Source organism: Thamnophis elegans, chromosome 2 (assembly GCF_009769535.1).
Source record: "Thamnophis elegans isolate rThaEle1 chromosome 2, rThaEle1.pri, whole genome shotgun sequence".
Classification (NCBI taxonomy): Eukaryota; Metazoa; Chordata; class Lepidosauria; order Squamata; family Colubridae; genus Thamnophis; species Thamnophis elegans.
In genome coordinates, this window is record NC_045542.1 from 121,150,687 (window position 1) to 121,294,865 (window position 144,179).

At 40.4% G+C, this 144,179-nt stretch overlaps 2 protein-coding genes across 2 annotated transcripts; both read left to right on the forward strand.

Moving 5' to 3' along the window:
* The first annotated feature begins 14,082 nt into the window (after positions 1-14,082).
* On the forward strand, positions 14,083-28,852 carry CCDC174 (coiled-coil domain containing 174). Its single transcript, XM_032210967.1, has 11 exons — positions 14,083-14,259; positions 14,653-14,757; positions 15,153-15,253; positions 16,069-16,127; positions 20,405-20,585; positions 20,840-20,935; positions 21,989-22,125; positions 23,649-23,743; positions 25,511-25,634; positions 26,383-26,535; positions 28,388-28,852. Exons 1-11 carry the CDS (start codon positions 14,218-14,220, stop codon positions 28,711-28,713), a joined length of 1,419 nt encoding a protein of 472 aa, XP_032066858.1. The 5' UTR covers positions 14,083-14,217; the 3' UTR covers positions 28,714-28,852.
* Positions 28,853-42,824: 13,972 nt separating this feature from the next.
* On the forward strand, positions 42,825-107,653 carry C2H3orf20 (chromosome 2 C3orf20 homolog). The gene is made up of 15 exons (XM_032208743.1): positions 42,825-43,423; positions 46,311-46,418; positions 51,692-51,820; positions 53,613-53,715; positions 56,639-56,830; positions 58,839-58,988; positions 61,533-61,653; positions 62,940-63,071; positions 68,412-68,532; positions 70,382-70,577; positions 74,451-74,763; positions 76,204-76,311; positions 86,440-86,582; positions 103,511-103,558; positions 106,835-107,653. The coding sequence occupies exons 1-15, from the start codon at positions 42,826-42,828 to the stop codon at positions 106,953-106,955; spliced, it is 2,583 nt and encodes an 860-aa protein (XP_032064634.1). The 5' UTR covers position 42,825; the 3' UTR covers positions 106,956-107,653.
* The last annotated feature ends 36,526 nt before the right edge of the window (positions 107,654-144,179 follow it).

Sequence of the window (144,179 nt, forward strand, 5' to 3'; positions counted from 1 at the left end):
GGGGACGGAGAGAGAGAGATTGGCTGTTTGGGGTGCTTGAAACCACCTGGCCCTCCCCAAAGGAAACCCTCATTTGCAGGATGAGCCTCGACTGGCTCTGCCCAGCGGGGTTACCCCAAGCGCCATTGGGCAGCGACGGATGCTTATCCTTTTTCCTTCGGCTGCTTCAGCTGGGACTTCAGACACCCCAAGGGAGGGACTTTATCGGGCCTCCCCCTCCCCACCCTTTGAATGAAGGTGTGATATGGCTCCTCCATCCCTGCTCTTTAACCCAGCCAGAATTACAGGAGGGCTGCCCCCGTTCTGCTTTCCGGGGTGGATCTTAGCCGAGGGACACCAAGACCCCAGAATGGGTGGGGGGTGGGGGAAGAGCTTCTTGACGGAGGCCACGATCGACTTTTGGAAGTTGTGTTTTCGTAAAATAAGATTAACCTTTGGATGTATTTGTTCCGCTCGGCCAGCGGCGTTTTCTCCCACTTAATCCCGGCGGATCCTGATATCTGAGCTGGAAAACTGCAACCCCCCGGAAATGATGATGCCCCGCTGAGTAGCTGGGACTTGCAGAAAAAGGCTGCAGAGAGAGAAGCGTTCGATCCGTAATCCGTCTGTGGGGGGCGCTGGGGACAGGCCGGGCCCCTTCTTCCCACCTCTATCCCCCCCCACTCTTGAGGGACAAGCCCTTTCCCCTGTCCCAATGGTGGAATTTGAGGCTACCTCTGCTTTCCCTCTCCCTCCCTCAGTTGTGCAGCAGCGGCAGCGGCAGCTCTCAGCCTGGGCGGCAGCGTCACGCAGGCTGTGGAAGGAGGAGGAGGAGGAGGAGGAGGAGGGAACCAACCAAAGAGAGGCTTTTACCGAGTCTGCGCCCCACAGCCAGGACCGTCCTGGCGCCTCAAGCCGCGTTTCTTCCTGCAAAGCCCTTCTGGCGTCAAGCGGAACTCTCGGGTTGCCCGAAGGGCTTTGCAGGAAGAAACGCGGCTTGAGGCGCAAGGACGATCCTGGCTGTGGGGCGCAGACCCGGTAAAAGCCTCTCTTTGGTTGGTTCCCTCCTCCTCCTCCTCCTCCTCCTTCCACAGCCTGCGTGACGCTGCCGCCCAGGCTGAGAGCTGCCGCTGAAACAAGTTTGGGGAGCATGTGCGTGTCACCCGAAATGGCTACGTGTGTCAGCACTGACACGCGTGTCATAGGTTCGCCATCACTGCTCAAGGTTGACTCGGCCTTCCTTCTTTCCAAGGTGGATAAAATGAGAACCCAGATTATTGGGGCCAATATGCTGACTCTGTAAACCACCTAGAGAGAGCTGCAGAGCACTGTAAAGCAGCATATGTCTAAGTGCTATTGCTATTGCTATTCATAGCACACACAACAACATGTACATGGTTTGCAAACTACGCCAAATGCTCCCAGATGAAATTCTGGGGAATTTCAGTAGAGAATGAAAAATACAGTGTGCATATTTTCTAAATGTCTCATGATACTTGTTTTAAGTAAGTACACTATAATGTTCTACAGAATTGGTACTCTCTATAGAATGAAATCACTGGGGTTTAAATAATTTTACTGTTTATTTCTGGATTACATGGTAGCAAAAAGTGATTTCCGCTTTTTCAGATCAGGTACAAGAAGTCTACAAAAAAGAATACAAGACTTCAAATCAGACAAAGGTTGGTCAGCAGTGTCTGTTGTGGAGACGATGATATTTATTTATTTATTTATTTATTATTTAGTTTTTTTACAATTACAATAGTAGAGTTGGAAGGGACCTTGGAGATCTTCTAGTCCAACCCCCTGCCTAGGCAGGAAGCCCTACCCCACTTCAGACAAATGGCTATCCAACATCTTCTTAAAGACTTCCAGTGTTGGGGCATTCACAACTTCTGAAGGCAAGCTGTTCCACTGATTAATTGTTGTAACTGTCAGGAAATTTCTCCTTGGTTCTAAGTTGCTTCTCTCCTTGATTAGTTTCCACCCATTGCTTCTTGTTCTACTCTCAGGTGCCTTAGAGAATAGTTTGACTCCCTCTTCTTTGTGGCGACCCCTGAGATATTGGAACACTGCTATCATGTCTCCCCTAGTCCTTCTTTTCATTAAACTAGACATACCCAGTTCCTGCAAACGTTCTTCATATGTTTTAGTCTCCAGTCCCCTAATCATCTTTGTTGCTCTTCTCTGCACTCTTTCTAGAGTCTCCACATCTTTTCTACATCGTGGCGATCAAAACTGAATGCAGTATTCCAAGTGTGGCCTTACCAAGGCATTATAAAGTGATATTAACACTTCACGTGTTCTTGATTCTATCCCTCTCTTTATGTAGCCTAGAACTGTGTTGGATTTTTTGGCAGTTGCTGCACAATGCTGGCTCATATTTAAATGGTTGTCCACTAGGACTCCAAGATCCCTTTCACAGTTACTACTATTGAGCAAGGTACCATCTATACTGTACCTGTACATTTTGTTTTTCTTGTCTAAATGTAGAACCTTTAGGAAAGTGGTGCTAAGACCAATTGTCTTATCTCTCCAAAGGTTATGGTTACAAGAAAGCTCTTCCTTTTCAATCTTCCTTTATTTTAGGTGGGGAAATGAGGAAAATGTAGGAGCAGGAGAAAGAAGGGATGTTGCTTCTCGAGAAAATGAGATTTGTCTCAATTACTTCCCCAACCCAAGATATAAGAATGAGTAACCCTCACCCATGTACAATTTACCAAAAAAAGTGGGGTGGCTTTCTTGCAGAATCGGAGAGTAAATCAGGAGGATTAAAACAGACTCAAAACCTTCTTTTCTCCCCATTCGTGTACTTGATGGCTTTGTTAAGCTATCGGGGGGGGGGGGGTTCAACCAGTACAGACTGGTACAGCTGTACCAGATGGTGAAATTTAGTGTGCCTTCCCGTACCCGTTGTTCCAGGGGCACTGTACCCGAATGCTCCCTCCCCTGGCCTGCCCCCCCCGATCGCTCCCCCCCACTTCCTTCTCTCACTCTGCCTGTCAGCATCAGGCTTGCCCCGCCCACCCACCCACTTCGTTTGCCGGAGCAGAGGATTGGGAGAAGCCCACGTGGCACGTGCTCCCTTCTCTTTGACAGCCACCTGGTTTCCAATGGGTGTGGAAGAAATCCATGGGTTTTTCCTCCCTCTGCATGAATCCCCCCCCAATTGGAAATGAGGCAGCTGTCAAAGAGAAGAGAGCAGTGCGCGCCACGTGGGCTTGTCCAACAGCTGAATCCTCACCTCCTGTTCCTTCTTCAGCTGTTGGACAAGCCCACGTGATGTGCACTGCTGTCTTCTGTTTGACAGCCACCTCGTTTCCAATTGGGAGGATCCATGCATTTTTCCTCCTTCTGCATGGAATCCGCCCCCCCCAATTGGAAATGAGGCTGCTGTCACACACACACACACACACACACACACACACACACACACACACACATCACATGTGTAAGGGGAACTGGATCAGCTGGGAGACTGGCAAAAATGAAGCCTCTCTTTCTCCGCTGCCGCGGCTTGCAATAGAAGCAGGGATGATGGCCAGCGCTCTCCCCTCACCTTCCGTGGTATGCCCAACACCTTCAGACACCCACCAGGTCACACACACCCCTGGAATGGCTGAAAAATTGGGTTTCTGCAAAAGGAAAAAAAGGAAGGTACACACAAGAAAGGAAGGAATGGAGGGAGGGAGAGGGAGAGAAAAAAGAGAGACAAAGATAGAAAGAGAAAGAGAGAGAAAGAAAGAGAAAGAGAAAGGAAGGAAGGAAGGAAGAAAAAGAAAGAAAGAAAGAGGGAGGGAGGGAGGGAAGGAAGGAAGGAAGGAAGGAAGGAAGGAAGGAAGGAAGGAAGGAAGGAAGGAAGGAAGGGAACTTATGACCACAATTGAGCCCAAAATTTTGGTTGCTAAGCAAGAGTGTTGTTAAGTGAGTTTTACCACATTTTCCAAGTTGGCCACACCCACCTGGTCACATGACTGCCAAGCCACTCCCACCTAGTCACATGACTGCCAAGCCACTCCCACAAATCAGGCCACACCTACAGAGTAGGTTGTAAAAAATTTGAAACCCACCACTGTAAGCTAGGAATTCTTTCTCCCTTCCTTGCATCCTGTCCCCTCCCCCGACACCAATAATCTTATTTGTTATGAAGTACCGTATATACTCGAGTATAGGCCGACCCGAATATAAGCCGAGGCACCTAATTTTACCACAAAAAACTGGAAAAGTTATTGACTCGAGTATAAGCCTAGGGTGGGAAATGCAGCAGCTACCGGTAAATTTCAAAAATAAAAATAGATACCAATAATGTTTTTGAATATTTATTTCAAAGAAAAACAGTAAACTAGCGGTGTATTCAATGAAATACTTCACTCACCTCATGATGCTGATGTCCCGCTGTGATGATGATGTCCCGTGCAGCCGCGGGAGCGATGTCCCGCCTCCTATGACACACGGCACAGTGATTCCTATCATTGGATCACTGTACCAGAGGAGGTGGGACATCGCTATGTGGCTGCTTGCCATAACAAGGAGGAGGTGGGACATCGTTGCAGAGCGGCAGGAGGGGGAGGAAGGGGAATCGTAAGACAGCCCTGCATTACATTAGAACGTGAGGAGGGGGGATGGTGCGGTGCGCGCTGCGCGGCAAACTGACACAGAGGGAGGGGAAACTCACAGGGACACTGGGCCATTCACGAGTGTCACCCAGCGGCATGGCCCCGCCCCTTTTTCTCCTCCATTTCGGGCAAATTTTTCACTGACTCGAGTATAAGCCGAGGCGGCTTTTTTCAGCCCAAAAAGTGGGCTGAAAAACTAGGCTTATACTCGAGTATATACAGTAAGTCAACTATTTATTTATCTATAAGCTTCATCTGAAAGAGAATATTTTATGATTTAGTCAAAATGGGGTTTTGCCAAACTTTCCTCATCAAGCTAAATGGAAAGTAATAAATTTGGTTTCTCTATAATCAAGGAAAGATAATAAAAATATATTTATGGGCCATCAGCTGTATGAACTGCTTACTAATTCAATTTTTCTTTCTTGCTGTTTTTCTTTCTTTCTACTACTTTATAATTGCGTCTTCATGTCACGAACAAAATGTTTCTTGATTGTAGTGTAGAAGTGCTGGTTTTGGTTTTTAAAGCTCAAAACATGGGTTTCTACTAGTGTTCACAGGCATCTATGTGCCAATGTGACTTTCCCTTGTGATCTACAAAATTCTATGCAACACCAGATGTTTAATTTAGTGGGAGAGGGGGTCTTTTTAGTTAAAAGTATTAAAAAACAAAGTTCCAGCCTCCGGAATAATTTTTTTCTCTACCAAAACGCCTCTGAAATTCATATGGATTCTAAAATGAAACCAAATGATTGCAGGGGAAGGATATTCAAAACTCCAAAGTGAGGTTCTTCATCCAAAAAGCATGACCACTCCAGAGTCACATGCCTTTATGGGAAACTAATCAAGGTCTAAAATTGTTTTTGGAGATTCTGCCCACAAACTAGCCAGAGGCTATAATTGGCAGAGAAATAAGACAGGCCATTTTTTTTCCACAATTGCTTTTTATTTATGGTGCACCTTCTCTATTTAATCAGTTTATTTCTTATTTTCAGATTGGGGAATGGATGTAATCTTCTTTTATTCTATGTAGTTTGAAATGAATTTTGGACATGAAGAATAGCATGTACAGATATTTAAAATAAAATAATAGCATAATATAAAAATAAGTTTTGAATGTAAAGGAATCTGTACGATGCGGTAAAATATACGTTATCTTTGTTTTTACTTTGTAGTATTATAAAATAATACCTAACCAACTATGCTAATCTTTAAATGCATTCATTTTCAAAACTATTCCTCTCTGCCTTACAGCATACAAGCTATCTAAATTTGTTGCAACCAACCATTAGCTCTATATTCATGCAAAACATTCCATAATTCAAGCCTATTCACTTTATTATATGTTTCTCTAAATCAATACATTTTCTTTTGGTCAATAACATTAAATCAACTATCTTACATTTACACATTTCTCGGGGATTTGTTGAAGGGCAAAAAGTAGGTCTGTTTAAACCCTGCCTGGCATTTGGCAACCTGCACTTCACCTATTTTGCTCACTGTCACATTTCATAGCCATTTTATCAGAGGTCTGCCAACAAAGAACACTAATCTGTAGTTTTTGATGAGCCTTCTCTCCAGATGGAATATTGTAACTGCATGCTTCAAAAGGCTAGATAAAGTCTTCACATTTTAAACAAATCACAGCTTCTAAACCAGGGGTGTCAAACTCGATTTCATTGAGGGCTGCATCAGGGTTGTGTTTGATCTCGAGTGAGCTGGCCAGGGAGGCGTGACCAGTTCAATGTCACTCATTGAGGCTCCATTTTCAGCCATGATGGCCCCCTGCAGCCCTCTGCCAGTGAAAAGGGAGCTCAGGAGGACCACATGTGGCTTCCCCAAGCTCTGTTTTCAGTGGCAGAGGGCTGCAAGACTGTTGCAAACCAAAATGTTGTCCAGGAGGGCTGCACATGGCTCTCCTGAGTTCTCTTTTCACTGGTAGAGGCACCGCGGGCCAGCCCTTCGCTGTTTCCATGGCAGGCCCGCAGGCCAGCTCTAAGCACCAAGCGGGCTGCATCTGGCCCTCAGACCTTGAGTTTGACATCCTTGCTCTAAACAAACCATTTCTAAAATTTAACGTTTCTCCAATTGCACCAGATACATTTGCAGCATTACCATTTTTCTATATTCTCACTGCATTTAAGAATTCATTTTCATTAAATGTTTTCTTGGATACCAACACTTAGAGCATTCATTTCAACTGCACTTTTCAACACATCACTAAAGTATTCATTGCAGCATATCCTAAATCATTTTTATTTATTTTTAATTTGTTCAACTCTGCATGAGGCTCCTTGTTTTGCCCTCTTCGACTCCTTCCAAAACTGTTGCAATGGCCATCAAAATCATTCTGCAAATGAGCAAAATGGCTTTTTGAAACAAATAAGGCCTGGAGGAAAATGAGATGTTCGGGAAAATAAAAATCCCATTTAAAAAAAATCTACCAGATGTTGAACTGCCAACCTTTTCTATGCTAAGCAAAGATCATAGGAACAATTGTGCTGTTTCAGCTCTGCTGAGAAAATTGGAGGTACTATAAACCTTAGAACGGAACAGGGTAGACGAAGAGAATTTTTCCTTTGAAGCATGTGTTGTATATACAGATAAGTGAACTTTGAATATATGAACACACATGTACATATGTGCATATGCTAAGGAAAGAGAGAGATTAGAAATTTCTTTTCCAGAAGCAAAATGCAGTTCACACTGGGAGGGGATTACCTAATTGGAAGATGTAGAATTTGCAATTCAGTGTTTGCCGAAGCGTCTCTTATCTGGACTAGGTTTGTTTCAGCTAGTTTAGAATCACGTCTGGCCCAATATAATTGGCAGAAGGAATAACCTCAAGGAAGAAGAGCCACGATCCTGACAATGGCCAGATAAAAGAAATCCAGGGGAGAAAAGAAATGTGAAAATGTGAGTTCTCACAAAGATAAAGGAAGGGAGAGGGGAAGCGCATTCCAACTTATAAATTTCTGTTATTATGATTATTATTTGTAATCAATGTATTAGATTGTGTTTCTTTGGTTTCCAAATGTGGAGGGCTGGCACCAGCAGTAGGATTCACTTACCTTCCCTACCAGTTTGCAAATGTCCATGTGTGTGTTTTGCTTGCACACACTGCATCTCCGCATGCGCACCGCCTTCTGTGCATCCACAGTGCTCGTGCATTACATCAGGATGGATGGACGGAGCCTCCCGCAGCCACCACTACTAGTTCGGGAGAACCGGAGAGAACCGGCTGAATACCACCTCTGGCTGACACCCAAGCCCAGGGACCAGAGCCATTTAATTAATAAGATAAATGTAATAAATGTTTTTGTGAAGCATACCTCCTTCCCAAGATACTTGTTGACTGGATTCTTCATTAGGCTTAAATATTTACTTATACACATAAACATTTATTCTGTTTGGGCTTTAGAGATGGCCTATTTTTAGGATTTTTCTCTCTCTTAGACATGTTGTGGCATATATTGTTCTCAGAATAGTAGGCATTTGTTCCAGTAAATTATAGTTTGCTAAAAATATTTCTTTAAATTGCTTGTTCTAAATTAGCGATGCCTCCATCATCCCCAAGAAGAAGAAAGGAAAATTAATTTCTTGAGAAATTAAGATACCAATTTTTTTGTCACATTCCAGATCCAAATGACTCTGATATTTCAAATCCCTTCTGACAAATCTTTTATAATCCCAGAAAACAGTAAACAACTTTCAATTTGCTCTTAAATAGAACTTCCATATAGGGATATGAATGCAACTTGGTGTTTCTTCACTAACAGCAAAAATAGCACATTGAAACACTAAATTGATTGTTCCTAAATGGCTCGTGGCTATCAGAAATAACAGGTTTGCTTTGCAGCTAGTGGTCTCTGCTAAAAATATAACATTCAAGTCGGCAGCTACTTTATTTTGAAAAATCGCTAACAGCACCATTTTTTTCACTTGTTTATAAGATCAATATTTTATTAGCCTATATTGGGTGTCAAAAGGAGGGGTAAGACTTTTGTGGAGGGACTTGTGATGTTCTTTTTGACTTTTGGTCCCCACTTGGTACTTAGTTGTTGCCTATAGAGGTATCAAACTCAAGGCCTGGGGGCTGGATCTGGCCCACAGGGCTGCCCTGGAAACAGTGCCCCAGCTTGTGAAGCTCCGTTTTCGCTGGCAGAGGATTGCAGAAGGCCGTCACAGCAAAAAAACAAAGCTCAGGAGCCTGTTTTCAATGGCAGAGTGCTCAAGCCACCACAGGCGTGCCCGACATGTGATGTCAAACTGGCCATGCCCCCCCTCACCCGCCCCCCCAAGGTCAAACACAACCCTGACACACCCCTCAATGAAATCCAGTTTGACAACCCTACTCTAAGTAGCTATGCCACGTGCAGCAGCCATACCTTTCTAAACCATCTTGGCATTCAAACCAAATCAGGTGAGGTAGCTGATAGGTCTTCAACCCTCTGTGAGGTGGGGAATTGTCTGTTCCAGAATGTAACAAGTGGGATTGCCCTGTGCAATAGCTGTTCTACCTCAAATTCCAACTTTCAGTTGGATGATTCATCTCAGTCCAAACTTAATTTATCAGATCCTCTGGTGATAGAAATGAAGCAACAGATGAAAGTGACCTCAGGCACCTGGGTTTTCAGTTCAAGTAAAGTTGTTGCAGCCGGCACGATGACTTCTTTAAACTGGATTCCTTTTTCAGAACAGGTTTCCACAAGCAGTATATTGATGGATATTTTTTCATTCATCTTGAAAACACTGGACTTGACCTAGGTCTTGCAGTCTGCTAATGCTGAATGACATTCTGACAGTCCTTGTTGCTCATAATATAAAGGAGCTACTGGCGGTTGCAGTCACAAACCTATACAACATGTGGCCTTTGGCCTGGTGGTTATTTGTATTGGTACTATTCAACCTAGAAATAAGGAGTAACTTTCTGACACGGAGAACAATCAACCAATGGAACAGTTAGCATTCGGAAGTTGTGGGAGCTTCATCACTTGATACTTTCAAGAAGAGACTAGACTGCCATTTGTCTATAAGCCTATAAGGTCCCTTCCAACTCTATTAATCTGTTAATCTGTCTCTTGGGTAGCAGAGATATCCAGAACCATCCAGGGTGATCAGGTAGCTTTTCTTTTTAGGGTAGTACTGCCCACCCTCAGATGAGGGAGGGGGATAGAAAACATTGCCTGTCCCAAAGCATCTGATTAGCTAGCCATGGTTGGTGGATCATCTCCTTAGCAGTCAACATGTACCAGGAAATACAAATCAAAGAAAACTCATCTTCAGAGCCTGGAACTGTTACCATCTTGCTGGATAGAAACAAGGTGTCAAGGACTGAACTCATATGCCACCTCTGCTTTGCTTGCTTGCTATTGGCTGCCATAGAAACAGGGAGGGTGGGGGCATGGTAAAGGGAGTTTTGTCTCACCATCCTCTGCGCATGCAGATGGTTGATGTTTGGACTTGATCAAGGCCAACCATCTCGCATACCAACCTGATGAGGCCCTTTGAAGATGCACCCCACATGACACCTTAGGGAGTTGCAGATTGGACACTGGGCTCGGGTAACTGTAGGGAGGGGGATGGGCAATAATTTGATATGTACTTGTTCGTGCCTTTTTAGCTCAGATCTTGCTTTCCTTTTTGCTGCTGATCACCAGCTGCCAGCAGTTTGGCAGATTGAATCTCAACAGGCTCAAGGTTGACCAACCTTCCATCCTTCTGAAGTGGGTAAAATGAGGACCCAGATTGTTGGATAAGATAGGCTGACTCTGAAAACTGCTTAGAGAGGATGAGTTGATTGCTGACAGGGATTATCCAAATTGTCTGCTTCAGATCTGCTTACAAATAGAAACTGTCTTCATCTTGACTTACAAGACAATGGCGATATACCTGTACTTGGTGAAAGGAAAGTGAAATGCCATAATACATTCATTTATTCTAGTGAGTAGAGATGTCATTCAGCACAGCAGTTTTGATTGGAAAAATACTCTCTGAAATATGTTATCAATCTCTGGGTTTCTTTCTCCAAAAGAACCTATGTCCACTCACTGCTTCCTGTAGTGAACCATCATCAACAAGCCCAGTCTCACTAAATGCAGTGATGACAATGTGTTAATGATGAATTTCATCTGTTATGGGTGCTGCTGTGATGATAGGCATGCCTCCTTCAATATCCAAGAAAGAAAAACCACTGCATTTGAATGAAGATAAAGTACTTTTACTAGATATGAATTGTATTTATTTTATTTTTATTTATTTTATTTTGTCAAGCATGAACTAGATAACAGATATAAGTATAAACATGATTATGAATAAATGAACTGTATATGAATACAAGGGAATATTAAGATAGGAACAGTAGGCACACTGGTGCGCTTATGCACGCCCCTTAGACTTCTTAGGAATTGGGTGAGGTCGACAGTAGACAGTCTAAAGTTAAAGTTTTGGGGGCTTGGGGAAGAAACCACAGTGTCAGGTAGTCCATTCCACACATTGACAACTCTGTTACTGAAATAGTATTTTCTGCAATCAAGTTTGGAGTGGTAGCCTGCTGTACTGAATTCTAACCACTGTGCCACTGCGGCTCAGCTGACAAACATAAACAGCTTCAAATACTTTGGAAGCATCTTCTCAAGTGATGGATCTTTGGACAGAAATTGACTCCAAGATCTGAAAAGCCAGCTAGGCTCTGGGTGGCTGAATAATAGAGTGCTAAAGTCAACACGTCTGTATCTCCACCGAGCTGTGGTTAATCTTTCCTCCTATGTGGATGTGAGCTAGACTCAAATGTAAAAAAAAAAAAAAAAAATCCTGGGAGATGTTCCCTACTGCTGCTAAAGAAACTGCATGGATGTATCCATGAAATCACCAGGATTTTTCTTTGTCACAGGATGTGATTTCCTTGTAGGTTTGTGAAGGATATATGATTGGTTGCTGCTGTTTCTGCAAATCTTTGAACTGACCCAGCACTTCAATCTTATATTTCTAAGAAGGACATCAGATTATCCAGAAACATCTGAAAGTTGTCTACCAGAGGTTTTTTTTTTTAAAAATCCAGGCTAGTCTTTTGAAGCCTTTTTTAAAGCCCAAGTGTTATGAAGCTCTGCTGCAGGAAAACACCAGCATTGCAGTGCTTTTGAGAACTACTCCTTAAGGATTCAGGCTGCATCTCAACACAGCCATTAAGGATACAGTGAACTTTTAATTACAATCCAGTGTGAGTTATCAGCTAGTACAGCAGTTCACAGAATCAATCTGAAAAAAATAAAATAGAAACTTCTCTTGATAGAAGAACGGAAAAAGACGAAAAATAAAGGAATACCCTGAAGGGATCCTATGTGAATGAGTACAATATTCTGTGTTATATTTTGCTTGATATTCTTAATTTCTATAGGTAAAGATTCCCCCGCACATGCATACTAGTAGTTTCCGGCTCTAGGGGCAGTGATCATCTCCGTTTTTAAGCCAAAGAGCCAACGCTGTCCAAAGACGTCTCCATGGTCATGTGGCCAGCATGACTCAATGCTGAAGGTGCACTGTTATCTTCCCACAAAAGTGGTCCTTAGTTTTCTACTTGCATTTTTACCTGCTTTTGAACTACTAGGTTGGCAGAAGCTGGACAAGAAATGGGTGTTTATCCCGTTACGCTACGCTAGGGATTTGAACCGCTGAACTGCCGACCTTCTGATCGACAAGCTCAGCCACTTAGCCACTGAGCCATCGCATCCTGTAATCTCTATAATAGCGCTAAAAGGATGATATGATACTTAAATGATATAGCTTTCTGAAAGGTAAACAGAATTCTGAGAGAAGTATCTCTACATTCCCATAGAAATACATTCATCAAATTTATAGCAGGCTTCCAATGGTGGCACACTTTAATTCTATTGGACTACACAGTCCATATTTTCCAGGGTTGGGAATTCTGGGATATGTATGGTGTAGTGCAATACACTAGAAAAGCTTCAAGATGGAGATCACTGTAATTGTATCACAAAAGTTTGCTAAGCATCAAGCCATATATAGGCGAAGTAACACCACAAAGGGTCAAGAAGAAAATAAAAGATTTTTAAATATACTCCCAAAAGAAAAAAAAAGTTTTATAGGAAGAAAAACAGCTTGCTTAGTAGCCACTCACTAAGCTTTTCCACATAGCACAATGTGTTGTCATCCAGAGCTGGCCGAATATTATGTTGACCACAGTTCCAACACATTCTGATTTGATAAGGAAGAAGAAAGATCTTTTCCATACAGAAGTGGAGGGAGGGCACAGGTGGTGGAATGGATAATGTCTGTGACGTTGCCAATTTCTGGCAGACCCACAGACAATATAACTGTAGGACTGGAGAACTGGCAACAAAGGTGCCATTCCTCACCACCCCACAAGTTCTCTCCCTCATATTTTGCCACCCATGGATGGTAGGAGAAGGGTGTGGGGTGCAGAAGCAAGAGAAAATGATTATTTCGGAGCCAGTTCTGTCCTGCACACTTAGAAGGCACCAGGTTTGCAAGAAGTCTGAATGTGATTTATACTTTGAACTTTATTGAGCGTACCATTTCTGAGCCACAAAATTCAGGACTACAAGAGGGCAAGAGAGAGATACATATCTATTTCTGTAACTCAAATATAGTAGCCCTAGCCCAATCTTTTTTTGGATCATTAGACCCAGGACAAAATTTATAGAACTCAGCAGTAAACAAAAAAAAATGTTTGAGACATAAATACTGCAATTCGCAGCTTGTCATACCAGGGCCATTGATATAAATGGGAATTATTTCCAAGTGGAAATATTGTCAGCAGTGGACCATAATTAATAGCCTTGGCTCATATTGGAAAAAAAACTAAACAGCTGAAAGTACCTGGATGGGAGACCACTAAGTAATCCCGGAATTAGAGGATAGGCTAGAAAATCAGAAAACATCCAGGACTAAGCCAGTGACAAAGTACTTTCCAATTACAGCAAAAAAAATGAATAGAATAAAATAGAATGGAATCTGGAAGGGACATTGGTGGTCTTCTAGTCCAGCCCCTTGCTCAAACAAGAACTATACTTTTTCAGATAAGTGACTGTCCAGTGATTCTTCTTAAAAACCTCCAGTGATGAAGCACCTACAATGTCTGAAGGCAAGCTATTCCACTGGTTAATTGTCCTCACTGTTAGGACGTTTCTTCTTAATTCCAGGTTGCTTCTCTCCTTGATTAGTTTCCATCCATCGTTTCTTGTCCTGCCCTCCGGTGCTTTGGAGAATAAGCTGACTCTCCTCTTCTTTGTGGCAGCCCCTCAAATACTGGAATACTGCTATCACGTCACCCCTAGATGACCTCCAAGGTCCTGATTAATGATGGGATTTGCCGCCAAAGAATTCACGGGAGAAGCGGAGGGGGGTGGGTGTCAACCCTAGGCCGTAATACGGCTCCTCCTTTCGTTCCAAATCGGGTACTGTCGTGATATGCAGTAACGCCACCGGAAGTTGAGAGCTTAGTTTTGTTTTACGTCTTGAAGCCGGAAGTGGCGCTGGAGAGTCTTGTTTTTCGAGCGATCGAAATCTTCGTTTGGCTGTGACTCTTCCTGCTTTGCGGTGGGCCTGCTGGCGAACGGCTCCCCGTTCCCGGAGAATTATGGACCGGAAAAAAAAGCCTCTGGATATAACACTCAGTTCGGTAAGCAGCAAAGGGGGAACTGGCGGCATTTCCGAGCGATTGTCGTTTTAGGGCAGAGGTGGGGAACAATGACTCCCTTTTATGAGCCACCATGGTGGCTCAGGAATTCTGGGAGTTGAAGTCCACAAGTCATAAAAGGGCCATCGTTCCCCAGGGTAATAGTTTATCTCTCGTCTTTAGAGGTTGTTTTTTCCCCTCCAAAGTGAAAAGGGAACTACGGAGGTGTAATGTTTTAAGACGCTTATTGTTTGTAATGTCTACACCGCAAATCTTGCATTAATTAAATCTTGGTTTTCTACCCTCCTTCCTCACCTCCTCTCTTCTTAAAAACGTTCAGAGTCCGTTGTCTAAAGGTTTGTTTTGTTTTTTCTCCTTTCGTTATTCCTATTCTAGCTGGTAGATTTGAAAGCTGAACTATTCCGAAAACAGGAAGAATTCAAGAAAGAGAAACTGCTGAAAGATGCCGGAGTCTATGTTAAGCCCAAAACAGTAAATAAGGTACAGAGTTTAGATTATTAATCTCTGTTTAGGGATTCAAGCATAATATTCTTAGTCCTCCCGTTATTCTAAATGCATTCACTCCTTCATATGCTTCAGTTATTCTTCCTACATGATTAAACCAATTCATTATATTTTTTGTACTGGTTTTGTATTCTATCCATATTCACTAAATAAAACCACATTCTAAATGAAATAGGTAATTTATTCTTGGCCCTATTTTTTGTTTCATTTTATGCCTACCATAAATAATATATTCAGCTTTGTTTTTTTCACTAACATACAACATTTATTTCAATTCTGTTTTTTGATGCAAATTGTAAAAGCTCTGCAGGTCATCTGTGAGTTAGAGTAAAAAGCAGCCAAATAACTTGTTTGAAAATTTATTATTACAGAAACCAACCATTTGGACTAAGCAGAACAAAGGGGTTTCAGATCGAGCTGAAAAAGACGTTGAGCAGAAGATAGAGGAGCAGCAAACGCTAGATAAATCAAGGTGTTTCATTTCTAAGAAAAGCAGACTTTACTAAATATTGTAAATAAGATTATAAAGAAAATAGGATGTAGCTTATCTATAAATCCTAAAAATATGATGTAGGATTGTGCTACATTATGAACCTATCCAGAATATGCTGATAAGAGCATCAAGGTAGACTCTGTCCCCCCAAAAGGAGAAAGAACCCAAAGAAATGCCCCTTTTTCTCTTAGCATTTGGAAAACCTTGAAGACACTCTTTTTAAACTAGATATTAGATAAGACTTGATAATGACTAGATAGCTATGCTATTATGAGGGCATTTAGCTGTAATTTCGTTAGCAGTAATGGTATTATAGAGAGAAAGGAACAAGATAGTGTCTGTGATCAAATGAAAATACATATGCAAGGGACCAGGTCCCATCCCCATCCCCAATCATTGAATATGGTTTTAAACAATGTTAGCAATGCTGCTTTTCATAGTGAATTTTGATAAATTGTAGAGCATTTTGGGAAGCATTCATTGCTGAATTTATTTTCAAAATTACTTCCAGACAATCATTCTGAACCATTATCAAAAGGGTGCATATCTTTTGAGCATGTAGAGGATGTACAGGCACACATATGATGCTTCGGTCATGTTCCCAAGAATGAAAACATGGCCTTTAAAAACTACTTCGAGAGAAGGCAATCTTGACAGCGTATAGTGGTCTTTAGTTACCGGTATATTGTCTCATATTTTGTATGACAAAAATTCACTGCTATGAAATAATAATGAAAAGGGGGATGGGCAGTTAAGAAATTTAATTAATAAAAATGGTGTGTTACTGTTTTTAGGCAAAAACTGGAAGAGAAAGCACATCTGTATGAACAAATGACTAAGGGAGATTTTCCAGGTGAATACCTTTAGTTTTCTTAGGATTTTATGTGAAACATTTTTTTGATAAAGACTTTACTGTAAAATGCTGTTACTAGTAATAAGCACTCAGTAATTCTTATTTCAAAATAGGCACGTCTAAGGAAGCAGTAAAAGCGTATGATGTGTATGCAGCTGTCATAACCTTCCTTACTGAAATAACTAATTTTTTCCTTGATAATGATATAAAACAGTGGGAAAAATTTGTTCTAAGTTACTCTAACATTAAGTTCTGGAAAACTGCAGTGCCTAAAGAGAAAGCTTATGTTTCTACTTCTGAAGACCAATGGCTAGGGAATTCTGGGAACTGAAGTCCACACATCTTAAAAGCTGCTGAGGTTGAAAAGTACTGCTGTAGACAAGTACTGCTGCTGCCATTTGTCAAAGTAGATGCCTTTGTCCTCTTCCTGCAAAGAACTTGGCCAGTACAGTGGCTTTTTCATTGTGGGGGTTCCATTCCAGCCAAGGTGGATAATGGCATAACAGATGATAACTTTGGGAGAGAAACATTTTTCCATGAGCATCATATAGTCATTTTTCTCAACAATTCAGACTCAATACATTACATACTCAACGTTCTTTATAGTTTAAAATATTCCATTTTCCTCTACTTCTTTAATTGTGCAGAAGTGCTAATTCAATTGTACTTAGCAAAAAGCCCCCCCCCCGTGGTAATCCTCCATGTTGTCATAGAATACAATGTTTCTGTTTCAGCATTGCTTGAATGTCTCTTAGGTCCCGAATAAATTTGGCATTCTTTTCCATTGGCTGAAGGCACGCTAGCGTGACAAATTTTTATTAAACAGTTTATTTTAAAGCAATGAGGACAAGTGGGTTGGGGATTACCTAGTTCTAGCCCATATGCCTCCTTTCAAGTACATTCAGAAGTTCTATTCAGGAAATAGTGCAAATCAGCAGCAGCATAAATCTTTTCCACTTCCAGTAGCAAAAGTTGAAGAAGCTGGCATCTTTCTGTTCTGATAGGAAATTTCTAGATATGCATGGCTCTTACGTGTGTTCGTAGTCATTGTAATCTCAAAATGTGCTCCAGAAGATTGGAAGGGGCCTCCAAAAAAACAAGGATTAGGAGAAGGAATAAGTGTGTGAAAATTTTTTTTGTGTGGCATTGGATTCTCTCAAGAATTATATTTGGGGCTTCGGGGGGAGGTGCCTGCCGCCGTCGGGAGCTCAACGGAGCTCCTCTCAGGGTTCTGGTCTGTATATCTTATAAGATCTATAGATATCTCCCCTTTCTGGCAGAAAGGGGCAGGGAGAAGGTCAGTCGTTAGGATCTCTTTGTAATTCATAGCTTTTTTTTGCTGTGAATGGAGAAGAGGTTCAACATTAGCTGAGCTTTTACTCCAGCCAGTTCTCCGCAGCTGCTTTTTTTGCAGCCCTAGGCAGATTGCCCCCCCCGCCCCAGGACAAAGCTAAGCTATTTAAAAATTAATCCGGGCGGGGACCATTCCTGAGGAATTTTTTTTTATTACTATCTAAAATACCAGCTTCAACTTTGCAAAAGGCTCCCTTTTCTAGCTGCGTCACAAGATGGCGATCTTATAGCTTTTGTGTTTGATGTGACGTACTTAGTCAGCCCTACTCTCCTGAAGGCTTCTCCGTATTAACTGTTAAAAGATTAACTGAGGGGAGCAGAGACTTTGATTCTTGGCTAGCCTGATTGCTTGTCTTTTATTTTTATTCTGGAATGGCTCCCAAATCTAAGCAGAAGCGCTTCCTTAATAACATATCTCAAAAAACTGCTATGAAGCCGCTACCCTTGCCTCCTACGTCCTCCACTGGAGATTTGTTAACACAAGAATTTCTTCTCAAAACGCTTAATAATTTCAGACAGGAAATTAATCAACTGATATCGGATTTATATGATCAATTTGATGCTAAAATTGCTCAAGCAAAGGAGGATATGATCGGAGTAATGACAGTCATGACAGATTATATTGCTGAAACGGAGGATAAATTGGAACTTTTGGAAGAAACTAACTTTAATTTGACATCCAAAATTCAAACGTTACAACAGGAAATTGAAAATGCTCAAAAACAACTTGTCATGATAAATTATAATAAGACTGCCTTCGCAATAAGAGTTAGAGGACTGCGTGAAAACGAACAGGAGAATTTGAAACAGATCTTCTTTGAGGCTCTTAGCCGCTCGGTGGGAAGTCCGGGACTTAACTTTGATTGGCAGATTCAAAAAATTTACCGCCAGAATTCGTGGGTAGCAAAACAGCGACAGCTTCCGAGGGACATAATTATATACTTTACCACAAGGGAATCCAGAAATGTGATAATACAGAAGCTTTACAACAAGAGGTTGAGAATTGATGGACAGGACTTGATTGTTTTTAAAGAGATACCATCTCAAATATTAAGAGCAAGGAGAGATTACATTTTCTTAACTGAAGAACTCAGAAATTCTCAGATTCCATACAAATGGAAAGTCCCAGCTGGCATTACAGTTACATTTGGCAATCAAAAACACCGCATTAATTCTGTCTGTGAAGCCCGAGAATTTTATTACAAGACCCTGAAGGCGGGACTTCCTGATTCATCCGGACCTGGAGAGAGACAAGGAGAAGGAGAAGACAGGCAGCGAGACACGTGGCTACAAGGCGGAGGGTGTTGCTTTCCTCTTCCGGAAGGGCAGAAGAGTAAAGAATAAAGACTTAGCGATGTTCTTAAAACTTTATGATTTCTGCCTGGGATAAAATGGAAAAGTTGTATATCGATGATGAGACATGGAGACTGAAAGAAGCGTTGCTGATTGTGGACACATATTGTATATAAGATTTGTTTGAACTCTAACTCAAATTGCGCATGAATTATTTTCCTAGGCGAGGAGAGCGGAGATCGCGATCTTTTTGAGTTGTGGTCTGGGACGAACGGAGTTGGGAGGCGCGTGGGAGAGGGAAGGGTAGCGAAAGCTTAACTAGACTACTTGGGGCTAGAATGCAAGCTGATGTTTGTATCAGTTGCTATTTCAATATAAGGTTAAGAAAGATTAGTCAGAGAGTCTCCAGGAAGGTGGAGTAAATATGTGAGGAGCAATGGACGCGGATAAAATATATATGTGGATATGGATAAAGGCAGGGTGGAAGGTAAAAAAATTTACATGTGGATCTGGGTAAGGATAGAATGGGAGGTGTTGGAAATGAAAAATGAAAGAAGTACTTGAGTTTAATGGTTTTATAGAAAGGTTTGGATATTCGGATAAAAAAGAGATAAATTAAAGGTCTGAATAGATAGATAAAGCAATGAGACTTTTAGTTGGGGAATCCTAATTGATTAACTTACCTGGCTCTAACACAGTTTGAAACCCTGCAAGTAGTAAAATAACCGAAATTTGGAATGAGCTATAGATCTTATAAGATATACAGACCAGAACCCTGAGAGGTCATTTTCATTTTCATTTTCATTTTATACAATCACTTATATACTGTGCGTAACAAAAAACAAAAACAAAAAAGGAAAAAATCCACCATAAAAAAAAAACCCAACATGACACTTCAATCCCCCATACACCCTTTCTTCTCCCCCTCCAACTTTCATTTCTCCCCTCCAGCATTCCCCTCTTCTACTTCCCTTCCCCCTCAGACATCTCCCCCCCCTCCATCTCACCCTCCTTACATTCCCCTCTCGCTCCCTCTTTACTTCTCCCTCTTCTTTCCCTCTTCTCCTCACTTTGGTGTATCCCTACAATTAATCTATTCAGTTTATTTTTTAGAAAATAAAAGAGAAAAAGAAAAAAAAGAAAACGAGCCGCAGTATACAAGTGAATTCTTATTGTTCTAAGAATTGAAACTGTAATTCCACCCTCCCCCCTCCCCCCTCTAATCCCCCCTCCCTAACCCCCTTACGGCTTCCCAGGTCCCATACCCGGCATAGTTCTTTAACAAGCACTTGAGTATAATAAAGCCAGCTAACTTTAAAGTTTAAAAAAAAAAAAAAAAAAAAGGGGGAATAGTAAAAAATAAAAAAGAAAAAAACACACAGAGAAAAAAAAAGAGAAACAAGAAAGATCAATAAACCCACTACATTAACACTGGGCAAAATATTGCATCCATCATAGGGCAACAATTATTGAATCAAGGTAGATCAAATCAGCTAACTTACAGAATGTATCCAGGATCCATGATTTTCATGGTATTCAAAATGGACAAATTTGTAGTTGCTTCATTGCTGCTGTGCCGTTGCCCGGGGGTTCAGTAGACTTGTCATTAAAATTGGTTTTCATCGTCATAGATGAAGAAACTGAAGAGTTATATCTTGTGGATTTCACTCAGAAGATAATTGACAAACGGAGAGAAGTACAAGAACTATGTGCCAGTGAAACTGCCAGAAAAGCAATGGGGGGTGAAAATGGGGAAGGAGAGAGATTATCCGAAGCAGAGATCCCACCGCCACAGAACCCAGATGAAGAATGGTTGGTGATTGTATCATAATAGCACTATTGTGTATTGCATAGCCTCACTGAAATCAAATGAAATAATCTGACTTCAGTTTATATTGTATCTTTATTATAATATATTTGCACTGCTAGTCCTTGGAAGTTAATTTATAAGCTTAACTAGTCTGCTTGTTATTCTATTTGACAGAAATAATCATGTTAAATTGTTATGCTTTTGAAAGATTTGAAATTAATTTACTCATCAAAGTTAATTTTGTTTTTCATTGTAGGGTTGAATATGTGGATTATTTAGGCCGTTCAAGAAGATGTATGAAGAAAGATTTGCCCTTTTTGCTAGAAAGGGATAAACTGAACCAGGATGAGAGGTAAACTTTATTGTAGAAAAACACTTATATAAAAAAACAACCACCCAATTTTATAGGGAAAAGAGACAGAAATGGATGCTAAAATGATATGGTTTCCAAGGTGGCGCAGTGGTTAAATGCAGCACTGCAGGCTACTGCTAGATCAGCAGGTCAGCGGTTCAAATCTCACCGGCTCAGGGTTGACTCAGCCTTCCATCCTTCCGAGGTGGGTAAAATGAGGACCCAGATTGTTGGGGGCAATATGCTGACTCTCTGTAAACCGCTTAGAGAGGCCTGAAAGGCCTATGAAGCGGTATATAAGTCTACTGCTATTGCTATTGCTATATTCTCTTACCAGAGGTAATAGTTTTGTAGTCTTTGTAGTAAACTAGTCTATATCTGAAATCCTATGTGTTAACTATGCTATTTGTGCCTTTACAATGCTGACTTAAATGAGGGGACTTTGCTAAATCCAAAAATAAGCCTCTCTTTTGACTGCAATCACATGTTAGCTTCTGATCACACACAGGGAGACATACAAATCTGTGGAAATACACTTGAGGTGGGATTTCACTTTGTTCCTCTTTCTGTAGCCGTCTGTATATTCCAAAAACTTGCTTAAGCAACTTTTAATCCTCCAGAATAGATTTTTGAGGTAAATATGGGCAGTAGTAAGGCAGAATGTGGTCTGCTCATGTTATTCTATCAACAGATGATTATATACTGAATGTTATCCAAAGTCATATGCATTGTAATACAATTGTAATACTGTAAACACATTAAAGAATACAGTTTTACAAGCCTGTGCTTGTTGAGGACTGGAAGGAACATATCTCCATAGATTTATATTTTCAGTAATGGCATTTTTATTTCTAAAAAAATATTTTGCCTAACTAAAATTAGTTGAGTGTTCTTTTAATTGTTTCACACCTGCACAGTATTATGCAAACCAAGACTATTGGGATCTATTCTGTTCTGTAAGACTCAATATTGGGGAACAGCTATAAAGTTTAGGATGTTCTCTCATATACCACTTTCCAATTCTTAATGTTTTTTTTTTAATTATTCATGTAGGCCAGGGAATGAAAAAAAGACTCTGCAGTCAGAAGACATGAGAAGAGAGCTTCAGCGACAGGAATGGGAAAGAGAAGAAGAAGAAGCGTTGAATAAACCTATGGGGCCAATTCATTATGAAGATATTCGAGAAAATGGTAGGCTGACTTTTTTTATGATTCAAATCTGATTTGAAAAATATCACACAATTTAACGTCAAGCTAAATTTCTCTTCTCCTTGGTTAAAATAGGTTTTTTTAAAAGAATGATAGTTCTGATGCAGACTTGTTGGGCTGTTATATTAACCACTCTTTGTAAGTTTGTAGTTTTATATATAAAACTACCCTATTCCACGCTTTAGTGGGAAAAATAGTTTGGTGTCTTGGTTTAAAGGCACCAGCCAAGAAACTGGGAGATTTGTGAGTTCTAATCCCATCTTATGCACAAAGCCAGCTGGGTGATTTGGGCCAGCTCCTCTCTCTCAGTTCTTGGAAGAAGGCCATAGCAACCATTTCTGAAAATTTTGCCCAAAAAACTGCAGGGAAAAAAATATATGTAGTCCTCAAGTTACGACCATTTGTTCAATGACTGAAGTTATGACCGCACTGAACAAAGAGACTTGTGATTGGTTCTCGAAGTTCCTGTCTTGCAGGATCCCCCACAGTCAATGAATGAAATTTAGGCACTTGGCAACCAGTTCATACTAACATTGCAGCGTCCCACAATCATCCAGTCACCATTTGTGACCTTTTCTGACAGCTTCCTACAAGCAAAATCAATAGGGAAGCTGGCAGGGAAGATCACAGGTCACTTGGGTAAGTCTTCCCTGACCTATCTTTGCTCTCACCCATCAGCATCCTCCTTCTCCTCTGTCCTCTATGCATTCATACACACCCCTGTGCTCTCCTCAGCTTTCCTCATCACTCCACCCCCACCCTCTTTCAACTCACACATGGCCTGCTCCTGGGCTCCCCCATCCACTCCTGCACTTTTCATCTGGGTCTGCTTTTTCTTCCCACTTAACAACCCAGATCTTTTAAGTTATGGTGGTAACTGGGACTGCCTGGATTGTCATTGCTAAGCATTGTGGTCTCGTGATATCATGCTTTATCATCACAGCACTTAGCAACAGCAATCCCAGACCCAGTGGCAGTTGTAACTCAAGGATTACCTGTAGCAAGTTTAGGGGGCTAGTCAAATTTGTATTCTCGATAAGTCTATTGCCCTCTACTCTGTGCTTAATCAAAGAATAGAAGTCCTAAGTCTCACTCTAAGGAGCAACTAAAAACAGAAGATGCAAATACAAAGGTAAAAGGTTAAAGTTTCAATGTTGTAAGTTACTATGATTTGTTTGTTTGTTTGTTTATAATTTTTACAAAGTGATGAACATATTCAACATACCCTCCTCCTCCCATTTTTATCACAACAACCACTCTCTGAGGTGTGTTGGACTGAGAGAGAGTGGCTAGCCCAAAGTCACTCAGCTGGTTTTCATAGTTATGGCAGGACTTGAGGAATGATAAATGTGGGCCAATACAAGTCTGTCTAAAACATAAAGGTTCCCTATTCAGTCATGTCTGACTCTAGGGTGTGGTGCTCATCTAAGTCAAGGGAGCCAGTGTTGTCTGAAGACATATACAGTGTATGATGAACTCTTAATATGATACAAAATTTCTTTCAGAGGCCCGACAACTTGGTGTTGGTTACTTTGCCTTTGCCCGTGAGCAGACTTTGAGAAAAAAACAAATGGACACTTTAGAAATGCTAAGAGAACAGGTACGATGTTTAACAGTCTACCAAGTGTGGGAAATTTCCTGATGTTCTGAAATGTGCATCCCAGCATCCCTCAGTAATGGACATGTTGACTAGGCTGTTGGTAATTGTAATTCAACATCATTTGTAGAGCAGTATGTTCTCCATCCCTAAACGCTGTGAAATACTGGAGCCTTTCTCAGATGCTTGTGTCCTCTATTCTTGGTGAACTGGGTCTCTGAATAACATAAAGAAGTGGTGTGTCCCCCCCCCCATCCCAGAGCCACATTTGGTAGCTGATGTACCAGGGAAGGCATTTATAGACTTGCGTTCTGAATTGCAGAAGGGAGGTATTATGATTCTCCCGCTTTTAAAATGGCTGTTCAATAATATGGGCAAAACAGGAGAGACCCAAATAGGTTTATTTGGAAGGAAATCAACCGTATTTTTTGGACTATAAGACATACCGGTGTATAAGATGCACCAAGATTTCAAAGAGGTAAGTAAGAAAAAAATATTTTTGTCTCCCCCCCCCCCCCCCGGAACAATCTGCAGGCTTCAGCAGGGCTGGGGGGAGGCAAAAACGTCTCAGTTTTTGCAAAAAATGGATGGAAAATGAGCCAGGTTTTTTTGCAAAAACTGAGGCATTTTTTTTTCTTCCCCCTGCCCTGCTGAAGCCTGCAGAGTGCTTTGGGGGGCTGGGGGAAGGCAAAAACACTCCACTTGTGCGAAAACAACTCATTTTCTGCCCACTTTTTGCAAAAATGGGATGTGGGGGCGGGGCTTCAGGAGGCCAAAAATGGCTATATTCGGTGTATAAGACACATCAACATTTCCATGCTCTTTGGGGGGGGAGGTGTGTTTCATACTCCAAAAAATACAGTAAATCTCCCTCACTCCAGCTTTTCATGCTTCTATTACCTTCGTTGATGGAAAATCATCTGGATTATTGAGAAAAAAAAATTTCCCTCAAAGTTTCAACCTAATTACAGGTAGTCTTCAACTTACAACCACAATTAAGCCCAACATTTCTGCTGCTAAGCAAAACATTTGTTACGTTGAGTTTTGCCCCATTTTATGACCTTTCTTGCCACAATTGTTAAGTCACTGAAGTCGGTAAGTTAGTAACACAGGTGGTAAGTGAATCTGATTTCCCCATTGTCTTTGCTTGTCAGAAGGTCTCAAAAGGTCATCACATGACCCCTGGACACTGGAACAGTAAATGAGTCAGTTGCCAAGCATCTGAATTTTGATCATGTGACCATGGGGATGCTGCAGTGGCTGTGTGAAAAATGCTCGTAAGTCACTTTTCAGTGATGTAGCTTTGAACAGTCACTGTTGTAAGTCAAGGACTACCTGTAAACAGCAGTAGTTGTGGTTGAATCAACTAGTAGCACTACAGACATCACGATAACCCATATAGAACATGTATAGTACATCTAATATGCATAATAAGTTCAGTACTAAAGAATTCAATTTTAAAAAATTGATAACAGTTTGATGCTTAAACCTAAGTATGGGAATAAATTATAGTATTAAAATATCACATCTTTGTTACTGAAATACTGTATTAATTTCTTTTTTAAGAAATCTTGTCAGTTATGTTGATGCAGTGAAAAATGCCATCCAATGCAATTGGTTTGTTTACCCAGGAAATATAATTTAGTTACATCATAGTAATGGTAAAATTAAAGCTTGAATCTCAAAAGTATAGCAGGAAAGGGTTAAAAGAAATATTATCTGTGAACATCTGAAGAGGAAATGAATTTCTATTGTGTTGCCCTTCTCCAGACCATCGGTCAGAGAGCAAAGCGTGAACATTTAAAGGAAAAACGTAAAGCCAATTTGGAAGCCAGGTTGTCTAAAATTCGAGCGAAAAAGCGCTTAAAAGATGGCGATACGAAGGAAAATGGAGGTAATTTTGAATTATTTTCTTTAAATTTAAAAGCAGTTTTGGAAGATTTACATATTTGATTAGAGGACAATGTCTCTCTTATTCACTAACAACCACCAATTTGGCTATACTGTATTGTAATTTATTTCGAATGGTTTCACAGTCTCAACCGGAAAAGAGTTGCAGTTTTGGAGGAAGTCATATTGTGATGGCTTGTGCACATGCATTGAAGAAGCAGGATGGTGGATTAGGACCAGATTTGATTTTTCTAATTCAGACATAGCAATAATCCACAGCGGCCTCTGTTCATAAACTCCAAACTAATTTTTCAGATATTCAGAAAACTATGCTTTTATTACATCAACTTGGATGGTTTATGTTCCCCACTAATATTTTTATCGCTGATAAAGTTTTGAAAAGCTGGTGAAATTGATGAAAGGAAGAGTATGAAATACTTTTCTTATTGCTTGTTCCTTCAACTATATTACAATATAGTCATTATAGGCTCTGTTGCCAAGTCATAACTTTTGTTCTGCTTTCTGGTATCCACTGAAATGTAGGGATTTATTTATTTATTTACAGCTTGCAGCTTACTTTGTAATAACTTTTTTTTGAGGAGACAACAGTTAATATCTCAGTGACATGTTAACTGTGAGGAAATCATTCCATAAATACACTTACTGTACAATATCATCCAGTACTGCAATATCATATCACATCCATTTATTGTATGCGGTGCCTAAAATCTATATGTTGTTCTTCATAACAGAGGAGGAAGAAGCAATACCAGTCCTACCTTCAAGCAAGCCCGCTGAACTTCCCAGAGTTTCTACAGAAAGTAGAAAAGTAGAAGTTATCATTCAGGAGAGGAGAGATACAAAGCCGGGTGTGCCCTATGTTCGTGAATGGGATAAAGGCAAAGGTAGGAAGCTGCAGTGTATACAAATGTTCTGGATTGTCAGCATGTCAAGAATCCTTTAGTTCAAGCCATGGTAGTTTGACTCATGGAACCCCCAGCACTACCTTTTAAATTCCCCAAAAAACCCTGATAGTGCTTTGTCACACACCAACATAATGATTTCAACATTGGTTTTTTCCCTTGATTTGGAGGGGAGGTGGTATTGAGACAGTTTTAAGTTTTAAAGTTTTCCAACAGTTTTAAGTTTTAAAGTTTGCCAACTTTCTGTAATCCATAAACAAGATGGAAGTTCTGTAATTCTCTTAACGTGTTACAACCCATGTCTAAGCAGAACTTCCTCATTCTTAACTTAAACTCTGGTTGTGTCACCAGCATTTCAGGTGAGAAATTCCCACATCCCAACATAATACAGAAAAATAAGTCTGTTCATCCAGACATAATGGAAAGGTTACAGCTGCATGTAAACTGCTTCTCTTTCACAGCCTTCCGCAGATTACTAAATGATAGAGGTAGACCTTGGCAACAACTCTTTAGTGACTATTCGAAGTTACAACAGCCCTAAAAAAAGTGACGTAGATACGGTCATTGCAGCATCCCCATGGTCACGTGATTTACATTTGGATGCTGACAATTGGTTCACGGTTGTGTGTCCCAGGGTCTTGTGGCTATTTTTTGCCACTTTCTGACAAGCAAAGTCAATGGGGAAGCCAGATTCAATTAATAACTTTGTTACTAACTTAACAAGTGCAGGGATTTGCTTAATAACTGTGGCAAGAAAGATCAGAAAAATGGGGACAAAAATCACTTAACACATTTCTCACTTAGAAACATACATTTTGGGCCCATTTGTGATTGTAAGTTGAGGACCATTTGTATTGTAGATGGCACCCAATGTGAATAACGTGGGTGACCGGTTAATATTTTTTTTAAGATTCTATTAAGGTAAGCAAAATGGGATTTCCTAAACAGAAGTAAAACAGGTTGTTGTTATAAGGTTTTTTAAAAAAAAGAAGTAATCCTTTTACTAGGCAACAAAAACAAAATGCACAGGTACAGTATAGGTGGTACCTTGCTCAATAGTAGTAACGTAGATACGGTCATCTACGGTCAGAGGGATCTTGGAGTCCTAGTGGAACCATTTAAATATGAGCCAGAAGTGTGCAGCAGCTGCCAAAAAATCCAACACAGTTCTAGGCTGCATAAACGGAGGGATAGAATCAAGATCACATGAAGTGTTAATACCACTTTATAATGCCTTGGTAAGGCCACACTTGGAATACTGCATTCAGTTTTGGTTACCACGGTGTAGAAAAGCTGTGGAGACTCTAGAAAAAGTGCAGAGAAGAGCAACAAAGACAATTAGGGGACTGGAGACTAAACCATATGAAGAACGGTTGCTGGAATTGGGTATGTCTAGCTTGATGAAAAGAAGGACTAGGGGGTGACATGATAGCAGTGTTCCAATATCTCAGGGACTGCCACAAAGAAGAGGGAGTCAAACTATTCTCCAAGGCACCTGAGGGCAGGACAAGAAGCAATGGGTGGAAACTAATCAAGGAGAGAAGCAACTTAGAACTGAGGAGAAATTTCCTGACAGAACAATTAATCAGTGGAACAGCTTGCCTCCAGAAGTTGTGAATGCTCCAATACTGGAAGTCTTTAAGAAGATGTTAGATAGCAATTTGTCTGAAGTTGTATAGGGTTTCCTATTTCCTAGGGGTTGGACTAGAAGACTTCCAAAGTCCCTTCCAACTGTTATCTATTCTATTCTTTTATAAAGTTTCATAGAGCTTGAGTTGAATTAAATATGGAAAAGCAAGCTGAACTTGACATTTCTTTCTCTTCCCATTAATAGAATTCACTTTTGGACTTTGGTCAAAGAAGCAGAATGAACTCAGGAACGAAAGAGATCCAGAGTTTGCACCACCTTCTGCTTACTTTAACAATCAAAATAAATTTTACGATTGGAATAATCAAAATCGGAGCAAATCTAAATCCTCCTACGTAAGTACAGAAGACAGTTTTACAGGCAAGCTGCCATCTACATCAGCTGAGACTCACAATAACTCATGGAACAATGACTTCATACCCACTCAGGCACCTGAGATGAGGACGTCAAACCAAGAACCGGCTTACCAAAGTTTGGATGATATGCTCTCCTACTATAAGCAAGTCACATGAACGTCGTATGCCGTTAGGAAAACAATTTGTTCCCCAATGATTAAAACAAATTAAGGATAGTTTCAGTGAGTAGGGGAACTTTCCTGCAGTTCCCTTCTCCCCTATCACTTCTAGTATTAAAGAATTCACTTCAAAGATACTGTCTTTGTCTGGAATTTCATTTCTTTAGGTACACCAAAGCTTGGATACGATCAGGTGTTACCATTTTAATAATAATCCTCATTTAATTAATGAAAAAAAGCTATGCTAGAGCTACAGAGAAGACTTACGCTACACATCCTTCACCATTTGTCCAGTTATTTGGGAGTCAAGCAGAGCAACCTTTGCAGCTTAGGACTGCATTTTTTTTAACATGTAAAGCTCAGAAGGAACACTGGAAGGTACTGGGTTAAAAAGTGTCATCATTTTGAAAGGGGGTTATTAACATTTAATTTGCTAAATTCATATTCTAAACTCAAGATATCCTTCAATTTTTCCTAATGACATCTTTGTCAATAGATTGTGCTGAGAGTGACTGGTAAGCTCTTGATACTAAGAATGAGCATGATTCTCCACAGTCTTGGTCTAACAACATAACCATGACACTCCATGGGGTCTCATACCACCATCAGTTTTTTTCATTTAACCTGTCAGTACTAAAAGACTGCAGGAGCTGAAAAATTTCAGATGGAAGCCATTTCTGATATGGATTATATTTCCTCAGATTTCCTCTTTTAAGAAAGTAAGTTTAAATCCTACTATATGTGATATATTTTTGTTACGGGCATTCCTTCTGTATTCTATATTCTTTATAATCAAACGTTCACATATGACATGCTATAAACAGAATTCCTTTAAATGGCAATTTTTGATTTCTCTTTATTTTCCATCAGTTGTCTGAAATTCTTCCAGTGTTTTTTATATCACATTTTTAAATTAAGTTATAAGGTATTGTAAAATACAAAAGCAACTAAGAGGACAATGAGGGGGAAGGGAAAAGGGGGAAGAAAAGTGATGAAGGATAGGGAAAGAAAAAGCATTGACTTCTGACTGTTACAGTAGAATAAGGCATTAACTACAGATCACAACTTTTTGCTTTTCCAACTTTTTTCTTGTTCATAGTAGTATGAACAAGTCATTTCTATAATCAATCTAATCTGTAAAATACAAAATCAAAGTTTTATTCTTTTCCACATCAAGCACAAAGTTTAGAGGCGGTTTCCATGTGGAAACAAAAGTACTTCTGTTCTTTTCTTTAGTCAAGGTAGTCAGTTTTGCCATTTCAGCCAACTCCATCAATTTCTGCAACCATTCTTCTATAGTAGGAATCAAAGTGTCCTTCCATTTCTGCGCATACAATAGTCTTGCTGATATCAACATATATAATAACAAAATTCCAATTGTTTTCTCCAGTTCTTTGAAATTCTTCCAATGTTAAACAAGTTTAACATTCACAGATTAGTTTTGTTGACCTCCCAGATTATTATTACAGAGCAGCCCATTATTCTAAATTAATTTCGTGTTACTTAAGTGCATATTTAAATGTCCTCTGGTTTGGTGATGTGTTTTCCAGTTTTGAAGGTTCCATTTTTTCTACAAAAGATAAAAAGTTGTATTATTTAATGAGATGCCTTGAAGTAAGGAAGTAAAATGCTATTTCTTCAGTAATGTGCTCCTTAGGAAAAAAAAAATGAGTTAATAAACTTGTACTGGCTTTAAGAAATAAACCATCAACAAAGCTAATGCCTTGCCTGATTTTTATTTACGACAGTTACTGTAATTAAAAATGTCTATCTTCAAAAGTGAGAGTAAACTAAATTGTTATTAGTGAAGTATAGAATGCAAGATTTTAATAGGAAACTTGTCTCACATTTTTCTTCAGGAACAGTCAGTTAAGTACAATTCCTTTTGTCATCTGTTAAACATGGCATTCTTCAAAATTGTCCAGTAGGTGGCACAAGCTGCTTATAATCATTGAATATCCACAAAATAGAATGGTGTTTTTTTTAAATTATCATCTTATGTGGAATTTTAATAATTTAGAGTAGCTATTATCCATGGGGGGAATTTATTTTTAAGAACAGTAAGATGAGGGATTTATTAGTTGTGAAGTCGTGTCCAACCCATTGTGACCCATGGACAACATTCATCCAGGCGTTCCGGTCCTCTACCATCCTCTGGAGTCCATTTAAGCTCACTGCTTAAATGCTTCAGTGACTCCAGCCAGCCACCTCGTTCTCTGTTGTCCTCTTTTTTTGCCCTCAATCTTTCCCAGCATTAGGCTCTTCTCCAGTGAGTCCTTTTCCAGTGAGGGATTAGATAATAATTGATAAGGGATTAAAAGTGAGGAAACTTAAATTCTATTTTTACCTGGAAGGCAGCCAGTTGATTTGGGGCTATTCATTCTTTCTCTACGCTAGGAAAGAGGCAAAAAAAAATCACTCCTGAAAAATGGTGTCAAGAAAACTGCAGGTTCTTGTTTGTGTAGTTGCCAGGAACCAAGACTCACTTGAAACTCACACATTTGCAGAGAGGTCTTGTGGTAGGTGAAATTCATCAGCAGAAGTTCTTCACAGTCTTAACCTACGTAGAAATGTTTTAGATTGTCAGCATGCAAAATGTGCACTTCTGTCTTTTTACAGCATTTTCCCAAACTATTTTTATACAGATGGAGCTATCCTATGCCAGGGGTCTCCAACTTTAGCAACTTTAAGACTTGTGGACTTCAACTCCCAGAATTCCTCAGCCAGCCTCCCAATTCTGGGAGTTGATGTCCACAAGCTTTAAAGTTGCCAAGGTTGGAGACCCCTCTCCTATACTGTGTTGGGACATCAATCTTAACCTGAAATGTATCTAACCTGACCGGTGCTAGCTTTCCAAGATTTTATGAGTCTTGGTGGCACAGTAGTTAGAATGTCATATTGCAGGCAAACTCTGCCCACAGCCAGGAGTTCAATCCTGACCAGCTAAAGATTGACTCAGTCTTCCATCCTTCTGAGGTTGGTAAAATGAGGACCCAGATTGTTGAGGCAATATGCTGACTTTGTAAACCACTCAGAGAGTGCTGTAAAGGCACTGTGGAGTGGTATATAAATGCTACTACTATTGCTATTTTAAGCAATTCTTTTATTCCCTGCCTTATCACCCAAAGATACTGGTAAACAGTCTGGAAACTTATCATTCAAAGTACGTGTCTACTGGGCACAAATGTTCCCTGGAAATTCTCCACCAAATTTATGAGAAACAATAAATTTCAAGAATTCCTCAAGGACATAATTCCTCTTTAGCAGTAACAGCAGGGCTGCTGCCAACCTTCCCCCCCAACCTCAATGGGACGACACTCTACATGATATCTTCCATTAGGATTGCATTAGAGCATGGGAAGCCAAAACAGTAGACTGCTTCAGAGGGGATTGTAGAATGAAAAGAAAGCTATTTGCACATACACTGTGCCCTCATCACTAAAGTACAGGCTCAACAAATGCTACCTCTGGATTTCCCCCCCAGATGGCTGGTTGAGTAGTCACTCCATTAGGTGGAAAGAGTTTGAAAACACATTCACATTAATGAAAGCCTTATGGCTATCTGAATTGCATATACCCAGCCATAATGATGCTGCACACCTTTGCATTTATCTCTAATTTTAATTTGAAGCAGCAGGGAGACTGCCCCATGTGCTAGAAACGGCTGATAGAAGTTCCAAAACCAATTCTTCATTTTCACCATAAAACCATATGAACCCTAACTAGCCTTCAGGTGATGAAAACTCTGTACCAAAAAAATCAACCAACCAACCAACCAACTTAGTGTTATAAAATTTGAAATACTAAAAATAGAGATGCAAAACATTCAACCACAATTCAGTTTTGAATCAAAAGTTTATTTTTTCATGGTTAGTGCAAACATGAAAAATGCCAGAGATTTTTCAGTAAGACTGTACTTATAGTTTCGAGTTGAAACACGGGTCAGAGGTAGCAGCTATGTCCAGTGAGGAGCAGCTACCATCAATGGCATTGACATGATCACAAGCCTTCATTTTTATACCTTTTTTCACATGTTCCCATGGAGTATTACCAGAGTGACTTCCTCTTTTTGCAGACTTTTTGCAGTTACTTCCTCTTTTTGCAGAGAGCCCTCAGTGCATTCGTATCAGTATCTGCTTGTCAGTCTAAGGAAAGGTACTCTGCATTAGGTTTCATTTCTTCTTTTTTTCTGTTTGTTTTCCTCCACTAAGACTGCCCAGGGAACCAGCCATCTCAGGGAAATGGAAGGCAATTGAATCCTGCCAACATAGGCAGCCCTTATGTATTGGTGGTGGGTTCCGGATCCCGTTCCAACCGGTATGGTTGGAATGGGCCTGGCTCCATCCACATGGACGTGTGCAGCACGCGCATGCATCTTGCCATCCAGCGATGTCTCCATGAGCCTCCGTGATGCACCAGCTGCTCAATGGAGTGTCGCGCAGGTGCTCCGCATGCACGGAAGTGCCAAAGACTTTAAAGACAGGTAAGGAGTGCGGGTAGGTGGGCCCTCCGGAGCACCGTACCGGAGTCGTACCCGGTGCTCCAGGCAGGCTCCAGTATGCCTGTACCGGGGCGTACCACCTGCAACCCACCACTGTTATGTACGGAAAAGATCAATTCTTTCCTAAAGAAAAATTAAGGAAAAAGATGTGCCACCTCTGCAAGAGAGCCGACCCTTATCTATGGGGAAGGTAGCAGGCACAAGAAGTAAAACATCGCTTCCTTCCAGCAAACAAGCTGACCCTTATCTACCTGAAAAAGGGGCGGCATGAAAGGAAAACAGGGTCAGGTAAATTTAATCATAGTGCTGAAGGAAAATCACCCAGGATGAAAAATAGTAATTCAGAGAAAAGAAGGAATGGAAAACTCACTCCTAACAGCAAGGTTAAGTTTTCTCCAATTAAGTAAGGGAATCAACAGAGAGATGATAGATAATGAGAAAAAGGCAAAAAGGACTCTGACAGAGGCATGCTCCAAGTACATTGAGGCATAGCCTTCATCACGAGAAAAGTTGTAGCAAAATAATCCAGAGGCACATGTTCAGAAATCTCATCACAGGAGCCATAGAAAGAAACACACTCAGCAGTATTAATGTGACAAGCACAAAACCCACGCATACACATGACCACCAAGGAAGAAAAGGCAGGGTGAATAAGGACCCAGCCAGCTCATACAATAACAAGAAACACTTCACTATATCAATGCAAAAACATACATACAGTGTCTTAAAAACCCCAACAAAGTTGCAGGGGTAACAACAGCAGCAAGACCAAACACATATACAATCGCAATATAGACACATAAAATTAATATGCAAAGTGCAACTCCAGAAAGGCTGAGGCCAAATAAAATTCAAAAAGGGGAGGAACAAGGCCAAGGCCAAGATAAAACAGGTACAATTTGCTGCCAAGGCAAACAGGGAAGATTTTAAAAACCCAAGGGCAAATAAAAACAAGGTAAATAAACATTTTTAAATAAATGGAACAAATCAACACTGAACACTTCCCAGTACCGCCTCATGGCTAATGGGGAGCTTCCACACTACTCCTCAGGCACGACCCGGACCAAACCGAGGGCGCAACCTTCCTACAAGAGAATGGCCAGTTCTCAGGGGAGACAATATTCCACCGGGTCCCAACCACAGGTCCTAGCCTGCAAGCTCACTCCTAGGCTTATTACCTGCAACTTTCCAATGAATATTTTCTCCCCTCACACTAGAATGATAAGGTTCTCTGCTATTATGACATAAGAATGAATACTGGCATATGGAATGCAAGATGCTGCCATATCACCTGCCTAATGCTGTGATTATTCAAACATCATTCTCATAACAGGTAAATAATTCAAAGTCTCCTTCACTGAAATTTCAGATTTAATGTGAAATCCTGGAGATTTTCCTTAGGTTTGTTTTCATTGACTATTTTGTTGACTACGACCCTTGTGTGGGTGAATGCTTCTCCTCTTGCTTAATCTTCTAAAAGCACACAGTTGAAAATGCAACTATCCCTGCTCTTGTTATAGAAGCTGAAAAGAACAGATGATCCCATTGTGTCTGCTGGTTATTCTGTTATGTTCCTTATTGGTATCAAATAATCAGTGATTATTTATTTAGCATATGGCAATGTTACAATTAGCCAGGAGACTAGAGTGTTAATACGAAGTACTGTAGTTATTTGGCTGCCAAAGTGTTTAGTTTGTGCTTGCACGCTATCCCAGAGTGTGTACCACAGGGGCATCATCTAGGGCTTCTCTCATCACCAATGGCATCGTATCTGGGCAGATCCTGCACTAGTAGGGTCCCACTGTCCACAAAAACACTGCCACATTTCCACTGAAGTGGTACCTATTAATCTACTTGCATGTATGATGTTTTTGAAATGCTAGGTGGGCAGAAACTGAGGCAACTGATGGGTACTCACTCCACCATGCCAACTCAATGAAGCGATGGACGTGATGAGCCAGGGCCTCGAGGCTGTTAGGGACTGGATGGGGGTTAACAAGCTTGTACTCAATCCAGATAAGACCGAGTGGCTGCTGTGCTTCCCTCCCACTAATTGGCCAAGTGTTCCATCTCTCAGGCTGGGGGGTCAAATAGTACGCCCCTCAGACAGGGTCCGCAACTTGGGAGTCCTCCTGGACCCACAGCTGACTTTTGAACACCATTTGTCAGCTGTGACCAGGGGGGCATTTGCCCAGGTTCGCCTGGTGCACCAGTTGCACCCCTACCTGAACCGGGAGGCTCTCACAACAGTCACTCGTGCCCTTGTGACCTCTAGGCTGGAGTACTGCAACGTGCTCTACATGGGGCTGCCCTTGAAGAGTATTCGGCGACTTCAGCTTGTCCAGAATGCAGCCGCGCGAGCGATCGTGGGTGCGCCTCGATTCACCCACGTAACACCTATCCTCCGCGAGCTGCACTGGCTGCCTGTTGGTCTCCAGATTCACTTCAAGGTGCTAGTTGTCACCTACAAAGCCCTTCATGGTATTGGATCTGGGTACTTGAGAGACCGCCTACTGCCAATTACCTCCACTAGACCAATAAGATCCCACAGACTAGGCCTCCTCCAAATTCCATCAGCCGCCCAGTGTCGACTGGCGACTACCCGGAGGAGGGCCTTCTCTGTGGCTGCTCCGACCCTGTGGAACGAACTCCCCATGGAGATTCGTACCCTCACCACCCTCCAGGCCTTCTGCATAGCCCTTAAAACCTGGCTGTTCCGACAGGCCTGGGGCTAAAGACTTGCAGCCCCACTCCGAATGGTATGATTGTTGTGTTTTTTTTAACTGTGTGTGGTCTTATATTTTGTAATTTTGTTTGTTTTTCCCCTCCCTTGAATTGTGAGCTGCCCTGAGTCCCTTTCAGGGAAAAGGGCGGCATACAAATAAAGTAAATTTAAATTCAATTCAAATTCAAACTGCTGGAGCAAAGGTCATCTACATCTTTCAGTCACTGAGTCACTGTGATTCTTAGTTCTGTGTTAATCCATATCGATGACTGAAACATTTAAAGTTCCCTCATTTCGTCCTTTTAGCAGATGTGATCTTGGAACTAATTCATCTAAAGTTTCTTTCTAGCATTGTGTATCCTCCGCACAGCATTGTAAAGTGGTATCCAAGCAATTGCTTTTGGAATGTGATTCAAGACATTTAAAGTGAGTTGTGCTCAGTTTATAGATAGTTATCTGTTCTGACCTCCCTCCGTACAGTACTGCTAGACAATTTATTCACAGTAAATTAACACACCAACAAGACTTTGGCAGCAACCCAGACTTCCACAGATAAGGAAGAAATACACACAAGAGCTTCTCCAGCTTTAGTATAATAGTTGTGTCCTGCAAAAAGCCTCCTCCCAAAGTCTCTTCTTATATACTCTCTTGGGAGGAGCCTAATCACAACCACCTGGCCCCAATTATCTTCTGTATCTGCGTAGTTGCTGTTGACGCTTATCTGCCCGTCTTTGCCTGGCGTCCGGGACCAACTCCCTTAGCTCCTCCCCACTGCTCCAGGGCCTGACGTCAGGGACAAACTCTCTTTAGCTTTCACCGCTGCTCCATGCCTCAGGCGCCTCCTGGTGGCCAACCAGCCCCTCTGGTCCCTGCTCGGAGCCTGAACCCTGTCCAGGGTCCTCCACATCTTCCAGAGCCGACTCATAGGGTCCCTCGCTATCGGAGCCTGTTTGCAGCTCTAACGGCTCCTGCTGGGCCACAACACTTATCCTAAAGTGTCTTTGGGCACCATGAATGATTTGTTTCTACTTCTATTGCCTGCGTATGCACACGCTTGCCACTATTTGCTGTATGAGTTTGGTCCACTGAGCTGTGCACACACATGATCCTACACTATTATTTATTTTCACATCAAGTCCCATGACATGGAAAAAATGATTGGCTTAGGTCCTCAGATATTCTACTGCAACAGTGCTCAGCCTTCTGGGCACCAGGGATTAGTTCTCTGGGGAGAGGTTTTTCCGCAGACCGGAGGGGGAGTGGTTTTGTGTGCTGCCTGTATCCTGCAGATGGAGCTTCGCTTGTTTGTGTGAGCCAGTTGTTGGCATGCTGTGGACTGGTGCCCATCCACAGACCAGGGGTTGGGGACCCCTAGTCTAGAGAACAGATGGTCACATGTAGGGTCTTTAGAAAGGCTAGACAAAATGAGCCCTAACCACAGAGCAGAAATGTCTGGGTGGGAGGCTGGATTTATTTAGCCATTTCACTCCTGAGGTGATCAACTCTAGTCTGCCATAGAAACCCAACTGACATAAAGCTTAGACTGACAGGTTATTAGTTCCAGTTGAAAATATACTTTCTAATTAAGAAAATTCTTCAGTTTTTATTTCTTAATTAAATCAATGGTAATTTATCTGTCATACTTAAACGTGGACTTTCTTGGTACTTCTCACTATGAACACAAAGGCAATTAAAAGAAAAAGGGCTGCTTTTGGTAAGCAGAGTTAAGGCCTTTCTAAAACTGCATTTTATTTCTTGGAGCGACTTCCTTTCTTAACCATTGCATATCTTCTTCTTCAAGCTCCTTGCCCAAGAGTCAGTCTCCAGGCTTTACTACAATCAGTTTTGTCTAAGATGTTTCTACAAGCCTGGGTGATTTTTTTTAGTGATTTTATTGGAAATTTATATGCCGCCCTTTTCCCTGAGGGGACTCAGGGCGGCTTACAACAGTGAAGGGAAGGGAGTGCAAGACAAGACTTAAAAAGAAAGGAATCGTGATTAAAAGAAAATTGATCATAAAAACACAACATTCACTCAACATTCGGGCGGGGTGAGAGTAATCCTATCCCCAGGCCTGACGGGATAGCCAGTTCTTAAGGGCTGTGCGGAAGGCCTGGACTGTGGTGAGGGTACGGATCTCCACGGGGAGGTTGTTCCATAATGTCGGAGCAGCAACCGAGAAGGCTCTCCTCCGCGTAGTCGCCAGTCGGCACTGACTGGCGGATGGAATTCGGAGGAGGCCTACTCTGTGCGATCTGATGGGACGCAGGGAGGTGATTGGCAGGAGGCGGTCTCTCAAATAGTCAGATCCATTACCATGGAGCGCTTTATAGGTGGTAAGTAAGACCTTGAAGTGCACCCGACGATCAACAGGTAGCCAGCGCAGCTCACGGAGGATTGGTGTTATATGGGCGAACCGTGGTGCGCCCATGATCACTCGCGCGGCCGCGTTCTGGACTAGCTGAAGTCGCCGGATGCTCTTCAAGGGCAGCCCCATGTAGAGCACATTGCAGTATTCCAGCCTAGAGATCACAAGGGCTCGAGTGACTGTTGTGAGAGCCTCCCGGTTCAGGTAGGGCCGCAACTGGCGCACCAGGCGAACCTGGGCAAATGCCCCCCTGGTCACAGCCGACAAGTGGTGGTCAAAACTCAGCTGTGGATCCAGGAGGACTCCCAAGTTGCGGACCCTATCTGAGGGGGATAAGTTTTGCCCCCCCAGCCTGATTGGTGGAACGTTAGCCAAATTTTTGGGAGGAAAACACAACAGCCACTCGGTCTTTTCCGGGTTGAGTACCAGTTTGTTAGCTCTCATCCAGTCTTTAACAGCCTCAAGGCCCCGGTTCATCACGTCCACCGCTTCATTGAGTTGGCACGGGGCGGACAGATACAACTGAGTATCGTCCGCATACTGGTGGTATTTTATCCCGTGCCTTCGAATGATCTCGCCCAGCGGTTTCATGTATATGTTAAATAGCAGGGGGGACAGAACCGAACCCTGCGGCACCCCATAGGTTAGGGGCCTCGGGGACGATCTCTCCCTCCCCACCAACACCGACTGCGACCTGTCCGAGAGGTAGGAGGAGAACCACTGTAAAACAGTGCCGCCCACCCCCACCTCCCGCAGTCGTCGCAGAAGGATACCATGGTCGATGGTATCGAAAGCCGCTGAGAGGTCGAGGAGAACCAGGATGGACGCATAGCCTCCATCTCTGGCTCTCCAGAGATCATCGGTCAATGCGACCAAAGCGGTTTCAGTGCTGTAACCGGGCCTGAAGCCAGACTGGAAGGGGTCAAGGTAGTTAGCTTCCTCCAAGGTACGCTGAAGCTGTAAGGCCACCACCTTCTCAACAACCTTCCCCAGAAAGGGGAGGTTGGAGACTGGACGATAGTTGTTAAGAACTGCTGGATCCAAGGACGGTTTCTTCAGGAGGGGCCTCACCACCGCCGCCTTAAGCGCGGTGGGGAGGTATCCCTCCCGAAGAGAGGCGGTAACAACCGCCTGGATCCAGCCTCGTGTCACCTCTCTGCTGTTGGCAGTCAGCCAAGAGGGACACGGGTCCAGTATGCAGGTGGAGGAACTCACAGCTCGCATAGCCTTGTCCACATCCCCGGAGGCAACATCCTGAAACTCAACCCAGAGATGGTCTACCAAGTTATTCCCCTGTGTCCCGGCTGGATCTGCAGGGGTGGAGTCCAGTTCCGATCGAAACCGAGCAATTTTGTCCGCCAAGAACTGACTATATTCCTCAGCCTTACCCTGCAGGGGGTTCCCCGTCTCCCTCCTATTTAGGAGGGAGCGGGTTATCCTGAACAGGGCGGCTGGGCGAGACTCGGCGGACGCTACCAAGGAGGCAATGTGTGATCTTTTGGCGGTTCTCAATGCCCAAATATACTCCTTGGTGCAAGCTGTCAACAGTGCTCGGTTCGATACGGACCTGTCGGATCTCCACCGGTGCTCTAGGCGTCTCCTCCGGCGCTTTATCTCGCGGAGCTCCTCGGTGAACCAAGGGGGTCTCCGCGAGCCGCTGACCCGGAGGGGCCGTAGTGGCGCAATTCGGTCTAGAGACTCTGATGCCGCCGAGTGCCAGGCCGCAGCAATAGTCTCCGCCGAACTGTGGGCGAGAGCATCTGGAATGACCCCAAGCTCCGTCTGGAACCTAACAGGGTCCATCAGTCGCCTGGGGCGGAACCACCTGGTCGGTTCCTCCTCCCTACGGTGGGGGTTTGGCCTCCGGAAGTCTAGCCTCAGTAGGTAGTGGTCTGACCACGACAGGGGAATGATCTCATTTCCCCTCAGACCAAGATCATAACTCCACTGCTCCGAGAGGAATACGAGGTCGAGTGTATGTCCTGCCAAGTGGGTAGGGCCTCGAATTACCTGGGTCAGGCCCATGGCTGTCATGGAAGCCATGAACTCCTGCGCTCCATCAGAGCGTTCACCGAGCGAAGGCAGATTGAAGTCCCCCAGAACCATCAGTCTAGGGAACTCAACTGCCAGCTCGGCTATTGACTCGAGGAGCGCAGGGAGGGCCGCTGCAACGCAGTTGGGAGGCAGGTACGTTAGCAGCAAACCCGCTTGACCCTTGAGGTCCAACTTCACTAGCAGGGACTCACACCCGACAAGCTCCGGAGCAGGGATCCTACGAGGAGCTAAAGACTCCCGGACTACAATAGCCACACCGCCACCCCTTCCCTGGGCTCTCGGCTGATGAAGCACCTGAAACCCGTCTGGGCACAGCTCTACGAGGGGGACTCCTCCCTCCGTGCCCAGCCATGTTTCAGTAATACATGCCAGGTCTGCCCCCTCGTCTACAATCAAGTCCCGGACGAGGGGAGCCTTATGGATAACAGACCTGGCATTTAGCGACAGCAGCCTGAGACCAGGGTCCTGATTGCTCACGCCATCTGACCTTGGAGTGGGACTCATAGGGCCGGAAGGAGGGATCTCTGCAATATAGCGAACCCTCCTTCCCCTATAATGGCCAGCCCTAAAGTCCCCGCCATATCTGCCTCTCCCTGTTATGACCGCAATGCTCCGACTCTCTCCCGTGGGCATAATTCCCCCAACCACCCCCATGGCCCCCGCTTGCCCCGCCAGGTCCTCCGAATCATTCATACTCAAACTCTCACACAAGCAGTCCTCACTGATAGAATTAAAACACAAATACAGCTAAATAAAAATAAAAGTGAGATCATTCATACAACCAGACAATCCCATGCACTCAACATACCAGTTAAAATTAGAAAATGATAGGGTTGCGCAGGTTCAAGATAGTATTAAGTTCGTAATAGTCCAACGTAATAATCCACCCTCTCCTGAGGGGGGGGGGGTCACACCCTAATGGGGGGCTCCACTCTTCTCCTTCTGCTATGCCCCAAAGAAAAGTCCACAGCCGGAAGGTCAAAGTTCGATAATATACAAGGCAGTCGTGTGTAATAAAGGGGAGGCAGAAATGCCTGATGTTTATAAGCAAGAATTGTTCAGTCTTATTTCCCTTAAAGTCCCAGAGAGAATCAGCGGACCACATAGGAGAAAGTCTCTTTCCTAGGGTTATATAATGTCCATAGTCTGGTGGGCCAAGATCTAGGGCTGGCCCCAGCTGCTCAAGGCAAAGGCAAAGGGGGGGAAAGCGATGGTTTTCTTGATACCCAAACCTTGTCCCTACTGCTGCCATTATCTGTTGTTCCCAATATTCCTAATAACAAGGAATGATGATTCAGGCAGCTGCGATGGTAAATGGGACAAGGCTGGGGGGGGGAGGGGCGTCCGGACCTTCTTCCTCCTCCTCAGATCGAAACGTCCTACTCAAAGCTCCATCTTCTGTCTTCCGTTCAGTCCCCTAGCCAAGCAGGCAACGGCCCAGGGACCCTAGGAGTAGACAGGCAGCTGGCAGCAGAGTCAGCAAGATAACGGGAGGAGGATGTCCGGGGGGGGGGGGCTACGAGCTGGTAAACGCAGCCAATCACCCCAACCACCCCAACCACAACTCCCAATAGTCCTTAACAGGTTAGTCTTCGCCTTCAAGATGGTTAGATGGTAAAATAATTAATTATTTCTTGATAAGAAATGGGTAATGCCCATTAGTAGCAAAGAGCTGCTGACAATCGTAACTCTCTACTGCCACCTCATGGTCATCTGGATTTTTGCCATCCAGATCTGGTAATCAAGAGTGTAAAAAGTCAGCATTTGTTAGAAGCCACCACAACATTGCTGATTCTTTTGACTGAATTAATATTATTATATTATGCTGGGGACAGAACAATGAACTGTATATGAAAAGGTCTTGTCTTTACTTTGTACCCAGATTACAATCAATCTTGGTCTGAACCTGTGTTAGTTTAGATGGGTGTTTTTGCCTACACTGCGGGATATTTGCCTCTGTCCAGAACACATATCCCTTAGTTATGGCATTCTTCTTTTCCTAAATTCTTCTTATACTCAGGTTTTTTTTTCTTAATAAAACTTTACTGACTCACTCCTTTATATCTTAAAAACTCTGTTCTACTCCAATCCTTACCTCTTTAAAACCTCCTTATTGTAGTTTGGCTAATGCTGAATCTCTGAGCAAGTAATGAATTCCATGTAGCTCCCAATATGGTATATTTTGAAGATGTGGAGCATGCTGGTTGATGCGAAGTAATCTGGATATGCCCAGTATGGAAGGAAGACCATTTGGGGAATTTTCTTTGTACTCTGTTGAATTCTTTATACCGAAGATAGGATATTAAAGAATGAACACATTTTAAAAGAGACAGATTAGCACACCATTCACTTATGAAATGATATGTTATTCCTAAAGGTGACGGCACAGAAATATTTCTTATACATTGTTCTCCTTATTTAGATGTTGTTACATCAATGATGAAATGAATGAACTGGTGATATGAATGACCAAAAGTCTGACATAAAAAGTAGTCCAAAGGCTGATCTAAAGGATGAACATAAATCTGAACATAAGAACGATCTTAAGAGTGAGCCGAAATCTGAACCGAAAAGTGAACCGAAGGCTGAAGCAAAAGGTGAACAAAAAGCTGAGCCAAAAGATGAGCTGAAAGATGAGCAAAAGACGGATGAATATAAAAACCTTGATTTTGAGCAAATGAAAGCCAAGGCCCCAAAGCTCTTGGCTCATATGGTACGCATGCTTATCACATGGCAAAAAATGGGCTTCCATGTGCCACGAGGTGTCAGGAACATATTTGAGTTTACCTGGGACGAGCTCATAGAGATAGCACCAAGAAAATCTTTCGCTGGTTTATATTGTCCAATTGTCAAATTCCTCCCCTATGACGAGGCTGAGCTGGCCCAGGCAACTGTATCAAGAATTCAAAAGGTGGGTGCTACACCCTCAGCGAGGACAGCTAATTATATGGTTTCCCTTGAAAGTCAGCCGATGCTCATGAAATTCCAAAAACGGTCTATACATCTCCTGACAGAACTTCTGAAGTTAAAGATGAAGATAATGATTGATTCCGTTGCTGGTGAGACTCCTTAGTTAAGAGTTTGTTTGTCTGCCATAACCGATGGAATTCTATTTGGAGAACTTGAACCTATGCAGCCAAGAGGTTCATCGGCGTTGGTATATGTGGGAGGACTAAAAGCAGGGCATCAAGTGTCGATAGTTCCATGCAGTTAGAGGGGAAATAAGAGCTGTTACTAATGACAAGGAGTGCTGTTAAAACATGAATTATACATACATACACTGTCTCTTTGCACTTCTACCATCGGGCAGAAGACATCAAAGTATAGCCAGCCAAACAAATAAATTTAAAAATAGTTTCTATCTTTGGCCTGTCAGACTTTTAAATACAACCACAATCACTCCATGCACATGCGGAAACGTATGGCTAGTTTTTTTCTTTTTCTTTCTTTTTTTGTTTCTGCTATAATTTTGCACCAGTGAGGCTAAAACCAATTTCGTTGTATTTATTTTGTACAATGACAATAAAGACTATACTAATACTAATACTAATACTAATACTAATACTAATACTAATACTAATACTAATACTAATACTAATACTAATACTAATACTAATACACACACACACACACACACACACACATACACACAGGATTCATGTTGAAGGAGCTAGTTCAGATCATACTGGAGTGTGGACTGGAAATTTTTTTCAGGAGCCCTGTGCAACATTTTGGGATTCGGATAAAAAAAAAATTCTAGGAGTGGAGAGATGAGTTAATAATGACAACAGCATAGCAAATAGTAACAACACTGTTGTATGAAGGTAAATGCAAGGTTAATTTGGCAGCTATGTCTCTTACTCTGGCACCAATTCAGAATGATGTAAGAAACATTGGCTTTACTCTGAATAGGTTTTGCAAGTTCAGTAATCTTATTTTGAAATCAAATCTGATTATATCATATCTTGTAATTATTATGCCCACTGTGGGATTCCTTGCAAAAATTGATAGTTTCATCAGAATTACAAAATGAATCTCACAAAGGAAGCTCTACCCCTTGTCTGTTGTGCAGGTGATACCACAGGATAGACAGACAGACAGACTGATATATATATATAGAGAGAGATATATATAGAGAGAGACATAGAAATACAGACACAGACCCACATAATGACACGTTCAGAGACATAGAGACACAGACACACACACACTAGGGTAAAAAAATAATAAAAATAAGAGATAGTTTCAGAATAATTTTTGGTTGCCTCAGGAAAGACCCTCTGTAGCATATTCATCAATAGTCCTCAGTAATGAGGGTTAGGAACTTGGTTTATTAAGGAAAGTAAAAACAACAATATTTGTTCTTGAAGCAAGAAATTATATTGAGATACATATGCATATGCATGTACACACACAATATAGATAGATAGGAAAGTAGGTATAGATATAGATGTGTGTACACACACACACACACACACAAACACACACACACACACACACACACACACACACACACTAGCTGAGGGTATTTATTTATCCTGGGTATTTATTTATCCCGATCCTGTATTAGACAGGAAAAGCCATTGCTCACTGTGGTGAGAATTAGATATCTAATTGCCCTGGCCAACAGCTTGGGAAAAATTCTACAGGGAACAGCCTTTAAGGTGATTATCTGCATTAGCAGGCACCTTCCCCAACAACTTGCCCTCTTTGCTTGAAGCTGAGGGCCTAGGGGTTTGTTTGTTTGTTTGTTTGTTTTAAAGAACCAATCCCCTTTATCCAGTGGGAGCCCCTTGTGGAGTATTGTGAAGCCATGGCAACTCCATTGTGCTGTACAGTAGAAGCCATTTAAGGCACAACAGGCTATATCCTAACAGAATACTATCACTGTGAAAAGTACTGTAATTCGACACTAGATATAATTCATTCCTTTTCATTTCAGAGTTATGCTGGAATACACACAGCAGTGTTGGGTTGCTCCTGGTCCAGCCCTGTTTGGCCAAAGTGGTAGTAGCAGCGGTGGGAGGCCCCTCCCACCCATCTAGAGGCTTCTGCGCATGCGTAGAAGCATTGTGTGTGCTTGGGAGCGCACCCAAACCAGTAGTAAAAATATTTGCAGCCCACCACACACACACACACACACACACACACACCACACCACACACCAAGGGGTGCTAGAGTGTCTTACCCTCCACAGTATTTTTTTTCCAGAGAGTAAGTCATCTGTGTACCAAGTTTCGTTAAAATTGCTCCAGGTATTCCAGAATTATGCTGGAACACACAGAGACATACGGACACTCCCCCTCCCCGAGGGATATTAAGAGTGTGTTGCCCCCCACAGTATTTTTTCCAGAGAATAAGTCATCTTTATACCAAGTTTGGTTGATATTGCTAGAGGCATTCCAGAGTTATGCTGGAGCACACACACACAGAGGCACACACAGACACACACAGATACACACACAGAGACACCCCCCCCCCAAAGTGGTGTTAGGAGTGTCTTACTCCAACAGTATTTTTTTTCCAGAGGGTAAGTAACCTGTGTACCAAGTTTGGTTAAAATTGCTCGAGGCGTTCCAGAGTTATACTTGAACATACATCCATACATCCTTTTTTACATATTGGGGCGCGGGGGAGAAGAAGAAAGATTCGAGATTCATTCATTCATATTCATATATACACAAACACATACAATTGAAGGTACTCCTACCTCCTCTTTTCCTCAGAACAACTGTCATCTTGGGCTGAGAAAAATGACTGGCCCAAAGTCAGCCAGCTTTCATGCTTAAGGGAGGCATAGAATTCACCCTCTCCTGGTTTCTTGGCCAGCACCTTCACCATTACAACAAATTAGATTTCATTATGCTGATTATGCTTTTCTGTGTAGATTTCTGTTTGTAAGATCTGAATGATCACTGGAATATATGGTCGTTCTTTCATTCTTAGGTCCCAATGCTGACGAGCTTGCAAAACGATTCCTGGAAACTGGTCAACAGCTAAGCCCCAAAACCCGGGAGGAAGCAGCGGAGCTTATGAAAGAACCCAGAAGGAAAGGTCAGAGAAGAAATGGACTCACAATGCATTTGGACCCCTGGAATTTATCACCTGCTATTTCTGTTGTAGTTCAGTACTTTCCTTTCTAGAAACTTGAGCAGTGGTGGGATTCAGCCAGTTCGCACCACTTTGGGAGAACCGGTTGTTAACTTTCTGAGCAGTTTGGTGAACTGGTTGTTGGAAGAAATCATTAGGGCAGAGTACCGGTTGTTACATTATTTGAATCCCACCACTGAACCTGAGTTGGAAATGATAGTACAAATGGTACCAAGATATCTCTCAAAACCCCCAGAAGAGTTCTGATTCTTTAACTGGTTGGCAGGTGCAGTCAGCTTGTTATTGTCATCAGTTTTAAAACTTTCGTGCCCTGCCCAGCTTTGCTATGCTCCTCCGAAAGCTAAACTCTAGTGATTCAGGAACACAGATTGATAGTAAAGCCTCACAATGGTGCACATTGTGCAAAATGAGGTTACAAAATACTCCACAGAGGAAATGGTCTATATTGTCTCACTGCTGAGGAGGGGTGACATTTTAATGATCCTTCACATAAACACTAGGAATGTGTAATGGATTTGCCAGGGCCTAGATAATGAGAAAAGACAAGATAATTTGGAGTGTTTCCTTAGAGCGCTTTCAAATGCCGTAAATGCAGTTTGGAATGCCCTGGAAGGGGAAGGTTAATCCTCACCTCCCTCGGTGTCACTACAGTTCTAAGCAGAATAATTCTTTTCCCACTTTTAAAATAAATTCAGAGACAGGCAATTCACTTTGGATGCCCTGTAGCAGATAGCTTTATAGAGGTAGTTAAAGGCAAGCCACAGAAGACTGGTTTATGTGTGATTATCAGACAGTCATAATACCTAAAAAGAAGACACTTGGAGGATTAACATGAGGGAATTATGTGTGGCTTCCCCCACCCCGGCCCCATCACCACAATCCCCTGTTCTCCCCAACCTTCATACATACTCTCTCGAAGTTTTGACTCAACTATTTTTGTTAGGTATGTCAAATAAGGCTAAATCTCTTCATGTCTAATGGATTTATCCAACTGTAGCCTGGATTATCACGCATGGACACACATGGACCCACCTACAGCACAACAATACACATTTATTTGATTCTATCTGTAGCTCCAGTCTCCTCTCCTTACGTTTTTGGGCTTCTGCCTTGTCCTTAAAGCTGGAGCTTATCACGAATGCCAAAGGTGCAATGAGGTGAAAAATTATTCATAAATGAAACAGTTGCATAAAATAAAATAAAAAAAATGCTATGCCACAGGCACATTTTGCAGGATTGCCCTGGTAATGTGGTGTGCCATGTTACTCTGACCATTTGTAAAATAAAAATTCTTTTGTGGTAAGAGGGTACTTTTGGGGTGTGGGTTTGTGTTATACTTTGACCCTCCATTTTTGTAGGTAAAATTCGGCTTTTTACTTCCTTTCCAGTTTGAAGAATGGCCTATTATTTTTTTCAGTTTACAGTTTTTATTCGTTTATAATATAAAATACAAAAATACAAAAGCAAAGTAGCAAAAATAAGGGAGGGAAAGGGGAACGGAGAAGTGTAGAAAAGAAGGGGGGAAAAAAATGGTGTTCACTTCCGACTCCCTCTGATGCAGTAGAATAAGATAATAACATCAAACCTCAAATTTTTACTTTTATATAATAGTATAAACTACCCATTTCTATAACAACAAATCTAATCAGTGAAACCCAAATTCAACATTTCATTTTTTACCACCTCGAGCACAAAGTCCAGAAGCAGTATTCAAATAGAAACAAAAGTATTTATGGTTTTTTTCTTTGACCAAAGCAGTCAATTTAGCCATCTCTGTAGAATGACCTGCTGGTGTTAATGTGTCTTTATGAGACCATCGTTTCTTCAAATTCCATCTCCTCAGAATTAAACTAGGGAAATAATGCTGGCAGAGTCAATATCTATCTCAAGAGCCCACTAGTAAGTCATACCTGTATTTCATTCATGGAAAACATAAGTAAGCTTTAGTGAGCTCTCAGCTCCATTTTCTGCCTACCTCTCTTTTAGTAAATTTCTGCTGTCAGCCTGAAATGGCTACGTGACAATGCAAAGCAGGGGACTTCCTAGGAAGGGGAGATTCACTTTCACAGAAATTCCTAAGCCAATTCAATGGTGCGTTTCTAATCGATTTATTACCGGTTGGCTGAGAGGGTGTTTTGCGTTGCTGCGCATGCGCAGTTGACTGAAAACTGTTCTGCACATGCACAGAAACATGACGTCGATGGCAGAAGAGACCAGGGAACCGGTTTGGGGGCGTGGCAGCCCTGGATCACTCCTGGTTCCAGCGATCCAGGTCGCCATACCACTACTGGTTTGGCCGAACCGGTCCTAACCGGTAGGAACCCACCACTGCAATTTCACTTCAGATACTTGAGGATTTTCTTTGAGCCCCAATTAAATAGAGAAAGAAATAATGACATAGAAAACCTTCATGGGAGACTTTCAATTCTTTAAAATGATTTTGTCCTTTTAGCTTGAAATTTTCTGGCATTTTCAGGTGGCAACCCACATGTTGCAGCTCTTCCCCTTTAAGATTAAACCTAGAGAAGAAAAAGGTCTGCCGGAGGAGGGGGACATGACTGAGAGAAGACTCTCAGAGCCCTCTCACAGAGAAGAGAGTCAACTCCTCTATTGTTTCCAAAACATGAATGTATAGGACAGTATTATAGGATTTAAATATGAGGGGCAACCTAATTGCTATCATCTTTGCATTACATCCCAGTATGATCCCAGACAATGTGATTTAGCAGCCAGGATTTATGGAGGCATTCAGGGGTATTTCCATGGCAAGGGCTACATTGGACATGAAAGAGGTTGTGCTCCCCAAAGAAGGCTGTGGGTACCGGCCCTAAAAGAAAGTTGAACTTTCTCTTTCTTAAATTAAAACTTAATAGAAGTGTTATGCTTGCTCCCTGCAGTAATCATGTATTTGATCCTCCCCCCCCCCACCTCTGCCCACCTTCTATCACATTAACAGTTACTACTTTCCCAGAAATTTTTAGATGTTTCTACAATATTCACCAAATGTTTGGGCCTTTGAGGTTCAGGGTATCTGGCCCTGGCTTATAGCTTAGCAGCTCTTATGAACTAAGTCACTATTTTTAATACTGTAAAATACGATTCTTTTATGTGAATATATAAGCATTAAAAATAGTGACTTGGTTCTTAGCACGATGTGTGAATGCAGTAGGCCAGGTATCTCAAACCCGTGGGCCAGATGCATCATGTGCTGGCCCTGCCCCAGGGGGAAAAAGTCCCAATATGTCATGTGACGCCGCCATGATGACGCGGGTTTGACACCCTTGCAGTAGGCTGATGGAACCTGTTATTTAGCTGTGTTGCAAATTGTTTCTGTTACATACTGACAGCCAGTATGGTAGATTCCACCAAGGTTCCCCGATCCAGTGGGGAAATACTGAATGGTGATTGTCTAAGATGTTTGACGGCACCCTATATAAAAGGGAATGCTATCAAACAAAAGGTTGCTGGATTGTACATAGTTTGCACTAATAAAGAGTTGTTGTTACTGTTAGCCTGAGTCTGCCTCTTCCATTGACCCAATTTAACAATTTCTATGTAGTTACTCTATTTTAAATTCTGTACCTAATGAGCATATGTTTACTTAACTTATTTTCCCTTACTCCCATATGTTTTCTTTACCTTACTGTATTTTCCTTACATTGGAAAATATTCTCAGTCTGCTAACCTTGGATCTGGATTTTTGCTCTAGAATAATAGTATCACTTTTCAGTGGAATACCTTCAAGCAGAAGTTAGGAAGCTTTCTCCTTAGATACTAAAGATTTCAGTTCTTTTACACAGAATATGAGTTTGGGCAAGATGGCATCCAACTCCCCTCTACTTTAATTGAAAATTTAGCTGTCAGGTCAAAGTTGATTTCTACACCAGAGTCAAGTAGCTCGCACAGCATCAAACACTGAAGGCATGCTTTTCAGGTTCTGAAAGTACCCATGATTCTTTTGTATGAGAGAGGATAATTTTGAAAATATATGAACCTAACTTTCACATAGAAAAATGTGCTATCCTGAAGGACAGTCCTGTGGCTGTATTTTCAGAAAAATCACTGTAACATCATTGGCACACTTTCATTTAATTATGCCTAGAATTGTAACCTGACTAGGCCATTCTATATGTGTCTACTGTGAAATAAATCTCATTGAATTCAGTGGAAAATACACCCAGGTGTGGGACTGTCAGTGTAACTTTAAGATTGCAAGCTTTCTTTTATTCCCTTACTTAAAAGTAAGCTTCACTGAATTCACAGGGAGCTATTTTGGAGTAAATATTGTTCCAAAAGTCATTTTGCTATCTTAGCAAAGTTAGCACCACAGTAGTGGCTAAAATCTTAATGGGCTGTTAAGGGAACGCATACATTTTCTGGCTCTGGGGAATATAATCCATTAGCAGATTTTTAGGAGGAACACATTTAATTATGGCAACACGTTTAATTTGGCTTTTGAAAGGCTATTCTGTTTTGTTTATTTCCCATTCAAGTCTGTCCAATTCTTAGGGACCACCTGGACAAGTCCCTGCAGTTTTCTTAGCAAGGTTTTGTAGAAGTGATTTGCCGTTGCCTTTTTCCTAGAGCTGAGAGGAACTGACTGGCCCAAGGCCACCTAGCTGGCTTTATGCCTAAGATAGGACTAGAGCAGGACTGGAACTCATAGTTTCCCAATTTCTAGCCTGGTGCCTTAACTACTGCACCAAACTGGCTCTCATTCTGTATTGCGGGCCTAATTGGCAAAAGAAAACTTGGGACTGTATTGGTTGGAAACACATGGAAGAGGCCTTCATCATAGACAATGGCTAAAATTATGGTGATGATGTAATTGTTAGGGAGCTGAAAGGTACTATGTGTAATTAATTCTAAAATTACAAGTAAACACAGAACTTCAGCTTTTGTCATTCATTACTGCACTGAATTATCTCATAACCTTTTTTGTTTAATAGAAGGAAATGTTTGATGTCATGCCCCCAGAAAATAAATAATCAGGATCAATGCTATTCTGATTAATCTTCTGGTTTCCTGCTTAAACCACATATCTACAAAAGATTTAAGTTTCTTGAATCATTCCTATGAATTTAGGAATCCAACACTTCCTTTTTTGGATTTTCTTTCTCTTTTCATTAATAGCAATGGTACCAGAGCACACTTTTTATTTCAAAAATAATGTATTTTGCAATTATGACCCACAGTATCTTTTCTACCTACAGGAGGGCGTAGTACAGTCCAAACGGCGCCAGCAATTCCTATAACTTCCACTACCCAACTCATACAGCAAATGTCATTGTCCTGCCTTTGCTTTTCATTGTCATTCAAAGAGGTCAAACCACAAAAGAGCTCAGGTAAGGACCATTGCAAAGATTGCTGAGTAGAAATATAACACGGTACTCCAAGTGGGAAGAGGTAAAATAAGAGATATGCAGGAGAGATATCCGAATGCCATTTTTAAAATATGCATTCAAGATCAATGGGCAGAGAGATAGCTTTTGACAGCTGTTGTGATGGAACTTTGCCTGGGTTCCCAGGAGGGAGGAGCAAGAGACAGTGAAGTTTAGATAGTTTGGTTGGGAGGAAGAGGATCAAGATAGCTCCTCCCTAGACGTTTTTCAGAGTATATATTTAATGTTGAAAGTAATTTGCTTTAATTCGACAAGATTTCTGTCTGTAGGTGAAGAACAATAAGGGAAACTGCTTAGAAGAAACACAGCATGTCTTTCTTGGGGATTTTTTTTTTTTTTGCAACCTGGCAGCTATCCTGTCATCCTTAATACCAGCTATTCTTTGTAATAGCATACTCAGTGAGTTTGAAAGAGCAGGATTGTAAATAGAATAGGGCAACAAAAAGGAAAATATTAACATTAGCCAGACAGAAAATAATCTTTAGGATCAAAGGCTTTGGGGAAGACTTCAAATAACACTGCTGAGGACCACGAATTCAGTGGGATCCACCAGGAAAGGGATCAACAGCATCAACAGCTTGTTACTCACTAGCAGGTGCAAGTGAGTAACAAGCATTTTTAACAAGCATTGCAAGAATATTAAAAAGAGTGCATTGATTGCCTGAAGGTAGCTGACACATTGTTGTTGCTGAATCTCCTATATGTGGCCTCATGAACATCTTCAGCAGCCACAGGTTAACCTGAAAAAATTATTAAATATGATTTTTACAGATACACTAAAAGTCCTAATAAACAATATAGAATAATAAATGATAAGCACAACAAGCCCTGTTAATTCTATTTTCTGTTTGTTTCCTTTAACTTTTTAAGAAGATGGTTAGTTGCTAAATTAAATCTGATAAAGGTTTCATAGAAAAAAGTATTTGGTGACAATATGATTTTATGATCTGTTTAAAGCAAGGTTTGTCAACTTTGGTAATTTTAGGACCAGTGGACTTCAATTCAGTTCTAGGCTGCATAAACAGAGGGATAGAATCAAAATCATGTGAAGTGTTAATACCACTTTATAATGCCTTGGTAAGGCCACACTTGGAATACTGCATCCAGTTTTGGCCGCCACAATGTAGAAAAGATGTGGAGACTCTAGAAAGAGTGCAGAGAAGAGCAACAAAGATGATTAGGGGACTGGAGACTAAAACATATGAAGAACGTTTGCAGGAACTGGGTATGTCTAGTTTAATGAAAAGAAGGACTAGAGGAGATATGATAGCAGTGTTCCAATATCTCAGGGGTTGCCACAAAGAAGAGGGAGTCAAACTGTTCTCCGAGGCACCTGAGGGTAGAACAAGAAGCAATGGGTGGAAACTAATCAAGGAGAGAAGCAAATTAGAACTGAGGAGAAATTTTCTGACAGTTAATCAGTGGAACAACTTGCCTCCAGAAGTTGTGGATGCTCCAACACTGGAAGTTTTTAAGAAGATGTTGGATAACCATTTGTCTAAAGTGGTGTAGGGTTTCCTGCCTGAGCAGGGGGTTGGACTAGAAGACCTCCAAGGTCCCTTCCAACTCTGTTATTCTATTCTATTCTAATTCCCAGAATTCCCCAACCAGCATGAAATGCACACCTCTTAAAGTTGTCAAGATTGGGAAACCTTAATTTAGAGAATAACTCTGAAGAGGTTTTTTTTTAAAAAAAAATCTGTATTTTTCAATATAGGTCAGCTTAAAATCAAAGGTGGTGGCAGCGGCATTGGTCAAGGCAAGGAGTCCATTTTATCTGACAGATTTGATCCATGTCCTGAAGCAAGGGGGAAGCTCCGTGAAATATGCCGCCAAATGTGAGCTTTTTTTCAAACGATTAGAAAAGAAAATGCATTATTTCTACAACAAACAAGCACCAGTGCCTTTCACATATTTGAGTTTCATAGAAATGCTTCAGTTGTATAATAATTTTGTATCTAAACTGACACAGTATGCATCATCCATGAAGCAATATGGAAATGCCAATTGGGATAGGTAACATATTTGAAGGCAGAGAAACGCTTAGAAGGAAATAGTGAAACAACTTGTGGTCAAATCACATGGCCCATCAGCAGGTTGCAGCACTTATATCTTATATATTATATGATAAAGCAATGTAATTTATGGAGCATGGATGGCCTGGAGTGGAGAGGATCCCTATTAGTATGAGGCAAAGAAATAAGCAAGGCTGCTTTCTTGCAGATATGCTTACAAATATTTGTGCATTTATATTGACTTGTTTAATCTGGAGCAAACCAAATGTTTGAAGTTTCAATAAGATGGTTTCTTCCCACTTCCTTAAAAATGACAGTCTAATAAGAATGTCATGGTGGAGCAGTACTGCAGGCTTCTTCAGCTGACTGCCGGCTCTCTTTGGCAGTTTGAATCTCACCAGGCTCAAGGTTGACTCAGTCTCCCATCCTTCCGAGGTCAATAAAATGAGGACTCAGATTGTTGGGAGCAATATTCTGTTTCTGTAAACCACTTGAGAGAGGGCTGGAAAGCACTGTGAAGTTGTATATAAATCTAAATGTGCTAATCATTTGCACCTGATTCTTAATTTTAACTACTTCAGGTAATGTTCAATGCAGGGATGCCACATATAAAATAGCAATAGCAATAGCAGTTAGACTTATATACCACTTCATAGGACTTTCAGCCCTCTCTAAGCGGTTTACAGAGTTAGCATATTGCCCCCCAACAATCCGGGTCCTCATAAAAGTTGTACTTACATTTATTTAAATTACACAGTAGACTACAAAAGTAAATAGTGTGTGATATTTATTATATCATATACCCTTTATCTATCACTGTTGTTAAGATGTAAGTCAAATATGCATATGTTGAAATATGTTTTTAAAAGTCAAAACTGTCAATGAGAAGTACTGACATTTTCATATATATGTAGATGATAGTAATTTCCTTTCTCATTCTTCTAGATACAGGGGTGAGGAGGATTATTACTGCCACTGTAAGGGATCCAGAAAAATGTCAACATCTTGTTTTATAGTTCTTTTTCTGCAAGATTAGGGCTTAGAACAGGACTGGGAGGTCTGTGGTCCACATGCATTCTCCCAGGCCTGAAAAATGGGCCAATTAATTTGGTCAACATAACAGATAAATTCCAAAGTGAGGGTGGGATGGAAGCAGGTAGCTGTCTCCAAAGGAGATTTTTTTTTAAAAAAATATATATTATTACATCTTAACTTTGGCTGTTTTTTTGACATTTTGCAGAAATGATTGACATGTGAACAGAGTGCAAAGCCTCTGAGAGGTGAACTGTCAAATTCTCATACTTATCCCCCCTAAACACAGAAGAAAGTATACTTGATTGTAGCAGTAAATACACACATGCAGCCCCAAATCAATCTAAAAATGGAAATTTGGGGCCAGTTTTGGACACATAAGAGGTTTTTAGGGAGAGGTGGGAGCAGTTTTTCCTCTCAAAAATACCTCATACTTTATTCCAACTATTAAAACATCTTGAAGTTCTATATAAGGGCCTGCAAAAATGGGAGTTTGAGTCATTGTAAAACTTCCAGTCATTCAAAGAACTCAGTAGTTTGCCCCTCAGAGAATTATTGCTATGATTTCTACCCTGAACCTGTCACAATAATTGCTATGAAATTTCCAAGTGCCTCTACAATCTGCTGAGTTATTGTCCCAATCATTCAAATATTGATCTAGGGTGATTTCTCCCTTTCTAACCATCACATACCTTTCAACCATGAAAAAAAATACTAAGAAAAGCATAGGGTTGCAACATTGCCAGCATCCTATCCTGTTATTGTCCCAGCTTACAGGGGCTTTTAAATACAAACATAAGGAATTACAAGTCATAGTAAGGGTATAGTATTGATTGACTCACCTTTCAATTTTGAAATCCACAGAAATGAATTGATCACAGATGCTTTTGACTTGTTTCCAAGAGATTGGGGAATAGAAATGATGTAATATGGAAATTCCTTCTATCTCTTTCCAATTACTATTACAGTTAGCTAATTACAGTTTATTGCTCTGGTGGCTGTGTATGTTAGGAAAGAATTTCTACTTAATCTCCATTTTCTATGACTGTCAAACTAAAATAATAATATTGGAATTATTATTTTATATTTTCAGCTTCTGATCAAGTAACAGATGCTCTCTTTTCCTTGCCTTTCAGTGCTGACACATAGCGTCAGTTTAACTTCCATATGTAATTATGCAAGCAACTTTCATATCTGTCTTTAAAGCCTATTAATTGTCATCGGATTATAGCTTGGGCCTTAGACATGTAAATAATAGCATCATGTAGTGATCCAAATTGAAAGGAGAAAAGAAGATTTGGATCATGTGGAGTGTGCATATAGCATCCTTCAGGAACACCTTAAACCAATTCATGTTTCCCCAAAAGTGTACATTAGTGGTGAAGTATAGTGATGCAAATGGAGAAAAATATATTGCTGCTTTAAAGTGTTTCTAGGAGATACTACATGCATGTCCCTGTATCACAATTTGCCCTTTGCATCTGGCTCTGTGCACAGGAAAGTATATGAACTGTGTTTCAGTCTTTAATTTCCTAAAAAGCTCAGATTCTACTCTCTGCCAGAGCTAATCTCCAGAGCAGGAGTGTTGTTGTTGTTAAACAAAATACCCTCAAAACTCTTAACTTGCTCAATATGGTGTTATTTGAAGTTCTGATTCTTACTCCTTATCACTATATCTATCATGAAGCAGTACCATTATTTCTTTTTCTTTTAGAGAACATGAGAAGTCTGTAGCCAGAGCAAAGGGCCACGTGAGACCCCTAATACTGAAGAATTATGCAACTGTGCACAAGTCACCATCTCAGGCCTTGAGAAGAGCTTCCCTGTCTCAATTAGCCGCTGAGATCAGACGTTCAAAAATGAAAAAGTTATTCTTTTCCATTCCTAATGGAACATCACTGATTTAGTATCCTTATTTTGCCAGGGAGAAAATTGGTGGGTTATTGTTACACTTACTAAAAAGCCTGTTAGAAGTATGCAGTGTTGAAGGCATGTGGACAGCTGCTCATCCATTTGTTCTCTTGGTCTAGCTGCCATCTTCATATGACTTCCAGGCATTTGAGTGCTGCTATTTCAAAGCCTTCATTGAATAGGAACTTCTCACCTTGTTCTGAGGTTGTGGCCTAGTCATGACTGCTCTACTAGGGTGTAATGCTTTAAATATCTATCATTTAAAAGTACCTGAAATTGGAGCAGTCCTAAATCAGTTTCACTTGACTCTCAAGATATTGGTATGTACCTTATCTAAAATGTACCAGATCACCTGGATTTATTTATCAGGTACAATTAGTACACTCAGAACTGTTCTATTTTTCAAAACTGTAATATTTCTGAAAGAGCATTAAGGCCAAACACCTGCCCAGAGTTGTGCATGCTATGCAATTAAGAGAATTCTTACTCTTAATTACACCTTAATAGTCCTGGTCTGCCTCTTCCTCGGGTATTGGTTGAAGGAACTGATTGGATTATTCAAACCCCTGTGGTCTCTGACCACAGGGGTTTGAAAAAGCTGGTTCCCCACTTCTTTTGTGGATCTGCTACCAGATGTGGCGGAGCAATGGAAGAAGTGAGGGGGGACAGCTGCTCAGTCCAGAATAGAATCAAAATCAAAATCAAAAGGACCCAATTTCCCTGCTGCAAAAGCAGAATGGACCTGGAAGATAGTGTCCCAGAACCAGAGGGGAAGAGTTGGTGGTCATCTCAACTTTTACCATCCAAATCCAGTAACCCAACTCTACCACCACCCTTGTAACTACCTGGAGTTTAATTTTCTAAACCCAAGAAAGTGATAGTTATTAGTGCCACTAAAGTCATGTGTAGTTCAGTCTTAAAGGGTATGTTGGAACAAGCTGTGAGTCTGTGCTGGCACTCCCATGACTAAATATTATCCATTCTGTTTCACGCAACAGGAGTCTAGAATTAAACTCTACAAATCCTTTGCATTCTCTCTCTCCCTCCTTCCCCCTTTTTAATTTCCTTGACATCCACTTGGCTATGACTTATTTGGAACTATTTCACAGAAGAACATGCTGCATTTGATCTTGTCACTAAACTGGGAATTTTTAAAAAGGCAGCACATTTTTTTCACATCACTATGATGGCTCAAATGACACTTTCTCTTTTAACAACATGATTTAAACAAAGGTCTGGATGGAAAGCCTTTATAACCCCCTTATTAGCGTTCCATATTTTGGCTAATAGATTCATTTGCTGTGATGTCATAGGTTATGAAAATGTGAGAGGGAAATAGTCTCTCAGGCAGGCTATAGGACAGAATGAGCCGTACGGGGCTCCATTAGAAAATATTATGCAGTAATCTAGAAAAGATTTCACTACTTGTAGGTTGACCAGGTTCAGCATGTAGATAAGTGCAATAGTCTTAGGGCATGGGGTGATAACTGGAAGTTGCCCATGAATGTGATTGCATCAGGGTTGCATGAAAGTGTTTTTGCTGATGCAGAGAAGTTTCCAATTCTTCCCTTTCTCCCGGGAAACTCTCTTCCTTTCAGATGATTTCTGAGCACCACAAGCACAGGGGCAACTCTAGGAAAAATTCCATATACAAGTCTCACCTCCAAGCATTATGAAATAATTCCAAGCTATGAAGGAACTGTGTCACCACGTTTGATCTGAAATATCAACGGATGTCAGTTACATTCATTGTCCTCTGTGACTGAGCATTCCCAATGTGGGAAGTTCAGCAAGAAGTCATCCAAGGTTTGCACTTGAGGAAGATCTATAGCACAGTGTTTTTTAAACATTTTTTTTAATCCTTTCACATTATTTTATTAGACTCATATTGAGAATAGTATCACTTTGCAACTTCAAAGGGCCCAAGAATTTTCCATACTGTCTGAACGAATAGCTAAGTAAGCATCATTTTCATGTGTGCTATTACTTGACCTAATTCAAAGTTATCCGTCCGGAAATATTGCAGTTTTCCAATTTCCCACATGCTGCATTGCAAAGACAATCACCTTTCTGTTTCAGGATGTTCCAACTCAAGGACTTTTAGGCATATTTTCCCCAGGCCACTCATGTCTGTCTTACTCCTTTAAATCAAGGTGAGTCTCATTAATTGATCCTAATAGTTTGAGGTGGATAGAAATGCAACAGAGAAGGCATCCATTAATTGATAAGTGATAGTTGAATTATTAAATCAAAAGAAATATTAATGAATTAATAGACCAATTCCATCAAACCAATGGTTGAAACAAATATTTTCATATTTTCGTACAAATTATGTAAGTTCTCTTGGGACTAGGCAAGTTTCCTGTAAGAGAAATGTATGGTCATCCGGGATATCATAAATCTATGTGATTTCTTCACAGGATCTTTTTCTGTCCAGTACATTCTACACATTGTGGCTGCACAATTTCATTAATAGTAACCACAAAAATATAAAGTTATTAATGAATGCCTGTAGAAATCCATTCATTAATGGAAAAATATCATGTAAGAGGGAAATTATTTCAGTTGTACAGATGAATAATCAGAAAAGAGACCAGTACAAGGTGACATAACTAATCAGTGTTATGGGACTTTTAAAATCAGGTCAACTAGATCCATTTAATCTGGCTATTTTATTGTTATGATTCTCATCCACACTCTTGTTCTAAGTGAAGTAATTAGATATCCCAAGTCTCTGGCTTTAAAGAGCATGTGATATGGCAAGCTATTAATGACCTATGTTAAAAGCTTAACCCCACTGGGTGTAATTAATGACGATGCCACATGGTGTAACTAGGAGAGAAAAAGGTCAACAAAGTGATGAGCAATTGGAATACATTTCAGAGGTGGACTCTGTGAGACCAACATAAAATTTGGCCTGAAGTGATGGCATGAGACATTTCCTGGGAAATAAAGAGCACTGAATACAAACAGTTGAGGGAATTTGGGAAAGCCCACAGAGAAGAAATGGGAGTTGGGTAGTACACCAGTGGAAATCCTGCTTCTTCAAGGAGATATAACATTAGGTGGTGTTAGGTAAGTTAAAAGTCTGAGGAATGCATTGATGTTCAAGGACTCAAACTCATTTTGAGTTGAGCATCTGTATTCATGACACTTGTTCTTTTGAACAGATGGAAACATCTATTAAGATCTACTGTATTTTTCGGAGTATAAGATGCACCTTTTCCCTCAAAAAAAAGAGGGTGAAAATCTGGGTGTGTCTTATACACTGAATACAGCATTTTTTGCCACTTGAGACCCCATCCCCTTCACCAAAATGGCTGTGCAAAGCCTTTAGGAAGCTTTCAGAGTGTTCCTGGGGACTGGGGAGGGCAAAAATGAGTGAAAAATGGGCCGTTTTTTGCTCAGTTTTGCCTCCCCCCAGGAACAATCTATAAGTCTCCAAAAGGCTATGCATGCCCATTTTTTGACAAAAAGTGAGCCAGTTTTTGCAAAAAAAAATTGGCTGTTTTTTGCTCATTTTTGGCCCCTCACCCCCCAGGAAAACTCTACAGGAGCCTCCAAAAGGCTATTCATGCCCTTTTGGGGGGGGGGTTCCCCCCTTTTTGCAAAAAACAGGCTGTTTTGGGGAAGTCTGCAGAGTGCAAAAACTTTTTTTTAAATTTGTCTCTTAAAAATCTTGTTGTGTCTTATACTCCGATGTGTCTTATACTCCGAAAAATATGGTAATTTCAACTAGAAATATGTTACTTTAACTGCAATTTTATCCAGCAAGATTCATTATTATGCAACAATATTAAAATATGTATACTGTGTAGTCTTCATATTTGCAAGAACTCAGCTACCATGGTATAATTTTATCATGAGGTACAGTAGATAGGGGAGCAATATACATCATAATGCAAACTTCATCCCATATGACAGTGTTGGTGAAACTTTTCGGCACCGAGTGGCAAAACAGGACCGCACATGTGCAGGGGAGCACTGGAAACTGGAAGAGCAGCTCCTTGGCACGCATGTGCATGCTGGGAAGCTGAGCTTCCAGTTTTCAGAGTGCATATGTGTGCTGGTCACCTGGTCTTCTAGTTTCTGGCATGCATGTGAACATGAAGGCTAACTGGCTGGCGTGCATGAGTGCACTGGAAACCAGAAGCTCATATTTCTGGCGTCCCCATGCATGCCACAGAGCTGCTTTTCTGGTTTCCATGCATGCCTGTGAGCTGCTTTTCCCCCGGGCAAGAAGGCCAGCTGTGCACATCAGAACCCAGAAGAGCAATGGGCAATGGCTGGCGTCCTGGAGAGATGGCTCTGCATGCCACTTCCGGCATGAGTGTCATAGGTTTGCCATCACGGCCATATGAATTTGCGGGTAATCACATCACCTATACAAAAGGGCAGAGCTTGTGTCATGATACCACCTCTTATGTTTTGCCATTTTGGTATTACCATGTGTAGGAACCAACACCCTTGATCATAGCTATGTTGCATTGTACGGACATTAAATGGATAAAAAATACAGTATGATAGAGCAGTCCACTGAGGCAGAACTCTGGGCTTAGGACCACTGAATTCCTCAATATTTATTATGCTTATAATATTTTTGCAATGAGAAAAGCCAAAAATATTACTAGTTAACATCTTCAGCAGCAACCTTACAGTAATATTTGCTGTGACTTGACTGTTTTCCCCTTACTCAGCTTTTCTGTGGCGTTACTGATGAATCAGGAAGGTGGGATAGTTAGAGACAAATATGGCCATTTAACCCACCGCTGGAGCTGGTATTCCCGAAAAGAAGTTCTTCAGTCATTAGATTTTCAGGTATGAATTTGGACTCTTGCTTAATGAGACACCACCATTGTTTTTGGCACTTTTTAACAATTACTCTACAATTTTAGGTCAGTCATTTCTTCAGTTGGGTTCAGGTTCTACAAATACCAGAGAGATGTATTCGGATTGATTCCTTGTGGTAACTACTTTCACATTTTATACCCTCATGCATTGCCACCAGGCACTGAAACATGTTTTTAAAATATGTGTACTTATCATACATAAGGTAATACCTTATGGTAATACATGTTCACAAGGATTACACTCTTATAAAAAATCCATTGACAAAACAGAATTTGAGGCAGGCAGGCAGACAGTAGGTTACAGTGAAATAAAATGGTTTTCCTAGGTGACCAGAGTTACAGAACATCCTCATTTTTTTGCTGCTAATTAGTTTTCATTTGGATTTTTGCAGGCCTATGGGAGCCAGAGATTTATTCTTCCTTTCCCAATGCTACCCATGGTACAAGTAGTGATAAAAAAGCAAAGTGCTCCGTAGGATTATGTGATGTTTACTTTTGCTTCCTGACATTTCTAATAAGAATATGAAATTGAGAAGAGAAATTATTGTTTTTATTTCAAAGCCTCTATTGATATCAATGAGAGCTTTTTGTACATTGTAAAGAACGTCTTCACAGTCATTGTCATCCATTAATTAAAAGGTTTTAACATTTTCTCAAGCCATGGTCCATTCCTGGTTAACCACGTGAACACAGCAGTGCAATTTCTTCACAGTAGTTTAGAAGGAGTTTGCCACTTTCTCCTTTTCAGGATGTAGATCATCATCATCATCATCTCAGTCTAAAATATATTTCCTAGATTTTCCCCACTGAAATACTAACCAGGTACACTGCTGCTTAGGTTTCCAGTCTAGACAAAGTTGGCCAGGTAAAACCACCCTCAATATAATTAATATAATATCTAGTAGATCAGTGGTGGGATTCTATTTTTTTACTACCGGTTCTGTGGGCGTGGCTTTGTGGGTGTGGCAAGGGAAGGATCCTGCAAAGTCCCCATTCCCTCCCCACTCTCAAAATTTCCGCTACCGGTTCTCCAGAACTGGCTGAATACCACCTCTGGTATAGACTCAAGAGTTTCCATTTGTCTCAGATTGTGTTTGCTGTGGATGTATACCCATGTGTTAGTTTCAGCCTATCTGCATCTTTGCTAGTCCAGTTAAAAAGACTGTCAGACATGAAAACAGTGGGAAAGTATCAGTTCTGATTGGATCTGCCCCATGACTCTGATTTATCTTTTGTTTTGTTTTTATTTCTTAGATAAATGAACATTTAAAATTAAAGGTTCTCAGCCAAAATTCCATGACCATTACTTTTGCTGCCTTGAATGAAACCATCACCTTATCTTTGATAAGACCTGGATGTCTGCATGTATGCAAGGCTGATAAGCAGGTACTAAGCACCCCCCCCCCAGTGTTTATTGTTGTTGTTGTTTTTAAACAGAGGGCTGATTTCCAATAAAGGGCTGGCACAATAAAGAGATCTCTCTGCATTCTGTAACCCTAATTAAAAGTCAGAAGAATTTGTGCTTGCCATGTTGTGTGTCTCATGACCCACTAGGAGATAGCCAGTGTGGTAAAGTTGAGAAAGCATTGAGGTAGTGTTAGGTTCCAGCAGTTTCCCCAAGCCACTGAAATGCCAAAGAGAGTGAGACTTGAGACGAGGCTTGCAAAAAGTATCAGCTTTTATTTATGGCCATAGCAAAGGCTGGGTGACAAAACTATATTCAAAACATACAAACAATTGCATGAAAGGAATAGCCACCCCCTGCAAGAGTGGCTCAGAGTATTATATACATTTTAGGCAGATAGAAACAAAGTTTATCCAATCAGAGACAAAGAGTCATTACCAATGTGACCTTTAAAGCATTCTTTTGTTCAAGCTCCTGTCTCTGTCTACCTTATCTATGGAGTATTCCTATAGCCTTGTGTAGGGGGTGGTAGCCCCCATTTGCCAAGTTGTTTTTCCAGGCAGAATGCTTTAAGGCAGTGGTTCTCAACCTGTGGGTCGGGACCCCTTTGGGGGTCGAATGAACCTTTCACAGGGGTCGCCTAAGACCATTGGAAAACACATATTTTCGATGGTCTTAGGAACCAAGACACCAATTTTATGGTTGGGGGTCACCACAACATGTGGAACTGTATTAAAGGGTCACGGCATTGGGAAAGTTGATAACCATTGCTTTAAGGATTTATGAGCCAAGAAAACTCCCTAGTTTGGTTCCTTTATCTATGCGGCCTGATATTCCCCTGTAACAATTTTTTCTATGATTTCAAGAAGGTGTCTAGCTTTGAAGCCAAGAATAAAAGCGAGACGCAGCAGTGAGATAACATTTGCAGTAATGCCATCCAGTATTAAGGTTACAACTTGCTGGGCTAGAAAGCAACTAACTTCTGACAACATACAATAATATAAGCAGAAGCTTAATTCTTGATAAATAATTTCTAGCAGTATAACATATCAGAAGCAAACAGCAAATGTTGGTTTAATCAGTAACAATTATATAGTAACATAAGCAATTCACGATAAAAGCAAATAGCCAATAATTGATTCATGTACTCCTTCAGTAGCATTGGGAAGAGTCTGTTGTGGCCCATTGGCTGCCAACAGAGCTAGCTGCAGAGTGAGACAAGGAGGAAGTGGAGGGAGAAACCTGGGCCAGCTTCAGAGGCTTTGGAAGGCTCTGATAAGGAAACAGCATCAGAGACACAGGCCCAGCAGGGGCCTTCCGTCCTCCCCCAGGTGGAGAGGCAGCTGTCTTTGGGGCCTGAGCTGAGTGAAGGGGAGGAACAGATAGGCCCCATCCCAGATGCACGTATGTGCAGAGAGGAAAGGAGAGGAAAGCAGTGAGCTGGCTTTCAGGGAAAAGCAGAAGTGGACGCCAGCCAGCCCCTCCCTGCCTGGGAAATAAAAATTAGGGGTTTGGGAGTGGCCTGTTGTCCCAGACAACCGTTCGCTTTCTAGTACACAGCAAGCAATTCAGATTCCTTGGCCGGAACCAGGTATGTTGGGACTAATTACGTTTGCTTTTTGTTTATCCACGTGAATAAAAAAAAACTACCCTGTTTGAAAAGGGGTTTGTTTTTACTCGTGAGTAAGCAGCTTATCATTACTTGTTAAGGCTGGATCAGAACACATTCTAGTTCAATTTCACCGTCAGTTATGAATGGTCCTTGGGTGACTTTAGGCCATGTTGTATTTCTCAGCCAGCCTATCTCACACGATGGGTTTGTAGGGAAAGGGAGGGAGGGAAGAGTGCAGGCAGACCTCGACTTAACAACAATTCACCTAGTGATTGTTAAAAGTTACAGCAGCACTGAGAAAGTGAGTCATGACCATTTTTTCACACTTAGGACTATTGCAACAGTCCCATTGTCTTGTGATCAAAATTCATACGGTTGTCAGCCATTTCAATTTTGGAAGACAGGCTGGAATAAATGGGGATTTTAAAAGTTAGGTTTGTTATCACAGTCAAATCTTGCTCAAACTTAGACCATGTGATAACTGTAAGTTAAGTATTATGTGTGTCATATATATGCCAACTGTAAAATCCACAAGTCTTATTGCTGAATGTTGCCAATATGTTTTTTTCTTATCATTTCTAAAACACATAATTGGGATTCCTTTGGAGTTTTTTGCACTGTCCTTATAAAAAAATCAAGAAATTTGTGGATATGTGAAAAAGCTATATAGGTGACAGATTTGTATATACTATTATAAACTATAGATATATAAGTTCAAAGCCTGATTTGAACATTGCTCTTTACAAAATCTCAGTTCAGGAGCTGATGTCCCCATATCTTCTGATGTTCCTATAATATTAACTTCAGTAGAAGAACATTCTGCATTAAAAGTGTGAAATTTCTCTCTCAAAAGAGAGAACAGTTGACATCACTGAAACAAGTGGCAGTGGACTTTTGAAAGTTTTGTATATAGCGGCAGTGGGCATTTGAAAGTTTGAAAGTACCACTATTTCTCCATAGAGAAATGCATTTTTCCTCTGTATTGCTCACGTGGAGACTTTAAAAAGTGGTGCAATTTATTTTTATTCTTTCTGACCTTATCCCAACTGTATATTCAGTTGCTTTTTGCTGCTTCCATGTTCCAAGTTCCAAGTTCTTTTCTGTTGAAAGACAGTGATACTGGTGACTTTGATTTTGGGAAGTAAAATTTTTTTCCATCAACTTTTAACTTAACTTTCCATCAACTCTTACTATATGCTGTTGTGCATATTTTGTCAAGGTGCTCAATTGGTGCATTTGGTAGAATAGGATGTGATCTCATAGACCCATCTTGGAAATAAAGTTGTCATTTAAGAAAGATCCTTACTGTATGCACAATAAAATATCTAAAGATTTTTTTTAAAATATTCATACTGACCGTCCTGGGGTCATGCGATCACCTTTTGCAACCTTCTGACAAGGAAAGTCAGTGAAAAAGCCAGATTCACTTAACGACTATATTACTAATTTAAGAATTGCAATGATTCCCTTAACAACTGTGTTAAGAAAGATAATAAAATGAAGCAAAATTCTAAATTAACAAATGTTAACAGGCATTTCAGGCTCGGTTGTGTTCATAAGTTGAGGACTGCCTGTACTGTGTATACTACATCAAGTTTTTGAAATGAAGAGGGCAGTAACGCTAACAGATAATAAAAAGCATAGCTGGGTATCATAAGTGATTTCTCTCTCCAAATGCTTGAATAAAACACATTGCATTACAGTATCATACCCTTATAACCTTATACCCAGTTTTTCTGCTTACCGGCAAAATTAAATTCTGCAGTAAAAGCTATAGACAAATTATACCACATTCTATCTTGTTCCCTTCTCCCCTTAAAACTCCTCCATACACACACTGCACACTGCACTTGGCTCTTTTCAAATTGCTTCCCTGGAGTTCCATTGACCTTTCAAAGAACACTCCCAGGAATTTTGTCGAAACTGGCAGTAAGGACAACTTTCTTTCCAGAAGGAAATTGCTACGTCCCTTCCCCCAAAATATTTATACTGTGGATGCACTTTTGTGGAAAGACAGCCTTTGCATTAAAATGTTTTATGACTCCACTGGTTGCCTTCACAGGGCGGCTGAATGACATATTTATCAGCCACGTGGTGCTAATTGGCCCATTCTTTAGATTAAGAAGTCATCGTCGCTTGTCATTTCCTTCTCCATCTCCTACTGCTTTTATATTTATCCCCCACCCAGACATGCAAACAGACACACTACAAAACATACATTTTAAATGGTTTTTGTTAAGCAGAAACAAAGAAAAGCTGTGGGTCCGAGCAATGAAATGAACAATGGTTTGAAGATGAAATCCGTACGTGGGTAATGTATGCGTGTGCAAGTGGCCCCGTAATAGCTCTTTCCATTTTTCCCTATTCTTACTATCTTCTAATCCTCTCTCTTGTTCCTTACTAAAAAGTACAGTGAAAGAAAAGGTGTGGGATGTTTATGAGAGACTTTTCTCCTTGAAAATTGGTCTCGACCCTCCAAATATGTACACCAGGGGTGAAATGCTCTGAAGTCTGCTACCAGTTTGCTTTGCTACCAGTTTGCTTCGATGTGCACATGCGCTTTGCGCACGTGCGTGTCATTCGCCCAAACCAGTAGTAAAGAAATGCTACCGGTTCGCGTGAACCGGTAGTTCCGACAATCAGCTGCGTGACAATCAGCAGCACACAGCTGATTGTTTGGGTAAACCAGTAGCATTTTTTACTACCAGCTCAGGCGAACTGATGCAAACCGGTACCATTTCACTCCTGATCAGTGGTGGGTTCTGGATCCTGGTGCAACCAGTACAGTGCAATGGGGCTGGGCATCCACCACATGTACGCTTGCAGCACGCGCATGCGTACTTACTGTCTGTGACGCGCCAGCTGCTCAGTGAAGCGTCATGCAGGCGCCGTATGCTCCATGTGCATGTGTGGAAGCCCCGATTGGCTCAAATACAAGTAAGGACAGTGGGCGGGCGGGCCCTCCAGAGCACTGTACCGAAATGGTCCCAGCAGGTACCAGTACGCCCGTACCGGGGCGTACCGGTCATATCCCACCACTGCTCCTGAGTACACCTTTTCAGTGGAGGGAAAACGCTGCTATCAAGCAAGCTGCTATTTAAAAAAAGAGAAGTTTCCCTGTTCCTATACTAGACAGTTTGTAGCTGAAGCACACAATTTATAGGGTTTTGTTTTGTGAAGAATGTAAATAAAGGTGATTTTTTAAAACTCAATAAGGATTTCAGAACAGATGCCTTTTTGCTCAGTGTGACAGCTGCATAACAGTTCTTTTGCTATTGTTTGTCACAGATTTATTGCACAAAATAGGCAAGACTCTTTCACGCTTCTTCTAGCACAGAATTATTTAATTTAGTCCAGCACCAGGAATTAGAGAGATAACTTTGGATCTATAGGGAAAGTAAATTAAGTCTTTTAATGATCAATTAATAGTACTACTAAAAGCCGTGTTGGTGCAGTGGTTAGAATATTTTCTTATTAACGTAAGGAAATAAATTGACTTTTCTCTTTTCTTCTCTTCTCTCTCTTCTCTCTTCATGGGTGAGTCTTACCTCATATGATGTCATAGTTAAGAAAAAATGAATGCAATCCAAACCTTGGTCTGAAAAGTCACCCAATTCTGCTATTGTACAATGATGGCTGCTTAGATTTCCAGATGCCATAATGCAGTATTTTTAAAAATAATTCTCATGTCCCTTTTTCCTTTCCAAAGTTGACTTTAAAAAACATTGAAGCTAATGAGAAAGAACATTGGAGAAGAAGCCTTATTGACATTAAGAGGAGGTTTGAGAAAACTATAAAGCAATTTATAAACAGTGTTTTGATGATTTCAGGTATTGTCATTATGCTGAGTTTATGCTTTATTAATTAATGTGTATAGTCATGTGCTGTCTCATACAAATATATACACCCCCCTTCATAATAACACAGAGTGGTGATAAAAATTAAATTTGAAATGAAATGAATAATGGTACAAATATGAAATTATCTTAATTTTCAAAATTTCAGAAATGATAAAATGACACAGATAAATGTTGTGAAGAAATATGACCAGGGGTCAAATTCTGCATTCCAAACTGTTTATCTGAAGTAACATTGAGAACTACTAAACAGATTCCTTCTGGGTTTTGTGCTTGAATTGTTCTTATAACATTTGTATTGTTGCTGCAGGAAGTAAGAATGACTAAAAAAGTAGATATTTTTGTAGTCCTCCTCCTTCAGCTGGAAAAGGCTTGTAAACATTAATTGCAGGACCAACCTAGTTTTCACATAGAATATAAATAAGCATTGTAAGGAAGGAAAGTGGGAAAAAGAATACTAGATGAGATGTTAATGTTCTTTCTCATATGGATGATAGATAATATACATCTATAGCTTCTTTATCCAATGGACAAGCTAGATTCCTTCTTGCTAAAATATTTTTCTTGAGAGTTAGGATGCATTGTCTCTCAGATCTTTCTGGCAAGAACAGTGGAAATCCTGCTTATGTAATTTTTATAACTTTGATAATAAGACAGTTGTAGGCATATTTTCCTAGAAATAATATTTATTGTGAAAAGTTAGAAATGCACCTTATATAAGGTACATCTTGAGCGTATACATGATGGTGAACCTGCTTGCAACTCCTTAAACCACATCCCAGATTATCCCAGAAAAACATCATTGTTTTAAGGAGTTTTTGCAAATATCTGGTATACGAATATTCTTTGTACTCGAAAGCATACTTTGCTGTTTGGGGTGGGACCACAGTTCAATGTTACAGCATAGATTGACATAAACATCTAAAGTCTAAAATCATTCTTTAGCATTTCTTGGTATAACTCATAAAGTCCTGAAGCTATTACTTCTCAATATAGACCAGCATTTCTTTATTAGGTGTCCCTTATACTGTGTCAGCGATCCCCAACCTTTTTGGCTCCATAAACCAGCAGTGGTAGCGATGGGAGGGAGAGGATGGTTTTGCACAAGCAATCTAATCCTGTGCATGAGCAAATGAAGCTTCACACGCTCACCTGCCTCTTGCACAACCCGGTTCCAAAGGGCCATGGATTAATACTGGTCCATGGACCAAGTTTTGGAGACCCCTGCCTTAGGTGATTGAAATGCCAAGCGGCCATATCCTGTATGGTCATATGGAAGGCATCAATTTAGTAAGAACTGTTGTATATAGCATTAGACTAGATAGAGAGATTGACATTCACTTAGTATATTCAGTGACTGGCATCCTTGTGTCACAAGCATGGATGTCTGGAACTTGGTTAGTAGACTCTTATACATGTGTTAGATATGTAACACATGCGTGCAGCATTTTATATATAGGTATATATTGTTATGTAGAGGTATATATCCAGGAAGACATTTATACAAAATTAACTTTTTTGTATTCAGATAGCTGGGAAAATATGGTACTTAACTATTTGCCAAGATGAGTTTAGATCAGAGAAAGCACAATCAAATTCTTTGAAAGCCCGAGAAGGACTTTTAAAAGAACAATCTTTTGTGGTAATAACATTCAAAGGATTATTTACTTTTACTAACCTCTATACTACCCTGTATATCTTAAAAAGTAATTGATCATTATTGCTACCATTGTTATTTTTATCAGATTGTTATTACCTTTACAATAATTTTTAAAATGTAGTATAATCTTGATAATCTGCCCGATGATCTGTTGATTGGCAGGGATATGCTGCATAGACTATCCACCTGAGTTTCGTACACAACCTGTGAAGTGTAAAAAAGCAGACTCGCCACTACAGACCTGGAATCGAAAGCTAAGAGAAGAAGCTATGGCTTCAGCTTCAAAACCAAAAGAGAAACGAGCTGTCAGGCCAACTAGTTATCGCCCAATTAAAAGAAAATTTAGGCCTCCCTCACGGTAAGTCTTTTGGAGGAGGGAATTCTCTGAAAAAACAAGATTAAATAGGTGGGATAACAATATGCTCCTTGTAAAAAAGAAACACTGGAGTCAATCACAAAAGGCTAATTGAGAGGGTGACAAGGGCCAAACAATACAAGAAGCATCATGATGTTCCATTCTTTTTGTACCTTTTGTGTCTTGATGTGGCAGGCATTTACAAGGGAGGGGGGGCAAGTTTGTACTGCAATGGTGAGATGCTGCTTTTGTCTCAATGACAAAAGTGCTGGATTCTGCAGTTGTTACTAAAAATGTCTCAGAGGTGCATCTGGACTTCAGGTGCTTTTCATGCTCCTCAGAAGACATATCAACGGTGACCGTGCTTGCTTACTTTGTACCTGTGGCTTGCTGCTTTATTTACTTCTGCACCTAACTTGCCTTGATTACGTGCCATCAAGTTGCCGTTGAATTTTAACAGCCACATAGATTTTCTGTAAGATCATCTGTCACCGACCTAACTCTTTCAATAGTTACCCATTTTCACTGTAATTGGATCCATCCTTCCTGCTGAGCCTCTTTTTTTATTTCTTTCCACGTTTCTGAGCAAACTGGCATATAGACAAACAGATCGAGCTATATATATTTTGCTTTACTCAAGTTATACATATTGATATTAGTGCCATTGAATTGCAAAATGATGGTGAGCTGCTGAAAGACAGATGTGTCATTTCTATATCACCTGCATGTTGTCCTCTAAGCCAGCCTGCTGCTACGTAGTATAGTGGAAAATGTTATCTATTCACTGGACATTGAAGAAATCTTCCAATTCTGATCTGATTGTATATGTTATGCAAAAGGAATATCTTTTTATCCTTTGAAGCAAAATTGAGAGCAGCAACATATCCTGGTCTTAAGCTTGTAATGTATAAGTAGACAAATTCAAAAGAGGATAAGTACTCCAAATTAGATAGATCAGATCAATGAAAATAAAAAGAAACTACAAATACTAGAGTAGAATTTTACAAACTATTTTCTTAGAACTTAGGACCACATACAACCCTTTGACTTTACAGCAAGGCATTAATAGCAATAGCAATAGCACTTATATACTGCTTCACAGTGCTTTCCAGCCCTCTGTAAGCAGTTTACAGAGTCAGCATATCGCCCCCAACAATTTGGATCCTCATTTTACCAACCTCAGAAGGAGGGAAGGCTGAGTCAACCTTGAGCCTGGTGAGATTGGAACTGGCAAATTGCAAGCAGCCCGCAGTCATCAGAAACAGCCTGCAATACTGCACTCTAACCACTGCACCATCACGGCTCTTAATTAATTTAGATTCATCTGCCTTTTCTCTGGCAGCTTCTCACATTGAATTAAAAATGGAAAGAGAGAAGAGACAGTGTTCAGAAAAATAAAAAGTGCCCTGTTCAGTTTAGCTCTGAAGTCATTGTGCATTGGCAAGCAGTCCAAAATAAGGCAGAGTTGTGGCTTAAGATAAGAGTGGATAAGAGTGAATCTGTTGTGGTTGTTGTCTTCGGGGTTTAAGCAAATCTTTGCACTAATGGCATCCTAATTATAGGGCATTTTCTCCCTAGAAATGCCTCATATAACTTTTATTTCCCTTTTGTAAGCCCCAAAGCTGCCTGGCAGTTCTAAGATATTGGTCAGGAAGAGCATAAGTTTTGTTTTTTTAGCTATGACTATTTTTGTAATTACTGGAGTGGTATGGTTGAAGGGCAATATGTTTTATGCTACACTTTATAATAAATATGCCCTGGATGGTTACAATAATTTAATACTATAAAAATAAAGTCATAGTGAAAACTTAAACATAATATGACCTATCCATTACCTCTCGCTGATAATTATCACTATAAAATTTGACTTGAATTAGTGAGTGGTAGAACTGTTTTTATATCCAATCATTTTATAACTGCTTGGGGTCTATATTAGATTCCGAAAAGTAATAAGACCAGTATATAAAATATGAGCAACACAAGCACTGATAAAAGTAAAGCAATTTTAAAAACCTCTAAAATAGCTTAATATTAAAAAAATATCAAGAAAAGGGAAAGCTTTGTCTGATGTTGATTGGGCAGAATATTTCAAAGACAGATAAGGCCTTGTCTGTCAGCCATGGCTACCCTTATTCAGTATGGGCATCAGGGTAAAATATCCAAAGTTATTGTAGAAGGAAGAATTACTTTAAAGGATATAAGTCCAACCATTTAGGACTTGAAACATTAATACCATCATTTTGAATTTAGCATGGAAACAGTTTGGCAGCAAGTTCATATGGAAAATATGGGTTGCATATGCTCATATCATATTGAGTAGTCCTAGCTATTTAATAACCTGAAATTTGATTCCAGTAGAAAAGAAATTTGATTGACTGAGTCTGAACCAGGGGTGGGTTCCTGCCAGTTCTAACCTCTTCTATAGAAGAGGTTCCACAAATCTATCATGCCATTTAGAACTGGTTCCAGCTCCCCCCCCCCCGCCTGTCTGCACCACACTTGCCCTGCCCGCTGCTCACTGATTGGCTGGCTCACCAATTGCCCCGCCTGCCTCTAAGAGTCCTATCTAAACCTTAAAGTTTTAAAGCTGTCAAGTTTGAACATCCCTGGTTTTTTTTTCTAAAAGGTTGGAGTGCAAGGGTCTTGTAACTTGACAGCTTTAAGACAACATTTTGGTTGCTAAGCACGAGCGTTGTTAAGTGAGTTTCACCACATTTTACAAGTTGGCCACGCCCACCCAGTGACATGACTGCCAAACCACTCCTACTCGGTTACATGGCTGGCAAGCCCCTCCCACCCAGTCACATGGGCAGCAAGCCACTCCCACAAAGCAGGCCACACCTACAGAAAAGGTTCTAAAAAAATTTGAAACCCACCACTGGTCTGAACCCACTGATATATTTGGTCTATTTTCAAAGGTAACCCTCCATTATAGTACAGGTAGTCCTCAACTTACTACCATAATTGAGCCTGGAATTATGGTCAAAAGTCATGGCAGTCATTAAGGAAGTCACCACATGGCCATGGCCAATTCTATGCCTTATTTTGTGGCAGTCATGAAGTGAATTTATTATTAAGGAATCCATTGTTTCTAATGGGCATTTTTGGTGAGAAACTGAAAGTAAACTGTGGTTTCCGACCAAAAAACCCATTGTAAATTGTGGTCATGTGACTGGAAGGTGCGGCAAATGCCTGCCAATGCAGACAGGTTGCCAAGCACCCAAATGTGATCATGTGACCATGCAGCAGGGAGGCTTGGCCATCAGAATCTCAAATCTAGGTCATACAGTAAGTATGAAGTCTGTTATAATTTTGATTAATCATAAGTCAAGAACTACCTGTACATCGAAACAGTCATTGTAGCAAAGCTAGTCTTTTACAGGCATTTTGTGAAATGACAGGATTCTTTCCCTAATTTTTTTCCTAAAACAAATGCACAGAACAAATGTCCCAGTATCTTCTCTATATAAGCTTCAATGTCTCTTTCTTTTGTTATAAATCCCTCTTGACTATGTAGCATTGCATAATCCCACTTAACTAGCCAGATAATCATTGTAAAGAAAATACCAGAAGAGGTAAGAAGAATGGTAGATGTCTTAATGTCAGTAGGAGGGGGGTCTAATTTGAAGCTAAAAAAATCAGGGTCCAGGTAAGATTTGAGTAGAGTCTAGATACCAACTGCTTTTCATTTACTATGTTCCACATATACTGTACCTCTAATACGGATTAATACTTTGAATAGAGAATTAAAAAATGCACACAGCATTGACATGAGTGCTTTCCAGGTCTTGTGCTTCAAATATTATCTACCTGTTTAATTTTCCATTCCTTTTTTCTCATTCTTTTCTTTCTAACCTCTTTGCTTGCTTCACACAGAGCCAAAGAAGAGAGCCCAGATGTAAGCCCTACCCCTGAACCGTGGGCAATTTTTCCTATGGAGTGTCCAATTGTGCTGCGCAAAGTTCTGACCAAAACTAATGACGGCTTAGGTTGCAAATGTGTAGTAAAAATCCCATTAATTACAGATTTGGAATTTGAAAAGTTTATCACTGCCCCAAGACACCCTCAACAAGTCATTGTGATATGTGTGTTGTCACCACAAAAACATTCCTTCTCTCCTTTCTTTGAGTGGTCTGTTGAACAGCTGTACATAAAGTTGCAGCATGGCCGTCCCTCACCTTGTATTCAGGTAAACTAAATGTTGATGCTTTATACATGGGTTTTCCCAAAGCAGGTTCATACTTCTTAGCTACATAATCACTATTTCTATTTTATGGAGCTGAAATAGTAATTTAAGAGTAGGGAATTCATTGATCACAGAATTTGGCTCAGGCTTATTATTTTGTGATTCGGAAAAGAATTAGAAGCAGCCTGTTTATTTATTTAATCAAATTTACATGATTTGTTTTTCATTAGTAGAGAATTTTGTTTTCTTTTAACTCCTGTAAGATGGACAGTGGGAGGAGCAAAAAGTTTCAAAAATAAAATAAATGTGATAAAGCAGTCTCTCCCATCTGAATTACAATGGTTTCAACCCAGATTGAGGCCATGTATGTGTACAATAAAGAAAACAAGAATAAATAAAAGGATCAGCTGTTTACTACATACACAGTATAAGCCAGATCTTAACAGCCATGACAGAAATTATCATGGAATAAATGTTCATAATATTGCATTGTAAATTATGAAAGATTACTAAATCACAGAATTTTATTTTATTTCCATAATTTATTCACAACAAATCTGATTAGCTGTCAGATTATGAAAAAAGGAATATACACTCCTCCACTGAATCCATTTTCTCATTTGGTTTTTTTCCCCACAAAACAAAATTGGTGGGATTTGTTGTAAATTATATATTATAAATATCTTGTTATTACTGTTAATTAAAGTAGAATTGACTTAGCAGATGAAGGCAAGAATTATCTGCTCCACCATTTTTTTTCTGACAGTGGCCATTTTTGCTGACTCTTGTTTGAACTCAGGATCTTGGGGTTTATATTTGTTCTGAATATCAAAGTTTAATTTAGCTGTTATGGTCATTAAACAGTTATAGATGTCTCCCCAGAGAATTTCATCATCCTCTTAAAATACATTAACATAACAAAAAGATTATATTTTAAGGGCAGATGAGATAATTATCTCCAGTTACTTTTTATGTTTATTTCAGACATCTGACCTCAGCTTCTGTTTTTTTAAGAGGAAAAATGATGGGCAATCTGGGATTTTAATTGTATCCATGTTTTTGTTTTTATTTTTGGGGTTCTTTTTCCATAGCTTTAACTTTTGGTCTGGCAACTAGTTTTAGCTGCCATCTTAATTTCTCACATAGGAATACAGTGAAAAAAGGATTCGGTATCCATGGACTTTAGATTTGACAAACTATCCACTTCCACCAGTTTTAGGTTCTGACCATGCACACAGCCAGAATGTAAATTGACAAGTTTTGACTGAGGTGATGGAGACAGAAAAATAAGTCTCCCACCTGTAATCAGAAAGAGCTTTAGCAATATCCAATTCACCCTGTCTGCATAGTGAAGCATTGTTTCTCCATTTGAGAAAAAATGTTTATGAGACAAGCACACAGGACATTTCCATAAAATGATATAATAATTTACTGCCTTTACAGAGCAAGCATGATTCCTACCGTTTCCTGAAATATGATCTAGAGAATCCACTGAATAAAACGCCTCCTCTTCTGGTGCAGAAACATGGTGTCGTTCCTGGAATGGTGGTGGCAAGTATCTGATGGGTTTCTTGCAAAGCCTATTGACCTTTTCATTTCATTTCATTCTTTCCTAATAATGCATTGAGGCAATAGCAATAGCAGTAGACTTATATACCGCTTCATAGGGCTTTCAGCCCTCTCTAAGCGGTTTACAGAGAGTCAGCATATTGCCCCCAACAATCCGGGTCCTCATTTTACCCACCTCGGAAGGATGGAAGGCTGAGTCAACCCTGTGCCGGTGAGATTTGAACCGCTGAACTGCTGATCTAGCAGTAGCCTGCAGTGCTGCATTTAACCACTGCGCCACCTCGGCAATTTTCCATAACCCGATACTCTCCAGATAACTTTATAATCCACAACTGCATGTGCTGATCAGAAGATATGAGTGTTGAGAGTCTAAAACATTGAGAAAGTACCATGCATTCTGCGAATGGACAGTGATAGAAACAGCCAAATATATTTCTTTAACTTTAAACTCTACTGTCTAGACTTGGATATTTGTTCCCTTTCTGGCAGTTTGAATCAACCAGGTGAGCAATGATGAGGTTTACATGTGGCAGAGATTTCTTCAAACCTGTCCACTCTTGAGAGCCACAATTTAAGAAACAAAACTTGAGATTGCAGCTCAGAGCAGGTTCAAGTGATATGAATATGCTTTATTGACTGACCTTCTGGCCAGGTTTTTGCTAATAGAGTCTGGGCTTATCTAAATGCTTCTGACTATTATGTCACAGGTGCAACAAGTGTATAGAAATAATTCTCCTGTACTGTCCTTATTACTACCATGTAGGCTCAAAGCAACAAACAGCACCTTGGCTGCTTTCTTAAATGGTAAAAAAGAATTCTTCTGGGATGTTTTTTTTAAACTTCCTGGTCTAGTTTTCAGAGATTTTCTGATATCCTGTTGGGCAAGAATTAACCAAGCTCAATCTTGGTTCAGCTCTTTAAAATTACTATCTAGACAAAGTCAGTCAGGTGCTGTACTCTCTTGCTGAGGCAGACACTAATTGCATTTCTGACAATAGTATGCAATACTTCTTTTGTTATAAAGAAAACACATGGAGAATTGTAGTTAACTTTGGGAACAAGGGGTTGGTGAGTGTGAAGAAATTTCCCTTTATTCCTTTACTCCAAAGTCTCAACAAAACTTCTCTGATGTTGCAATTAACATTTAGACAGGTCATGTTTTTTGTGATTAAATTTAAAAAAATAATTCCATATGATGATACATTTGTCTCACTGATTCAATATTGTTAATTAACCAGGTTTATCCCAAAGGTGCTTTTTCAGGAGGCAACTAGAGTTTCTTGTTTTTTTGAAGACATTTCGCTTCTCATCAATGGTGGGTTCCGGATTCCGTTGCAGCCAGTACGGTTGCAACGGGGCCCAGCATCCTCCACATGAACGTGCACAGCGTGTGCACACACGCACGTAGCATGCACATGTGACTTACCCTTCAGCGACGCCTCTGTGACGCTCCAGCTACTTGGTGGAGCATCGTTTAGGCAATGTATAAGCCGTGTGCGGAAGCACCGAAGACTTTAAGGACAGGTAAGGACAACGGGCAGGCAGGTGGGCGCTCTGGAGCACCGTACCGGAACGGTATCCAGTGCTACGGGCAGGCACCGGTATGCCCGTACCAGGGCGTACTGCCTGCAACCCATCACTGCTTCTCATCCAAGAAGCTTCTTCAGCTTTTAAAGCTCTAATCATCTTAGAGCTAAACAAGCTTCTTGGATGAGAAACAAAACATCTTCAAAAGAAAAAAACAAGGAAATCCAGTTGTTTCCTGAAAAAGCACCTTTAGGACAACCATGACCTGGATGACTGAGAATCTCTACAGACTTTTAACTAGGTTTATAATAACATTCACAAATAAGTTGTGAAAAATTTGACTTATTTATTTCCTTTTTAAGAAAAGACTTAATTCTCAGTCTCTTTCTGATTTAATCTATTTTCCTGATCTGTGAAATTAACATCCTGATCTCAGTTTAAACTACAGGAAAATTGAAGCATCAAGAAAAGGTCTTCTTCATATATATAAACATGCAGTAAGTGAATGTCTGAGATTGGAATCCTATTCACTGCCCCAAATCTCATGCCATGTGCCAAAATCACACAGTTGTGCTAAATAATACAGGGTTCTAGTTATGCCTGGAGTACATTAAACTTATTTTAGGGTCTTTGGCACACAAAGGGAGTTATTCATGGTTCACATTCATTGACAGAGGCACCTACTCAGATAAAACAGAGAGTTCTAGTGAACACAGTCTTTTTGTGTTCCAGTACTGCTTTTTTTTTAATTGCCTGTGAATCCCTCAGTCTGGAGGGGCAATGCCTTGGGTAGGGCATATTCAGCATTTCTAAGGATTCTGATGCTGTAGAAACAGCATTTTACTTTCAGCATATCAGAAGCTATTGGGTACCACTTGGTATTGAAATGTTATGAGGGATATACAGCTGATATTTGTGAAAATGAGGAAAGGGTTTGTGTTCCTTGAAAGAACTGTTATATAGGGTCAAGCTATTTTCCAAGGTACCCGAAGGCCAGACAAGGAATAATGGATGGAAACTGAACAAGGAGAATCAACCTAGAAATAAGGACACATTTTCTGACAGCGAGAACAATTAACCAATGGAACAGCTTGTCTTTGCAAGTTGTGGGAGCTTCATCACGGAAGGCTTTCAAGAAGAGATTGGACTGCCATCTGTCAGAAATGGTGTAGGGTCTCCTGCTTGGGCGGGGATGGAGGTTGGACTAGATGACCTACAAGGTCCCTTTCAACTGTTAATCTGTTTCTGTTTATTTTAGCAAAACAACAACAACCCTCACACCTATTTGGAAAGAAACTAATAGATCAAATTATAAAATGTACAGATGGATTTCACTTTCAGAATTAAATATTGCAAGGATTATATTAAAATAACATCTAGACCTATGAAGGTCATTATTTATCAGCTCCTTTTTAAATCCACATTTATCCAGTTTACCTTATGGAAGTTTAGTGTGTGACTTTCCCTAACACTTATTATTTTTTATATAAGTTTTAGCTCTTAACTTTTTAATGCATAATTTAACACATATTTTTATTACTATTATTTTACATCTTACATTTTTTCACTCCCAAGATATGTTTTTGAAAGCAGCTTTCAGAAATTTATGCTTTCTAGGCTTTTTTTACACATTTTTTTTCTAGCGAGAATTTTTTTTACTAAAAAAGAAAAACAAATGCTACTGGATCCATTCAGTGCTGTGGCTGTCCAATATACATTAGAGTTCATTCTGCCAGTCCTTAAAAATCTGCTTCCATAGAATTTCATGGTGGGTTACTTTTATATTTCTACTGACAGTGTTATTTTTCAGCTTTTTCATAGATGCCTGTAGTCCCATTTCCCAATTTAATTTAGTTAGCTTTTAATTACCTTGAATTTTCAACTGCAACAGCTTTTTAAGAGTTTAGCCTGTTTCTTTACAAGACCACCACCACGAACACTGATGGGCAAGTCACCAGAATATAAACTGACAGCGAACAGCACTCCTTATTAGCACTGATGATGTTACTTAGTTAAGGTAATGAAACGTCTGCAAGAAAACAAGCAACCTCAGAGAGTACTAAGGACCCCTTATTTACATATCTTTTTTTGAAATATGTGACTTGATTTTTAAATAAATATTAACATATGGAAATTCAGCCATAATAGTGTATGTGACAGGGACAATTAATAATGTGGAGGTAAGGCTAGCAACACAAGGTTCTATATTATCTTTCATGGTTTTTAGTGAAAATATCTTTCTAAAGATGTGAGAGTGAAGGACTTTTCTTGTCTGGTGAGTGTAGTCTTGATATGAAAATAGCATGTATTAAATGTTTAGAAGGCCATTTAGGTGTGGAGAAAAATCCAGCTGGGATATGACATAGATTAGCAAGCACATCTAACATCCAGTTGTTCAACAATAGTAGGCGTGCTGCTGAAATTAAAATACCATGGAAGTACCTAGAATAGTTTTGTCTGTGAAAGGATAGAAATCTTTGGGAATCTAATTTATTTCTTTATTATGTTTTCTGGCAGTCTAACATAAAACAAAATCGAATTAACAAATCTGAACTCTGCCCAATCATATTCAAAATATTGCATATAACCGTTGCTTATGGTTATAATTAGCATTAACTGGAAAAAAAGTCACTTCAAAAACTTACTGAGTGTATCATGGACTTAAATTTGTCCATCCTGCATTTAAAAAATAGTGAAAGCAGTTACTGGTAATATCTTTATCCATAAATTAAGTACACAGAGTCAATTGCCAACCATAGTACACAGCAACAAATTAATTATGGCAGATTAATTAATTTCTGTTCACTATATATCAATAGGCATACCAGCAAGCTAGCCAGCTTATGAGAGGTTGCCTTGCTGGCTCTAGCAGACTTTAGCATTCAGAGAATAATAAATCATTCTGCTGAAAACTACACAAGCATCCTACAAGGTGATCAAAATAATGATGCAGTGTCTGGTTTGAGAGCAAAACTGCTGCACAAAGGGATTTTCAAATGATCTTGAACTGAGCAAAGTTAGTTGCAAACTCAAGGTTCATCAGTGCTGATTTTGCAAAAGTCAAGACATCTGTCCCTTGATGTTAACCAATGATTGCTTGTTCAGCCATTGAAACACATGGTGTTCTGTTCAGGCTGTTGGAATAGCCACTAGCAAGCAATAGTAATCATTTAAACTTAGAAGAACAATTCTGCTTTCTACAGTGGGCAAAATTAACTAACAGCCTGCATGCTTACATGGAAATAACTCCTGGTAATGTGTTGAGGAGATACTCCTAGTTAAAATTGCTTTGGACTGAAAGTGCTTTTCTATGAATTAAAATGTAGTTATTTATTATTTAAACACAGAGAGACATGCATACCATAAATCCTAGATTTTTTCTTCTGCTAATGTCATAAAAATCCTTAATGCCAAACAATATTAAACCCAAATCATAGTTAAACTCTTTTAAAAATGAGTTATAAAGTTACAACCTGCTTACACAAAAGCAGAATTTCCAAGCATTTAAACAATTTGGAGATATATCTTCAGTAATAAAAAGTTTGGTAAATATGTCAATTCCTCAAACACAGTTAAGTTGCTTCCTTGTATCATCCCCCATCTACACCTTTGACAATTCATAAAGTGACTCCAGCAATGTTATTGGCACAAAAAAAATCAGTAAGATGAAAATATAATTTCCCTATGGGGTAATCAGGCATTTCAGCTTCCCTTTTCTTCCTCTAAATGTCAACTCGAACTCTTTCAAGAGAGAAATCCAAACACATAAAGATTGACTACAGTAACTTTGATTATGTGTTGTCATATCAGTGTCAACTGTTAGGGATCACATAGATATATTTTCTCTAGTATGATCTTTCTCCAACTTGGTCCTTTGAGGTCTTCTAACAGTGTAGCCATTGCCACTGTAATTGACTCCATCTACCTTGTTGCTGATTGTCCTCTTCTTTTTTGTCCTTCCATCTTTCTCAGATTTATAGACTTCTCCAAAGAGCTATTAAACACCTTCACTTACTATCCAAAATATGATACCCTGATCCTGGTCATACATCCCTTGAATAAAAATTCTGGAGTGATTTTTTTAATTATATATTTATTTCCTTACCTGTCCAGGTATTGTTAGAAGTATTATCCAACACCAAAGTTCAAAAACATTAATAATTTTCTATCCTGCTTCTTCAAGTCTGGCTTTCACTTCTATATAGGGTCATGGAAATACCATGATCTGCATGATTCGGATTTTTGTAGGTACGGCCACATCCTGGTGTTTGAATATGTTTTCCAAGGCCTTCACTGCTATCTTATCAAGTGTTACTCTATTTCATATATCTTGAGTGCTGGTTCCTTTACTGTTTATAGTGAATTGTAAATGGTAAAAACTATTCATCACTTTAATATTCTCATGAACAATTCTGAGGCTGGTTGCGTATCTGTTTAGATTAGTTGGCCTTCTATATATTTTAATTCAATCCCTTTTTTCGCTATGTTCTTTAATTTTCATTACAGAGTTAGCAGCATATTTTCATTTCACAGTAGTGTTATCAGCATAACACATGTTATTGATTTTTTATCCTCGAGTGTTAAAATCACTCTCATCTTCCAATTAAGCTTCTCTTAATATAAACTGAGCATAATAAATAAGGGGAGATTGTACATCCTTGTCTCATTCCTTTATCCATCCGAGGCAATCTGTTTTTCTGTGTACCATGCAGACTGTGGTATCCTGGCCTGTTTATAGACCCTGGCCTGCCATTTACGCATGTGGCCCAGCTTCCCCTCTTTCCTCCCCAGCCATGCCGCAAAAGTTGGGGACCACTGGTATAGTTAGACTATCACTACAGCAGGAAAAAAACCCTGATTTTTTATTATTATATACTTTATTCATTAAACATGAAACTCAGCCTGAACATTCAAAAATGCATTACAAATACCATTGACTATTTATTATATACTTTATTCATTAAACATGAAACTCAGCCAACTGAACATTCAAAAATGCATTACAAATACCAGTGACTGGTGCTAATGGTTGATACGGTTTGCTGCCAGTGTCCTAGGTGTCAACCAAGTACCTTCTTAAAATATAAGATGTTCCGAGTAGCACAGTTTTTTGCAGTTCCACTGGTGTCATTGCAGGAAGCTGCAATTTGTTGATATATCTTGTAAAATTCTTGGACATGGTGCCAAATGTCCCGATGACAATGGGTTACATGCTTCATCCATAGCTGTGTAGGTTTGATGGCCAGGTGGTTGTTGTTGTGGTTGTTGTTGTTGTTATTGTTATTATTATTACCTAACTCATGTAAGTTCACAGCTTTACAATTAAATTTGAAGTCAAGATTTAAAAAAAAAAAACATAAGAAAGAGACAGACAGGATAAGGTCCACAGATGAAATATCTTTAGAATCTTTTATTGTTGAAAGATATTAGTTTAACTATTGTACCCAGCCCTAATTTAATAGAAGAATCGAAGACTGATGAAGCCTTGTTGCGTTCCAAACGATATTGGTGTTTCATATTGATGGTATTTCCTAGTTAAGCAATGAAACATCTGCAAGCAAAAACCAAGTTCAGAAAAGATAAAGAATTTCACATTCAACTCTGAGTTACAGATATTTTCTTCGACCCATTGATTTGCCATGCCACCAAATTCATATTTAAGTAGTGTATTAATTAGAATGTCACTGTTTTGACGAATGCTATTGTTCCCACAATCTACGGTACTAAGAAAGTTCCTCATTTAAAAATTAACAAAAAATTAATCTAGTGCAAGATTTATTATTGATAACTATACTCTAATGTCTAGTAATCATCACATTGTTTTAAAGACATTTGTACAGTATAATGATTGTTTTTTTATCTGCTTTATAATTTTTTCAATTCACACTGGCTTGGATAATCTTAAAAAAAATAGGATAACTATCTGGCTTCCTCCCATCCTCTAGAATTTCACCCCTTCTCAGTGATTTTTCAAGAACGATACCCACAATTTCTTTCATTCAGGATGTTAGAATTCAATTTGTTTTATCCTGGAGTTCTGAATTCATTTCAGGAAATAGCTATTCCTTGACTTCCATGGCTTACAGCAGTGAGAGTTGTAATCTAACAGATGCTGAAGACATCAGACTGGGGGAGGTTGGTTTTGACTCACCTTTTACCCAAGATTGAAGGATTGCAGCATTAAAGAATGTCAAATACAGGTCAGCCAGCATGCTGGCTAGGAGAATTATAGGAGCTGAAGTCCACACATCCTAATGTTGCGGAATTTTAGAAATGGTGTTTTAGAATGCTGAAGTTTAGGTCTGTTGGGATAAAGAAGTAAGATGATTAAGATCAAGTGAAGGAAGTTACATTTTTGTTTTCACAACTGATTCTGTCAGACCTAAACTTTCCAGAGAGCTATTGATTATTAATAAATTGTAAAATCTTACTAGCAATAGGGATGAAATCATTTCTTTAGAAATCTGGGAAAATTATAGATATTACCTTTGGCACTTTCACTGCTGCCTGAACAAACATAGTTTTAATAACATTTTTTGAGAGGGATTGTAAAAAGGATTGGTTTCACAAGTCTTGCAGCTATTTGTCTTTCATATTTATATCTGAAGCCCACTAGAGGGAACTGCTGGCTCTCTGAAGAGAGTGTCTCTGAGCAGTGAAAATAGCCAAGTTCTTTGGCTGCAAAATGCACTGTTTCTTCCTTGTGTGAAATCAACAGGGTGAGCAAGTGGTTGCCAGTTACTCATTTCCAATGAGTCTCCTTACACTCCCCCCACCACACGTTCCCCTATAACCTCACCCCTACAAACCTTTCTCCCTGCTCTCCATCTTGTTTTCCCAAATGTCTCCTACTTTTCTCTCCTTACTTCTGCACCTCCACCCTTTCCCCACTTTATGCCTTCTACTCTCCACTTCATTGTGATGATTCAAATAGGTGTACCACCCTGTTTTATGCCTTCCTGGCCAATCGGCTTTTCTACTCTCTCCTTTGTTCTGATTTTATGCCCACCCATTCTTTGAACCTCACTATCTACTCTTTCAATTGCTTTTTATCTATTTTTTAGCATTGCACATTATACATGTATTATGCAGATATTCAAGAGACAAAGTAAACACACACGGATGCGGTAGTGACAGCCATACATTATTCTGATTCTGCACAGGAAAAGGAAATCTGAAAGGTCTTTCTTGTGCTGCAGTATAACTCTTTCTTTTACCCAATCAGAATCATCTATAAGACTTTTACAATGCCCCATAACTTATGCCTTTTCAATTAAAGGAGCCTATTGCCATTCTTTAGGATATATGATTATTTCTCTGATAAATTACTGTAAAATATTGCTCTACAGGGCAGGAAATTTCCTTTGACAAGTGTCCCTCTGTACAACTGGAATTCTGCTCTCACTGTACCACCACTGTAATTTCCCATAACACCTCAGAATTTTGTTACAGATGAGTCATTGTAGAAAATTACTGTGTCAGCTAGACTCAGGTTCCCAATACTGCTTAGAGTGCTGGGGCAGATTTTTTTTAAGACCAGAGGACATGACAACTATCAGCAATGGATTGTACTGAATCCCAAATCTTAGAAACAAGTCCATGATATAAAATGTACTATTACATGTGATAACAAACATGGATAATACAGTAACACAAAAAAACTGGGTATTTTTTACTTATCCTACCAACAATGGTCAGATGACAAGACAAACTGAACTCTCTATAGTAATAAGAACTTCTAATAGGGTATGTGTGTGTATGCATGTGTGTATGTATATATGTATATGCAGTATATCTTGTTATTTGTGTATTTCAACTGCATTTTAAAGGCATAGAACTACAGTCCTGGTATAGTCTGCATACCTCGATTAATTGAAAGAGCAATCTTCTACAATAGGATAACTCTTTTCAAAGAATAGTGTTAAGTAGTCAGCATTCGATCCAGTTGCTTGCAAAGTAAAAATAGAGGTGGTTCAAACATATGGAAAGGCTGTTTTATATCAGCAACTGATCCTTGGTCTGGTATTGAAATATAAGTTTGCAGTCAGGCTCTCTGTTTGTTTATTAGCCGTACTTCACATCTTACATACAACAGACATTGTATAGTTTTACTGAATCACATAACCTTCCCTGAAAGTAAGTGTTACTAAACTAAATGGAGCTGATTTCTGAATAGTCACAATTAGAATTGAATTGATAAAATAAAACCAATGCCCCCTTTTAACTAGCGAAGTGAACGGATCATTTTAAAATATAAAAGTTAAATTTATTTCTTGAGAATGTTGATGCAGCTTGTATGAGTTTTAAAGTAGTATTAAAATACTCAGCATTAGTAGTATTAAATGACGTAAAGGAAGACTCTGTGTGTATATGCGTGCGCGTGCACACACACACACACACACACACACACACACACACAGAGCTGTCAGAGACCTTTATGTCTGAGTGAAAACATTTAAAGCTCCAATACAAAACAGGAAAAGGAAACCATTTGGTCCAAGTCTTCAAACTCAACTTTATTATTATTATTTTTTTGGTTGCAAAGCATTTTTGTTCCTCTCTTTCCTGTCTGTTTGTCAACAGATGTATGCCGGAGGGAAGCTGCTCTTTGGGAGCTGTGTTTTCAACGGATACAGCTTCAGTAAGAAGGACCTGATGAAACAGATCAACCAAGTTTGCCTTGACTGCAAAAGAGGTCACTTCCTGCCACAGAGCTTCAAATTTAGGTAAAACAGAAAATTGAGGAGGAAAGTAAGAATGGGGAGAGGGAAGGAAATTATCATGCTGAGATGTATGTTTACAACATTAATTTGACAAGAATGTGTTGCAATGAAGGAACGAAATTCCATAAACTCAGTGTGGGGTGAGTTACCAGGAGTAGAAGAGGAGGAGGGGAAATAACAGTAGTAGTAATTTGCTAGCATATTCATTTTTGTTATGGTTAATGGTTTAAAAAATTGGACTCTGAACACATTCGGAACTTAATTTATAAGAATATTCCTATTGTTACTTTTTGCGTCATTTAATTTACAATTTTGTCAAATCTTTTTCCCAAGCAGACTTCTTGAAGTGATCCCCCTATACCTTTTATATCTACTCTGGCTGCATTTCCACTTTGCCTAGGGAATAATAATTGCATTCTTATAGTCACATGGCGTAGAAACAATATTCATATACATTGTTTAAGACACCCGGCTAGAAATCAAACGACTGTGAGTCCTGCTTTAGCCATGAAAGCCATCTGAGTAACCTTGAAACAGTCACTCTCTCTTAGTCCAGCCGACTTTGGAAGGTTCTGGTTGTAGGGAAAATAGGAGTAGGAGGAAGTGTGGGATATGTTCGCCACCTTGAATTATTTGTAAAAATAATAAGGATATTGTTGTTAGTTGTGAAGTCATATTCAACCCATCATGACCTCATGGACAACGTTCCTCCAGGCCTTCCTGTCTTCTACCATCCTCTGGAGTCCATTTAAGCTCACACCTACTGCTTCAGTGACTCCATCCAGCCATCTCATTCTCTGTTGTCCCTTTCCTCTTTCGCCCTCAATCTTTCCCAGCATTAGGCTCTTCTCCAGTGAGTATAAGGGTGAGATACAATAAATAAAAAGTAAAAAGCAATGTGCACAGTTCATGAGACAACCCGTATCCTTATTTTCAAACTACCAATTATACCAGTTACACCAGCAGCCGTACAACTTTTCAACACTCATGGAATGTAAGAGATTATTTGCAACACATTTTTTCTTGGGTACTAATGCTTATAATTTTCATATCCAAACTACTATTCAATTTGATTCGTTAATTAATTAATTCATTATTTTAAGCATATGGCATGTGTTAGCCAGGGATCACCGAGGTGGCTGCCTGCCTTTGTGAAAGCAATTTTTTGGGCAGTGTTATCTCACCCAAAGGTGACTGAATGCCAGTAGGCAATCAGGGAAGGCTCCTTTCCTGTCCCTATGCGGTTTATTTGCTCATGGGAATTGAGCTGCTGACTTCAACAGAGCGCAGGCTCAGCATCTTACCACGTGAGCCACCGCAGCCCTGGATTCTTTAATATCTCACTACTATGTATGACTAAGAGAGAGAAAAGCAAAGCATATGGGGTAAAGTTGCAGTTGCAGCTGTCATTTTGACTTATTTTACCTCCATGGATACCCCTGAACCTGGGGAAGATGCAGTTAAGGACAGGTATCTGCTCCTATTTAACCTGGCAAATTTGCTGCAGGCTGGCTTCCCTGCCTCCAATCCCTGGATATAGTGACTTGCCATTTCCCCTTGGTTGTGAGAGAAATTGCCTACAAACCTTCCACAATCTGTTCCCCCCACCCCCATATAAAATATTAACCTAGCAGGGACGTGCAGTCACTAGAGGCAAGGGAGGCGGAGCCTCACCACTCTCCTCAGGAAAAGAAAAGAAATTTAAATATATTTTTTAAAATAATTAAAGCCAAGATAGTTGCTACCAGATTCCAGGTCACAGTGGCTTGGTGTCTGCTTAGTGTTAACCAAAGCAGGAGGCGAGAGAACTTGGAGCCTCTTTTCCATAAGGAATTTTTCACCTTCTAAAAGTTAATAAAGAGTTAAAAGGCAAAGAAGTTCAGATGGAAAAGAGGCACTAATTCTCCCGCCTCCTGATCTGGAAGCAGCCAATCATGTCTTCTTGAGCACGCTTACGTTGGGCGGGTTATTTCGGAGGGCGCGCTTCAGAGGAGAGAGGAGTGGGGGAGAAGGAGGAGGCTCGCTCTTCACCCCTCCCCAACCTTCCCAGGGTCCAGATTCCCTTCGCTGCAAGCCTTCGCTCCACTTCTCCGTGGCCTCCCGGCGGGAGGCCACAGAGAAGCTTTGCTCCGCTTCTCACTCAGCCTTCCCCCAGAGGCGATCCGAGACTTCCAGCGGCAGAGCTTGGAGAAGCAGCGGCCGCAGGCCGGGTCAGCGGGTGGGCGGCGGGGCACTTTGCATTGCGGGAGCCGCCAAGCGCCTTTGCTGCAGACCCGGGCGCTTGGTGGCTCCTGCGATGCAAATTCCCCCCCCCCACTGCTGAGGCTGCAAATTCCCCCCCCCCCCACCGCCGAGGCTTCGCAAAAGGATGCCCAGCTGAGCCTCACCAGGCATAAACCTCACCGCACGTCACTGTAACCTAGTGGGGTCAACATAGCCATGGAAATAGTGCATTCCTGAGGAAGGCATCCTTCTAAAACGGAGATCAAAAAAGTCTTGTGCTTGCCTCACTACTGTAGTATCACTCTAATAGCACAGCTATCTTATTATTTTCATTGAGTAGGATAGTTTCGCACAACCATCCCCATGTTGATATAGTCAGGATGATGAGACAGCGTTTTAGGTGTCCCTCACCCACGTTCAGACTCTTTCATACCAAGGAAACTTCCTTTGCCCCCCTGATCCAACTTGATGGGGCACCTGCAATGTAATTAACATTTAGATTAGCTTTGTCATCTACGAAAATCACATTTAAATGGCAGGAGTTTTAACTTAGAAATATAAAATGTATCCGAGAAAGAAAGAGAAGCCAGAGAGTTTTCCTCACTGTGGTCAAACAACAGAGATTTTATGAGTAAGGAAATAAAAGGGGAACAAGACAGTGGGAAAACCCCTAAACTTGTCTCTTATCTGCTGCAAGCAAATTTTTTGTTGTGTTTATTGAGCTCCCTTTCAATACTTAATGTTTCTTTAGGGATAAATACTTCAAGGGACGTGGTGGGTCAGTTGGTCAATGGCTAAGACGCTGAGCTTGTTGATCAGAAAAGTCACCAGTTCTTAGTTTGAATCCCTAGAACCGTGTAATAGAGTTACTTGTCTCAGCTTCTGCCAACCTAACAGTTTGAAAGCACGTAAAAATGCAAGTAGAAAAATGGGAACCACCTTTGGTGGGAAAGTAACATTGTTCCATGCACCTTTGATGTCTAGTCATGCCGGCCACATGACCACGGAGGCATCTTCAGACAGTGCTGGCTCTTCGGCTTTGAAATGGAGATGAGCACCCTTTCTGCCAGAGTTCCGGCAGGCCAGCCCAGGAGGAGCCCGGACGAGGCTGGAGCGAGAGCCGCGGAGGCGAAAGGCTGGCTACTCAGGGCTTGGAAGGGGGAGCGGAATGCGGGTCCTCCGCTCCTGGAAAGTCCGGGGAGAGAAGCAGGGCTGGCCCATTTCCTCCCGTGGCTGCTTGGAGACGGAACCGGGGCGGCGGAGACTCGCCCGCGTCCGGCTTCTCTGGAGTGGAGGGGGGGTGATAGAAGCAGAGCTGAGCCTCGTGCTGCTGTGGGCCTGGCTTGCGGAGTGCAAAAAGGGGAGGGGACCTCTTGGAACACGCTTCGCCTTTCGCCTCCGCGGCTCTCGCTCCAGCCTCGTCCAGGCTCCTCATTTGAGGAAGTCAGCTTCTTTTTACCACTTTAAATATTCTTCAGGGAGCTATTTCTGTTTCAACTGGTGAACCAAATAATACATACATGTTGCAGTGAATTTTGGGAAGTGTTCAAGAATAACTATAATTTTCTATAGGAAACTGACCATTTCAAAATGATGTCCCATATTACTACACTTATATACTCGGTCAAACATCAAATATCACTTTATAGCTGCATATTATAGGGGATGGAAGATTGGAATTTTGAATTTCTCCACCCTGCCCCCTCCCTCGGACCCACCTTTTCCAGCTGTGTCAGAGGATCATTTCAACTCTCCTCTTGTCCGCCATGATGAAAATGTAAAAAAAAAAAAAGGCAACTTAGGCAAGATCTGCTGCTCCCAGACCAGGAGGCAGAGAACCACGTGCCTCCTTTGCATAAGGAATTTTTTTTAAAGACGAAAAATTCCTTATGCAAAGGAGGCCCGTAGTTCTCTCGCCTCCCCCTGCAGTTAGCCCTAAGCAGAGTCATTCTGGCAGCAACTACCTTAGCCTTTTTCCTTTTAATTTAATTTTCTTTTCCTCATGACACTGGTGAGGCCCTGCCTCTCCTGACTGCACGCTCCTGCTTAGTACAGTAATAATCAGATGGCAACAAGTGCTGTCTGAAACTGATGTCACATAGGAATTTGAAAAGTGAGAACTTCATAATTAAGAGAGGAGCCCCACCATTTTGTTCCATTCACTCTGAATATAGTGTTGATCTCATATACTGGAAAGTAGGTATTTGTAGGCAGGACACACAGAACTCAGGAAAAAGGTTAGTTTGTGGGCATGATGCTGTGAGTCATATGAGTTCTGTTTTTATTTTTTTAGTAGAATGTTGTTATTACTAACTCTTTTATGATTGTTATTACTGACTGAGTCAAAAATTCCAGGAATCAGTAAATTCTCTGCTGATAACAAGATTCCTCAGTGTGAACTAGAGAAAAGAGGAAGCATTTTATGTGTCACCGGAACTTGCTTGTGATTTTGCTAACATTTATTGATGGAGGACATCTAAATAACTAGGAAACCAGGAAGCATTTCAGTACCCTTGGTTGCCACATATTCATTCTCTCTGTGCAATAGTCTCAGTGCAAAAAAAAAAGGAGGGGGGAATTGATGGCTTTTCTTGCTGACATTTTACAAAGTTACTAGTTCTCAAAGCTTTTTAAATAAAAACTTTTAGGGCTGAGAATCTGGTTGGCTGGTTAACATTTAAAAACAAATGCTACCAGACTGATCTTGTTTCTAAAAGTAATTTAAGTAGTCAAATACACAACATAGATGCTAGAATCATCACCCTCTTTTAACAAACCCATAATCCCTTGCGAGGTGGAGTCTGGGCAACTGAGTGGAGCTGAGTGTTTATTGGCTGGATGCCCTTCCTGTCACCCATGTGCAGTTATATTCAGCAGATATATTCTCAGTGTTCCCAGAGAGAGAAATAACTGCCTCTACCTAGGATTGAACTCACAGCCTCCTGATTATGAGGCAAGAGCTCCTCTAGGCCACTGTACCACTCACAGAGATGCTAGAATGATCTGGCTACTTAGTATAAAGTAGAGTTTGTAGGCACTGAATCTGATGACCATTATCAAATGTTTTGACATTTTGGTTTGTAATGCTAATTTAAGAAGAGCCAGTTGAAGTATGGCAGGGGCCTCAGTTTAATACAGCACACATTAACCTGGCATAGACACTTCCAACCATGATTTAGCCCAGGGGTGGGTTGCTCCCGGTGTTACTGCCAGTTCAGTGCACGCAAACAGTTTGCATGCGCACACTCACTTTGCTCAGATTTGCGCTCCATACATGTGCACATTTGCTCTAAACAGGTCTGTGCATGCGCAAAATGTGAAAAAAAATATAAAAAATGTGCAAGGAAAATTGTTCTGCGCATGTGCTGAACCGAAAATCAAGATGGTGCCGCCATAGGAAAACCCACTGCCAGTTCCAGCAACCCAGGCCATCAAACCACCACTGGTTCGGCTGAACTGGTCCGAACCAGGAGGAACCCAGTACTGATTTAGCCTCAATTTGCCAATTCTCAGCTCAGGAAGAAATGCTGCAAACTATCTCTGCTGATTTTCTTCTGTAGCACCAAGTTAATCAATTCAGTTTGCAGGGATGTAGGAAGAGGGAATGATTCTGAACTTAAACTGGAACAGACTTTGTGTATGGAATGGATCCTGGAGCCAAACACTTGGCCGAAATAAGAGATGGCCATAAGTATCCATATCTGTGTAGGACAAAGAATGAATAAAGAGTTGTTGGGAAAATTTGCATATATATAGGGTTTCCCTCAAATTAGCTGGTATGTTTTATCCCCTGAATTGTTTCACTTCTTACTACGATCATTTATGCTTCCTCCTTTGTAGAGATACTAATGAAACAGAACTGGCGATGGGAGAGCAACAGTGAATGACTTGCAGGATTTAAGTTAATGTTTTTGGAAGTTAATGCTTTCATTGAGCTGAGAATCGGATATAACTTCAATTATATGATCCATCAAAGAGAAGTGTGTTAAGGATTAAAAAAAAAAAAAAAAAACCAAGAAGAGTAGGAAAAAATCAGAGTAATCAATTAGCATCTTGTGAATCCCTCTGCATTAACATGGCCCAACTTAGGTTGAGAGTAATGGTCTCCCTTTGACCAGTGACTCTGAAGCACATGTAAATGCAGCAGCTACATTTGCTGCCTTCCAATGTGAGCTGCCTGAGATTCAGGGCAGGATTCACACCTGATAGATAGTGTGCATTTGACATAGCAAAGGAATTCTAGAAAGCAGCAGAAGGTAAAGTATGTGCATTCAAAGGTCAGCAAGACAAATCTCTCACATCACCTTTCAGGAAAAGTTGAAGGTGGTTGAATCTGTTACAGGAAGGGCAGCTTTAAGAAATAAATATATTCCACAACCTGTTGTTTGCTTAGACGATTCAATGTTTCTGGTGCATAATTAATATCCTTCTTGCTAAAACAAGGCAGATCACAGGAGTTAGGAGAGATGCACCCACAAACATTTAATTGGAAATAAAATAGGCAAAACCCAAGGCGATGACTAAATGATAAACATGTTCAGATTAATCATGTCATCCTGTAAATTATTCTATTTCATTCCCCTCTTCCTAGGTTTTCAATTTCCCTCAAATTAGCTGGTATGTTTTATCCCCTGAATTTTTTCACTTTTTACTTAACCATGGGGTGTTTCAGTATATTTTCTCTTATTAGGGATTTCCATCCCAATGCTATGTTCTATGTAAACCTCCTTAAGAGAACCCAGATTGTTGAGATCAATATATAGATTCTAGTAAACCACTTAGAGAGAGCTGAAAAAGTACTGTGAAGTGGTATATAAATCTAAATGCTACTGCTATTATGACTACCTCAAGATACATCCATACTATTAGAATATTGGATATGGATGTTTATATAGTCCTTCCTTGCTGGAGGCATTGATCTGGACCATTTTAACTTTTAAAGATACATTCCAGATCCATAGCACTAAGATAATATAAGTTTCCCAGTTGTAAGAGCACTGTAATCATTGCAGGCAAATGAACAAACAGAAACCACAATGAAGTTAGCTAATTTGCAGCTAATATGAAACTTGAATCCAGTTACATACTCTAATTTATAATTCCATAATCATTAGATGAGAGAGGGAGGGAGGGAGGGAGATTGTGTGTTACATAGGTGGATGCTAGCAAGTCTACTAGAAATCTTTTTTAAATTAATGGTGGACTTCAAGAAAATGTCAACCTCAAATTGTCATAGAGCGAATATACCTTTCTGGTGTGCTGGAATGTAGCTTTTTTTCCTGTCTATGTAGAAAGAGATGTGTGTTTGTGATCTTAATTATTCTGGAATAGCTGAATTAAAGAGAAACAAAATCACCTTGATAATAGAAATTTTAATCCCCCAAACCCTAAGGATCTGGGCATATGTGGTATATATTTTGTTTGATGGATTTGATGGATTATTGGCTGTGAATTTATTGTAAGTAATCTCCCAACGTTCTCTTTGTCTGCATAATCATCCAGAATAAATAATTGGGGAACTGACTTTGCACATCCCTAAATTACATTCATGCTTCTGAATGGTCAACATCTCTATCCATTGCTATGAATAACTGAGTGTGGTGACACATGCTAGAATTTTTTTAATAAAAGCAAATAATGGAAAGAACAGCAACATTGTTTGTAAATCATAGCCAGACCCAAGATATTTGAGTCTTTGTTGTGGGCAGTTTGGAGGTTGTTAAAATAAACTTTGACACAAATTCCTTTTGGAGACTTCCCCTGCATAAAGTTAGTGTCTCTTAAAAATGGGATAGCATTTAAACTGCTGTAATTACAGTATGAAAATCATAGCATTTGACAGAAAAGCAATACCACAAAGGCACTATGTCTCATCTTTTTGCACCAGCTAGGTTTTGTGGATTTTATCCTACAATATTAAAGAAAGTTGCTGATCTGGCCACTGTATATTTGAGTAAATTAAGGGTGGAGGTTGGTTCTCTGAGTTTGTGGGTCGGTTTCCAAATGTTTTGTTATCAGATTAGATAACATCTTCAGCAGAATTTAGGGGATATCCATATTGGGGTTCTTCTGCTTATAAGGGCTTTGTTTGGTCAGTAGGTCTTGTGATAGTGAGATCATGTAGGATAAAATCCACCTGGTTTTATAGTATTGAATTCATTCAAGGTCAGCAGATATTTTCATCATGTTTTTCTTCCATGCTTAAGTTCGTACCAGGGGTGAAATTCACTTACCTTCCCTACTGGCTTGCAAATGTGCTCACAGTCGCCATCATATGCACATGCACAAAGCCTTCTGTTCATGCGCAGAGGGTCAAAACTGGGACATGATGACATCTGGCCGGGTGGGTGGAGCCTCCTGCCGGCGGTGCTAATGCCTTGCCAAGCCTTCCGCCGCTGGCACTACCAGCTGAATTGTACTCAACCCCTTCAACCAGCACTTCAAATTTGCCCAAGGGAATGCATATCCTCTTTTCAGGGAAGACTGAGAGGACTTCACAGAGATTTTGCATCAGTTCAAAAGCAGCTTTGGGTTTGCCTGATTAGCTGTAGCTGGGAGCTGAGCTAATTTATTGCTAGGTCAGCTACTATACAGGTGAAGTTGCAGCAGCTGGTATGCTTCCCTCCTTTATTTTGAATGTTTCAGGAGAAGATTGCTTTTGTTATTTTCTGTGTCCTTAGTCTAAAACTCATTGGGCTTTCCACTTTCCTGATAACATGACTGCTGGCCTGTACGCTTTCTTACCAATTTGTTCTTCTTTCCAACACCTACATTGTCACTAAAATGTTTGTACAACCATAATAGCTTCTACTACAGTTTTACATTTGGGAAATTGCTTATGATTCTCTCCTTTTTGACTCTCCTTTTTAAAGAACTCCCGCATAATTCCTATTAGGCTTTTTCTTATAGTTATTGTTACTGAGTTCATTAAAATCATTTTCCTGAATTACAAGGTGTGCATTTGTTGACCCTCATAATCAGAGGTGGATTCCTGCCGGATTGCCCCAGTTCAGCCAAGTAGATAGTAACATGGCCACCCACGCCCCCGAACCGGTTCTATTGGCGGCGCCATAGAAGGCGCCATCCTATTTTTTTTATTTTTTCACTACTGTGCATGTGCATGCAAAGCACACATGCTCCCAAAGTGCATCCCTAAGCGAACCAGCAGTAAAAGAAGCCGGAACCCACCCCTGCTCATAATCTGCTCATGGCATTTATTTTCTAGCCAACTGTTGTACTGGGAGGAGAGGCAGAAAGGGGGCGTTGCAGAGGTGATATTCTGCCGGTTCGGACCAGTTCACCCGAACTGCTAGTGGAAATCGCGGCTGGGCTTGCCCATCTGCCCTGCCTCTATTTCATCCTATTTAGGGACTTTCTTTAGCAAAGGACATGCACGGAAGGTCAGGTGCATGCGTGGACATTTGCAAACCAGTAGGGAAGGTAAGTGAAAGCCACCCCTGGGGAATTGGCTGAGAAACCATATTTATACATGATGGGGAGTCCTGCCTATTTCGTTCCTAGAGTTTGAAAAATGGAAGTACTGTTCAGTAAAGGAGGAGAATCCTTAGGTATAATTGCCACCTTATGAGAATCTATGTGTAACCAAAGTCCTGTGGCTATTATTTTAAAGGCAATTCGAGGAAAAGGATTTTGAGCATAAGAGTGGTGCATGCATTTTTATCTACACATAAGAGAAAGAGCCCTCATTGTTCAAATTCTATTCCTCCAGTTGCGTACAGGTAGATCTTGACTTAGACCACAAGTTGTCTAAGCCCCCAAAAACTCAGTTGTTAAGTGAACCTGGCTTCCGCATTGACTTTGCTGGTCAGAAGGTCACAAAAGGTGCTCACATGGCTCAAGAACACTGCAACATATTTATGATATTTATGAGTCAGTTGCCAAGCATCTGAATTTTGATCATGTGATCAGGGGGATGCTACAACAGTCATAAGTGTGAAAAACAGTCATAAGTCATTTTTATTCACTGTTGCAACTTTGAATAGTCACTAAGCAAATGGTTGTAAGTCAAAGACTACCTTTTCTTGAGCCTGCTTTGTTGATATGACACAATAAACTAAATGTCTCAGCACAGTGATGCACCTTGGATAAGTATGATGCATATTTAGCAGTTCCAGTAAATACTTTAAAACTGCAATCTGCAGTTAGGTAAGTGTTGATGATTTAATTTACCTTTCCACTCCCAAATGACTAAGAATGAAAAAGAATGAGGCTAAAATAAGAGGAAATGACAAGATGGCATTGGGCCTTAGCAAGAAAACTGTGTTCAGATGGTCTTCATAATAGGTCCTGCTGATCATTTCATTAGACAAAGCCATAATCCCAGCCTACTATAATGAAGTGTTCCTCTTCACTTTATCCCTTTGAAATTAGTTTTCTTGCAAAGCTGTGTTATTTATCTTGAGATGAGGAAAAAAAGCGTTAAGACTACGAACCATAAAAGAAAGTATTTAGGGAAAACTGATGGCTCATGAGCCTTAGATTTGTCTTTCTTGTCTTTTTACAAGTCGTATTGTATTTTCTGATGCACCTTTCTCTTAATACTTCCTTTTCTGTGAAGAATATATCTTTCTAATACAAAGAACAGTAACAATACTCTTAAGATATTATGAATGATATAAAGAAAGTTCCCGATGTAATATTCAGTAAATCCATCACAATGGATTAACACAGTTAAGTTTTCACATTACTAGTGTACTTACTCATTATTCTTTCTCATCCAGCCTTGATTAAAATGGATTTTCTAGATGGAAATGTTTCTGTTATTATGCAAATATTATGCCAAGCAGTGACTATATAAGGGGCACAGCCAGATAATGATGTTAAAATGCTATCTTTCAGTCCCTGATCCAATATATCAGTTGCTGCCCTGGTTGCCAATTCCACCTTGCCATAGTAATGAAGCTAGCAAGTCATGTTGTAATTACTGATTCAATACAGTGTTTCACCAGCTATATTTCTCCTCCCGTCATGCCTGCCAGCAGGAAAACAAAATGAATTTGGAGGTGGTTAGGTGAGTATTTGGGTGTTTGGAACAGTAGATATAGCCATCTGTTGCCTGACTAATATGGTTATGGAACGTCTCTGCACCTGTGATGTGTCATTTGGGATGTTTTCTGACCGTGGGTCTAGCATTATTCTGAAAAAGCATTAAACCCATGTCCCAAAAATTACATCTTTTAACAGATTAACAGAGTTGGAAGGGACCTTATAGGTCATCTGGTCCAACACCCCCCCCCTGCTCAAGCAGGAGACCCTGCACAATTTCTGACAAATGGCAGTCCAATCTCTTCTTAAAAGTTTCAAGTAATGAAGCCCTCACAACCTCCGAAGGCAAGCTGTTCCATTGGTTGATTGCTCTCATTGTCAGAAAGTTCCTCCTTATTTCTAGGTTGAATCTCTCCTTGGTCAGTTTCCATCCATTATTCTTTGTATGGCCTTCAGGTGCCTTGGAAAATAACATGACCCCCTCCTGCAATTAGTCCTGCAATTATTGGAACACCGCTATCGTGTCTCCCCTGGTCCTTCTCTTCTCTAGACCAACCATGCCTAATTCCTGTAACTGTTTTTCAAATGTTTTAGTCTCCAATCCCCTAATCATCCTGGTTGTTCTTCTCTGCACTTTATCTAGAGTCTCAATATCTTTTTTGTAGTGCAGTGTGACAAGTCATGGGCATAGAAAAAAGGGTGAAATGGCAGGAAACTCTATCCTTCATGTCATCAACCCAGGGGTAACAGAAGTAGATCACATGGCTGGCAGAACCTAGCTCTCTTTCTTGATTGAAACAAATCTGGGCAGCACAGTGTAGTCTCCCTTTGAAAAGCGATAAGGAGGAATAGGGATAAAAACTTCTGTGGGAACTTGCTGGGTGACAGGATGGTTCCATCTCTTGCAATTGAGATCTTCTGGGTGGGATTGCATTTCTGGTCAAATACTAGCATTGACTTCATTTCAAATGGGATGAAAACACGGATTAAACCTTGAACTTAGAGGAGGAGGATTAGCAAAAAGTGGCCTAAAATCAAAAGCAAATGGAGAACTTTAAATTCATTGATGAACAGAGTGAGGAAATAGGCTGACTGTCACATGTTTTGAGTAGTGATTGAATAATTTTATACAGAGTAAAATAACTCCAAGAAACAAATGGAGACCAGGGAAGAAGGTTAGTGTAGTCAAGAAGGAAAAGAAGCAATATTTTTAATCATAGGGTCTGTATGCAATGGTGGGATTCAGCCAATTTGCACCACTTCGGGAGAACCGGTTGTTAACTTTCTGAGCAGTTTGGTGAACTGGTTGTTTGAAGAAATCATTAGGGCAGAGAACCGGTTGTTATATTATTTGAATCCCACAACTGTGTGTATGGAATGGTGGGTTCTTTTCAATTTTTAATATAAGGGATAGATTTTAAGGACTACAAATCTTGGGTTTCAGTTGGCCGTGACTTGATGTTTCATTTTTCGATATCATTTTCATAAATAAGCGAGGGTTCTTGGCATTTTAGTTTTCAGTATTTCTAATGCACAATAGCCATAGATATGGCATTTGCTCTTTGTCCTACAAACAAAGCCATTCCTTTCTCTTGCATGTTTGATTTTGTATATTTGAACAGATGTAGCTTGCTTCTGTATTCCTGATTAGACTGAATACCATGTGATACCTTTTGGCTTGTTCATAATAATAGATGTATTTGTGAAGGAATGTTTGGTGATACTGATGATGATGAGTGTTTGTGTGTGTGTGTGTGTGTAGGTAGGTAGGTAGGTAGGTAGGTATACACACACACACATATAAATGCAAATCCACCTTAAAGCAAAGGAACCTAAGAAATACTTGAAAAAAAACCCATACTTTTTCTCTTACAAATTCATCTCACTATAGTACGAATACACAGAAAATCTGGGGTCTTTTATTCTTTTTACTGTTAATGACCTCCTCAGTGAGAGCCAAGTTCATGCTGGTAAAATTCAAAACTAAATGTTTTGTGTCAACCTCTGTCTCAAAACCACATGAATAAAGAGCAAAATACCATGCTTTTATTGCCAGGGTGTATTTGCTGCTATAGCCATAACTTCACTTAACAAAGCATCCAATAAGCTGGTCTTTGTGAAAGGCATTTTCTTTTCTACAGCAAGGCCCCTGAGGTTTAGAGAAGATGGGTCATAGGAGTGAATTACTTTGCTGACCCTCTGGGATTTGTTCTGGTCCTTATCTGGCTCAACTGTAAACTAAATCTTCCTTAGATTTTGTGCAGGGATGAGAAAAAGAAATTGATGATGTCTCTTTAGATCAAGATGCAATTCCTCTACTTTTATTCATTCACTGCAGTCATAGAGGCACAAATCTGAAGGGAAAAAAGGAGTGTTGATTATGCTCTCTCTCCATTTTAATTGGGAAATAGCAAATACAAGGATAAACAAAGGTCTTGCTATGTAAGTGTGTTTTTACCTGAATGCCCAGCGGCTTCCTATGATGGTAGATAACAGTTTCTATTTTAATTTTTCCTTGATCAGAACTAGCTGAGTGAATTCAAAGAAACAGTAGCTGCACTAGGCTAGATGCCCTAGACCAGGGGTGTCAAACTGAAGGCCCGTGAATCCAGCCTCCACAGCCCTCTTGCAGCTCTCTGCCAGAAAAAATGGAGCGGTGTGTGTCCATTTGTGATGGCAGAGGACTAGCAAGACAAGCTAAAAACAAAAGGAGAAATGTTTCTCCTTTTGCATTTGAGCATGCAAGAAGGGACAGGAAAGGAGAAAGGGAAAAAGGAAAGAAAAAGAAAAAGAAGGAAAGATGGAAAGGAAGAAGGAAGAGAGAAGGAAAAAGAAGAAGAAGAGAGGAAGGAAGGAAGGAAAGAAGGAGATTATAATGAGGGTGAGCTAGGATCTGAGGGAAGTCAAGCCTTAGTACTTGGCCACCACAGGAGTGACGTTAAAGTGACCACACCCACCCTGGCCATGTCCACCCCGTCCCCCCGAGATCAAACACAACCCTCAGTGAAATGGAGTTTGAAATATCTGCCCTAGACAAACCATGCAATTAGTATCCACATCACCACAAAAGTTGTAACTTATTTTATTTGGATTTTTCCCCAAAAAATATTTGGTGCTCTACTTAACTCATTGCCCTATGCAGCTCATCTAGTTTGCTAATATAGATAGAACATCCTAACAGAAAAAGACTTATTTATGCTGCTTGGAACAGAGAATCTACATCTGTTTGGAAACAAGAATTTCAATGACTTTCTGCAATTATCATTGCACGTGCTGAACAAAAATCTGACCTGCTCTGCAACCTTCACATCTGCAGGAAATATATCCTTTGTTGGATACGACCATCCCATTTCATAACTATATAGAACTAAACTTTGCAAAAAAAAGCATCATATAATTTGGGCCAAAGGTCCAAATTAAATGATCCACTAAATGATCACCAAGGTTCATTTTAACTCTTGCATTCTCTGACTTTAATTTGGAGAGTGGTAGCCTTTTCAAGCATCAGCATACAAATCCATGCCATGATGCACATGTGCAGATCAGGGGTGGATTCCGGCTTCAGTTTTCTGCCGGTTCGCTCAGGGACGTGCTTTGTGTGCTTGATGCATGCTATGCGCACATGCACAGTAATAAAAAATGGCTTCTGCACATGTGCAGAAGCAAAAAACAAGATGGTGCCGCCTATGGCTCCACTGATAGAACCAGTTCAGGAGTATGGCCAGCCAAGTTACTGCCTACTTGGCTGAACCAGTCCAAGCCGGTAGGAACCCACCTCTGGTGCAGATACCATACAGTGGTGGGATTCAGCCAGTTCGCACCATTTCGGGAGAACAAGTTGTTGACTTTCTGAGAAGTTTGGTGAACTGGTTATTGGAAGAAATCATTGGGGCAGAGGACAGGTTGTTAAATTATTTGAATTTCACCACTGCACACACATCTTACCACATGATAAAAAACTACCTCCACTTTTATGTGAAGCTATCAGAGTTTCAGAAAAAATGTCAGTAGTTTGTAAGATTTTTAGAATTCCCAAACTAAAGGAAACTTGAAATCTTACATATGGGAAGTTATAAGCATTTGACTCTTAGCAATCCAATTTCTGTGTTTACGTGGCTAGAGCAGAAAGGAACCAAGCAACAACCTATTGTCATTCATTCTAGCTAATTAAAATAATGTTTACTGTAGATCATCTATTTCCTATTTCTTGTGTTGATTAAATTTTCAAATTAAAAAATAATTAAGTGATCAAGCCATGAATTTCACATGATAAAGTTGTTTTACTTCTCTGAAATCTTTAGCAGGCGAGGTACGATTTTCACAAATGTTCTCTGGTAAAATTATTTAACTCTTTGTAGACTTGGTTTCTTCATCTCTTGGCACTTAAAAGCAATACAGGTTTTTAAAACATATATTGTGGGAACATTTAGCCTGTGATCTAAGTGGAAAAAATGTGACATGTAATTACAGTAGGGACAGGGATATTTTTCTAGCATGAGTATCAAGTTGTAATTCATTGTACATATGTTGCTTTTGGAGTAGATCTTCTTTCTCATGGACTCTGATTTTGGAATAGTTTTAATAATGGATACGTGTTACTTAATTCTGAAGTTATTATGGGGGAATGCAGAGCAAGATAGTGATTCAGTCGTTGGGTTTGAGTTCAGATCTTTAGTCTTCATCTATGGAGTTGAGGGAGCATTCATGTAATGTTGAATGTTGATTTTATTTATATGCCGCCCTTTTCCCCCAAAGGGGACTCAGGGCGGCTCACAACTCAACCAGGGTAGTTGGGGATACAGACAAAATTAAAATTAAAATTAAAAAATTAAAATTTAATAGTAATTCCACCTAATGTAATTTGCAGCATTGTTGTGAAGTTAAAATGGAGATAGGAATGGAATAAAATACAATATTAATGTCCCACATGCTACCTTTCTTCTAAGGAGCTTATAGTAATTTGTGTTCGTACTCTATGAGATAGGATGGGTTGAGAAAAATGACTGATCTGTCACTTACTGTGTTCTGTGGTCAAGTAGGTCCTTGGTTTTGGGATTCCAGTCCAGTATTCTCACTGCTACAACATTTCATAGAAAAAATATTACAACTGATAAAATGTTGGTGAGCTGTGTGTGAGAGAAAGAGTGTGATAACAACAGAGGGAAATTAATTCATTTTCTACAACCCCACCCCCAAGTGCATTAATGTTCAAGCTTTCATTCTCTTCTTCTTGATGTATACGTACTTATGGTATCCATGACAATGGGGAGGGGTTGAGCATATTTTCCCCATTCTACCCCTTGCCCTTTCTTAGAAGCTGTTTGAGCTATCAGACCTAAAGGGACCATCCAGAGTTGACTGTGGACTTGAATCTAGATGTCCTTAGTCTTAAATGGAACACTTGAACCTATGGTATCCCCAGGGATGGCAAGGGGTATAGTGATGCCAGAGCATTGGGTGCTGTAACACAAGTCCCAATCGTTTTCCAATTATAAGAACCAGAAGGTGCTGCCGTCTTAAACACTCTGCTGCATGGCAATCCCAGCTGCTTTGTTTATGTATTTTTAGTTTGTGCTATTTGCAACTTTGTTTTAAGGCGAGATACTTAATAAGCATTTGAGCAGTTCATTGCAGGAATATATAATGGGTGGAACAAAATGACTTTGCACGTTCCTCAAAAGAGATTTGTTCTTTTTCCCCAGTCCTATTGCTGAACCTCCGAAGAAACCCTCTTATCAAAGTTTAGAAAGGTCAGTGTGATTAAATAGCATGGGAAATTAACATTATGGCATTGGTTGTGGCTGTGGGTTTTGTATAATGCTTAGACTAGCCTGGACTGAAGTAGCTTATAAATTTAATAATACATAATATTAATAAATAAATATATAATATAAACATAGTGACAAATGTGTATAACTAAGAGATTTTTAATCAATATACGTTTCCTGATGCCAAGAAACCTATTGTCGTTCTAGCTCAATATATGATACTTTGACAGGTTGCAGTGGTTTCCAGGAACAAAAATTGTTTTGCTTCAGCTCCCTCTTGAGACCATCTGACATTAGGAAAAAACACACACATTTCATCTGTTTTGTGAACAAGGAGGTTTTGCATTGGCTTAAAAGGAAAAAAAGTAGAACAAGCATCACATTAGACAGTGCAGGCAATCAGACAACCTCCAGATGATTTTAGGCCTTGAGTTTTATTGGCTCACGCAGGAGGTGCAGGAAAGGAATAGCCCAGAATATCTAGATGCATCAGGTTTACTCTTACTATGCTACATAGAAGAGAAAAGAACCTAAATTACAGTCTATAGTCTAAAACAGGGCTGTCAAACTCGCGGCCCATGGGCCAGATGTGTCATGTGCTGGCTACACCCATGCACAGTTTAGCAGAAGGGGGAAAAGTCACGGTATGTCACATGATGCCGCCATGATGATGCAAGTTTGACACTCTTTGTCTAAAAGGACCTAAAAGGTCCTTTAATTCTACAGTGTAGAGGTGGGTGGATATAGGGTGTAGTATTTTTATACCCCTTTTTTCTTTGTTGGTATTTACTACCTTTTAATTAATGACAATTGAAAAGATATTATGGCATTCCTTTTTAAAAAAATAATCCACTTTACTTGGCTTGCAAAAGACTTTTTGAAAGTTTTCTCCCTTCAAACCATGGTTTTATCAGATTGATTTAGAGATGTTTCCATGTTTTTTGGAGGAAATGAATTTAGGGCCAAGATAGTCCTAAATGTTTTATCTTTGTTGAAAAAGTAAATCAAGGGTCAAATTTTCTTATTTTTTTTTTTAAAGCAGCTTTCCATAATTTTTTTTTCTTATCCATCTTTTCCTTCTTTGCCCTTCCTGACTTTTCTGAAAAGTCAGTTCAGTTCAGAATGAAGCTGACAATTAGATGCAGAAAGTCTGAAGATCACACACAGATGACAAAATCCAATCGATGTATTTAATACTGAATGCATATATGGCATTAGTAAATAGGACTGCCACAGTTGGCACATTGTTGTTGAGATTGTTTAAGGGAGAGGATAAAGGGTGAATCTTTTCAATGTATTAACTAGAGGGATCGAAGAGCAATCATTCAAGTGGCTAAAAAGAAGATAAGATGCGTCACATTCCCAGAGATGTGTTTCTTAACCAGTGACCAAATTGTAGCAAGCTGAATCAAATACTGCCTTTCCTGAGAAATCTCTGGTACAGAGGCAATATAGCGTGCCCTGTAGAGCAGATGCTAAGTAGGAACAGTCATTCAAATTCACGCCGTTTGAGAATTTCTCCCCCCAAAATTGGCCCATCTTTGAAACCAGTAGGTTGTATTTGCTTTCAAAGGAAATTAAAAATATTTTATTTTATTTATTTATTTATTTATTTTTATTTTTATTTTAATGTGTATGTATATATTTTTAAATATATATGCTTCTCAATTCTTTATAGAGTCACTAAGAATCATAAAAAGGTTCAATTCAAGTTGTTGATCATCACTTTTAAAACACTCTATGGCAGAGGTGGGGAACAATGGCCTTTTTATGACTTGTGGTGCCAATGTTGGCTCAGGAATTCTGGGAGTTGAAGTCTACAAGTCATAAAGGGACCATTGTTCTGCACCTCCTGTTCTATGGCATGAGTCCAGGATATCTGAGGAACCGCCTTTCCCGAAGGGGACTGGTTCTCCCCACTCATTCTGACAGAAGGGGCCCCCTTAGACCCTATCAAGAGACAAACCTTTTCTGTCACTTCTTATATTGTAAACCGCCCAGTCACCTTAAACAGTGAGATGGCATACAAGTTTAATAAATAAATAATAAAAATGTCCATAAATCGAAAACTAAACTAAACAGGCAAATGGTGAATAGTGTTAATGGCAATAAGAATATCCTTTGTTTAGGATCCTGAACCAAAACATTCCAATTTGAAACACCAAATGTTTTTGTTACATATGAAATACTACTTAACAGTTTCCAGGATTGTGGCCACAAGAAGCTATGGGAAGTCAGAACAAGTCCATTTGTTTCCCTCAGAATTTTTCACAGAAATAAGCGATGCAGTAATCTTCAAAATTATTTTGATGCTTAAGTATTTCAGTTTCAGTGGTACCTGAAAGTTTGATCATTCTTGACCTAAGAATTGCTTTCGGAAGTGTAATAATCTGAAATATACTGTATCCATAATTAGATTCTCAGAAAGCAATTCTATTAAATTAATGGACTTTTTTTCCAAGCTAAATGTATAGAACTTCCGACTTAAATCTGCTGAATGCCCTTTGAATATAGTGTCGCTTGCACTTTCTAGCAAAACTCAGGTTATGCATTCATAGTAAATTATGCAAATTAAATTTGTATCTACCTGCTTTTCATAAGGCATTTTGCTGCTGAGACTTGTCTTCAGGTTCGTGCTACAAGGTGGCAGCCTGAGAACAAAAAAAGGGCAGGCATTTGTTGAAAGAGGCTATCAAATAGGAACACTTTGGCTTTTCACAAGCTTTAAAGGGCATTATTATCACTTGTTAATTGAAATGTAGCCCATCCAGCTTCCATTTTAAAAACATTTAATCAGTCATTGCATATCTATTTTTTATAACTTTCTTTGTTTTTAAAACAAAGTTTCTATTTATCCCCCCCCCCCCCGGTTTTAAAAAATATTTTGAAATTCTAGCCTGTGATTTATTTCTTAGTTGTCATTTTACCATATCCATAGATTTACGGAATTTCAGAGTTTCTTTCACTTCCTTCCTTTCTCCCTTCCCTTCCACTTTAATACTTGGATATAATACATACTATTTTAATGTGGTTTCTCCTCCCTCCATTCCCCAATGTTGTAAAATCTTTGCACATCAGTGGATTGACCCCTAGAATGATTAGGAGAAGACATTCTGGTATCTAATAAAAAGCTCTGCTAAGCTCCGTACAGAGTATGGTCTTTAAATGGATGTTAGTGTCCATATGAATTGTGATTATCTATGACTTTGCTAATCAATCTACAGTGCAAACTTCTCTTTGATTTTTCTCCATATCCAGTCTTTATATTACCAGTATTAAGGAATGTGAAGAAGAGCAAGAGCCTGTTGTTGAAGAGAAGATAGAAGTAGAAGAGAAGAAAAAAAGTGCTGGCCGTGGAAAGAAGAAAACAAAGAAATAGTATAATGAGATTGGAAGGTTATTGTTATTTGTTTGTTTATTTAGCACAAATATTCATGGTGGTCTGAATCTAATGCCGTTACAGATGCTCAATACAGATATAGCCAAGTGGATTGCGTCCATTATACAGCAAACCACATCCCAAAAGTATCTGCCTTATTATCATCATCCGTCCCATAAAGGAACTTCTTTCTTTCCATAAAACATCTTATCTTTCTAAAACATCTGGAGATCCATTCCCAGCAAATATTGCAGATCTCCTTACCTTGTTCTACAGAAATAAAACATCTCAAGACTTTGGAAAGAAAACAATAGTTGTGGTCAGACTGATGTGCAGGAAGCATAGCAAGTTTGGTGAGTTGATAGGGCAGAGAGGAAAGGACAGCTAAGATGGGATACAGCAAATAAACAAATGAAATGAAAGGCCATTAGAGATCATTGAAAATGGAATTAGTTAAATTATCACCACCACCACATTCATGGTATTCTTATATGAGCTCTTATGGGATTTCTAGCAGCAATATAGAAAGAATATCAATATTTTTTAATATATTAAGGGATTATTTTGCTTGAAGGGTTGTTTAAGCATTTGACAGATTATATGAAATAGTAAGAGTGAAATTAAGACATGGATAATTATTATTATTTTAGTTTTTGGCACCCACAACCTCCTTCAAAACCATACAATGATGTCCAGCACTTGGAAAAAAATACCATCCTTCCTTATACATTGATCTTCCAGCAAGAAGCCTTAATCTTTTCAAAAGCAATATGTTTTCAAAATTTGTGAAACACTGGTGTTTTTTAAGAGATCAGATTAACATGGGAAAATATCTAGTAAAGAACAATCACATCCATATAGATGCTTAGAACAGAACTGAAGAAGAAAAACGGAATTCTGACTGAAACCTGAGACATTCTAGGCATTAGTATATACAATACTAAAACTACAGTTTTCACTTGGAATCTTAAAATCCCCTGCTAAATTCTGGACACATATAGCCTTCTGTACATTATGCAGCAGCAACTGTCCACATCCTAAATATAAGTAGAACTGACTAATGCTGATGGGAGTTGAACAATATTTGGAAGGCCACAATGCTGCATCCCTGACTCAGATATGAGGGCTAGATTTGACCAGACTCAGCTGTGACACCCAATGGAGACCTTGTACTTCTATCTGATAATAAAGTGAGATTATGACTCACCTTTCACCTTAAACAAGTATATAGTGTAAGAAATCTATGCTAAAGTACATACAGTATGTGATAAATAAATATATAATCTGATATTGGCCACTGTGTAGGTTCAATTTCTCCTCCATATCTCATTTCTCATTAGCAATATCATACATGGAACAAATAATAGCATGCAACATATCATTGAATTTACTCTTTATGTAGTAATGTCTAGAAAGTAAAAGGGTATTAATGTGTTTATCCAAATCCTTTGATCAATGCTGGCATCTTAACCATTAGAAACAATAAATAGATATACAAATTATCCAGTAGGCAATGTCAATTATCACGTTACATTTAGTCAAACTAATTTGTTACTAGGGAAGATGTTCATTGAAGTAGAAGAGATCATGACCTCATATTAACAATAGGATGAATTTTTTTAGAGATCAACTGAAGTCAGATCTAGCAAATAACTTATTTAACAAGAAACTGGTATACCAAGTTATCCAGAAAGGGGTAGGACAGTTTTAGTATCTTCCTGACTTGAATGTGCCAAAGAGTTTTTTCTGATTAAAAATCTCCAGTTTAAATTCAAAGTGAAAGGTGTAGATTATGTTACAATTGATTCACTATACTTCCAAAACTTCCCATAGTCACTTGGTTGAGTTGGATGTCAATAGAAATTGAATAAATAAACAAAAGAACTTAGTTTTTGGAAAGAAACATTTCATCTTCAGTACGTTCTACAATAAAGATGATTATTTGCACAATGGCAGGCAGAAAAATATTTTTTATAATATTTCCATTTAATTACATTCACATTTTCTGTTACGTTGTAAATTAGTATGGTTTTGATTTCTCTCCCCCCACCCCAAACCCTAGAGATTTATGTGTATGGGGAGTTGTTGGGTTTTTCTATTTTGTTTTTCAGTTTGTCACCTTTCAATAAAGCAAGCAAGTGTTGGATGTAATAGCTTCGAAACCAAATGTCCCCTAGAGGCTGTCATAAATTAATATGGGTCTGAAAATTGCTAAAGTTAAAGTGACATTTTACTAGACTTGTTTTCTGTCTTCTCCCAGATAGGCACATTCTCATTATCTAGAAAACACTGCATGAATTTGACATGTGAATTCTGTAAAGAAATAAAATTAGCAAGAAGACTATATGGCTGAATTAGATCATAGGAGAATATGTATGTTTGCTTTATTTTGCATTGCTTTCTCTTAGAAGCCCATCATCAAATCCTACAGACTAAGACATGCCTGATGGCAATACTAGAATGACCTTGCTAAGGCAGACTACTATTAGAAGGACATTGCAGTGTGCAGGTTAGGGGGCTGATCAAGGAAGATCCAAATACAAATCCTCACTCAACCATAAAGTTTTGGAAGATTTTGAACCAGTCATTCTCCAGTGCACTGCTCAGAGAGCCCAAATGCTGGGTTAACACAGCCTATCTGCCCTTGGACTGAGTGATGTTTTTCTTGACCACGCCTCCCTTTGCCTGCACATGCTCAATTCGAAAACTCAGTCCGCCCGAGTTAGGGCTGTTTTGGGAGAGCTCCAGTCTAAGAGCAGAAAGGCTGGAAAAAGTTTCCCAATTTGGACCACGTTTAAATTCTCAGATAGAGGAAATCACGCTTCTACATCAGGTCTGTCTATTTGCCTCCAGTGAGGCTTCCGTCGCTTTAAGAGAAGGGCTGCCGGGTTTTCCCTGCTGTTGCTAATTGCAAGCACTGCAGGGGGTTGAAAAGGCTTGCACAGCGGGGGCTGGCTAGCAAGGGAGCAATTAGTGGGATAAACCAAGTTCCCTGTTGGAACAGGGGCGTCCCAGGGGGAGGAAAAGTCCAGCAAGGCTCTGAGAAGGCTCTAAAGCAGGTGAGCCGGATTGCTAGGATTCCCTCGCCTGCTCCATTTTGCCCAGCAACAGCAGCGACGGCTGGAGCCTTCGCGCGCCTTTCAGGGCTGGAAAGAGCGGGAAGCGGCTGCGTGCGCACCCCCCGCCATTTTGGATCGCTCCGACTCACTGGGCAGAGCAGCAGAGCTCAGAGCGTGCGAGGAACAAGGCAGCAAGAAGAGCCCAGCCAGCCAACGGAGCCTCAGCGAGCCCTCAACGACTGCAGAACGCCGCGGGGAGGCTGGGGGCTAGTCTGGGAAGCCAGCTAGTCTCTCCCTCCGGAAAATAAGCTAAGTCTCGGGGAACCGAGGGTGGTGGGAGGAAGGAAATCCGACCCCAAGGCGGCCCTTCCCTCCTGGAGATTCTGCCAGCGCTTTTGGACTGCAAAGGCCAGCGCGTGCCCATCCCAACTCCAGCTATCTTCCAGGCCTCGTGGGGACCTGAAATGGCTGAGGAATGCAGGGAGGCCTTAGGGGATCAGGTGGGGCCCTCCAGCAAGCGCTGCAAGCTGGATCCCTCTGTAAATAAAGGCAAAGGGCACAAAGGCTCACTTGAAAGGTCTTCTCCAAGAGCCACAGTGGATCCCAGGGAGGTTTCAAGGCCCCTTCAGCCAGAACCTAGCCCAGACCGTCGCAGCAGGGAGTCAGCTTCCCCTGATCGTAAGGCCCAATCCCCCGGGGACAGTGAATTCTTGTCTGGGGATAACTATGCATCCAGGGATCCATCTCCTGAAGCATCTTGGGGGTACCCCGACTCCCCTAGCTCCTCCATCGGAGAGGAACGAGATTCTGTCCAGAATTCCCCCTTTGGGAAGGGTGGATCCAGCTCAGGCAGGCCTAGCCGTCGCAGGCCCAGTAAGCAAAAGAAAAAAAGGGGAAAAAGTCCTGCTCTTTCGGATGAAATGAGGGAGGTAATTGCCTTAGCCATCTCCCAAGGGATAGCTGAAGGCATTAAGCGCAAGGGCTCTCGCAAGGGCAAGGCCCCAAAGGAGAAACGCAAACCTAGGGCCTCCACCTCTAAGCAGCCTGTATCCTCTCCATCTTCAAGCCCCTCTCACTCTGGGTTATCAAGTTCTGAGCAGGAAGAAGGGGAGATTTTCGCCCTTTCCGAAGACGAAAACCCCACCCCTGACAAGCCAAAATTCTCTGGCCTGTTTCAACCGTCATTATTCAAGTCTATCTTGCACAAAGCCATGACGGCCACAGAGTTAGGCCCCACTTCCAGACCTGAGGCCTCTCAGGCTTCCACTTCCAAGGATCTTAAGCACGGGTTGTTCAAAGAGACAGTAGAAACTCCCGAGGTTATTCCTGTGCCAGACCTATTTATGGACGCGGTACAGCGCCAGTGGCTACAGCCGGGCACCCTGACCAACCCCAGTGGGGGGGATAGAACTCTATATGCAGTAGAAGATAAAATGGAGGAAATCCTCAAATTCCCAGAAGTAGATGCCCCAGTCGTGTCTCTGACTTCCAATTCCAACCTGCCAGCTGAGCTCCTAGAGGGACTTAAGGCAGAAGATAAGAGGTCAGAAAAGGCATGTCAGAAAACACACATGGCGTCTGCCTGGGCCATCAAGGCATCCACCTCTGCCTCCTTTTTTATTAGGGCCACCCTATTCTGGCTGCGCCAACTCAGGTCCAGACCCCCGCCCAGGAAATCTAGGTGGCGCCATGAGCTAACCAAGATTATTACCGCTGTCGAGTATTCAGCGGATGCCACCTTGACAGCAGCAAAATTCTCTTCCAGAGCTCTAGCTTCCAATATCACCTCCCGCCGCCTCCTATGGCTCAGGCACTGGCAGGCCGAAATGAAGGCTAAATGGAAGCTGGCATCGGCCCCATTTAAAGGGGGCTTTCTGTTTGGAGAGGCCCTGGACAAGTTTGTCACCGAAACCAAGGACAAACGCAAGATCCTTCCGGCAACCTTTAAAAGGGGTGACCGGAAAGGGGCGGGGTCCTTTCGTAAGAGACCCTACAGGAGCCAGGAAACAGGGCAATCTTCTCACCCTTCCTCCTATCAGAGGCCCTTTCAGGCAGGGGGGGATAGGCACCAAGACAGATCCTTCGGGGCTCGTGCCAACCAATCCCAGTCTTCCTTTCGGAGACCATTCCGAGGAGGAGGAAACAACAGTGGTGGATCCTGGCCCTTTCGTAAGGGAAAGTGACGGTCACAGGGATCCCCCCATCGGGGGTCGGTTACGGCTGTATGCCGACAGGTGGGAGGAGATAACATCGGACAAGTGGGTCCTCAACACCATTCGCAAGGGCCTTCTCCTGGACTTCCTATCCTTTCCCCAAAGAAAGTTTATCCACTGCCCTACCCCCAGGAACCCAGAAAAGAGGGAACGCATGAGGGCAGAAATCTGCCATCTCCTAGAGATAGAGGCGATAGAGCCAGTCCCCAGGGATCAGCAGGGGAGGGGCTTCTATTCGATCCTCTTCCTAGTGCCCAAAAGTTCAGGGGGGTGGAGGGCCATCTTGGACCTCAAGAGCCTAAATCAGCATCTGGCTTACAAGAGGTTCAAGATGCAGTCACTCCACTCCATCCTGGGCTGTGTGAGGGAGGGGGACCTATTGACATCAATAGATCTCAAAGAGGCCTACCTGCATGTCCCCATCCATGTGGCCCACAGGCGGTTCCTGAGGTTCTACGCGGAAGGGAAGCATTTCCAGTACAGGGCTCTTCCCTTCGGGCTATCATCTGCGCCCAGAACATTCACCAAAATTCTGGCAGTGCTAGCGGCTCATCTCCGCAACCATCCGGTTCATCTGGAATGTTATTTAGACGACATAATCATTCACTCTCTCACCACCAAGCAGGCACACCGTGATGTTTCTCTAACTGTGCAGACCCTGCAGTACCATGGCTTCTCTGTCAACATGGAGAAGAGCCAGTTCCGACCATCCACCTGTATACAGCACCTGGGTGCGGTCATCAACTCCACCTCCTGCCAGGTATTTCTTTCGCCAGACCGGCTGTCGAACCTGAGACGCAGAGTGAAGCACTGCAGCCTTGCCAGGTCGGTACCCATCATTCAGCTGTCCCAGCTCCTAGGGATAATGATCTCGTGCCTGGGGGTGGTTCCCTGGGCTCGCCTTCACGCCAGGGAGCTGCAGTGGTTTCTGCTGCCAGTGCAGAGGGCCAGGAACAGCAACTCACTCAGGCGGGTTCGGCTCCCACGAAAGGTGATCCGGTCTCTGGCATGGTGGAGGTCCAAGGCAGTCAGGAAGGGCTGCCTGTTCAAGGAGCCGGAGAGACTAGTTGTCACCACGGATGCCAGCCTCCTGGGGTGGGGCGCCCACTGTCAGGGCCACCTAGCCCAAGGCCGATGGACTCAGAGGGAGGCCGCCCACAGCATCAATTGGCTGGAACTGAGGGCAGCTCGCCTAGCGCTGAGAAAGTTCGCATCTCTAGTAAGAGGGGCTCATGTACTGTTGATGACAGACAATGTGGCGACAAAAGCGCACATAAACCGGCAAGGGGGCACTCGATCAAAGGCCCTCATGCTCGAGGCAGAAGCGCTGGGCAGGTGGGCGGAACGTCATCTGGCTTCTCTCAGTGCAGATCACATCTCCGGCGTAAGCAACCGGGAAGCAGACTGGCTGAGCCGCCAACGCATCGACCACTCGGAGTGGCGCCTGCACCCGGACCTGTTCCAGCAGATCGTGAGGAGGTTCGGCAAGCCACAGGTAGACCTGTTTGCCACACACAACAACACACAGCTCCCACGCTTCTTCAGTCGCTACCGCTCGCCCCAGGCGGAGGGAACAAATGCTCTGAGGTCAGCGTGGCCTCAGGGACTTCTGTATGCCTTCCCTCCACTTCCGCTCATCCCTCAAGTGGTGAACAAGCTCCTGACCGAAAAGGCAGACCTCATTCTGGTGGCTCCCTTCTGGCCCAGAAGGCCCTGGTACGCAGACCTGGTCAGCCTCTCAGTTCAAAGACCTTGGAGAATCCCCCGGGACAAGATTGCCCTCAGCCAGGGGGCCATCATCCATCCGGAGCCCCAGTGGCTGCAGCTAGCCATTTGGCACTTGAAGGGGAGCTCCTGAGAAAGCAAAAATTCTCTGACCAGGTCATTCGAACAATCCAAGCGTCCAGGAAGCCCTCTACGACTAGAATCTACGATGCCACCTGGGCCGCCTTCTCACGGTGGTGCAAGACTAGGAACATAGAGGCCTCCTCAGCCTCGATCCCCCAGACCCTAGACTTTTTGCAAGAGGGTCTGGATAAGGGCCTTGCAGTCAGCACCCTCAGACGCCAGGTTGCAGCGTTGTCTACCATCCTGGCAAAGGGCTCCTCTCGCTCGCTGAATCAGCTCCCCCAGATCAAGAGCTTTCTCAAGGGAGCAGTGAACATCAACCCTCCAACTGTTCACCGGTATCCGTCATGGGATCTTCCATTTGTGCTTAAGGCCCTGACCAAAGCCCCATTTGAGCCTTTAAAAAAGACCAGTCTGCGCTACCTCACCATCAAAACCGCTTTCCTGGTGGCCATTACATCCGCTCGCAGGGTAGCCGAGCTTGCTGCGCTCTCTGTCAGGGAGGATTTGTGCGTAGTTCACCCGGACAGAGTAATATTGAGACTTGATCCGTCATTTGCTCCGAAAATTAACTCCCTGTTTCACAGGACTCAAGAACTTATTTTGCCCAACTTCTGTCCCCATCCTTCTCACCCTAAGGAGCGTGAGTGACACAAGCTGGACGTGAGACGGGCCGTGCGCACGTATGTAAAGAGAACAAAGGACTACCGCCGGTCAGAGGCTTTCTTTGTCTCCTTCCTCCCTGCGTCCCTGGGCCGCAAGGTCTCCTCTCACACTGTGGGACGTTGGCTACGTGCTTGCATCAAACTGGCATATGAGCACCAGGGCAAGACGGCTCCGAGACGAATCACCGCTCACTCCACCAGGAGTGCTGCAACGTCTGCAGCCTGGGCAACCCAGGCCTCTATCCTAGACATTTGTAGAGTGGCCACCTGGGCTTCCCCCACGGCCTTGATTAGAAACTATAAGATTGACACCTTTGCCTCAGCCGAAGCCTCTTTTGGCAGAAGAGTATTACAAAGAGTGGCTGGAATGCCAGAGGCTTCGGCGCTTCCCCACCCTGGGACTCAATAGCTTGGGCATGTCCCAGCATTTGGGCTCTCTGAGCAGTGCACTGGAGAAAGACCGTTGGCTTACCTGAACGGTCATTCTCGGGGCACTGCGAAGAGAGCCCAAACCCACCCGGGTGTTAGTATTGAACGATGTGGCTGTATTGACTGTAATTGATTACAGGACGGTTCCTTCGTTTTCGAATTGAGCATGTGCAGGCAAAGGGAGGCGTGGTCAAGAAAAACATCACTCAGTCCAAGGGCAGATAGGCTGTGTTAACCCAGCATTTGGGCTCTCTTCGCAGTGCCCCGAGAACGACCGTTCAGGTAAGCCAACGGTCTTTATCTTCCACCATGACTAAATGTAAAGGGCTATTGTGAGAGAAAAACAGAAGAATAATGCTATGCATACAAAATAAACTACACCAAATTTATCAATTATGACTTTTGGTCATCCAGATATTTCTGAGACATTCAGTTATGCTATCATTATACAATAAAAAAAATACACAGAGATTATTTAAAAAATTGCTGAGATGAGTTCACATATTAAACCATAAACATAGTATACAAACCACAAAGGATAGATCGAGAAAAATATACAAAGTCAGAACCGAACTAGATATTGTTTAGGATGATGTCAGAACTTAAAATGTTCATAAACAAGTATCTTCTGGACTTGTTTTCCATCATTAACCGACTGGGAAGAAGTTGTCACCACATAAACTGAGATTTGTGTCAAGTTTCTCCTGTTCATGAAATGGTGAATTTACCCACATACTGATATGTGCTCAGGTTGGGTGGGGAGCTGTCCATGGTAGAACATGCTTGAAGTCTTAACCTCAACTGATCCACAAATCAGAAGCTGCGGCTTTGTGCATTTTGGGCCTTTCATCAGTGCCTGCCTGCCCACCTGCCCACCCTTAGTGGAGGACTGTATATACTTGAAGATAAGCCCATCTGCAAATGAGCAAACCCTCAATTTTTAAATCAAAATAGCATGAAAATGCAATACTTACAGATAAGCCAACCCTCAAAAATTTTGTATGTTTTAATTTTTATCTGCAGGTGAAATTTTTGGATTTATCCACAGATAGACTTATCCACAAGTATATGTGGGGTATATGGGTACTTTTAAAAAGCTGGTGGAAAACTCAACTATATTCACATTGGTAAGTCTATTTGTGAATAAAATTACCCACTTTGGGGTGGGTGGGTGTATTTTGGAACCTAAAATTCAGTTTATCCATGAATATATACGGTAACAAAAATTAGGCTATCAGAGATAAATCGCTCATATTAAAAAGGCTTACAGTGAACAGAAAATGCTTCATGAACCCAAGGGATGAATGTGGAAGAAATGGCATTACAATTTTTTCCATATCCTGCTATTAGGGAAGGGGGGACAGAATATATTAACCATGGCAGTGGAATGCCACATCCCTTTCCCCTAGCAGGGACTTCTACAACCTGTTCTACCTGGTAACTTAGTCTTTGTAATTGGGACCTCATTCTGGCAGAGTGATTGTAACTTACTACCTCAGCAGTCCAAATCCATCTGGATCTTGGTCTGGCCATATGGTTTCTGCAAAGACAGCATGAATTAATTCATTAAAAAGTCTATGGTGTATAACTAATTTTAGCCCTCATTTCTGACAACAGAAAAAGCATCTAAAAGATGTTTGCTGAATTGATGCAATTGTTGAGTTAATTTAGTTATTTGTTTTAGCTGCTGGATAAACAACTATGTCTTCTTTAAAATTCTTTTTCCAAATATTTTACTACTTCTTGGTTTCCCCCCTTCCAACTAGTGTTTTTCTTCTCAGTGCATTAAAATTCATTTTGGCTACTTTGTGTTGTCCTCCCCTTCCCCCCCCTCCTCCTCCTCCTCTTCTTCTTCCATATCTCTCATCAGACATTGGCAATCTTGTGCTCTTAACCACTCTCAAATCAACATTATGGAATAATTTCAGTGGGACGGATTCACATATCATACCAAACTACCTTTATTTTAGGCTTTAGAATGAACCACTATATGCAGTTTGCTCCTGCTAGAATCAGACAATTAAAACAAATACAAAAGCAAATGAAACGCAGCTGAATGTGACAATCCTGCTAATGACTTTAAAAACTTGCTCGTTTAAAACCAAACTCAAACACTGTGCCTGGGATATGAATTAATTGTAGAGGGAAATGTACATAAGGCTGCGTTCCCCCTCCTAACCATACTGACGGGCTCCGAATCCAATGGCGATGTCCGTTTTGCTCTGTAAATTCAGGGAGAGCAAACCCTAACCCTAAATGGATTTTCCCCAATGGCATTTGCCCATGTATTTTGCCAGAAGATGTACATAAGGCCAGCTCAAAAGGCGTGCTCCCTCCTAACCATACTGATGGGCTCCGAATCCATTGGCGATGTCTGTTTTGCTCTGTGAATTCATGGAGAGATAACCCTAACCCTACGTGGAATTTTTCCCCAATGGCATTTCCCCATGTATTTTAAGAGGAAATGTATATAAGGCTGGCTCAAAAGTCATGCTGCTTCCTCTGCAAATTCAGGGAGACCTAAACCTAAATGGATTTTCCCCAATGGCATTTCCCCATGTATTTTTTTTTTTTTGGTAAATGTGTTTTTTATTTTCCATTTTCATTTTCGTACAGTCACATATATACTATGCATAACCGGGGTCATATAACATTAAACAATAAACACAGCCATTCCTCATGTCAACAAAACCCCCCAAAATAGAAACCCAATGTACCTCTTCGACCCTCCATACACCCTTTCTTTCGCCCCCCTCCAACTTTCCATCTTCCCTCCATCATTCTCCTCTACCCTACTTCCCCTCCCCCTCTACCACTCCCCTCTCCCGGTACACTCCCTCCCTTCCTTCTCACCCTCCCTCCAGTCCTCTCTCCCACCCTCTCTACTCATCTTTCTTCTATCCCTCTACTCCTCCCTTCGGTGTATTTCTACTATCTATATTCAGCTTATCCTATTTTTACAGTGGAATTAAAGAGCAACAGTATACAAGTGCAGTCACGTTACTTTAAAATCTAGCACATACTATATATGCCCCCCTCCCCCCTAACACCCTACCTCCCTTCCCCCCCCCCGACTTCCCAGAGCCCGTACACGGTATAGATTTTTAACAAACACAGTCTAAAATATATTAAGAAAAGGAAATAAAAAAGAAAGAAGTTAATAACATCTCTGCATTGAACTCAGCTTCCTCCTGTTACACTAACTTTGAGCAGTTTAGATTGTTCCTAATCTTAAGCATAGGCTATCTGTAATTTCTTAGTCCCATATTTGTTTTGTGTATAGTCAATCCATTTTTTCCAGTCTTGTTTATATCTCTCATTTGAATGGTCTTTAAGATATGCCGATATTTTAGCCATCTCGGCTAGGTTTGTAACTTTCAATGTCCATTCTTCTGAGTTGTAGGCAAGTCTTCCTTCTTCCAGTATTGCGCCACCAACAGTCTTGCTGCCGTTATTAGGTGCAGAACCAAATTAGTCTCTACCGCTGTAAAGTCAGTACATATACCTAGTAAAAATAACTGAGGAGTAAACTTTATCCTTCTTTTAAAGATATTTTGCATAATCCACCACATTTTTATCCAAAATGCCTTAACCTTTTGACAAGTCCATCATTTATGAAAATATGTAGCATCGAGAGAACCACATCTCCAACATTTAGGCTCTACATTCAGATACATAGAAAAGCCAGCTTTCTAGGATCTAAGTGCCATCTATAAAACATCTTATAAAAATTTTCTCTCAGGTTTGGTGCTTGTGTGAATTTCACATTTCTTACCCATATTCTTTCCCATGTGTCCAACATTATTGGTTCTTCAATATTTTGAGCCCACTTTATCATACAATCTTTAACTAATTCTGTTTTCGAATCCATCTGCATTAGTACATTATATATCCTCATGTATTTTGACAGGAAATGTACATAAGGCCAGCTCGAAAGGTGTGCTCCTTCTTAACTATACTGACGGACTTCGAAAACAATGGTGATGTCCATTTTGCACTGGAAATTCATGGAGACCAAACCCTAACCCTAAATGGTTTTTCCACAATGGCATTTCCCCATTTATTTTGACAGGAAATGTACATAACACCATCTCAAAAGGCGTGCTCCCTCCTAACCATACAGACGGGCTTGGAATCCAATGGTGATGTCCATTTTGTTCTGCAAATTCATGGAACATTAACCCTTACCCTAAGTGGAGTTTTCCCCAATGGCATTTCCCCTTGTATTTTGCCAGAAAATGTACATAAGGCTGACTGAAAAGGCGTGCTCCCTCCTAACCATACGGACAGGCTCCAAATCCAATGGTGATGTCCGTTTTGCTCTGCGAATATATGTAGAGTTAACCCTAACTCTAAGTGGAATCAGTATTGTTACGGAGAATCATGCCTTTGAGCCGGCTTTATGTACATTTCCTTGTAAAATACATGCGGGAAATATCACTGGGGAAAATTCCACTTAGGATAAGGGTTAACTCTCCGTGAATTTGCAGAGCAATATGGACATCGCCACTGGATTCAGAGCCCATCAGTATGGTTAGGAGGGAGCACGACTTTTTAACCAGACTTATGTATATTTCCTAGTAAAATGCACGGGGAAATGCCTTTGGGGAAAATTCCACTTAGGGTTAGGGTTAGCTCTCCATGAATTCGCAGAGCAAAACGGACATCACTATTGGATTTGGAGCCCATCAGTATGGTAAGGAGGGAGCACGACTTTAATCAGACTTATGTATATTTCCTAGTAAATTACATGGGGAATGCCATTGGGGAAAATTCCACTTAGGGTTAGGGTTAGCTCTCCATGAATTCGCAGAGCAAAACGGACATCACTATTGGATTTGGAGCCCATCAGTATGGTAAGGAGGGAGCACGACTTTTTAACCAGACTTATGTATATTTCCTAGTAAAATACACGGGGAAATGTCTTTGGGGAAAATTCTACTTAGGGTTAGGGTTAGCTCTCCATGAATTCGCAGAGCAAAACGGACATCGCTATTGGATTTGGAGCCCATCAGTATGGTAAGGAGGAAGCATGACTTTTTAACCAGACTTATGTATATTTCCTAGTAAAATACACGGGGAAATGCCTTTGGGGAAAATTCCACTTAGGGTTAGGGTTAGCTCTCCATGAATTCGCAGAGCAAAATGGACATCGCCATTGGATTTGGAGCCCATCAGTATAGTTAGGAGGGAGCGCGACTTTTTAACCAGACTTATGTATATTTCTTAGTAAAATACAAGGGGAAATGCCATTGGGGAAAATTCCACTTAGGGTTTGGGTTAGCTCTCCATGAATTCGGAGAGCAAAATGGACATCACCATTGGATTTGGAGCCCATCAGTATGGTTAGGAGGGAGCACGACTTTTTAGCCGGCCTTATATACATTTCCTGGCAAAATACACAAGGAAATGCCTTTGGGGAAAATTCCACTTAGGGTTAGGGTTAGCTCTCCATGAATTCGCAGAACAAAACGGACATCACTATTGGATTTGGAGCCCATCAGTATGGTAAGGAGGGAGCACGACTTTTTAACCAGACTTATGTATATTTCCTAGTAAATTACATGGGGAATGCCATTGGGGAAAATTCCACTTAGGGTTAGGGATAGCTCTCCATGAATTCGCAGAGCAAAATGGACATCGCCATTGGATTTGGAGCCCATCAGTATGGTTAGTAGGGATCACGACTTTTTAGCTGGCCTTATATACATTTCCTAGCAAAATACACGGGGAAATCCCTTTGGGAAAAATTCCACCTAGGGTTAGGGTTAGCTCTCCATGAATTCGCATAGCAAAACTGACATCGCTATTGGATTTGAATCTTCAGTTTGAATCAATTATGGCCTATTGCACAGTGAAAAATGCACACACATTTTGGATAGGATCACCCAATATCTGAACAGGAAAGGAGATCATGAACAACTGGAAAGAAGAACAATGGGGGATGCGGGAGAATCATTTAACATCAAATTAACTGTTTAATTTCCTTGGCATCTGCTGCAAAAATTATAGTGAAAAACAGCAAAACAACAAAACAAAACAGCAACAACGCCCCCCCAAACCCCTTAGCCTATGTGTATATGAAATTATTTTTTTTCAGAAAGACTGTTTTTTTTAATTGCAATATTGTTTCAACAAATCTTTATTTTCAAAAATATATGCAAGCAATACTATACAATCAACAATGACATGCTTTTTAAAATTTCACCGCAGACAAATGATGTTATTTTTCAGATCACAGATTTGAAGAGATTGGGTTGAGGTTGATTGATGGAATCTGGAATGTAAATCTAAGCTGTTGAGGAACAAAGGAAGGAAAAAGGCAGACGATTTATTCAAAATATTTGACTGAATGCTGTTGTGAAAACAATAAAAAGACACTTAAGAAGCTGGACAATATTTGATTTTAAGGCCACACCTATCAGAAAGAAGATAAAAAGGACATTACTCAGACAATGCAGTACCCATAATTTTGGATCATAATTATTTTTATAAAAATTTATTTTTAAAACACAATTTTTTCATCAAATTCAATGAGAATTGGTAGAAGATCCACCCCCCCCCCCACACACACACCGCATTTCGCTAATCAAAGCAATCTCCATCCTTGTTGCTATTAGTTTCTTAGTTTTCATTCAGGTAGAACCTGTATCTGGTCATGAAGAATTGATTGGTTGCACTTTGCTCTGATTTTGTGGTTAGTGGTTAGATTTTGTGGCTTTCGTAACTTCCTATACAATCAGCAAAAGCATCAAGGCTTAAAATATTGAGGCAGAAGCAAAAACACATATGTGATGAAATAATTTTTTAAACATGAACTATGTTTGTATGTTCCTGGGCCCGTTTGAGAGCTAGGAGATTTATTGTCTCTTATGAAAGCTCTGGATTTGTGGAAGATTCTTATGTTACAGTAAATATAGGCTTTGGAATGATAATATGCAGCGCTATAACTTGTCAGGCGTATTTGTAGGAATGATAATTACTTTAATATAAAGATTAATGCACTTGCATAATTCCTATTCATCTTAATGGAACGTGCACAGAAAAATGTTGTGTTGAATGGTACCCTAGGGTTGCAATAACCCACTTAACTTACAATTTAGCTAGTACACTAAGAAGAAATGACAACATATAAATAGTTGGCAGTGTGCACAAGAAGAGATTTGGAAAGCTACTGGCAAAATTAAATAAATACAGCACCCTTCTTTGTTCCTTGAAACATTTTACCCATACAAGGCTCAGCTAGAAGCTTAAAGGAATCTGAAATCTTTCTTAGAGATATCCATATATATAGATAAGAACAAAGGAGATTTGATTGATTAACACACACACACACGAATCAGATTTTCAGACTGAATTGTCAGATGGAATCAGGCACCTTCAGAACGTTTTGGAAACAATTCAAAGGTAATTCATGGATTTGATAGACTTTTTAAAATAGTGTTTTTATTTTTTATTTTAGACAAACAAAGACAAACAAAACGTAAAACATAAAACCATCTTCCAGTTACATACAGTGTGTCGGTTGGTTACAAAACTTTTGTGCTTCCTCTCCATAGTCCTCACTTACAATTTATATAAAATCTCATATACCCTTACTGGGATTTGAACCTGTGCTGTATTACATATTAAGCAGTTGTGTTAACCACTAAGCCACAAGGTTCTCCTCCTTATCAGCTAAATAATAAATTTATAACAAATAAATCATTTATTTGACTATATCTATTATTACTTCATTTTATGCGAGATATTCTGAATTTTGAATTAATTTATATTATGACATTTCATTACATCATCCTAAATCCATCCAATGGTAGTACATCTTTATATTGTATTCTGTATCATTCCATTATCTTTGTATTGTAAGATTCTCTAGTATATTTCATTTCCATATTTTTTAATCTAACCATTGATAAAATAAGTCCGATATCTTATATAATTGTTTATCTTCTTTTTTTCTGATTTCAAACGTCAATTTGCTCATTTTGGCAAATTCCATTATTTTCTGAATAACTTCCTCGTTGAGTTCGTGTTTTCTCATTTTTCCAATTTTTTGCAAATACAATTCTAGCCGCTGTTAACCGGATTTGATAGACTTTTTAGTGCTTTCTGCACAGAGTTTCTTTCTTGCCATATATGAATAAAGGAGAAAGTGGTTTAAAAAATATGATGACTGAGTAGTCCATTGATGAGTTTTATCACTTCATCAATCCTATCTTTTAGATTATTTGAAGGGAATTCTGCCCTGCTTCTGGCCACCACTTCAGATAAATGGTTATCCAATCTCTTCTTTAAAACTTCCAGTTTTGGAGCATTTACAACTTCTGGAGGCAAGTTGTTCCACTGATTTATTGTTCTAACTGCCAGGAAATTTTTTCTTAGGTCTAAGTTGATTCTCTCCTTGATTAGATTCCACCCATTGTTTCTTGTTCTACCCTCAGGTGCCTTGGAAAATAGTTTGAGTCCCTGGCAACCCCTGAGATATTGGAATTCTGCTATCATGTCTACGCCTTCTTTTCATTAAACTAGACATACCCAATTCCTGCATCCGTTCTTCATATGTTTTAGCCTCAAGTCCTCTAATCATCTTTGTTGCTCTTCTCTGCACTCTTTCTAGAGTCTCCACATCTTTTTTACATCATGGCGACCAAAACTGAATGCAGTATTCCGTGTGGCCTTACCAAGGCATTATAAGGCACACTTCATATGATCTTGATTCTATCGCTCTGTTTATGTAGCCTAGAACTGTGTTGGCTTTTTTTGGCAGCTGCTGCATACTGCTGGCTTATATTTAAATGGTTGTCTACTAGGACTCCAAGACCCCTCTCACAGTTACTACTATTGAGCAAGGAACCTCCAAATACAGAAGTGTCAAGCAGTAGTAGTAGAAGCAAAACTTATCCAACTCCCAAATGCCTGAAGAGCCAAACCAGAAAGCCAGAGACAATGGCATACTAGCCTTCTACTTAGAAAAAAGAAAACCTTCACTCACAATGGGCAACTTTTCATATAGTTTGAGTTATAAGAACAAATAAAAAGTCTAGGAAATTATTTTAGTCAACCAATAAAGATATAAATGGAACCAACCCTTTCTATTAGTAGTCACAGCAATCATCCAAAACAAATTAGTTCTATGATAAGCTATTGCTCCCCAGATTGAGAAGCTAAAACTGATCTACACATGGAAAATTAGAGAAATGTCTGAAAAAGAAACTATAGTAGTAATGGTCCACTTTAATCCTATTTACCTAGATTGGGCAAATTCATGTTCTGGATGTGACCAAATACATGTAGTCCTTGACTTACAACAGTTCGTTTAGTGAGGGTTCAACGACACTGATAAAAGTGACTTATGGCTGTTTTTCGCATTTACGACCTTTACAGCATCCCCATGATCATGTGATCAAAATTCAGACACTTGGCAACTGGTTCATATTTATGATCTGTGCTATGTCCCGGGGTCATTTGATCCCCTTTTACGACCTTCTGACAAGCAAAGTCAATGGAGAACATGGATTCACTTAACAACCATATTACTAACCTATCCACTGAGTAATTCACTTAACAACTGGGGCAAGAAAAGTCATAAAATGAGACAAAACTCACTTAACAAATAACAACAGAAATGTTGGGCTCAATTATGGTCATAATTCAAGGACTACCTATATTCAGATACCTTGAAAATTGTACCTTGCAATAGCCAGACTTGGGAGTCAAAATGAGAGTCTCAATGTGGGACTTAGTTGTGCAGAGAATCCTGTTGAAGATCAAAATAATATTTAACCAATGGAAACAGTGATCTTCACCATACGCACCAATAAATACTAACTGGGAAAGTCCAATTTAGTCACATCTGACTTAAAAATATCTCAGTGGCCCTCAGGTTCCTGCAAACTGGATGAGTCCTTACATCATCAGACTGGCTTTGCATTGGAGGTTATTGTCAGAGCCTCTGTTCCGATTCCTCACGCAGACAATGCTGCAAGGCATAAAAAATTTAAAGGATAAATAGCTAATTCCCTCCTGAGCTGTCCCAAGAAAGGTTATTTGTTGCATAAATGCCTTCCACTTGAGATCCGCCCGTCTCTCACTGGCTCTCCCCATTCTATCTCTAATACACATTGACTGGATGCTGTTCTCAGCCAGAGTGCATAAAGCTACCTATGAAATTTTAATGAACATGGAATACAGAGGAGGAAAGGAGGAGGAAGAATGGAAAAAAGAAAGAATAAACTAGATGAATGTAACTCTACTGGGTAGGTAGCATTTAAATGATTATAGAGAGCTGATGGAGGATGTAAAATAGCACTGGTTTATTTGCTATAAACTGGTTCTGTTTTATTTTGCATATTTTAATTTGACATTATGGTTGTTTTACTGCATTTTTAATTGAAATTATATTGCACTGTCAATTGACATATAGCTATTGTTAACCATTGTGGTTAGCAGAGAGTGTGGATAGGCTGTAGAATCTGTGGACAGTGGTTAGCATGCCTCAAATAAAAGGGAAAATGTTTTCATCTTTCAGTATGAGAGCAGAGCTGGAGTATTTCTTTAGGCTGGGCTATTCATCACAGCCAGGACACAGTGGCTCAGGGGCTAAGATGCTGAGCTTGTCAATCAGAAAGGTTGGCAGTTTGACGGTTCAAATCCCTAGCGTCGCATAATGGAGTGAGTTCCTGTTACTTGTTCCAGCTTCTGCCAACCTAGCAGTTCGAAAGCATGTAAAAATGTAAGTGGAAAAATAGGAACTACCTTTGGTGGGAAGGTAACAGTGTTCTGTGCGCCTTCGGCACTTAGTCATGCCAGCCACATGACCACGGAGATGTCTTTGGATGGCGTTGGCTCTTAGGCTTTGAAACAGAGATGAGCACTGCCCCCTAGAGTCGGGAACAACTAGCACATATGTGTGAGGGGCACCTTTACCTTTATTCATCACAGTACATGGGAAACAATGACAAAATAGTTCTCAGGAACACATGAACCTCTGATACTTAATGTTAGTCACCAAAAATAACAATGGGGAATCTGAGGAGCTATCTCACCCCAATGGGATTAGCCTTCCATGGTCAGTCCAGAGCTGCAGATCCTGTCTGCTAAGGAATTTTGGCTGACAGAGTCAAGGAGAAGAGCTTTTTCTGCTGAGACCCTCACACTGTGGAATAGTCTACTGTTGGTGGTGAGATCTGCTCTCACCCTCCTGGCGTTTCACTGGCTTTACCAGTTGGCCTGGGTCCTGATGGGGATGGTTGACATAATAAGAAGACCTCACTTCCATGCCATCTGAAAAGTGCCCCTGAAAAGTGTTCAGAGACTACAGTTGGTCCAGAATGCAGCCGCGCGAGCGATATCAGGTGTACTTAGGTACACCCATGTTACACCAATCCTCCATGAGCTGCACTGGCTTCCTATTGATCTCCAAATGCGCTTCAAGTGCTAATCATTACTTTTAAAGCCCTACATGGCTTAGGACCTGGATATCTGAGAGACCGCCTCCTGCCACATACCTCCCAATGACCAATAAGATCTCACAGGTTGGGCCTTCTCCGAGTGCCGTCGACTGGACAATGCTGGCTGGCAGCTCCTCGGGGGAGGACCTTCTCTGTAGCTGCTCCGACCCTGTGGAATGATCTACCCGTAGAGATCCGGACCCTTCCCACTCTCTCGACCTTCCGAAAAGCCACTAAAACCTGGCTGTTCCGGCAGGCCTGGGGCTGTTGAACATGGTCCAGCCCTACTTAAATTGGAATGTATGGTGTGTTGTTTTTAAATTGTATCTCATGTTACTTTTTAACTTTTATTTTTATCTTTCTGTAAGCCGCCCAGAGTCCTACGGGATTGGGCGGCATACAAATTTATTAAATTGCTAAAATTGCTAAATTGCCATCTATCTCCTTGGTCTTAACTCTTATGTAACTTTTTACATTTAAATTTTTTCTATATTTATCTTTATTATCATTTTGTAAACCACCCAGACAACTCAGAGATGTCTTATTGGTGAGATGTGTAGCTTCTAATGGTGAATTAGAAATTCAAGTAAATGAGGGCAGATACAATATTGTTGCCATTACAGAAACTTGGTGGGTTGAAACCCACAAATGGAACATACAGCTAGAAGGATTTAAATTATTTAAAAGAAATAGACCAAGGTATGTAGGAAGCACACCACAATAGTAATTGGGGATTTTAACTACCCTGACATCAACTGGAAAACAAACTCTGCACCAAATGGAAGATCCAACAGGTTCCTAACAAACCTAGCAGACAACTTTGTTTCCCAAAAGGTAGAGAAGGAAACAAGGGGATCAGCCATATTTGACTTAATTCTCACTAACAGAGAGGAAATGATAGAAGGTGTTGAAGCTACAGGAACCTTGGGGGCAAGCGATCATGCAATACTGGAATTCAACATTATGCAAACACAAGTAGTAAAACAAAGTCAAACTAGAGTATTGGACTTTAAGAGAGATAATTTCAATAAACTTAAAGAGAGCTTGGGAAGGATTTCATGGATGAGAATCCTCAAGGGGAAAACAACTCAAGAAGCTTGGGAAATTTTGAAAAATGAGATTACAAAAGCCCAGTCTAGCACAATACCAATGAAGAAGAAAAATAACTAAGGCAGAATATCAGCAAATAGCCCGAGCCTATAAAGATGAAGTGAGGAAAGCTAAGGTTCACAATGAAGAAACGCTTGCCACAAAAGTAAAAAATAACAAAAAAGCTTCTTCCAACATGTTAAAAACAAGAAAAAAGTTAAGGAAACAATTGGTCCATTGCTGGAAGAAAGTGACAACAGGGAGAAAGCAGAACTATTTAATTCATTTTTTGCATCCGTCTTTACATAAAGGGAAAAAACAGTTCAACCTATCAAAAACAGCACCAAAAAAATGAGATTAGAAACACAAGTTGAAATAGGGAAGAAAATGGTAAGTGAGCACCTGTCTACCCTAGACGAGTTCAAATCACCAAGACCGGATGGATTACACCCCAGGGTTCTGAAGGAACTGGCAGACGATATCTCAGAACCACTGAACTATATCTTCCAGAGATCCTGGAGAACCAGGGAACTGCCAGAGGACAGAAAAAAGCTGATGTAGTTCCCATCTTCAAAAAAGGAAAAAAAATAGATCCAGGAAACTATAGACTATCAGCCTGACCTCAATACCAGGGAAGATTCTGGAAAAGATAATCAAGCAATGAATTAGTGAATACCTAGAAGTAAACAAAGTAATAGCCAAAAGCCAACATGGGTTTGTCAAAAACAGATCATGCCAGACTAATCTTATTGCATTCTTTGACAAAGTTACCAAATTTGTGGACCAGAGGAATGCCATCGATATAGTTTACTTGGACTTCAGTAAGGCATTTGATAAGGTAGACCATAACCTACTACTATATAAAGTAGAAGAATGTGGGTTGGACAGCATCACCTTCAGATGGATTTGTAACTGGCTGACCAACTGCACTCAACTTGTAGTCCTCAATGGAACTGCATGGAGGGAAGGATGCAGTGGAGTACCCCAAGGCTCTGTTTTGGGCCCAGTACTCTTCAACATCATCATCAATGATTTGTATGAGGGAAAAAATGGGGAACTCATCAAATTTGCAGATGACACCAAGATGGCAGGAATAGCCAACACTCCAGAAGATAGGCTTAAGATACAGAAGGATCTTGAGAAACTTGAACATTGGCACTATCTAATAAAATGAAATTCAATGGTGAAAAGAGTAAGGTTCTACATTTAGGCAAGAAAAACAAAATGCACAGGTACAGTATAGGTGGTACAGTATAGGTGTAACTGTGAGAGGGATCTTGGAGTCCTAGTGGACAACCATTTAAATATGAGCCAGCAGTGTGCAGCAGCTGCCAAAAAAGCCAACACAGTTCTAGGCTGCATAAACAGAGGGATAGAATCAAGATCATGTGAAGTGTTAATACCACTTTATAATGCCTTGGTAAAGCCACACTTGGAATACTGCATTCAGTGTTGGTCGCCACGATGTAAAAAAGATGTGGAGACTCTAGAAAGAGTGCAGAGAAGAGCAACAAAGATGATTAGGGGACTTGAGGCTAAAACATATGAGGAATGGTTGCAGGAACTGGGTATGTCTAGTTTAATGAAAAAAAAAAAAGGACTAGGGGAGACATGATAGCAGTGTTCCAATATCTCAGGTGATGCCACAAAGAAGAGGGAGTCAAACTATTCTCCAAAGCACCTGAGGGCAGAACAAGAAGCAATGGGTGGAAACTAATCAAGGAGAGAAGCAACTTAGAACTGAGGAGAATTGTTCTGACAGTTAGAACAATTAATCAGTGGAACAGCTTGCCTCCAGAAGTTGTGAATGCCCCAACACTGGAAGTCTTTAAGAAGATGTTGGATAGCCATTTGTCTGAAATGGTATAGGGTTTCCTGCCTATGTATGTGGTTGGACTAGAAGACCTCCAAGGTCCCTTCTAACTCTGCTATTGTATTGTATTGTATATAAATTTAATAAATAAACAGGAAACCTGTGGTTCTGGAAGTGTATTCACACAGATACTCATTTCTCTGTGTCAATGAATAAGATGTGGGAACTACAGCTTAGGGTAAAAACAGTATAATAGAAGAGAGCCAGTTTGGTTTATACCAGTGGTGAAATCTAATCCCTCTCCCTCCCACAGTTCTGTGGGTGTGGTTTGGTGGGGTATGTCATGTGACTGGATGGGTATGGCCAACTTTTTTTTTTACTTTCAGCTATTTTTTTTAAGCTTTTAAAAGCATTTTTCCCTGCTGGTAGGGAAAAATGCTTTAAAAAGCAGAAAAAAGAGCTTCTGACAATCACACAGCTCACAGCTGAGCTGCATGATCCTTGGAAGCTTTTGTTTTACTACCAGTTTGCAGAACCAAGGACAATTGTCCCTACCAGATCAGCCGAATCGGAAGGATTTCACCCCTGGTTTAGACATTCAAGGTCCCCAGAATATCATGAATTATAATCCTGCCTTAGATACACAACTTGCTGGGTGATCTTAATCATAAGAGAGCTGTAAGGGACCTCCTAGTCCAACCCCTTGTTCAAGCAGGAGACCCTATACTATTTCAGTGTGACTATCCAGTCTTTTCTTAAAGACTTCCAGTGATGAAGCACTCACAACTTCTGAAGGCAAGCCATTCCACTGGTTAATTGTTCCTCACTCTGAGAAAATTTCTCCTTCATTTCAGGTTGCTTCTCTCTTTGATTAGTTTCCATCCACTGCTTCTTGCCTTGGGCCAGTCACTTTCTCTCAGCCCTAGGAAGGAGGCAATGGCAAACTATTTCTGAAAAACCTTGCCAAGAAAACTTCAGGGAGTTCTCCAGGCCTTTGCCAGGAATGAAGACTGACTTGAAGGCAACCTGCCCCCCCCCAAAAAAAAAAAATTAACAGAAGCCTTATTTCTCACCATGAGCTATATAATAAAGAAATTTCAGGAAAACTTTACAGAGGGTGCTGCCTCTTCTACCTCTTGGCTCCTGGTGATTAACAATGATATTTTTATGAATCATATTTTGTTATTTATCAAATAAACTGTTTTCTTTGTAAAAACCTATAGGATAAAGGAGACTGTTCAGACTGTAACCTACTAGCTATCATTCAAAATGTTTTCATTATTTGGAGGATGGAAGATTCAGAAGAGCAATTGGAGAAAGCTAGGAAAAGTTGGAAAGGAGGAGAAACAAGAAGAAAAGAACGAATAGGGGAAGACTGAGAAGCAACCTTTTCAGCACCTTCATTCTATTAGATATGCTTGTGCTGTTTATTTGTGTCATATGAAACCCACCCACCCTCTTTTTTTTTTCAGTTCAGGCCTCCAGGTAAGATTAAGGGAGTTGCCCTTTGAGATCTGACATTATAAAGAACTTGCAATTAAAGCACAAGCTGAATAATAATGCTCTGTCTATTGAAAAACTGTGTGTGTGTTTTAAAAAGAATATGTCAAAACTGCATTTTAATTGATCTTTTCACCTTGCCTTTCCCTGTTTCTTAGTTACCTGTGTTCATATTTCAGAAAGCAGTCAAATACGTTGCAGATCAATATTTTTTTAATCCCATTCTGTGGATGATTATGGAAAAATGCATTCCAAAATGTCTATTAATGCATAGGATTGCATAATGACTAATGTGTGATAGGATAGTAAGTGCAGGTACAACCTAAATATGTGATTTTCATGAATGAAAAATCAGTATATTTGCAATAACAATGATTTTTTTACTCTACTTCCTTGCATAATATTGTCATTTCTTGAATACTTTTCTGTAGCTGCCTACCTAAGTATATATTATAGATGCCTAACTCTATAGCCCACAATTTTTGTGTTAGTAATTCATGCTAAACATATCTAGCTTACAATGATCATATAATTGTATCCATTCATTTCATTTATTTGCAAAGAAAATGAATTAGGAAAGATCATGTCTAATTCATATCTTCTTCCTTCCTAGAAAGAAAGCCCTTTAACTGATACATTTGTTCAACTTCTCTCACATTTCTTAAGATGTTAATTGGGCTATTTATACATTATTAGCAAAGAAAGTATATGTGGTTAATTTGTGTATGAACATTCTCTTTGGCTTCTAAGCTATGTGTATCTGTCAGCTCCAGTAAGAAGAGCAAATCATGAAATCAGCTCCGCAGAAAGGCTAACGTTACATTTATTGAGATTGTCTATAATAACAGAATCTTGCAAATTCTGTGATTATACTGTACATTTCCCTTCTTATAATTCAGTCAATTAGAGAGGCATCTGTTTGAGCCACTTCTGAACGTTATTTGGATTTGGAACTTAAAAAATGCTTCAGCCCTTCTGCTTAGGCAACAGCTTCTTCATAGGTTGGTCAACAGTGAAAAGGATGCCTTATAAATTGAATGAATGGATGGATGGATGGATGGATGAATGAATGTATGAATGAATTGATGGATGGATTGATGGATGGATGAATGAATGAATGAATGAATGAATGAATAAATAAATAAATAAATAAATAAATAAATAAATAAATAGCAGGGGTATCAAACCAAAGGCCTCCAGGCTGGATCTGGCCCATGGGATGCTTAGATCTGGCTCACAGGGGGCGAAGAACTGGCCCACGGTGCCTCTGCTACAGAAGTGGGTTGCTCCTTGTTTGGCCCGGATCGGGTGAACCGGTAGCAGCGGCTGTAGCGGGAGGCTCCGCCCACCTGCCTGGACACTTCTGCGCATCCGTAGTAAAAAAAATTTGAAACCCATCACTGCTCTACCACCAAAAATGGAGCTCGGGAGGGCCGCAAGCTCCGTTTTTGCTGGCAGAGGGTTGCAGGAAGCCATCGCTCATTCGAAAGAAGACTCATTCTTTCTCAGTACCATATTTTTTTTAAAAAAAATGTCAAGCTTTTTCAAAACCAAAAGATAAACATGAAATAATATAAAGTAAGATGAAAGAAAAGAAAAACAAAAAAGGGTCAAAAGTAAAAAAAAAATTAAGAAAAATTAAGAAAATACACAGAGAAGAAAGAAAGAAAAGAGAGAAAATTTTACAGAACCCTTCATTGCCACAAGATCCTGCAGGCATTTGAAAACTCTGCCTCATTTTGAGTTTTCCTAGGTCATTAAGCCTTTAGGTTTCAAAATTCAGAAAATCGTACAAATCTATCTGTAGACGTTATTAAAAGCAAATGTATCCAAAAAAGGATTAGAAATCTTGAGAGAAGCTAACCATACACGACATATATTGATTTTGGTATTAGAATAAACCAGACTAGAAGTAAAAAAACAAAAACAAAAAAAACAAGGCACTGAGTAGACTTGAGCTCCATGGAAACCAACGTATGTTTCTTGCACTCTGTTTCCTAATGATCGGCGCAACCTGCTGTGATCTTTTTGGTCCCTCAGGACAGACTAAGCTCACTTCAGAAAAGCAAAAATAAAGCTTGTGAAGTGCACACTAGGGCCAACTAAAATAATCTCCGGCCACCACTGACTCCACTCAATGCAGCATCTTAAATATTTCATTGATTGGTATTATGAATTCAACGCACGTTGCAGAAGGAAGTTCTAATCGTAGACAAACATATCAACAGCTCCTTCAGTGGTTTTGTGATGAGGTTAACGTAAAATTTGTGCTTGAATGGGAATGGGGAAAATCTTGGTTGGCTTTGGAGAATAGGAAAAAGCCTGGGACATGTTCTATAGGTGTGTCTGCTGAAAAAATATCAGCCACTCTGAAATTACAGGAAAATACATTAACCCCTAGTTTTCCTTCAGGTATGAGTGAGGAGGGGGCAGCCATTTTGAATATGGGGACAAATATTAGCAGGGGCTAGAATCTCAGATATGAAATTAAGTTGTCCAAATTAGACATAACTTCTTGTTGATACTATTTTTCTTTCTCATTTTTACATTGCACAATTGCCAAGACAGGATACTGCTTCGTCGGTTTTGCAGAAACTTAGAGAGGTATGCAGCCAATATCTCAATAGACATATTTCAAACATCATATTTTTCTCTCACCATTTAAGGGAAACGGCTCCAGTGGGGAAGCGTCTTTTAATATCTTCTGCTGCCGCCACTCCCCACACCCCTTTTTCTGGGTGGAGGTCACCAGATCTATTCCATTTGTATTCCAGAATGATGCTACGTTTATCAGGGACTGCATGATACAAATGCTTTTAATCACATGCTTAATTATGTTTTATGGCTAATACTATCCATTATGGTAATACCTCATTTGGCAATCTGTGATCTCCTTCTCACAAGAATACTAGTCTTTCCAAGCAAAAATGGGAAAGCCTCTAATTTCTCATTATATAAAGTTTTCTACTTGAAAATTTAAAAATAGGCTCCAATGATCCTCCCCCCCCCCATTCTGTTCAATTGTGCCTGATTCTCAAAGACCACCTGAACAAAAACCATTAGTATTTGTCGGCAAGGTTTTTAGAAGTGGTTTGCCATTGCCTCCTTCCTCGGGCTGAGAGAGCATGACTGGCTCAAGGTTACACAGTTGGTTTTGTGCCTAAGGCAGGACTAAAACTCAAGAACTTACAGTTTCTAGCCTTATGGCTTAATGACCACACCAAACTGGCTCTCCAAATTATTTTAATGGTGGCTATTTTAAAGCCTCCCTTTCTTCCTAGAGTTGTTTCCGATAGCCACAGCACAGAAGGGGTGAAGTATGATTATTTATGATGGGACGCGGTGGCTCAGTGACTAAGCTGCTGAGCTTGCCGATTGAAAGGATAGCAGTTCGGTGGTTTGAATACCTAGAACCGCATAATAGGGTGAGCTTCTGTTACTTGTACCAGCTTCTGCCATCCTAGAAGTTCGAAAGCACGTACAAATGCAAGTAGAAAAATAGGGACCACCTTTGGTGGGAAGGTAACAATGTTCCATGCGCCTTCGCCGTTTTGTCATGCCAACCACATGACCATGGAGACGTCTTCAGAAAGCGCAGACTCTTTGTCTTTGAAACGGAGATGAGCACCTCCCCCTAGAGTCAGGAATGACTAGCACATATGTGTGAGGCAGTGGTGGGTTTCAAAAATTTTCTGAAATTTATTCCTCAGTTCAAAAAACAGGAGTATATGAATTAGGTTCAGTACTTAGGACAGACCAAGTAGCTATTCAAGAGTTAGCGATGTCATGGTTAGAAGCAATGGTAAAGCAAGATATGGATTTAAAACCAGTAATATTTTGTTGTGTATTTCAAAGGGAATACAATGCATATTTAATTTTACACATGTTAACAGCTGCTGGAATTGTGTTTGCACAACAGCGGAAAAACAAAGATATGAAAATGAGTAAAATATTAGAATGTGCAGGAATGAATAAATTGACAATTAAAATCAAGAAGGCTTTGAATACTTTTTCATGTGGGATTTGTTTTATCAATTGCTAACTAACAAACAGAAATTAGAAATCTAAAAGTATGAAAGAAAACACCAATTATGTAAAGAAAGGTCACAAAAATGTATAAGGAAATATTATTAGTACTTGATCATTATTAATGTGTAAGATACCTGTGGGACATTACACACACACACACACACAAACACACACACACATACACACACACACACACACAAACTATGACAGTGCCAGGAAAACACCCAAAAATAACAATTTTCCCCAAAAAGGCTGCAGATGAAACCAATTTTTTCCCTAACCCTAAGGACAGGAAAGACAAAATCACTGGAATAAAAACCATCAAGGCATTGTGGGAAATTATAAAGGACAGTGCCAGGAAGCTCACAGAACCAGGAACCACCTCACAATTACCTAAACAACCATGTATCACACAGAAACACACAAAATTTGGCAAAGCTTCCTTGCACCAACCTGGCCTGCCTATAGAACAGCAGCCACTTTGAGACACATAAACCATGCACCAACTTGCACACTTAAAGGCAACATATTGCATCACAAATAAAACATTTGCAAAAAGGAATAACATTTCTTGTAATAAACATATTCTATAAACAATAAATAAAAATTCCCTAAAATAATTTTTTAAAAAGATATTCTATAAATAATTTTTAAAAAATCCTTAAAAACCATTAAAATATTCTATACACAATAAATTAAAATAAAACCATTAAAATATTCTATACACAATAAATTAAAATAAATCATTTAAAAATATTCTATCCACAATACTTTTAAATGTCTAATAAATAGTCTAAGACAATTTAAAAAAAGATTCTACCAACAATAATTTAAAATAAAACCATTTTAAAGTATTCTACACACAATAATTTAAAATAAAATCAGTTAAAAGTATTCTACACACAATAAATTAAAATAAACCATTTTTAAAAAATTCTATACTCAATACTTTTAAATAAAACAATTTAAAAAAATTCTATACCCAATACATTTAAAAGTATTGAGTATAGATTTTTTAAAAATGTTTTTTTAATTTATTGTTGATAGAATCTTTTTTAAATAGTCTAAGACAATTTAAAAGAAAGGTTCTATAACAATAAATTAAAATAAACCATTTTAAAAAATTCTATACTCAATACTTTTAAATAAAATAATTTTAAAATTCTATATACAATAAATAAAATATTCTTTAAAAAACATACCAGCAGGCAGAATCAGCAGCTCTCTGATGTGATGGATGCAGCAGGGAGCAGGCAGGTGACAAGGCAGCAGGTAAGCTGAACTGAAGGGACAAGGGACAACCGGGTCAGCTAGGCCAGTCGCCTGGCAGGCTTAGCCAGCCAGGCGAGGCTGGGGACTGGAGGGCGGGGGGGAGCAGGAAACCCCCTTTCGGCCATGCGCCATACGCCAGCTTATGTCTTTCGCAAGGGAAGGCCTGAAGGCCTTCTCTTGCAAAAGCCACGAACTGGCATACCCTAGCCTCCTGCTGCACGACCACCGCCCATCCCCTTTTGGCTGCATGCTGGCATATACCCTTTCGGCCACGCGGCATATGCCAGCTCGTGGCTTTCATGAGGGAAGGCCTGAGGACCTTCCCCGCAAAAGCTGCAAGCTGATGTGCACTAGACTTCCACTGCCGCCGCCCCCCCTCGTGCTTAGTTGCTTACCTGAGGGAAGCAGCAAGCTGCTGGAAGGTGAAGCAAAGGGAGGTGAAGCGTGATGCGACAGCAGCTTGGGAGTGGGAAAGACTCTTTTCAAAAGAGGAATGTTGGCCATTGGCACCGCGCTTTTAAATGGGTGTTAGAGGTGAGTGGGTTGACTCCAGCCTGCTCACTGATTGGCTGGACTCCAGCCAATCAGTGAGCGGCAAGCTGGGCTAGTTTAGTGTGGATGGGCGGGGGAGTGAGCGAGCTCCGATGGAATGGGCGGGGTGAACAAGCAACAGGACCAGGGCAGGCATTCTGGAACTTACTTCCAGGTCCACTGGTGGAACCTCTTCTAACCGGTACGGTAGATTTGATGAACCTCTTCTACCGAACCAGTTAGAACTGGCAGGAACCCACCCCTGGTGTGAGGGGAACCTTTATCTTTTTATGCCATTATATGATTTGTCTAGTTTTGGCTTTACATGTTGCCTGAGCCCTGACACCATGGGTTGTAAATAATAGCTTATATTTTAGCATCTTATAGTCATGAGTCAAAGGAACAATTAGAAATTAAACAAAGTGGATAAAACAAATAGCAGAAGGTTAAGAAGTGAGTATCAAAAGAAAAGGAGAAAATGAAAATATAGTGGCATTAGTAAGAATACTAGTAAAGTAACAAAAACTTGCTGAACACCATAAGACAATGTGGCAATATTGTGGATATACCTAATTCTAGGTAGCAATCATGTTGCAATAATAGTTGCTATGGTATAAATCTTTACACAACTTTCTTAGACTTTTCTCTAAACTAGTCCCTTACTGGGGAGATTAATATTAGGCATGAGGTGTGGTACACAGTGCAAGTCAGAGAAGCAAAGGAGGTTGGCTCTGTAGCTGGAATGTTCTTGATAAGAGGAAGTTTGAAATATTTCCTCCCTCACCTTTGAGGGTAAGGTTAAAATCTCACCAGAATAAAGGTTCTTCTCTGTGGAAATGTAATAAATATTTTTTGAAGATAATATAAGGAGTGCACATAAGGACATCAAGGGTGAAATTATGTTTTAGACATATCATTTTGTAAATCTAAATCAAATGCACTGTGTTTAACCTTGGCCACAGCTTTCTTAAATACAGCCTGAGCAAGGTGTGCAATAGGTAATAGATTTCAATAAGCTGAATAAGATGGGAGAGACTTTATCATGATTTTATACATCTCAGTCATGTGTTGCCAGACGTGCATTATTCCTCTAAGACTAAATTAATGACACTAGGTGCAGCAAACAGCCTTAGAATGGACAATGAAGATTTTTGAAGAGGTGAATAACTCTGACCTTTTAGGATCGACTGTTAATAATAAAGGAATGATCAGTCAAGAAATATTCCAAAGACTAGCACTTTATAGTGATGAAGGTCTTTGAGAAGATATTGAGATGTGACCCTACCTACAAAGATACAAATTGTGCAGGCAATCATTTTCCCTCTATGGAAAATCTCCCCTATTTTCTCTCCCACACTCTATGGGAGCAAAAGTTGGACTTCAACAGGCAGAAATGAAAGAGTATTGACACTGACATATGAGAAGATTCCTATGAATACTGTTGGAAGAAATGTCCTTCTGGGTTCAGCTCCAAGAGGGGGAAAAGACACTGGAAACACAGAGGCTGCTTGGAAAGATGGTTTTAATGGTGGACAGGACTATGTGGTTTGAGATCCATGCCTCAAAGATGTTGAGTGAAGGGGAAAAAAAGGGAAAGGGCCTTGCTGAGCCTGAGTTTTTTTATGCCTCTCTGTTTCCTGTTCCTGTGCAAAAAAATGTATTCTGATTGCTTGTCAGACTCCCAGGGGTGGAGGTCTTAGTTACCTTTGCAGGCTGTCTGTCTTTTGAGTTCCCAGATGCCATGTGTTGAGTTTCTGCCTGAAAGATCTTTGTTATGTAGAATAGACTGGCTCAGGCCTTTAATGGCCCATTGACAAAGATGGGGGCTATCAAGAGTGAGTCTGTTTCCGGCCTAAAACATGTTTCTCCATTTTTTATCCAGGGAAATATAATATTCTGCCTTTTTAATATTTCCTAGGATATTTCATTCTTCTAGGAGAGGGGTGGGTGCTAACTTCCTACAATACCAAGAAAAGAAATGCCTGGATCATAAAACAAATTAAGCCAGAATTCTGAGTCAAGGCACAAATAACCAGGCTTAGGTTATCATGTTACTTAGTTCCTTTGTGCAGTCCATTATGGTGAAGAAGGAAAGAACAGAGTCCAACAGCAAAGACACAAGTACAGCAGTGATGGGTACAGCATCAAAGACCCGAGAGGCCAGGATGGAGATCAGTCACCTTGTGTAAGATGTATGTGGTTACGAAGAGTTGTCAGCACCTTGATTGCACATAATCAATTAATATCCTCAAGATTATAGTGTGGGAACTGATTGTTTTTGCTTTTCCACTTTAGTTTAACTTGAGGGTCTCATGATTTGTTTCACACTCAGTCCCTGAAAGTGACTGAGGTCTTCCATCTCCTTATACCAATAATATAGATTGTTTGATTTCTCGATACTTCCAAAATTCAGATTCTAGGAGTTGAAGTTCACATATTTTAAAGTAACCAAGTTTGGGAAACCCTGCTCTAAAAGATTCCTGGTGTAGGAATTACCTTTACAGATGAATACTGACTTTCAATCAGCAGACCTTGCTTTCCCTATCTCCGTATATTTTCATCTGAGACCAGTTGTAACGAATCCATTGTAAGCAGGGCGGAGTTGAATCCCAAGAATGACTGCAGCATGCCAGGGAATATCAGTTACCTTTGAATGAATTTTAATATTCAGATAAATTGCATTCTTGACTTCTGAAGAAACTTGCTAATTAGTCAATTTTTATGTATTATTTTTAAGTAAGTTGAAATAAGTCATGAATATTGTTCTGATTTTCAATGGGATGGGGTTGGGGAAGAGAAAAATCCAGGGATTTACGGGTTATCTAAACCTGATACAGTTATCAAGGGAAATACTAAAGTAAATTAAAAATCAATTGAACTATAAGCCCCTGAAAAAAAGAATGTTTTTTTTTCAAGAACAAAACTTTTCAGCCTGACTTGATTTTCTATTTCAAGTAACATTCTTGATAGATTGTGGGAATGCTGTAAATATCATATATTTTGATGTCAGCAATGCATTTGACAAAGTGCCCATGACATTCTGATTAGTAAGGTAATTGAGCGTGGGCCGGACAGCATGATAATTAAGTAGATGCCTAGCTGGCTTGAAATTCAGTCAAAAAACACTGATCAATGGTTCCTTATTAAACTGGAATGAGGAGCCTTGGACATCATGCTCTTCAATGTTTTTATTAATTACTTGGATGAGGAAGTGGAGAGGATCTTAACCAAAATTGCAGATTCTACAAAAGTTGAATTCAGTCCTGGTGACTTTCTGACATATCAATTCAGGCTATGTAAAGCCTTCCCAATATGCAAAGTAACAGCAAAAAAAAATGAGAATTACATTTTCCATGCAAATGAAAAGATAGCTGAGTAGTTTACAAAGTACCACACAGGTCTTGCAAATCAACTAGCTGCTAGAATAGTTTGAAAGAGGAGATTTGTACATATTCTCACATATTGCAAAGGACTTTTGAAAATTTCGCACAGCCAAATGTCTACGTAGTTTTCCTGATGCAGAAATTCATATACCATTGCCTTTTTCTAAAAAATCTAACCTACAATTCTGATATTTCCTGGTGATTCCCTCCTCCAAGTACTAACTATGTCTGATCTTTCAAGATCAGCCAAGGTCAGCTAGATGCTACCAGAAGCTCAGGAAGACAAAAATATTATCCAAAATGAGCTTGAAATTTTAGAGAAGAAGGTAATAACAACAGACTGAAAGTTCACAGAATTGTACTCCGTGGAAGAAGAATTAAAATGGGGAATGGGGAATACTGTATGTATTCCCACAATGGTATTTACAGAAAAAAACATCTTGACATACTGTACTTGTTAATTACAAACTGAATTTGAGTCAGCACCATGAAGTGATGGTAAAAAAAAAAAAGCCAGTGCAAATTAGGCTGTATGAAAAGACATCAAAATTCTAAATAACAGAAAGGAATGGTTTCATTGCATTCTACATTAATCAGGTCCCACCCTAAATATGATGTCCAGCAGTGGGCAGACATGAAGAATTCAGACAAACTGAAACAATGTCAGAGAAAGGCAAAAAGCTGACCAGGCTGCTAGAAATTAAGCCATGCTAAGACAGCTTGAAGGAACCGGGAATGTTTTTCTTGATGCAGGAAAGACTAAAGGGAACAGGATAGCATTTTCGAAATTCCTAAAAGGATATCATACAGAAGAAGGTCAAAGCCCAAAATGACATAGCTAAGCTATAGGAAAGCAAATCCTAGTTTAATATTAAGGACATTGTTCTAAAAGTTGCAGCATTTTGCCAATGGAACCAACTACCCAGTGAACATACCCCACTGGGTATGTTCAAGCATAGACTAGTAGACAGGATCAGTGGTGGGTTTCCATTTTTTTTTACTACTGGTTCGCTCACATGTGTGCATGATGCTTCTGCACAGAAGCATCGAGACTGGTGGGCAGAGCCTCCCACCACCACTACTACCAGTTTGCCCGATGCAAGCTGAACCGGGAGAAACCACCTCTGGATAGGATATTTTAATTTGGATTCTTTGTCAGGGTTCCAAGTAACACCCCCAATGAAAGAAGGCTGCAAGGCTTGAGTTTTCCCAAAGCTCCATTTTATTAGAGATGTCATATTGGCACATCTGGGAAAACCTGAATCTGAAAGTTTCCAAGTTTTCCCCACCCAAAAGAAAGTTCAAGTCCCTGCCCAGCACCCACATGTCCATCACATGGCCCAATTAGGCACCATCCAAAGCTGGAGATGCCTCCCAGTCACCTTATTGCAGCTGCAAGGCAAGGTGGCTTTGACTCTCTGGAAAAGAATGTTATTTGACTATATATCACTCATACTCCATATAATTCCCCCTCCCATTTTCCCACAGTAGAAAATGTGGCAGGCCTGAAAGCCCAAATGTCAAAGATGGCTTCCAAGTCTGACATTCTTCTTTGGAGCAAAGGAGTGGCCTAAATCCTGGATGTCCAACCTTTTGGCTTACCTGGGCCACAATAAGTGAAGAGGAATTGTCTTGGGCTTCATATAAAATATATAGCATAGTTGATGTACAGTATATAAATAGTGCTAGAAATCACATACTGTAATAATGCTAAATGTTTATGATCTTTTTGCAAGCTGTCCATGGCTGCATAGACCTGTAGGCCACAGGCTGGATGAATGTGGCCTAAATATTTCTTTCCAGCTGTATGATTCTAACATGCATGTTTACCTACAAAATAACAAGGCAGGGAAAGCCTACAGAGCATCACTTCTGAAGTTCTTTCCAATCCCTTTGCCACTAGTGGCCGTAAGAGGCATTGAGGGGTCCTTGGTGATATTTCATAGCACTGATGATGTTAGTTTGGATAATGAAATGTCTATAAGAAAACAACCAAGCTCAGAGAGCACCAAGGACCCCTCATTTCAACTCTGAGATACAAATAGTTTCCTTTATCAATAGGAGGTATTGTATCATAGCAATGGCGCTTAGACTTATGTACCACTTCATATTGCTTTATAGCACTCTCTAAGCAGTTTACAGAGTCGGCATATTGCCTCCAACAATCTGGATCCACATTTTATTGACCTTGGAACAGAAGAATGGAAAGATAAGTCAACTTGAGTCAGTCAGGATGAAACTCCCGGCAGTGGACAGAGTTAGCCTGAAATACTGCATTCTAACCACTGTGCCACCATGGCTCATGGCCCAATTGTATGTGCTCTTTCTCTCCAAGAATTAATCATGGTCTATGCTCTGACAATGTGTGTATAAGAGTGAACGATAATCTAACCATGGCAGGTGCATATACTGTGTGTGTGTGTGTGTGTGTGTGTGTGTGTGTGTGTGTGTGTGTGTGTGTGTGAAGGCCTAATCATGGTAGCTGCACTGATCATACCTCTCTGGATGTGTTTTTGTCCTATCTCCTTGTGTTGAGTCTGAGTGTGCTTTGTATGAATGAGTGCTGCATATGTTCCCAACTAGACCATGTGACTATGAGGAAAGGAAGGGGCTTAGAATGAAGAGTCGCCCACTTTTTGCATTGTTACCCAATGGTGTCTCCTAGAACCTAACACATTTTCTCGAATGATTTTCTCTACAACCCTGGATAGATCTGGCACATTTTCATACACATGCACTTGGGTTGAAGGGAATAAAAAGAAACAGTGGAGGAGAAAATAAAAAAAAGTTTAGGAAGTTAGAAACACAGCCTCGTGGAATGACAAGCTAAATCTTATTAAAATTCTGACACTTCAAAGTCAGTTTCAGAAGGTTTCTGTCATTATGATATATCCAGAGCGAGACTGTCCTGGTCAGAGTTGTTTCATTTCCTACCACCGGATGCAGAGATGATCAGCGGATATAGGAAGATGCGGACACCTTCATTGTTTCCAGTGGAGCTATATAAAATGAAATGCAGCCAGGACTAGTCATTTTAACTCTTTTACAGGGACAGCCTCTCAGTTGTTGAAAATAGCATCCTAGGTATCCTTTTTCACAAAAAAATAAAAAATAAAAACCCAAAGATATTTGTTACAACAGTAAAATCCGCATCTATTTTTGTATATGCAGTTTCCCTAACATACAGTGCTTTGGCAATCACCCCTGATAAATGTAATCTTGAAAATAAATTCCCCAGGAAACCATTTTAATGCAAATTTCTCTGGTGTCATTATTTTTTTATGCAATTTAATTTTCCCAGAGCTGGCTTTTAAAATATAAATTTCCCTAATGCGAGTTTTTTTATTTTTTAAAGTAACTGTCCTTTTTTTAATGTCGAAACCAAGGTATGTGTGTAGTGGGTATCTATGTCTGAGAGGAGCGGGTGATAGATTAATCGACAAACAAATAGGATGGGATGTTTTGGTCAGAAAATCTGACTGTGTGGATTTCAATGATGCCATCTGTGCTGTGGCAGCATCAAGTGTTATTGGCTCCTCTCACACATACTTATCCACAGAAATCCAAGGTGGATTTTTAAAAATGTATTCTGGCATTTCCGGCTTGAAATGAATATTGCACACCATTTTTAAAGCACACTCCAAGAGAACTGGAATCTTATATGACATGCCTGATTTGGTCTGAGGCTGAATCATGATTAGTTCATTTAAGTAGTGGCCCAGCACCAGAAAACAGAAGTATATAAGGGTTGCCCTGACTATATTAAGAAGCAGCCATCTCAGACGGCTAAAGTAGCTGCCAAGCTTTTTTCCCTTTTCCCTTTGAAAAAAAAAGAAACAAAAAATAAACAAATTTGACTTATAATATTGAAGACGTGTCTTCCTTGCTCCCTTTCTCATCCCTGTTTTACAAGTGCACTGTATATGCAAAGGAGGAGTATGAA

Bases quoted from the DNA above. Each gene is read 5' to 3' on its own strand.
- C2H3orf20 (XM_032208743.1), top strand. From the start codon at position 42,826: ATGAATGACCAAAAGTCTGACATAAAAAGTAGTCCAAAGGCTGATCTA. The intron at 56,831-58,838 runs GTATCCTTATTT...CCTAATTCAAAG, and splicing joins AATGGAACATCACTGATTTA to TTATCCGTCCGGAAATATTG. The intron at 63,072-68,411 runs GTACTAAGCACC...TCCTTTCCAAAG, and splicing joins TATGCAAGGCTGATAAGCAG to TTGACTTTAAAAAACATTGA.
- CCDC174 (XM_032210967.1), top strand. From the start codon at position 14,218: ATGGACCGGAAAAAAAAGCCTCTGGATATAACACTCAGTTCG. The intron at 20,586-20,839 runs GTTGGTGATTGT...TTTTCATTGTAG, and splicing joins CAGAACCCAGATGAAGAATG to GGTTGAATATGTGGATTATT. The intron at 23,744-25,510 runs GTACGATGTTTA...GCCCTTCTCCAG, and splicing joins TAGAAATGCTAAGAGAACAG to ACCATCGGTCAGAGAGCAAA.